Here is a 144,179-nt window from a genome sequence, read left to right on the forward strand (position 1 = left end):
ATATGGTCTGGATGGGTGCCCTTTGTTCAGTACTCTTAACGAGGTCACATACCTGACACTGCCGGCAGACCTCCTCTCCAACCGGGGGCAGTACACGTACCGCTGTAACCACTGGTAGGTCCTTGTGGGCTCCGAATTCGTGGGCTTCTTTAGCCACTTCCTGGGCCATTCCTTCTGGGATGACTACCTGCCACCTTACTTCAGTGTCTATCGGCTGTTGTCTCTTGCAATATAGCACTGATTCTCGCACCTCCAGCCTATCCCACTGGTGTAAGACACTCTTCATCTCAGCGTCCAGACTATCCCTCTCTTGTTTGCCTGGCTTCTGCTTCTGCACTACCCAGCATTTCATCTGTCTCAGCCCTTCGTCTTCATCTTGAACACATCCCCATTCTTCATTGGTTCTCCCCAGAGATCGGGGTAGTGCGCAGGCCTCCCTACTTGACTGGACAGCAACCACTGGGGTCCTCAACTTACGGAAGTCTGTGGTTTCTTCCTCTTTGAGTTGTTCATCGAGATCCCCCAGTGGTGTTTCCACCGTCACTCGTGACAGGCCGTCGGCATTTGCATTTTCAGTGGCAGAGCGATAACGGATGGTAAAGTCATACTTGGCGAGGCGAGCCACCCACTGTTCCAAAGCCCCCAATTTAGCATTATCAAGGTGGGCCAGGGGGTTATTGTCCGTTCGAACTTGAATCTTGGTCCCTGCCAGGAAGCCCACAAACTTCTCTGTCATGGCCCACACCAGGGCCAGGAGCTCTAACCGGAAAGAGCTGTAATTGTGGGGGTTTCTTTCGCTGTCTCGCAGGGACCTGCTAGCATACCCGATGACTCTCTCATGTCCAACCTGTATTTGGGAAAGTACTGCACCGAGTCCATGAAGGCTACATCTGTGTACAACAGGAACGGTTGATCGAAATCGGTGTAAGCCAAAATCGAGGCTGAATTAAGAGCATTCTTTATAGCCTGGAAGGCCTCATCTCACCTCTGGTCCCAAGGGATGCACTGGGTCTTCGGCACTCTGGCAGTCCCACTCAGCAGTTCATTCAGGGGACCCGCCACCTTTGCAAAATCTTTGACAAACCATCGTTAGTTCCCGGCGAGCCCAAGGAAGGCCTGGAGTTCCCTCACTGTTCGAGGGACTGTCCAGTTCTGGATAGCACCCACTTTCCGGTGAGGGTAGAACCCCGTCTTGTGACACTATGTGGCCCAGGTACTCGATCTCTCTCTTGAAGAGGTGGCATTTCTTTGGCTTCACCTGCAGGTTATGAGCCCACAGTCTTTCAAGTACCTGTCCAAGCCGGGCAAGATGGTCTTCGAATGAGGCAGAGAGCACAATGATGTCATCCAGGTAGATCAGGGTAGCCTCAAAGTCTCCCAAACACTTTTCCATCAGCCGTTGAAATGTGTCCGGTGCATTGGAGAGCCCGAAGGGCATCCGGTTAAACTCAAGCAATCCCATAGGGAGAATGAAAGCAGTTTTTTCCTTGTCTTCTTCTGCCACGGCTACTTGCCAGTATCCGCTTGCTAGGTCCAAGGTGGAGAAGTACTTTGCTTCCCCAACGCTGTCAAGGATTCCTCAATGTGGGGTAACAGGTATGAGTCTCGCACAGTGCAAGCATTGAGTTTCCTGTAATCGACACAGAACCGGATGGTCCCATCCTTCTTTTTTACGAGCACCACCGGGGCCGCCCAGGGGCTCTGACTACTTTGCACTATTCCTGAAACCAGCATCTACCTGAGTAATGTCTTTACCTCTTGATACATCTTGGGTGGGATTTGCCGGTATTGTTCACGAATTGGACGAGTGTCCCCGATCGTTATCTCATCTGTGATCGCTTCGGTACGGCCAAAATCTTCAGTGTGACGAGTGAATATGGCCTGATTTTCCAACAGCATAGCTTTTATTGCCTGCACACACTCAGGGCCTAGGGCCTTCACATTCACTTCCGTTTGATCCAGGGTGACCCGCCCATTCCACTCCGGGGTTGGAATCTCTTTGGGCCCTGCCACAACTGCTAGAGTCCACCCCGTACCTTATATCAGTGATAAAGACATTTCCTTCTGACTCACCACTTTGCCCTTGTGTAGGTACACCAGGGACAGATCTGTCCCTGGTGGCAAGGTGACCTCCCCAGGGCCCACGTTCAAAGCTCTTATGGGCACGTGTCCTCGCTGGACCACCGCTATCATACGAGCTATCATGATTTCTTGGTCCGCTCCTCCACCTACCACAGGCTGAACAATCACCTCCAGCCCATCAAGGTTGCGATAAGTCCCCACTGGAAGGTGTAATATACTTTCTCGCTCAGGAGGCAGGATTGCAGGCTTTTTCTCTGGGGCCCTGATGACCCCTACCGTCTAATAAGAGGACACAGTCTTCTGCATCCCACAGAGGCGGATCAATTGCTGAAGGGCTTCTTGGGTAGGCTTGTGTGTAGCAGCCTTCTTCCAATAACTGGGTCCCCATTTGGTAAACATAATCTGATCGAGTTCTCGTAGGATATTCATTCCCAGTACTACAGGCACATCTTCTTTGATGGGCTCAGGGACTAGCAGGATCCCTTTCATTTCCACTTTTTGCCCAAAGATTTGAATATTCATCCACACGACCCATGTGACCAGGATCGGTTGTTGTTTGGCAGCAAACAACCATATCAATGTCTCCTTCTCTGGCTTGGCTGGGGCCTGAAAATGCTGTTTGAAATATGATTCTGGCATCGTTGTTACTTGTGACCCAGTATCTATCAAGCAATCCACTGGAACACCCTCAAATTCGGCACTCAGGATGGGAATCCCAGCAATCAAATGTGCATTATAATAAGGAGCGGCTTCTCTTCTTGCCCCCCGCAGAGTGCCACGTTACTGCGGAGGTTGGTAGCTTAACGGTGGCTGTGGCTGGCTTTGAGCATAATTCCGCCAGTCTCTGGCAAGGTGCCCTTGTCCTCCACATTCCCAGAATTGGATGCCTCTCCACTGAGGGGCACCCCAAGCCTGTCTTCATGTCTCCGATGTCTGATGGGATTGGGCCTGCACCCACTGATCCCTTATGGGTCGGGGCGAAGAGTGGTTATATGAGTACGATGGGTCAGACTGTTGTTCTCCCATTCTTTGCTCCATTCGGGTTAATTTGTCTTGCATACTGACAAGAGACAGCTGCAAGTCTTGCACTACCTGGACCCACGCCTCCTGATGATTTGGGTCCCCTCTGGTATTGGCACCCTGGACACGCATCACCCCAGACGTGTAGCTGTCTTCCTTGCTTCGGGACACTGCTTCTGCCAGGATTTGATGAAATAAAAGAGCCGGATCTGCACGGACCCGTTCTGACAGTGCTCTTCTCAAGGATGTGTTGTGCAGTCCCAGAATGAATTGTTCCCAGAGTATCCGATCTTTGGAGCCTATGCCACTGAGCCCATCCGTCTCTTTCCTCTGCACTTCTGCCAACACTTCTAGAAGTGCTGTGGCATACTGGGAGATCCCTTCCTCTTCCCGCTGCAGTCTAGAGAAAAATTTGGAACAAAGGTGTCCCGCTCTAGCAGTCTCACAGTAGATCTCTTCCAAGAATTTCATTAGCTCCTTCAGGGTGCTACGGGTGAGTTCCGGCTGTAGACAGACATTTTTACGGGCCTCTCCCTCCAAGGCAGTCAATGCAATGTCCACTTCAAGGTCTGTGCTGATGTTATAAATCTTCAGGGTGCTTTGCAGCCGGGACACCCAATCAGACAGGGGCATATTATTGCTGTCAAATTTTGGAAGCACACTAAATATGGAGCCCATAGAGTGTCCTTGCAGGGGTTCTACCAATGCCCACAGCATCCCCACTAGCACTCTCACTGTTGCCGCCTGCTGCCTGCATCTTGGTAACAGTAACCCTGCTCGCAGCGCCACTTGAAGCGATGGCCGGGGGACCACCGCTATGCAGGGAGATTACGGTACACAAGATGAGGTGCAAACAACAAAGGGTTAATTTATTTACAGGCAAGGAATGCAGTGTTTAGGAAAATGCAGAAACAGGGGTATGCTATGGAAACAGACAATTTACAAGGATAGTATTCTCTAGCTGGGCTGTCAAACAGCACGGAGAACCAACTATAACAGCTCAGTGTATTTATCCAACTGGCAAGACAACACAGTAAAGTCATGTATGATGCTACACTAACTATAACCTATCTGGCCTTTGCTAACCAGGCCACACGGCTGCCGTGCTCTATCTATTGCAGCCTATCCTAAGTCCTAGCATGTGCACAGAAGAGGTTAACACTCACAGTAGCGTTGGTATCTCAGTCCATTCCCGGGGGCCTGCAGCTTTGCAACATGGTGTGCACTTCTTCCTGGAAGCTCTGTGCAACGTGGTCTTTTCCTTGTGTGCAGGTCCAGTGATGCTCCTAGAAACGGTGGATTCCCTCCTCTGGATTCTTTTCTTGTCTTTTCCTCGTGGCTCCCCATGGCAACATAGGAAAACCACCTTGTTTTCCACAGAATAGTTTACAAAGTCTTTTCTTCACAGATCAGGCACATCTCATTCCTGCAGAAATCTCCGCTCTCTCCTCTCACACAGAAAAGCAGCCCCTCCTCTCTTCAGTGCTGGCAGAAGAGACCAAAAAAGTCTTTACAGCAGGGAAGCGCAGAATTTCCCACTGCTCTAACCAAGGGGGTGCTGTCTCTACATAGCAATGCCACCCCCTTACACAAGTACAACTCAGCCCTTCTGAAAAATACAGAACAGAAGCTTTCTTGCCTATCATTGATCAGTTTATCGCTTCTCTTTACCAACGTCCTGAAGCATATAAAGATATATCAAGTAAATTTGGCTTTTTTAGCCATGTGAAAGAACTGTCTTCAGACGAGCTTAAGGCCATAGCAGAGTAACTCATCAGGTTTTATTCAGATGACTTGGACATTACATTTATCGATGAACTGTGTCAGTTTGTAACATTTGCCAATTTATTCAGACGAAGATCCAAAAGATATCAGCACTGAACTTTTCATGTACAAGCTTATCATGGAAAAGGGTGTGCAGGCCACTTTGCCAAATATTGAGATAGCTCTGAGGATTTATCTAATTTTAATGGTAACAAACTGCAGTGGTGAGCGTTCCTTCTCAAAACTGAAAATAGCTGGAAACCGATTAAGGACATCCATGAAGCAGGAGCGACTTGTAAATTTGGCTATCATGAGCATCGAGTCAGATATACTGTGTGAATTGGACTTTAGTGACATCATTAGTGATTTTGCAGCTCAAAAATCAAGGATGGTAAAAAATGAATGATTTTACCTGAATTACTCAGCGTAAATGATTTTTGTAACTAAACTTGCGTTCGTTTCATTTTGTGTTTTTGCACTTTTAAAGAAGTGTCCTACCCAAAATTAAAGTCACTTCCAATGATGATAAGGCCGTCCACAAAATGTTTTAGGTTGTTTAGACTTACAGCATGTCTTAGTTTGGTCACAATTAGGGAGATAGAAGTTTGTCAAAGTCAAAATTTGGGAGTAGATGGAAATCTTATCAGACACACACCTCCCCTCCGTGTCAGACAGTGGTTCTAACATAGTCTGTGGCAGTGATTTGTGTCGGCCCATACTCAGCACCTTAGACCTCGAGACAGCATTTGTACTGTGGCTCCAAGATGATTAATATCTGCTAGTAACTGAGGTGTATGATCGCCCCTAAAGAGGGTCTCCTGAAGAGAGAGAAAATGTCCGTGTAGTTTCTGCATCTGATAAAACACTGGAGCTCTTTTCTCTGGAACATTAAGTTCTCTGACAGTCAATGAGAACGTTTTCAGTTGTGCCATATTATATCGAAAAAAGGGAGAGGGAAAGGAAAAAAGTGGGTAGCCCGCCAGGGCAGTGGGGTACTCAGTACCGGGCCGGTATCTCAGAGGGAAATGTCACAGTAGCGGTGACCCGGTCCATGGCCCTGGGCGTCCATGTAAAAGGGGTTAAGAGTGTGTCTTACCGAGTCAATATGATGGACTTATGGTCCTTACATACATAGCGCTCACTAATATACTAATTAGGCAAGAAACAAGAAGTCTGTGCTCAGTAAAACAATAGTATTTTATTCTATTAAAATCAGAGATATTAATGAATTAACATATAAATTTGCACATGAATTTTAGCAGCACTAGTCTAACATTACATGATCAATACATCATCTATTCATAGAGAAAGTAAGCATCAATATATTACCGGATATTGTAGCATCACTCCTCTATCGGGGGACTCGATTGGCGAGGAGGAAATATCTCGTAAAACTCCATCACAGAAGATATGCGTCCATAAGTCTCCTGGAACGTCCCTCCCCACCAGTGGAAATTCCCTCGGTTATATACAAACTGTTCCTAGATATGAATCTAGTCCTGCGCACTACAACTTCTACAAGTAATGTTTACACAAGCTGTACAGCTGCGCAGTAAACATTCCAACACTTGCTCTGCTCGTGTTACGCAAGCGCCGTATGGTTGTTTTTCACATTCCTTCTGCATGTGCTAATCATGTACTCAGAGAGGTCATTCAGCGGTCAAATCCCTAGTCTCTTGTAATGTTGTACTGAATACTTTTGAAAAGGAATAATAAGACCCGTGATCACCTACCTACCATCTGGATACCTTTTCTAATATCAATCATACATCATTCATATCACATAAGTTTCACAATCGGTCCTTGAGCATGGGAATTATTTTCCACTTCCATAGGTCACCATCAGTACTTTTGGTTTCCTACAGAATATTTTGTATGCCATATAGCAATTCCACATTGAAAGGAGTATTACTGTTATGGCAAGTACCAACACAGGGTGAATGATCCAATTTAGCATCTTTTGAACTGAGGGAAAATGACCCATGGATATATCATACCAATGATGAGAAGTAGCATCAGCTATTATAGACCCCATTTTTACAGTTTTTCCTACAACTATGGTAGTTCTAATTATATGCTGTTGTATTGTTTTATTTAAAACAGAAAGCATCTTCATACCCTCTTCTGAATGCGTAATAACATCTCTTAATTTAGTCATATTTAATTCCCAATTGTTTACTTCTAAAAGTTTAGGGTTCCACTGAACCATTTCTTGTATAACTTGATCAGGAGTTAGTAAGAATGTCTGATTTTCCCATCGTATTGTGGATACATGCTTCAAACATCCCACAAAGGGAGTTTGCATATCTGGTATTATAGGGGTATATGTTACCACACAAACTTCTTGTGAAGCTATTTCTACTTACAATTTGAATGTTATAGGTAAAACAGTGAATTCACAGATATTAACGGTATTTTGCAATAGACAAGGTTCATATACTGTAGAATGTAATCTGCAAATCTTTCCGTCCAAAGTATCCTCACATAAACTTAAATCATGTGTTCTATTGTTAACATCCATATACATACCATACATGGTAGGCATCCAAAACCATTGTGGCCCTGGGGGCCCCAATAATAATGGTAATACAACATACCTACACATTATTTGTTGACTTGTTACATTGTATATACATAATATACCTTGACAACTTGTATCACTGCAAATCATTTTAGGGACTTCAATTTTTAACCATGAAGTTTTTGAAATTGTATTATTAAATACGGTCCTCCAAACTTTTTCATTCCCTGTCATTGAGTTTGCATTGTAGTTTTCTGCTGCATTTGATATATGGTCTGCACTGTACAAGTGGTCCAATTCAAAGTTTTACTTATATTAGACCCTGCTCCAAAGTTAAAATTATTTGAAGCATTCTGCATAGCTAATAAAAACTGATCTACTCCGGTGGCTTGAGTCCATGGCTGCCATATAGTAGGCATCCATTTTCCTTGTAAAGTCAAAGCATTCTGTATATCCTTCCCTGCATTACTCATTCGATTGGCCAGAGCCTCTATATCAAAACCATTTGAAGTTCCAGTTACTGTACCATATGCTCCCATTAATGTATCATACCATGCTCGCTTATTTCGAATGGGGCATGGGTGTGTGGGAGGAAAGGTAACTACAACTGAAACAACGGTTTTCCGAGATTGGGTACCAGTTTTTATACAGGATGTTGGGATTCTTTTCATATGTCCCGGATCAATATTTGAAGCATTTGTTTGAATTATTCTTAAGCACCGTCTTAAGCTAGATACTCCTCCCCATACACCACCATCTGTCCTATTTGGCTTAGGGTTAATAGCTATTACCCTATTTATCATAATGGCACATACTATTAGTTTAGTTCTATTTAGCTGAAAACTAAAATTCATAGCATTTAGTCCTTTATCAGAATAATTAGCAAATACTGTCCAATTTATTCCAACATTTGGAGGATTCATTAACAGTTTGTCTATGTCTTCCTCCCAGCAAGCAATATTTTCTTCTGCTGCAACTTGTACAGTTCCAGTGCCATTCGTTAGCACTGTAAAAGGCCATGGTCGTCGTCCTGGATAGTCATAGGGTGGGGGTTCTTCATATAGCGGCCCATACATCCACGATGCTGTTGTGTTTATTAGCGTCAAGTTCACGTTGAATACCAATGTTCCATTATTTGATACATTATAAACATTCCAATCTCCAGGCCTTGGCAAGGGAGGCACCTGTTCTGTAGTCAACATAACTCCGGGGGTCCATGTATCAACGACCCAACACAGCCCTCCAAGGATTCCAAGGCACCACTGTACAAGCATCTCAAATTTAAATAGAGTTATTCTCGCAAGTAACATTTTTCTTGTGGGATGTATTCACACTTTTCCTGCCCTGGTCTCATGATCAATAGGGTACGGTCTTTCCCAATGGCAATAACCTCCGCCGCAGATGGCGGTCCTTGCCTATTTTGCACCCAAATTTTTGCTCCAACATTGGTCACGTCAGATGACCCAAATCCTTTATCCCCCCTCATAGACAGTTCTAGAGGAGCTTGTTCTTCAATTGATTGAGCAAGATCAATTGGAATCACCAACATTTGAGCCATTTTCTGTCCTTTAGCAATAACCAATGGCTCTATTCCCAAATTTATTATGAGGACTTTAATTTCCCCTTGATAGTCAGCATCAATGACTCCTCCTACCACTACTGCCCCTTTCAGAGCAAAACTAGAGCGAGTGGCCAACTGACCATAATGTCCCTTGGGTATCTGACACCCTAATCACGTTGAGATTGGAACAGTCTTACCTGGAGGTACAACAATCACTTCTATTGCACTGAGATTGTGACGTCCGCCTGCGGGTCTGGGCTGCAGCCAGGCAACATCCCGAGAAACACTGATACCCTTTACCCCTATACAGGGATCTGGATTTATAGCAGAGCCCAGGAGGCGCTGTCTGAATAGGAGCAGTGACCAGAGCAGGACGGTCGCCAGAAAGGTGTTCCAATACAGGACACAAACGTGGAGATATGCGAGTCTAAACCAGTCGGGCAGCAATGGTACAAAAACGGTAGACAGAAGCAGAGTCAGATTCAGGCCGAGAGTCATAAACCAGGAGAGTAGCAGAGGTACAGAATCGTTAGGCAGAAGCAGAGTCAGATTCAGGCCGAGAGTCATAAACCAGGAGAGTAGCAGAGGTACAGAATCGTTAGGCAGAAGCAGAGTCAGATTCAGGCCGAAAGTCATAAACCAGGAGAGTCGCAGAGGTACAGAATCGTTAGGCAGAAGGAGAGTCAGAAGTCCAGGCCAAAGTCAGTCAGTCAGAAAGCAATTCACACAGTAACACACAGGGGAACCAAGAATATATCCGGCGGCTTGCAAGACCAGTCCCAAGGTATTTCAGGGATCAGGTCACCCCTCATAAGTTCCTGGACTGATGATGTCATCAGTACCGACCCCAGGACCAGGCCAGATGGAGATGCAGTAACCTCTTGATGACTGACAGAGGGGTGGAGCCTGCGTCCACCAGATGCCTGCGCAGGTGCCCTTACTCTGTCAGCACCATAACTCCCGGGCGAGCCATGGCGCCTCCTAGTGACCGCGACAGGAGCAGCAGACCCAGAATTTAACGGCGACGTGACAGACCGGCGCCTCCTAGAGGCTAAAGCCGGGACAGTAGGCTCTGAGCCTGACGTGACAGAACCACGGCCCTGTCCAGTGGCCGAGGCAGGAACAGCCGTCCCTGAGTCTGACGATAAAGTGGCGGTCCGGCGCCTCCTAGAGGCCGCGACCGGAGCAGCAGGCCCTAAGTCTGGCGGAAACGTGACAGTACCCCCCCCTCCAAGAGGGGCCTCCGGACCCTCAAAACCCGGTTTATCAGGGTGAAGGAGGTGAAACCTTCTAATCAACCCCTTGGCATGAATGTCACTAGCGGGGACCCAGGACCTCTCCTCTGGGCCATAGCCTTTCCAATGAACTAAATATTGCACAGACTTTCTCACTAAACGGGAATCAAGGATGCCCTGGACTTCGTACTCCAAGGCACCCTTGACCAAAACTGGAGGAGGAGGGGACTGGACGGGATGAATTGGGGAGCGGTACACCTTGAGAAGGGATTTGTGGAAAACATTAGGAATTTTAAAAGACTGAGGGAGCCTTAAACGAAAGGCTACCGGGTTAATTACTTCTAATATCTCGTAGGGACCAATAAACCTGGGCCCCAGTTTGGCAGATGGCACCTTAAGCTTAATGTTTCTGGTAGACAGCCAAATTTTGTCCCCAACTCCTAGGTGCGGCCCCGTGGACCTCCGTTTATTTGCGGCCGAAGCCTGCCTGACCTGGGACCCTTTCAAGTTTGTGTTCACCTCCGACCAGATTGTCCTTAAGTGACGTATGGAATTCTCTACTCCCGGAAGCTCCGACATCTTGGCCGAAAATGAACCAAAACGTGGGTGCAAACCATGATTGCAGAAGAACGGGGTGGTTTTGATAGATTCCTGGTACTGGTTATTTAGAGCGAACTCAGCTAATGGGAGATGTTCCGCCCAATCAGACTGATGTTCCGAGACATAGCAGCGAAGATATTGCTCTAGAGCCTGGTTGGTACGCTCCGTTTGACCATTGGTCTCAGGGTGGTAAGCGGAGGAGAAGGATAATTCAATACCAATACGTTTGCAGAATGCTCTCCAGAATTTGGAAACAAACTGGGTACCTCGGTCGGACACGATATTCTCTGGAGCTCCATGCAGCCTTATTACATGAACAATAAACAACTTACTCAGAGTTTCTGAATTAGGTAATCCAGAGAGGGGAACAAAATGACATTGCTTACTGAACCTGTCCACCACCACCCAGATACATGTCTTCCCCTCTGAGGGTGGTAGGTCAGTAATGAAGTCCATGGAGATGTGGGTCCATGGACTCTCTGGAGCGGGCAAGGACTGGAGCCAGCCGGCAGGCCGATTGTGAGGGGACTTGGCGCGAGCACAGATTTCACAAGCTAGTACATAATCCTTGCAGTCCTTAACTACCGTTGGCCACCAAAAACTCCTAGTCACAAGTCTGGCGGTATTATTGACCCCAGGATGGCCTGCCAGGACGGAGTCGTGCGACTCCTTCAGAACTTGTAGGCGAAACGGCGCTGGAACAAACAATTTCTGGGGGGGCGTCGAGTCAGGGGCTGGTTCTGGGGACCTACGGATCTCCTCCAGAAGGTCCAGAGACACAGCCGACACAACAATACCATTGGCCAGTATTGGAACTGGCTCCGAGTCCTCAGCCTGTGAGGGGCAGAAACTTCGAGAGAGAGCATCAGCCCTCACATTTTTGGTACCAGGACGAAAGGTTATTAAGAAATCAAACCTAGAGAAGAACAAGGCCCACCTCGCTTGTCTAGGATTTAATCTTTTTGCTGACTCCAGGTAAGTCAGATTCTTGTGATCTGTAATCACAGTGATCTTATGTTTGGCGCCTTCGAGGAAGTGGCGCCATTCCTCGAAGGCCCATTTGATCGCCAATAACTCCCGATTACCTATATTGTAATTCTTCTCAGTGGCAGAGAATTTGCGGGAGAAAAAGGCACATGGGCGAAGCTGAGTGAGTGATGCAGTGCCTTGCGACAGCACTGCTCCCACTCCGACCTCAGAGGCGTCCACCTCTACAATAAACGGGCGGTCCAGATCAGGCTGAACCAAAACTGGGTTGGCTACAAAGCACTCTTTTAACGTAGCAAAAGCCTGAATTGCCTCAGGGTTCCAATTGGTCACGTCTGCCCCTTTTCGGGTCAAATCCGTGAGTGGTTTAGCAATTTCGGAGAAACTCCTGATGAATTTTCGGTAATAATTTGCAAACCCTAAAAATCGCTGCAGCGCTTTTAGCGACTTGGGTTGCACCCAAGTTTTAATAGGTTGGATCTTGGCAGGATCCATACGGAAGCCTGTGCTTGAAACCACATATCCTAAAAATTGTACCTCCTCCGCAAAAAAAACACATTTCTCCAGTTTAGCAAACAGGGAGTGTTCTCGCAGTCTCTGCAGTGCAGAGCGAACGTGCTGAGCATGTGTCACAGGGTCAGCAGAATAAATCAAAATGTCATCTAAATACACGACGACATACACCCCACAAATGTCCCTGAAAATGTCATTTACAAAGTGCTGGAACACGGCAGGTGCGTTACTGAGTCCGAAGGGCATTACCAGGTACTCAAATTGGCCAAGAGGGGTATTAAAGGCTGTTTTCCACTCATCCCCGTCTCTTATGCGGACTAGATTGTATGCCCCCCGGAGGTCCAGTTTAGTAAACCAACGGGCTCCCATTAGCTGATTAAAAAGATCAGGGATGAGTGGAAGCGGGTACTGGTTCTTTATAGTGATTGCATTCAATTCCCTTTAGCCAATGCAGGGTCTGAGACCACCATCTTTCTTTTCTACAAAGAAGAAGCCAGCTCCAACTGGTGAAATGGATGGTCTAATAAACCCCTTTTTTAAGCTATCAGCTATGTACTCGTTCATAGCCTGACGCTCTGGACCTGAGAGATTAAATATTCTCCCTTTTGGGAGACGGGCATCTGGAATCAGATCTATAGGGCAATCATACTTTCTGTGAGGGGGTAGCTTTTCAGATTTTGCAATAGAAAAGACATCCTCAAAATCTCTGAAGGCAAACGGTATGTGGAGGGGTTTAACTTTAACTTGGTTTACTGTTAGCGACATGCAGTTTTCCTGACAGTGTGAACTCCAGCGTATAACATCGCCTAGGTGCCAGTCGATGACTGGATTATGCTGGCGTAGCCATGGCATCCCCAAAATGACTGCAGCAGACAAATTATCCATCACAAAAAATGACATAACCTCGGTATGCAATGCTCCCACCGACATAGTGATTTTGTCAGTAACAAATTTAACCCCCTCCTGGACAATAGATGTGCCATTAATAGCCATAGTTTTTATAGGGGCATTAAGTCTTAATAGGGGTACACCGAGACTTTTAGCAACCAAAGAATCCATAAAATTCCCTTCAGATCCACAATCCACATATGCGTTCACACACTGAGATTTCTGACCAAAAGAAAGGGCAATAGGCAATAAAACTTTAGCCGCATCTGCGGGCAATACCTGTGCCCCTGGGCAACCATAGCCAGAGTTGCCCAGAGGCCGATGTCTCAGTAGTATGGATCTCTGACGCTCAGCTCTCTCTCTGAAGGCTCCAGACTGCAGCATACTGGTGCAGGAAGATGAAAGTGCTCCTTCAGGCTGTGCACTGAACCAGGTGTTTAGGCCAGAAATCAGCTCAGTCAGAAGAAGGGAGAGAAAAAAAAAGTTCAGGGAGACTGCTTTTGTATATGCTGGATATATACACAAGAAGCAGTTTTTTTTTATATGGCCGGATATAATGTGACGTCCGCCTGCGGGTCTGGGCTGCAGCCAGGCAACACCCCGAGAAACACTGATACCCTTTACCCCTATACAGGGATCTGGATTTATAGCAGAGCCCAGGAGGCGCTGTCTGAATTGGAGCAGTGACCAGAGCAGGACGGTCGCCAGAAAGGTGTTCCAATACAGGACACAAACATGGAGATATGCGAGTCTAAACCAGTCGGGCAGCAATGGTACAAAAACGGTAGACAGAAGCAGAGTCAGATTCAGGCCGAGAGTCATAAACCAGGAGAGTAGCAGAGGTACAGAATCGTTAGGCAGAAGCAGAGTCAGATTCAGGCCGAAAGTCATAAACCAGGAGAGTAGCAGAGGTACAGAATCGTTAGGCAGAAGCAGAGTCAGATTCAGGCCGAGAGTCATAAACCAGGAGAGTAGCAGAGGTACAGAATCGTTAGGCAGAAGGAGAGTCAGATTCAGGCCGAAAGTCATAAACCAGGAGAGTCGCAGAGGTACAGAATCGTTAGGCAGAAGCAGAGTCAGATTCAGGCCGAAAGTCATAAACCAGGAGAGTCGCAGAGGTACAGAATCGTTAGGCAGAAGCAGAGTCAGATTCAGGCCGAAAGTCATAAACCAGGAGAGTAGCAGAGGTACAGAATCGTTAGGCAGAAGCAGAGTCAGATTCAGGCCGAAAGTCATAAACCAGGAGAGTCGCAGAGGTACAGAATCGTTAGGCAGAAGGAGAGTCAGAAGTCCAGGCCAAAGTCAGTCAGTCAGAAAGCAATTCACACAGTAACACACAGGGGAACCAAGAATATATCCGGCGGCTTGCAAGACCAGTCCCAAGGTATTTCAGGGATCAGGTCACCCCTCATAGGTTCCTGGACTGATGATGTCATCAGTACCGACCCCAGGACCAGGCCAGATGGAGATGCAGTAACCTCTTGATGACTGACAGAGGGGTGGAGCCTGCGTCCACCAGATGCCTGCGCAGGTGCCCTTACTCTGTCAGCACCATAACTCCCGGGCGAGCCATGGCGCCTCCTAGTGACCGCGACAGGAGCAGCAGACCCAGAATTTAACGGCGACGTGACAGACCGGCGCCTCCTAGAGGCTAAAGCCGGGACAGTAGGCTCTGAGCCTGACGTGACAGAACCACGGCCCTGTCCAGTGGCCGAGGCAGGAACAGCCGTCCCTGAGTCTGACGATAAAGTGGCGGTCCGGCGCCTCCTAGAGGCCGCGACCGGAACAGCAGGCCCTAAGTCTGGCGGAAACGTGACAGAGATCTAATCCCGCAGACAAAGGAGTTGCCCTCTCAGGGATTTTGGCGTCTTGAGTTATCTTCCACCAGGTAATTGTATGTACCACATGTGCCTCATGTACTGTAAGGTTTTGGTGTCAGCATCCTCATTAGTGGTGTCATGGAATCAGTAATAGGCCTGTTGTTAATGATTTGTAATGCCTCACTTAAATTGTCTCTCCACTGGCCATATTCTCCTTCTACACCGTGCACTTTCTTTAATGTGGATTTCAAGATCCCATTCATTCTCTCCACTAACCCTGCAGCTTGTGGATAGTATGGTATGTGATATACCCATTGAATATTATGCTCATTAGCATAGTCTTTTACTTGTTGGCCAGTGAAGTGTGACCCATTGTCAGTTTGTATTTGTAATGGAACACCATAATATTGGGTAATAATCTCTAAAGTCCTAAGTGTTCTCCATTGTGTAGCTGCTTTGCAGGGGAAACCAATCAGTAGTCCTGAATATGTATCTACAGCTGTACAAATGTATATGCATCCCCTGCTTTCATTGAGTGGACCAATAAAATCCATCTGCCAAATCTGTGCAGGTAATTGACCCCTTGCTATGTGTCCCATAACTGTGTGTGGTACTTCTCGTTTCTGTGAATGTTGGCATATTGGACATTGTATAATGACTTTCTTAATTATGTCCATGGTTAAGGGGACACCTCTTTCTTGGGCCCACTTGTAAGTGGCCTTTTCTCCCAGGTGTCCACTTTTGTTGTGCGCCCAAACAGCTGTACCATGCACCATTTTCTTTATCTTGATCAACTTCCGAGGTTTGCCTTATGGCGGCGGCTTTATCTGCTTCAGAATTAAACAAACGGTCAAGTGAGTCAGCAGGCATATGTGCATCAACATGAAAAACAGTAGTAGGTGTGGTTTGCACCATTTCTTCTATAAACTCCCACACCTCCTTCCCCCACACTTCCTTACCATGGATGAGCCAATTATACTTTTTCCATCCCATCATCCAAGTTGCAAGTCCATTAGCTGCAGACCATGAGTCTGTGAAGAGATGGCATTCCCTTCCTTGCTCAAAACTTAATGCCAAAAAGATAGCATACAATTCTGCATATTGACTACTTGTACCATGACCTTCCATGACCAGATGTTTTTCCAATATGGGGTTATAAGCCACACTTTTCCATTGACATATCGGGCTGTTCCGTCTCTAAACCAAGCATGTTGCTGTTGCTGCTCAGTTAGATCTTCATACGATTTTCCCCATTTGACAGAAGATTCCTCTAACATAGTAGATTGTAAAGGGGACTTCACTCCCTCCCCTATCTCAGCTATTTTCTCATGAAGGGAGGCGATCCCGCCTTCACCTTTCTTTGCTCTTTCAGAAATATACCATTTCCATTTTATGATACTTGTTCTTGTGCATGTCCTACCCTATTTGTTTTAGGGTTAGATAATACCCATTGCATGATGGGTATTGCTGGTCTTAAAAGAACCTCATGTCCTAAAGTCAATTGCTCAGTTTCCACTAATGACCAATAGCAGGCCAACAATTGTTGTTCAAATGGAGTATATTTTTCTCCAGCATCGGGGAGTTTTCGATTCCAAAACCCTAAGGGGACTCTTTTTCCCCCTTGTTTCTGCCAAAGTGACCAATTGGCATACAAATTCTGCACTGATACATGTAATTCTACACTCCCCGTCATCATTGGCCACAAATCTACAGCCTGTTGTATGGCTTCTTTTACCATTTCAAATGCAGTTTGTTGTTCCTCTCCCCAATGAAATTCATATTTCTTTCTAGTTATTTTTTTTTAATTTTCGGACCTTTGAATTTGTTTGGATTTCCATAAATTAAGGTAGCCTCCGCCCCAGTATCAATTAATGCGGGAACCCTTTGTACATTGCCCCTTTTCCAATGGATACTTAAATTTACGTATGGACGTTGATCACTTTTTATCCATACGGGGGCTTGGCTGGCTACCTAGGATATCTCTTCATCAGAATTTTTCCCGTGGCTGCCTCATAGGCATTCCTTCCCCAGCCATCGCTTACCCGAGTAGCTACTGCTGCAGCCAGTTCCTCCCAAGGATAGACTGTTTTAAAGTCTTCCCATGACACTTTCTCAGGTGCTGTTGGAATTTTAACAGCTTTCTCCTTCTCTTGACCAACTTTTTTAGCATCCACCTTTTTAGCAGACAACACTTTCTGCTTATATAATCTCCACAATTCACCTGTCTGTTTTCCATCTATAGATTCTTTACTCATTCCAGCTTTCAATAATGCCTGGAACATTTCCCTCCGGGATACCCGATCCGGAATAGAGGGGTTTCCTTGTTTCTTCCATTCTGAATTATAGGGTTTACTATTACCTGGGTGTGTTTGGGAGGGATTTTGAGGAGAGGATGCCTGGGCTGCAGCTTTCCAGTCACCCATATCCTGCAACTCCCTCATTCGAGTAATCACTCTACTCACTAGTTCTCCTGTCATTGCCACTGCTAAGGTCAATATCACAGCTTTATATGCAGAAGGAGCAGTCTTTACCAACCGACTCCTCATGCTTGCAGTCATTGGATACTCTGTATATTCTTCTTCTACAGCTAACACTGAAACTGCACTCCGCATAGCTTCTTCTTTCAACCTTTCAATACCATCACGGAGAGTATACCATGGCCATTGACTGGTATGTCAACCTCCGTAGGATATTTATCCATTATAGCTCTGGCTACAATAATTACAATATTTTGCAATTGTCCTTGATTCTCCTTGAAATAGTTTTTGAAATATCTCTGGATCACAAGATCCCGGGAAAGAGTAACAAATTTAGTTATGTCCTGAAAATCTAGTTTTAGCCCTGTTCCTCCAAAATCATGCATCCTAACTAACCAAGCAATTTCTGACTCTCCTGGCCTTTGTATAAACTGAGTTAGAATGCTGTCTACCTCATTTTGAGTATAATCTTCGGTGGAGACTCTGGTTCGGGTATGGGGGACACTTCGGTCTACCATAAGGGGTTGTCCGTCAGCCTCAAATTGAAGCTGGCCAGCTGCATCACGGGCTTGTTCCCGGATTATTTCATTTTCCGTGCGTTCCATACGCCTTTGAATTGGATTAGCTTTTACTTTTGATGAACCCTTTGGGGGATCAATAACAGGGGCTGGTGGGTTCTCCCAGTCATCTGAAGAGGTATCCCACACATCCCCATCCCATTTATCCGGGTCCCAATTTACAGATGCAGTGGCTATGCTTTTATAAACTTTTTCTTTGTTGATTTTTCCTTTCCGCTTACGATATTTATTTTGAGCAACCTTTATAGCAGCTTTTTCTGCTACATTCTGATAGTGTTCCAACTTATCTTTAAGCAGACGGGTATTACAATCCAGCACCACTTTCTGCCCACCTAAATCTATCACTTTTTGTTCCAACTGAGAACATTTTCTCTGCATCTGTTGATTCCTCTCATGCATCGCGCGATATGCACTGAGCAGGATCTAGGTTCGTCGCCCAAGCGACACTACATCACCCACCTTTGCGGGGACCCCCTGAGTACTTCAACAACATCAGTGGGTGCTGACTGCATCACCTGCCTTTGCAGGGACACCCTCGAGTAACTCACCAACATCGAGGGGTTAACTGCATCACCTGCCTTAGCAGGGACACCCTCGAGTAACTCACCAACATCGAGGGGTTAACTGCATCACCTGCCTTTGCAGGGACACCCTCGAGTAACTCACCAACATCGAGGGGTTAACTGCATCACCTGCCTTAGCAGGGATACCCTCGAGTAACTCACCAACATCGAGGGGTTAACGGCATCACCTGCCTTTGCAGGGATCCCCATGAGTAAACCAACAACATCATGGGGCCCCATGAGTAAACCAAAAACATCATAGGGTTCTGAGCCCTTGAGCTTACTCGACCATTGTTCTGCTAGCCCAGAGCTACTCAATTCATGTGCCAGTATATCATAGGGTGCTGTGGTCCAGCCAGGCACCTCTACAACATCATCTTGTTTTTCTTTTCGTTTCCTAAACATTGTCACTATTATTGGCAAAAAAAAAAAAAAAAAAAAGTGCCAACTATATATTTGTGATAACAAAACTGTGTTTAAAGAAAAATCCTGCCGACTACGCCAATTTATGTCTTACCGAGTCAATATGATGCACTTATGGTCCTTACATACATAGTGCTCAAGAGACAAGATGTCTGTGCTCAGTAAAACAATAGTATTTTATTCTATTAAAATCAGAGATATTAATGAATTAACATATAAATTTGCACATGAATTTTAGCAGCACTAGTCTAACATTACATGATCAATACATCATCTATTCATAGAGAAAGTAAGCATCAATATATTACAGGATATTGTAGCATCACTCCTCTATCGGGGGACTCGATTGGCGAGGAGGAAATATCCCGTAAAACTCCATCACAGAAGATATGCGTCCATAAGTCTCCTGGAACGTCCCTACTCGCCAGTGGAAATTCCCTCGGTTATATACAAACTGTTCCTAGATATGAATCTAGTCCTGCGCACTACAAATTCTACAAGTAATGTTTACACAAGCTGTACAGCTGCGCAGTGAACATTCCAACTCATGCTCTGCTCGTGATATGCAAGCACTGTATGGTTGTTTTTCACATTCCTTCTGCATGTTGTAATCATGTACTCAGAGGTCATTCAGAGGTCAAATCCCCAGTCTCTGGTAATGTTGTACTGAATACTTTTGAAAAGGAATAATAAGACCCGTGATCACCTACCTACCATCTGGATACCTTTTCTAATATCAATCATACATCATTCATATCACATAAGTATCACAGAGTGGCTGGTTAAAGTTTAGAAGTGGATCATACGTGACGACACCTGTGGTGATCGGCAATAAAGGGGTTAAGCCGACGCTGCAGGCCTCTGGGACAGATGGTATAAGGCAGCAAGATGTAATAGCTCCCCACAGGTAGAGCTGACGGGTTTGCAGGAAGAATGCAATGACACAACATGGTGCAGTTTCCGTTACCTTTACTGTGCCAGACACTACACCCTCTTCCTCAACACCTATTACCACTGCCCTGGGACCCCAGCTCCACCTGTGGGGAGCTATCACATCTTGCTGCCTTATACCATCTGTCACAGAGGCCTGCAGCGTCGGCTTAACCCCTTCATTGCCGATCACCACAGGTGGTGTCACATATGATCCACTTATAAACTTTAACCAGCCACTCTTAACCCCTTTTACATGGACGCCCAGGGCCATGGACCGGGTCACTGCTACTGTGACACTTCCCTCTGAGATACCGGCCCGGTACCGAGTACCCCACTCCATTTCTTATCAGGCGCTTCCTGCTGGCACCGACGAGCGACGCATGGACACGGGCAGGAGGACGTCAGGATCGCCGCGTCTGAAAGCTAAGTAACGACCACTGCTAGGTCGCTACGTCGCTGTGAGATCTGCCTGTGTGGCAGCTCACTAGCGACCACTTAGCGATGCACCAGCGATCCTGACCGGGTCATATCGTTGTTGGGATCGCTGGTACATCGCTTAGTGTGACAGTACCTTAAGATCTCTCACAGATCTGGAAGGATCCAATCACTTAATGGGAGAATTGTTCTACTGTTTGCAACGTTCCCTGTTCTTATAGGAGCAACTCCAGCAGAAAAGCTGAATACAGCACAGCAGAGTCCTGCACACACTGAGGGTAGATGCTAGAGAATACAGGCTGCTTGCAGGTTATGACTTCACTTCCGGGGCTTATGACTTCACTTCCGGGGCGTATTCATCTACTGTTAGGGGCGTGTCCTTCTGTTAGAGGCGTGTCCTTTATTCAGCGCGCCAGGGGAGGAAAAAGCCAGACTTTATTCAGCGCGCCAGGGAAGCAGCCGCAGCCACGCATCATCCCAGGCACTGGAGACCCACACTCAACCCAGGCACCAGAGACCCACACTCAACCCAGGCATCGGAGAGCCACACTCAACCCAGGCATCGGAGAGCCACACTCAACCCAGGCATCGGAGAGCCACACTCAACCCAGGCACCGGAGACCCACACTCAACCCAGGCACCGGAGAACCCCAGGAACCGGAGACCCACACTCCATGGACCCTAGGCACCAGTGATCTAGGCACCGGAGACCCAGGCCTCATAGATACAGAGACACGTTAGTAGGCTGCAGGCATGCAGTTGTGTGATGAGGATGATGTGAGGCTGCACGCTAGAGGGTTTTGGAGGCTGCACGGTGGAGGCTCGGATGATGATGATCATGATGGGAGGCTGCACAGTGGAGGCCCGGGATGATGATGATGGGAGGCTGCACAGTGGAGGCCGGGATGATGATGATGGGAGGCTGCACAGTGGAGGCTGGGATGATTTTGATGGGAGGCTGCACAGTGGAGGCTGGGATGATGATGGGAGGCTGCAAAGTGGAGGCTGGGATGATCATGGGAGGCTGCACAGTGGAGGCTATGATGATGATGATGGGAGGCTGCACAGTTGGGGCTGGGATGATGATGATGGGAGGCTGCACGGTGGAGGCTCGGAGGATGATGATGGGAGGCTGCACGGTGGAGGCTCAGAGGATGATGATGGGAGGCTGCACGGTGGAGGCTCGGAGGATGATGATGGGAGGCTGCACAGTGGAGGTTGGGATGATGATGATGATGGGAGGCTGCACAGTGGAGGCTATGATGATGATGGGAGGCTGCACGGTGGAGGCTGGGATGATGATGATGATGGGAGGCTGCACAGTGGAGGCTGGGATGATGATGATGGGAGGCTGCACGGTGGAGGCTTGGAGGATGATGATGGGAGGCTGCACGGTGGAGGCTCGGAGGATGATGATGGGAGGCTGCACAGTGGAGGCTGGGATGATGGGAGGCTGCACAGTGGAGGCTGGGATGATGATGGGAGGCTGCACGGTGGAGGCTCGGAGGATGATGATGGGAGGCTGCACAGTGGAGGCTGGGATGATCTTGGGAGGCTGCACAGTGGAGGCTATGATGATGATGGGAGGCTTCACAGTGGAGGCTGGGATGATGATGATGGGAGGCTGCACAGTGGAGGCTATGATGATGGGAGGCTGCACAGTGGATTCTGGGATGATGATGATGGGAGGCTGCACGGTGGAGGATGGGATGATTTTGATGGGAGGCTGCACAGTGGAGGCTGGGATGATGATGGGAGGCTGCACAGTGGAGGCTGGGATGATCATGGGAGGCTGCACAGTGGAGGCTATGATGATGGGAGGCTGCACAGTTGGGGCTGGGATGATGATGATGGGAGGCTGCACAGTGGAGGCTGGGATGATGATGATGATGGGAGGCTGCACGGTGGAGGCTCGGAGGATGATGATGGGAGGCTGCACGGTGGAGGCTGGGATGATGATGGGTGGCTGCACGGTGGAGGCTCGGAGGATGATGATGGGAGGCTGCACAGTGGAGGCTGGGATGATGATGGGAGGCTGCACGGTGGAGGCTCGGAGGATGATGATGGGAGGCTGCACAGTGGAGGCTGGGATGATGATGATGGGAGGCTGCACAGTGGAGGCTGGGATGATGATGATGATGGGAGGCTGGCTGCCAGGAGGATGGATGGGGGGAGTGGAAGGAGGCTGCCGGGATGTGTCAGTTTTTGTGTTTACTGCATGCAATTGGCTACATGTAAGGCCGGCTTCACACCACGGTTTTTAGGATCCGGGGCTGTCTGATGTGAATCGGACAGCCCTGAATCCGATTTGGCCCCTATTGTATCCCTATGAGGCTGGATGGCAGCTACTTGCTATCTGTTTTGCTGTGTGTCCGGCTGGATCTGGGGGATATGGTTTTTTGCCCCGGGCAAAAATTGATCAAAACCGGATCTCGTGCGATCCAGCACCCAATAACATGGGAGTCTATGGGTACCGCATCGCTCCGGAACTTTCAAAAAATTGGGCCGGTTCCTGGGTGCTGAACGAGCGGCGGCTTTGAAAGTCATAAAATGAGGAATCACCACACTTTTAAACCAAAATTTCGTATGTTTAATATAAATTATTTATATTGCCTTTTCCACAGAAGTTCAATAACACAAAAATAAACTTGAAGCATGAAGGCTGCACTGAATAAAATGAATCCTGACTTCTGCCTTTTGTTTTTGCTGACAGCACTTCTTTTCCTTACTACACTTGCAGGTTTTATACTACTGTGACCTCATTTCTCCGCAAATAACTGTTCCATACTGTTACTTTCCCAATATACTTCTGCTACCCACCCTGCTCCTGTAATTCCATCTCCTAAACTAGGGCTCTGAAACTTAGCAAGGTATATGGGCTGCACATAGATATTCAATTTGGGGTGCCATATTCTTTATAGGACTAAAGCCTGCTTTACACGTATGAATTTCTCATGCGATCGCATTTGCAATCGCACCCGCCCCCATCGTTTGTGCGGCATGGGCAATTTATTGCCCGTGTCGCACAAAGTCGTAAACACCCGTCACACTTACTTACCTTCCCAACGACCTCGCTGTGGGCGGCGAACATCCACTTCCTGAAGGGGGAGGGACCTCACAGCGATGTCACACAGCGGCCGGCCAATAGTAGCGGAGATGAGCGATGTGTGCTGCCCTGGGAACGATGAACAATCGGCGCACAGAAGGACGTGGGTTTTTTTTTTTTATAAGAAAAATTAGCGACGTGTCAACGAGCAACGATAAGGTGAGTATTTTTGCTCGTTCACAGTCGCTCGTAGCTGTCACATGCTACGATGTATCAAACGATGCCGGATGTGCGTCACTTATGACGTGACCCCACCGACATATCGTTAGATATATCGTAGCGTGTAACGTGCCCTTTAGGCTACTTTCACAATAGCGTTTGTGTCTGCATGCAGAGGGCATGCAGACGCAAACGCTGCCATACTGATGTGAACGCAGCGGAGAATCTCCGCATGCGTTCACATCAGTATGGTGCCCGGCCAGCCAATCAGCGATCTCTGCGGCGGCCAGGAGGCGGAGACCAGCGACAGAGTTTATTTATTTATATAGCACCATTAATTCCATGGTGCTGTACATTAGAAATGGTTACATACAAACTTATAGATATAGTTAACAGTAAACAAATTAACAATGACAGACTGGTACAGATGGGAGAGGACCCTGCCCTTGCGGGCTTACATTCTACCGACATCCCCTCCTCTGGCCACCGCTGATCTCCTGGGACATCAGCGGCTGCTCCAGCTGATGTCCCAGGGACGGGAGCCACTAATCTTCCGGCGGAGTCAGCGCGGAAGATTTGAAGAAACCTGATTTGACAGCTGTTTAAACCTCCTGCGCTGACCCCGCCGGAAGATTAGTGGCTTCCATCCCCGGGACATCAGCTGGAGCAGCCGCTGATGTCCCAGGAGATCAGCGGCGGCCACCGCAGAGATTTTGAGATCCAGAGCGTTCTCCTGCGCTGATAACACATTTTTAAATCTTCAGTGTGGGCTGTGGCTCATTGAGACATCAGTTACTTGCGAACATTCAGTTAATGAGTCGGAGTCTTGGGGAGATGTATTTTTTTTATTATGTATGTGTGCAGAAAGATGACATACATTCTTCAAAATGAGCAGGAGGAGCGCTGGACCCAGCAAAGAGAGAGGCAAAACCTTGATGTGTCGGGATAACGGGACTAAGATCGCTTGATACTGGACGGTTGAGAGTTTTGCATTATACTGTCTTCCCAAGTAAATGGCCTAGAATGCAAATGGCCTGCAATGAAAACCTACCAGGACCCCATACATTCTGAAATCCTCACTAATATATACCTGGAAGCAGTGGCATAACTACAGTCCGATGGGCCTTGGTGCAATATTTGCTCTGGGCCCCCCCTCCCCACACACATTGATTAGATGTATGGGCACCACTTAACGTTCTAAATCCTATAAAGACTCACAAATTCATCCCTCTCCCCCTTCATTATGTATTATGTACCTCACCCTGCTATATAATGTACCACATCCTGCTCTGTATGGTCCATCTCCTGGAATATGCCATTATCCTGGTATACATGTCCCCCATTCTGGTATATATGGTTCTCCACAATAGTATAATGCAGCCTGATAGCCCTTGGTATAGTATAATGCAGCTTTGTAGCCATTCATATAGTAAAATGCAGTCTCATATCCCTCCAAATAGTATAGTGCAGCCTCATAGCCATCTATATAGTGTAATGCAGACTCATAGCTCTCCATATAGTATAATGCAGCCTCATAGTCTTCAATATAGCATAATACAGCCTCATTGCCCTCCAGATAGCCTAAATTCTCCCCACACAGATACACTGCCCCCTATATAACTTCCCTATACACAGACACACTGCCCCCGGTATACCCCCCACATAGACACACATCCCCTGTATAACCTGCCCCCACACAGACATACTGCACCATACCGCCCAACCAGGAAATGGCAGGATATAGATTCTCTAGCTCGTCCATGGAGCGCACGCTTACCATTACCGCATGTCGTTGCATGTTAACTGATGAGTCAACAGTGTGATGAGATCATCAAGGTGCTGCACGCTGCACCATGGGATGACAGAGTTTCCTGGCCGCAATTAATTGTACAGTGCCAGTCCTCCGGTGGCCGTGAACCCGGGAACGACCAGGGCAGACTGCCGCACAGTGACAGAGAAGCAGACGCTGGGTTCAGTGGTCGGCGGATCCAGGCCCCTTGTACCTCTAAGGCCGATCATTACCCTTACGAGCACCCTATTGTTACGCCCTTGCCTGGAAGGAGCCAATACATTCAGATGTAGTCACTAATATATACCTGGAAGTAGCCTGTACTCTCTAGTGTCTTCATTAGTCAAGCAGCTAGACTGTATGGGATGCAGTCAGGACCTGGAAGCCCATACATTGTGATGTCCTTACTAATATATACCTGGAAGGAGCCTGTACTCTCTAGCATCGCCTGTGGTGAAACTGCTAGACTGTATGGGCTGCAGTCAGGTCCTGCAAAGAGGCTGTATTCTTTAGGCTCTACCACACACTAAGGCCCTGATCATGTGACCCCTGACTCCTCCCCTCCTGTGACCTCATTACAGGTCCTGTGCGCACAGAGCAGCCATATATTATATGTGGAGTGCGGCTCTGCGGGTGGAGGTCGGTGCTGGAGGCTCCATTATTCTCTATGTGGAGTGCGGCTCTGCGGGTGGAGGTCGGTGCTGGAGGCTCCATTATTCTCTATGTGGAGTGTGGGTGGAGGTCGGTGCCGGAGGCTCCATTATTCTCTATGTGTAGTGCGGGTGGAGGTCGGTGCCGCAGGCTCCATTATTCTCTATGTGGAGTGCGGGTGGAGGTCGGTGCTGGAGGCTCCATTATTCTCTATGTGGAGTGCGGCTCTGCAGGTGGAGGTCAGTGCTGGAGGCTCCATTATTCTCTATGTGGAGTGCGGCTCTGCGGGTGGAGGTCGGTGCCGGAGGCTCCATTATTCTCTATGTGGAGTGCGGCTCTGCGGGTGGAGGTCGGTGCTGGAGGCTCCATTATTCTCTATGTGGAGTGCGGCTCTGCAGGTGGAGGTCAGTGCTGGAGGCTCCATTATTCTCTATGTGGAGTGCGGCTCTGCGGGTGGAGGTCGGTGCCGGAGGCTCCATTATTCTCTATGTGGAGTGCGGCTCTGCAGGTGGAGGTCGGTGCTGGAGGCTCCATTATTCTCTATGTGGAGTGTGGCTCTGCGGGTGGAGGTCGGTGCCGGAGGCTCCATTATTCTCTATGTGGAGTGCGGCTCTGCGGGTGGAGGTCGGTGCTGGAGGCTCCATTCTCTATGTGGAGTGTGGCTCTGCGGGTGGAGGTCAGTGCTGGAGGCTCCATTATTCTCTATGTGGAGTGCGGCTCTGCGGGTGGAGGTCTGTGCTGGAGGCTCCATTATTCTCTATGTGGAGTGTGGCTCTGCGGGTGGAGGTCGGTGCTGGAGGCTCCATTATTCTCTATGTGGAGTGCGGCTCTGCGGGTGGAGGTCTGTGCTGGAGGCTCCATTATTCTCTATGTGGAGTGTGGCTCTGCGGGTGGAGGTCAGTGCTGGAGGCTCCATTATTCTCTATGTGGAGTGCGGCTCTGCGGGTGGAGGTCTGTGCTGGAGGCTCCATTATTCTCTATGTGGAGTGCGGCTCTGCGGGTGGAGGTCGGTGCTGGAGGCACCATTATTCTCTATGTGGAGTGCGGCTCTGCGGGTGGAGGTCGGTGCTGGAGGCTCCATTATTCTCTATGTGGAGTGTGGCTCTGCGGGTGGAGGTCGGTGCTGGAGGCTCCATTATTCTCTATGTGGAGTGCGGCTCTGCGGGTGGAGGTTGGTGCTGGAGGCTCCATTATTCTCTACGTGGAGTGCGGCTCTGCGGGTGGAGGTTGGTGCTGGAGGCTCCATTATTCTCTATGTGGAGTGCGGCTCTGCAGGTGGAGGTCAGTGCTGGAGGCTCCATTATTCTCTATGTGGAGTGCGGCTCTGCGGGTGGAGGTCGGTGCCGGAGGCTCCATTATTCTCTATGTGGAGTGCGGCTCTGCGGGTGGAGGTCGGTGCTGGAGGCTCCATTATTCTCTATGTGGAGTGCGGCTCTGCAGGTGGAGGTCAGTGCTGGAGGCTCCATTATTCTCTATGTGGAGTGCGGCTCTGCGGGTGGAGGTCGGTGCCGGAGGCTCCATTATTCTCTATGTGGAGTGCGGCTCTGCAGGTGGAGGTCGGTGCTGGAGGCTCCATTATTCTCTATGTGGAGTGTGGCTCTGCGGGTGGAGGTCGGTGCCGGAGGCTCCATTATTCTCTATGTGGAGTGCGGCTCTGCGGGTGGAGGTCGGTGCTGGAGGCTCCATTCTCTATGTGGAGTGTGGCTCTGCGGGTGGAGGTCAGTGCTGGAGGCTCCATTATTCTCTATGTGGAGTGCGGCTCTGCGGGTGGAGGTCTGTGCTGGAGGCTCCATTATTCTCTATGTGGAGTGTGGCTCTGCGGGTGGAGGTCGGTGCTGGAGGCTCCATTATTCTCTATGTGGAGTGCGGCTCTGCGGGTGGAGGTCTGTGCTGGAGGCTCCATTATTCTCTATGTGGAGTGTGGCTCTGCGGGTGGAGGTCAGTGCTGGAGGCTCCATTATTCTCTATGTGGAGTGCGGCTCTGCGGGTGGAGGTCTGTGCTGGAGGCTCCATTATTCTCTATGTGGAGTGCGGCTCTGCGGGTGGAGGTCGGTGCTGGAGGCACCATTATTCTCTATGTGGAGTGCGGCTCTGCGGGTGGAGGTCGGTGCTGGAGGCTCCATTATTCTCTATGTGGAGTGTGGCTCTGCGGGTGGAGGTCGGTGCTGGAGGCTCCATTATTCTCTATGTGGAGTGCGGCTCTGCGGGTGGAGGTTGGTGCTGGAGGCTCCATTATTCTCTACGTGGAGTGCGGCTCTGCGGGTGGAGGTTGGTGCTGGAGGCTCCATTATTCTCTATGTGGAGTGTGGGTGGAGGTCGGTGCCGGAGGCTCCATTATTCTCTATGTGGAGTGCGGCTCTGCGGGTGGAGGTCGGTGCCGGAGGCTCCATTATTCTCTATGTGGAGTGCGGCTCTGCGGGTGGAGGTCTGTGCTGGAGGCTCCATTATTCTCTATGTGGAGTGCGGCTCTGCGGGTGGAGGTCGGTGCTGGAGGCTCCATTATTCTCTATGTGGAGTGCGACTCTGCGGGTGGAGGTCGGTGCCGGAGGCTCCATTATTCTCTATGTGGAGTGTGGCTCTGCGGGTGGAGGTCGGTGCTGGAGGCTCCATTATTCTCTATGTGGAGTGTGGGTGGAGGTCGGTGCCGGAGGCTCCATTATTCTCTATGTGGAGTGCGGCTCTGCGGGTGGAGGTCGGTGCCGGAGGCTCCATTATTCTCTATGTGGAGTGCGGCTCTGCGGGTGGAGGTCTGTGCTGGAGGCTCCATTATTCTCTATGTGGAGTGCGACTCTGCGGGTGGAGGTCGGTGCTGGAGGCTCCATTATTCTCTATGTGGAGTGCGGCTCTGTGGGTGGAGGTTGGTGCTGGAGGCTCCATTATTCTCTCTGTGGAGTGTGGCTCTGCGGATGGAGGTCGGTGCTGGAGGCTCCATTATTCTCTATGTGGAGTGCGGCTCTGCGGGTGGAGGTCGGTGCTGGAGGCTCCATTATTCTCTCTGTGGAGTGCGGCTCTGTGGGTGGAGGTCGGTGCTGGAGGCTCCATTATTCTCTATGTGGAGTGCGGCTCTGCGGGTGGAGGTCGGTGCTGGAGGCTCCATTATTCTCTATGTGGAGTGCGACTCTGCGGGTGGAGGTCGGTGCCGGAGGCTCCATTATTCTCTATGTGGAGTGCGGCTCTGCGGGTGGAGGTCGGTGCCGGAGGCTCCATTATTCTCTATGTGGAGTGCGGCTCTGCGGGTGGAGGTCTGTGCTGGAGGCTCCATTATTCTCTATGTGGAGTGCGACTCTGCGGGTGGAGGTCGGTGCTGGAGGCTCCATTATTCTCTATGTGGAGTGCGGCTCTGTGGGTGGAGGTTGGTGCTGGAGGCTCCATTATTCTCTCTGTGGAGTGTGGCTCTGCGGATGGAGGTCGGTGCTGGAGGCTCCATTATTCTCTATGTGGAGTGCGGCTCTGCGGGTGGAGGTCGGTGCTGGAGGCTCCATTATTCTCTATGAGGAGTGCGGCTCTGTGGGTGGAGGTCGGTGCCGGAGGCTCCATTATTCTCTATGTGGAGTGCGGCTCTGCGGGTGGAGGTCGGTGCCGGAGGCTCCATTATTCTCTATGTGGAGTGCGGCTCTGTGGGTGGAGGTTGGTGCTGGAGGCTCCATTATTCTCTCTGTGGAGTGCGGCTCTGTGGGTGGAGGTTGGTGCTGGAGGCTCCATTATTCTCTATGTGGAGTGCGGCTCTGTGGGTGGAGGTTGGTGCTGGAGGCTCCATTATTCTCTCTGTGGAGTGTGGCTCTGCGGATGGAGGTCGGTGCTGGACGCTCCATTATTCTCTATGTGGAGTGCGGCTCTGCGGGTGGAGGTCGGTGCTGGAGGCTCCATTATTCTCTATGTGGAAGTCTCCATGTAGCGTCTGCACTCCGGATATCATGTGACCCCTGACTCCTCCCCTCCTGTGACCTCATCACAGGTCCTGTGCGCAAAGAGCAGCCATATATGTGGAGTGCGGCCCTGCGGGTGGAGGTAGGTGCTGAAGATTACTGGGTGCAGGGGGGACATTAACTCCTTCAGCACTGAGACTGTTTTGGGGTCTCTGTGTGGTGTGAACAGTGACATAACAGCAGAGGTGTAGCTAGGGTTTTGATTCGGGGGTGAAGCTTCTGAGTGGCCCCTAACCAGGTGACCTTGATGACAACTGGGTGGCGCCCCGTAATAGTGGATGTAGGAGAACCTCTAAGATGACCGCGCTGTTACTGAAAATAATCTCTATGTAAAGACCAATATTGATGTTACCGCCATATGGTCAGTGGTAGATACCAGTCCTATGGAGCATGTAAGAGGTCACAGCACAGTTACCGATAATGACTTACCGCTGACGTTCTTTCTGATGGAGTCGTTCACTTTTCCCGTCTTTTCCATTTGGCCCAGACCGATATGACATTTTCTTCCGGCCAGGACGCGTCTGCAGAGAATACAGCACAGACACATTTCACATCTCATATTCCAGCCCCGTCACCATCTATTCCCAACCTGCACAACCTCCTCATCCTGCTGATACCCCAATACTGAGCCGCTGCTGCCGTGTGTGTCCCTATTACTGCACCTGATACCCCAATACTGAGCCGCTGCTGCCGTGTGTGTCCCTATTACTGCACCTGCTGTGTGACCTCTAAATTCTAAAGCAAACATCTAGGATATACCGTATATAGTCGTGTATAAGCCGACCCTCCTAATTTTGTCACAAAAAACTGGGGAAACTTATTCACTCATGTATAAGCTGAGGGTTAATGGTGGTCCAAGAAGATGCTCCATAGATAAAACCCCCCATATGCTGCTGCACAAGGGTTATTGCTTGCTCAACAAGATGCTCCATAAATACCCCTCATGCTGCTGCACAAGGGTTAATGCTGCCCCATAAGATGCTCCATAAATACCCCCCATATGCTGCTGCACAAGGGTTACTGCTGTCCCATAAGATACTCCATAAATACCCCCCATATGCTGCTGCACAAGGATTAATGCTGCCCCATAAGATGCTCCATAAAAACCCCCCATATGCTGCTGCACAAGGGTTAATGCTGCCCCGTGAGATGCTCCATAAATACCCCCTTATGCTGCTCCATGAGATGTTCCATAAATACCCCCCATAATATGCTGCCCCATAAGATGCTCCATAAATATCCCCCATAATATGCTGCTGCACAAGGGTAAATGCTGCCCCTTAAGTTGCTCCATAAATATCCCCCATATGCTGCTGCACAAGGGTTAATGCTGCCCCATAAGATGCTCCATAAATACCCCCCATATACTGTTGCACAAGGGTTAATTATGCTCCATAAATACCCCCATAAGATGCTCCATAAATACCCCCATAATATGCTGCTGCACAAGAGTTAATGCTGCCCCATAAGATGCTCCATAAATACCCCCATAATATGCTGCTGCACAAGGGTTAATGCTGCCCCATAAGATGCTCCATAAATACCCCCCATAATATGCTGCTGCACAAGGGTTACTGCTGCCCCATAAGATGCTCCATAAATACCCCCCATATGCTGCTGCACAAGGGTTAATGCTGCCCCATAAGATGCTCCATAAATACCCCCCATATGCTGCTGCACAAGGGTTAATGCTGCCCCATAAGATGCTCCATAAATACCCCTTATTTGCTGCCGCTGCTGCAATAAAAAATAAAGACATACCTCTCCATCCCTGGGGGCCAGGTGCCAGTGTCCTGAGCCCCCGACTCCTCTGATATTTACCGGTTCCCGTTCCATCGCCGTCCACCGCTGTGTCTCCCGAGTCTCTGCAGAGGGCGCACACTAGGGTGCTTCGTTTTGTGTGGTAAAAATTAAAATGTCAAATTTTTGTACACTTTGCTTACGGCCCGAGTCTCACTAATGTAAAAAGTATATATGCCAAATTTCAAGATGATCGGACAATATTTAGAGGTTGCACACTTTTATCAGTTTAATAAAAGTACGCAAAAAAACAGATTTTCAATGTAAGTATTTTTTATTAGAAATTCAAACAATTAAAAACTTAGAATAATAGTGACAATAAACAGTAACATTGATAGGCAGTATCATACATATTAAATGATTTACACTAATGTGCTGTGAAAGATGCGGCTCCTTCTTTTGTTCGCTTGGTGACGGCTTTTCTATGATGCTCAACAACTCTTAACTAGAACTGTTTCTGTTGTTCATCTCTGACTGAATGATTAAACTTCTTTCTCAGAGCAATGCCCCTTTCCGCGGTGTCATTCACCACCTTTAGAGCACTGACGGAGCTTCTTAGTGTATCACTGCAATATTCTTCTGTGTCGTGGATCCCAAACAATTCAAAGAATGTCTTTGTTTTACTTGTAACAAAATCACTGAGGTCTTTTCCTTCAAAATCTAGGTTTTTACCTTCCAACCGTTTCAGTTCCTTTTTCTTTGCAGGCTTCATAAATTTTCAAACATCTTCTCCTTCTCAGCCTGACCGATACGTTCATCCAAAAATGCCAATCCTATGTTAGTTTCTGACAGATAACACATGTGTCTCTTAGCCACTGTGAGGGCACGTTCTGTGACAGCTTTATCTGGATAATATTGCACAAGTTGTAGCTTCTCCAAATCATTCTTTAGAGCCCATCGACTTACGACTTACAACTTCCTCATGCCAGAAGCGGACATATATTAGACAGACAAAACATGCTACTTTTCTTATTCCTTTCAATTCGGTATTAGACATATGCAATTGTGTAGTGAATAGCACAATTTTGAGAACATATATGGCCTTTGCCATCCATCTTGCTTCAGTCAGAGCCCCTGGAACCCTAAATTCGAAATCGTTTTCATCCCAACCTCCAAGATATAGAAGTGATAGTTGTAATAGCTCTTTGTAATCTTCTCTTGGATGACTGCCATCTTTCAAGACATTGTTGAGGTAGTCCACCATTTTCACACGTTGTTCTTCTAGAAAACCTTGAATGGGATTTTCTTCATCGTGGAATACGACTTCTTATCAACTGAATTCCGCTGATTTTGGAACTTTCGGAAAATCTGGATGTCAGGACCACTTGATGGTATGTTACAACACTTACCAAACACTCCTTTCAAGATTAATTCGTGGGTGTGGTGGCGGCAAGCCAACCACAACAATGGTCGCCCAAATTCAGTTTCAATTCTGATACATGCTCCTTGGATCATTCCTGTATTAGATGCAGTTGTATGAAAAGATATACCAATGATACGGTCACGTAGCGCGAATCGGTCCACCTCCTGAATAACAACTTTCCAGTTACAAGAATAGCAAATCTATCTTCTAGAGTTTAGACACTCCCACAGGCAATTGAGGGCAACAATTTACTATCCCAATGTAAGACTCAGGCTATGTGCACACGTAGCGGAACTCTCGCGGAAGTTACCGCGAGAATTCCAAAATTCCATTCCGCTGGAAAATTGCATTTTAAATTCCCGTGATTTTCCCGCAGAAAAACTAGCGATTTGCAAGCGTAATTAGCTTGCAGAATACTAGAGTTTTCCAAGCGATCTGGAGCATCGCTTGGAGAACTGATTGACAGGTTGGTCACCCTCGTCAAACATAGTGTTTGACAAGTGTGACCAACTTTTTACTACTGAGGCTGCCTATGTAGCTTCAGTAGTAAAAGATAAAATGTAAAAAATATTGTTCTCACCTTCCGGCGTCCCGCGCAGCCTTCCCACCTCTCTCCATGCTCCCGGTTCCAGTAATCTTTCGCGAATGACCGCGAGACGTCGCGCTTCCGTGAGATCGCGACGTCATTCTCGCAAAGGATTACTGGGACTGGGAGCGTGGAGAGAGGTGGGAAGGCTGAGCGGGATGCCGGAAGGTGAGAATAACAATATTTTTTATTTTAATTCTATTTTGAACAGGAATATGGTACCCAAAGCCCAGAGGAGAGTCTCCCTTCCGGATCGTGGGTACCATCCGCAACCGCAAATGTTCTGCCTACTTTTTGCATGGTGGGGACTGACACATGCGGAAAGTAAGCAGAACAATGCATTCCTATGTGGACGGAATCGCCGTGATTCCGCTAAATTAATGAGCATGCTGCGTTTTTTTGCCACGAAGCGATTCCGCCACGGAAAAAAACGCAGCATTAGCACAGCATTGCGGAATCTCATAGGATTGCATGGGATGCTTATTTTTCACGGCAAAATCGCACGTTTAAAACCGCCGCGAAAACACTACGACATGTGAACTCGGCCTCAATGAGGAGGATTTTCAAACAGTAACTTTTCCATGTTCTCAGCCATTTGTCTTCTGTTAATCGCCTGAGCTCGGAAAACGGTAGATGGAGATATGGAAATGCATGAAAAATGAAGTACTTGCTTGTCGAATGGAGAGTTGTTCTCGATCCCATGTAGCCGTGAGTGTGTGATCAAGAGGTTTTAATCTACGACCTGCACAAGATTTTTTTCACTGGTGGTGCAGAAAATTTGTCCTCTTCGTGAATTGATGATGATGGAGATGAGACTGAGTGTTCCACTATAACTTGTTCATTTTGGCGATTTCTTTATAATGTTTCATCTTGTATGCCTCTTTTTTTTCCTGTATTTATTTTCTTCTTTTCAATTAATGAGGCAAGAACCTTATCTACACCACTCATTGATGAACTCATACGATCCTCTCTGTGACATAAGGAATGCTTTATCGTCTTCTAGTACGCTATTCATGGACATCACATTTTGCCTGGCAATATCAAATAGCTCAACAAGATCACCTTTCCAAATCTGCCGCTTCATATTTGCCTTTTCAGTGTTTCTTGATTTCTCTTTACCCAGATGTTGATATTCCTTGTAGAACTTCTGTATACGAGTTCGGATGTTCTCCTCTGTCATGACAGGGATGCTTGCTTTCTTCCACACTTCCTGTAGTTTAATACTTGTGGATTTAGCAGCACACGAGAGTTTCTTTCATTTCCTTGCGATGGTAAATGAAAACTAAAAGCACTTGTTCCTTGGAAGGGAGTCGAGCTCCCAAAAATTCACCACCAGGCACCTTTTCAAGTAACCAAATTCCCTTTCTAGTACTGATTTTCAGTTTAACTACCTGCAAAACATAACAGAAACACAACATACACATTAGTGTGATGTCGATGATACATTTTCATGAATTTCAGTACTTTCAGAAAAAAGTGATCAAAGTGTGTAACCCCTAAATATTAATCGATTTTGCTAAAATTTTTTACATGGATCTTTTAGATGACTTAGACCAAGGATTCAAGCAAAGTCATATGAAAATCATAACTTTGGAAAAATGAAACACTCTAGCGCACACTGACTGCGTCATCGCGCCCTCTGACCTGAATGTCACAGCAGGAGGACTCGGAGACACAGCGGTGCACGGCGATGGAACGGGGACAGGTGAATATTGCTCTGACCCCATCATACTCACCCCCTCCTTGCGTACGGTCTTCTCTGCAGCCCCTGCTTCTCCATCGGTTGTCTGCTTCCTGCATTCAGCGGTCACGTGGTACTGCTAGTTAAACTCATGAATATGCGCATATTCATGAGTTTAATGAGCGGTATCACGTGACCGCTGAACGCAGGAAGCAGACGACAGAGGGAGAATCAGGGGCTGCAGAGATGTGCTAGGAGGGGTGAGTATGGTCTCTGACACCCCCGCTCCCTTTCCCCTGCCCACCCCTGGTATATGACTCGCGTATAAGCCGAGAGGGGGACTTTAAGCCCAAAAAAAGGGCTGAAAATCTCGGCTTATTCACGAGTATATATGGTAGTAATGCTGGGTGCAAGTGCCCTAGAAATCAGTGCCCATATTTTGCCCCCTAGAAATTAATAGTGCCCTCTGTGTGCCCCTTTGACAGTCACAGTAACCTGAGTTCCCCTATAACAGTAAGTGCTCACATTTTATAATGTCCCGAGTCTTCCCCCATACAGCACCACTATACACAGTATAATGCTCTCTTATACACAGCCTAATGCCCCCTCACTGTATATATGCTGACCCGGTAGTATTCCCCAAACTGTTTGATAGCTCCAATACTGTAGTCTCCACACTGTATAATGGCTCCCTAGATAGCCTCCATAAAGAATAATGCACCAGACAATCCTCAATATAGTCCTCCAATATAGTATGCTTTCCCCATAAGTCTCCATATAGTATAATGCACTCCCAATAGGCAGACTCTATACTATAATGCAGCCCCCATGTGCAGCCTCCGCTGAGCAGGGACTCACCCGCACTGTAGGGGTACCAGGGTCAGGTACAGCCAGAAAGTACCGATGCACAGGACCTGTGGATGCTGAAGTTTAGCAAGCAGACACGGGACCTACGGTCATGTGACTGCAAGGGGGCGGGGCTTAGCATCCTGCTTAGTGAGATGGAAAGACACTATACAGAATTACTCAGTCAGGCAAAACGGGGTTCATACACAGAGATAGCCGTAACGTACCAAGGATGAGACAGAGCGGATAGTCAGGGCCAAGCAGCAGTCAAAACCAAACAGACATAGAAGGTACCAAGCAGAATCCAAAGCAATATCCAGGGAACAGACCGAGTCATACACAGATTATCAAGCAACCAGAACACAGCACAAACACACTCAGGGGTCACCACACTATGCCAAGGGCAAGAGTATAACTGACAGGGATGGGAGCATCCTGAGGCTATAAGAAGCCTCTCCCAGAACCAGGGAGAGGCCACAATCATAGACCCAGGTGTGCAGGTAAGCCTGCACTGGGATCACAACCTTTAACCCCAGAAATGCCAGTCATCAGCACTGGTTCCAGACATTAACCCCACGTGTGCGAGTCAAACCCGCACTGAGATCATGACAAAATACACCCCCAATAGGCAGACACAATAGCAGAATCCAGCCCCTAATATAATGCACCTCCCATAGGCAGCATCTATAGTATAATGCAGCCCTTAAAGGGAACCTGTCACCAGTTTTGGCCTATATAAGTTATGGCCATCACCTTTTGGAGCTGATATACATCATTCTATAATGCTGTATATCGGCCCCCAACCCGACCTGTAAGAGAAGAAAAAGACCTTTTATTATACTCACTTGCGGGACGATCCGGTCCCAGGGATGTCACAGGTCAAAGAGCCCCGGCACCTGCACACTGCAGTACTTTGCTCTACCCTCAACAGGGCAGATAAGTACACCTGCATAGGAGCACGATGCCAGGGAGCCTGTGTGGATGACGCAGTGATGCATCATCCACACGAAGGAAGCAGGAGGACGGCGATCATCGGAAGATGGGAGGCGCTGGACCAAGAAGAGCAACACCCTTCGGACTGGACCGCCCCGCAGGTGAGTATAATAAGTTATTTTTACCCTTCGCCACGACAGCACCCACTTGGAGAGAGGGATCCGCCCATAGGAACAGGAAACCTACAGAGATAAAAGAGGGCGGTCCACCTCTCCCCCTCAGTTGGTTTCCTGTTCCGATGGGGAACCGCAGGATACGCTACAGCTTACCTGGGCCAAGGAACCGCCTGTGCAGTGTCTGCGAGAACGGCAGGGGTTCCGGTCCAGAGGCAGCGACGGGGGAGTGCTGGAATCCGGCTCCCTCCTCGACTGGTATGGAGTGCAGAGACACCGGTACCGGGTGGCGCCGACCGGGGTCTTTCTGGGATAACATGACACCGGGCAGGAGGATCCATTCCGGTCCATGTGGGGGCACAGGAACCGGAGGAAACGGCAACCTCCGGCGTTCCTAGAAGGCTTCAGCGTCCAGGAGGACGCACATGCAGAGCGGCAGGATGTGGTAAGGAGGAACTTCCGGGTTACCGGAGGTTCCTCGGCTCAGAGCGCACGCGCGGATGGGCGGCACCGCAGGCATAGAGGCGCTCCCCGCCCCCTCCAGCAGGAAAAAAAAAAGAGCGATTCAATCTGCGCAAGCGGCTAGTGTCAGCGCTGAAGCGCATACTAATGAGCCGCAAATAGGCGCACCTGGAGGGGGAGGTACCAGGTATGAAGGGGCTTACAAAAGGCCTGGGGCACAGAGATATGGCGTGCAATCATGTCTTCACCGAGACAGGACACGCATCCCCAGGCAGGCGACGCAGCAGTAACCAAGGACCATGCAAGACGAGGGTCCTCGGATCGTAGCCACAGAAGCCACGCCAACAAGCCTCCTTCGCAGCCTGAGCCGGTACCTACAGCTTCCCTGGGTGAGTGGACGTCGCTCTGCCTATCAAGCTGATAAAATCTCTCTCTCTCTCTCTCTCTCTCTCTCTCTCTCTCTCTCTCTCTCTCTCTCTCTCTCTCTCTCTCTCTCTCTCTCTCTCTCTCTCCTCTGCCGTCATCATATCTCCGGCAAAAAGGAAGGAAAAATCAAAAAATAAAGAGTGCGCCCTGTGTGCACGTCCGTTACCGGGATCTGAAGGATGCTTATTATCATATTCCCATCCATTACAGATATCAGAGATACCTCAGAGTGGCGGTCCTCCTCGATGGCAAGATACAGCATATCCAGTTCACAGCCATGCCATTCGGCATTTCCATCGCACCACGAGTATTTACAAAGGTGATGCTGGAAGTGATGGCTTTTTTACGCCAGAAGGACACGCTAATAGTGCCCTATGTGGATGATTTTCTGATAGTGGGAAATTCATCTCGACAATGTAGTGATCGAGTTGCTGATACAATCTTGTCCTTACAAGCCCTAGGGTGAATAATAAACTTCAAAAAGTCCAGAATCGAGCCGCAGTCTGTTCAGTCTTTCCTGGGTCTCGAGCTAGATTCCATAAGCCAAAGGTGTCTGCTGTCGCAGGTAAAAATCTCAGCAATCAAAAAGAAGGTTAAGATGGCGATACGTCGGCCACACATGTCTTTAAGGGAAGCAATGTCCCTTCTTGGATCCCTTACTGCCTGCATCCCGGCAGTTCAGTGGGCCCAGTTCCACACGAGGACGCTACAATACCAAATTCTTTTAGAGGAGTCCCGTGACCGAGGGAATCTGACAAAGAAAATCACGCTGTCCCAGGAGGTCCTAACCTCCCTTGCGTGGTGGCTAAAGGACGATAACCTAACGGCGGGAGTACATTGGGTTATAACACCCTCCCGTATAATTATCACGGACGCTAGCCCCACAGGATGGGGAGCCCATATGGGGAATAACTTTGCCCAAGGCCTATGGGATATAGGCGAAAATAAGGATTCGTCAAATTTAAAAGAGCTAAAGGCAGTTTATCATGCATTATTTCATTTTCTTCCACAGTTACAAGGGGAGGACGTGAGAATCCTTTCGGACAACACCACCGTAGTCGCTTATCTGAACAGACAAGGCGGAACTCGATCGGTCACCTTAATGTCTTCCGCAAGAAGAATTTTATCCCTAGCAGAAGAACATTTGTTGTCTCTCTCAGCCCTCCACATAAGGGGAAGAGACAACATGGAGGCAGATTTCCTAAGCCGCCATACACTGTGGCAAGGGGAGTGGTGTCTAAGCCGGGGAATATTCACACACATCGTGTCGCTTTGGGGTCTTCCCCAAATAGACCTCTTCGCCACCAGAAAAAACAGGCAAGTGCGGAGGTTCGCCTCTCTAAATGTGTCAGACAGTCCGGAAATTCTGGATGCCCTCCAGGCCCCGTGGCAATTCAAACTGGCATATGCTTTCCCACCAATCATACTACTACTGCAGGTGATCAGGAAAATCGGAGCAGAGGAAGCACGAATAATCCTAATAGCACCATTCTGGCCCAGGAGGCCGTGGTTTTCATGCCTGCAAGCGATGTCAGTAACAGATCCGTGGGTGCTTCCCTCAACCCCCAGGCTCCTCTCACAGGGACCTTTTTTCCATCCTCAAGTGGACAGTCTCCACTTGACTGCCTGGAGCTTGAAAGGGAAATGTTGAGATCAAGAGGGTTCTCGGAGGGACTAGTCAATACACTCCTACAAAGTCGGAAAATAACAACGACAAGAATTTATACCAGAGTATGGAGAAAATTCCTAGAGTCCCACACAAGCCCTGAGTCTGGAGAAATCCCGATTACGGCGATCCTAGAATTCCTACAGAAAGGAAAGGAATTAGGGCTAGCTGTCAACACACTAAAAGTTCAGGTGTCAGCTCTAGGGGCCCTCTATAGCTATAATGTGGCAGGCAATAAATGGATAAGCAGATTCATCGTGGCATGTGAGCGGAGCGAGCCAGTACACATACCTAGAGTCCCTCCTTGGGATCTAAACCTGGTTCTGGAGGCCTTAACACGTCCGCCTTTTGAACCCTTAGATACAATTTCCCTTAAACACCTATCCTTCAAAACAGCACTGCTAGTTGCACTAACCTCAGCCAGAAGAGTTAGTGACATACAGGCACTTTCAATAGATCCCCCTTTTTTAGTGACGTTACAGGATCAGCTAATACTAAAACCAGATCCCTCATACTTACCAAAATTAGCAGGGAGGTTTCATAGGTCACAAGAAATCCATCTCCCTTCATTTTTTAGTAACCCTTCTACTCCAGAGGAAGAAAGATTCCATACACTAGACGTTAGAAGAGCAGTATTACAATACATTGAGAGGTCTAGCAGCTGGAGGAAGAGTAGGGCTCTATTTGTCTCTTTTCAGGGCCAAAAGAAGGGATGTGAAGTCACAAGGGGTACCCTGTCTCGATGGATCAGAGACGCGATTGGGCTGGCATACTCAGAGAGCAATGAGAATCCTCCGGAGGGTATCAGAGCACATTCAGCCAGAGCTATGGCTTCCTCTTGGGCAGAGAGGGGAGACGTCGCAATCGAATCTATATGTAAAGCGGCAACCTGGTCTACACCCTCTACTTTTTATAATCACTATAGGCTTGATTTATCATGCTCATCTGACCTAGCCTTTGGTAGAGCGGTCCTCGGCACGGTGGTCCCTCCCAGGTGAAGGTCTCTGAAAGTCTCTCCAAGTGGGTGCTGTCGTGGCGAAGGGTAAAAAGCCGGATTACTTACTGGTAATGCTCTTTTAATGAGTCCACGACAGCACCCGTTCACTAACCCTCCCTAGAAGTTAACATAATGTACATACACCTTCTTAGTTGTGAAGTTAATAACTTAGAATAATTGGATAATATAATGGCCTAATATTTGGCGGTCCTCCTGGTACTCTGAAATCCAACTGAGGGGGAGAGGTGGACCGTCCTCTTTTATCTCTGTAGGTTTCCTGTTCCTATGGGCGGATCCCTCTCTCCAAGTGGGTGCTGTCGTGGACTCATTAAAAGAGCATTACCGGTAAGTAATCCGGCTTTTTCTCCTCTTACAGGCCGGTTTGGGGGCAGATATACAGCATTATAGAATGCTGTATATCAGCCCTGAAAGGTGATGTCTGTATCTCTTATCGGCCAAACCTGGTGACAGATTCCCTTTAATATAATACACCCCCATAGACAGACTCTCTTGTATATTGCAGCCCCTAATATAATTCATCCCTAAAGGCCATACTGTGAGTTCTGTCTGCTGCCGACTCCATGCTGTGTGCCTCTTGCTTCCTGCCTGCTCTCTGCATGCTTCCAGGCTGTATGCATAGGGGGCAGCACCAGAACGCTCTGGTTCTCATGGAATCGGGGTGAACTGCCTAATGTGTCCCGGGCCAATTACCAAGAGGCCTCTAATATTTGGGGCAGCTCCACCCGGTGGTAGCTGCCTGAGCAACGCCTTTACTCAGTATCTTGCTGCTGAGTTGCCAGATTCTGTTCTGTGTTTTGCCTTCTCTGGAGGCTTGTTTCCTAGTCCTGTATCTGTGCCTGTCTGCTCTGCCCTCCAGGAGGCAGAATATCCTGGTCCCTGTGCTATTGTTCCTTGCCTTGTCTCATACTTGACCTCTCTGCCCTCCAGGAGGCAGTATATCCAGGTCTGTGTCTTTGTTCCTGTACCTTGTCTTGTACCGTTACCTTGTCTGAACTCAGTCCTATCTCTGTCAGTCTCCTTGTCTGTGGATCCTTTCCCTGCTGTGTCTATCCTTGTGTCCTCTCCGTCTGCCTGTGCTCCGCACTCTAGCGGCTCTGCCTGTGCTCCGCACTCTAGCGGCTCTGCCTGTGCTCCGCACTCTAGCGGCTCTAAAAACACACATGTGACATGCACAATGTGAACCTTGACGTTGGTGAGGCAGCTTGGTATACATTTTTTTGCAAAAAAACGTATAGACTAAATACCCTGTGTTTGTTATTACCTTTTATCAGCACTTGCTGACTACTGTTATATGTCTTATAGCAAGGTATTTTTGCACATTTGTCATTCTGTGCTTTTTGTTTGTGTACTCTAGCGGCTCTGCCTGTGCTCCGCACTCTTGCCGCTCTACTTCGTTTTGCTTTGTTCCGCTTCTGATGCTGCTCAACCTCTTGCTACCAACTGCAGCTCCTTTCCACAGCCTTGCGTTTTTCTCCAGTGTGAACAGCTCCAAACCTGTTCCTGCATACACCACTCCTTCCTGCCTGTATCTGCACCTCCTGTGTGAACAGGTCTCTACATATTCCATACACCACTCCTTCCTGCCAGTGTCTCAGCCGTGCCCGCCTGCCCTAGTACCAGCCGTGCCTGCCATAATCACCTGCACCCAACACCGCAGGTCCAGGCTGCTCCCATGCCATCAGCCCCTGTTTGGGACTTCTGAAAATGCTCTAATTAATCTTTTCCTTGACACTACTTGAGTATGGTTTGAGAAAGGCCTCTTAGTAGGTCGAAACGTAACCATAGTATACTCATATCCTGGATTACGATATTATACCCACATTTTGGATACTTCTTTTGTCTGCGGTGTTACACTATTTGATGCATTTGAAATAAAATAAAAATCCAAAAATTTCACAATCTTCAAGATTTTTTGGCAAGATTAATCCACACTTGAGTGCGACTGTTTATCTACTGACTATAATCACCTGCATGTCTGTCAGTTACACCTGTCCTAGTGCCCTGTTCTCCAGTGTGATCAGCAGCCACAGCCAGACACCACCCTGAAGTGGCACCTGGCAGCTACCTACCGCACAAGCCTGACCACACCATCAGAGGCTCCAGTGAAGTCCAAGGTAGCTGTCCTAGTCAAGCCCCTTCCAGGGTAGTGTGGTTTGTGGAACAGTGGGGCCACAACCCCCTTGCTCGCAGGCAGCCTCTATAGCATATTGCAGCCCCTAATATAATGCGCCCCAATAGGCAGCCTCTATAGCATAATGCAGCCCCTAATATAATGCACCCCATTCGGTAGACTCTATAGCATAATACAGCCCTTAAGAAAATGCACCACGTAGGCAGCCTCTATAGTATAATGCTCCCCCATAGGTAGACTCTTTAGCTTAATGCAGCCCTGAATATAATGCATCCGCATTTGTAGACTCTATAGTATCATGCAGCCCTTAATACAATGCACCCTCATAGGCAGCCTCTATAGCATAAAGCAGCCTTTAATATAATGCACCCCCATAGGCAGCCTCTATAGCATAATGCAGCCTTTAATTTAATACACCCCCATTGTCAGCCTCTATAGTATAATGCACTCCCATAGGTAATCTCTATAGCATAATTCAGCCTCATAAAAAAATAAAGCCAATGCTCACCTTTCTTTCTGGTTCCTCCACTGCTCTGAATGCCCGCACATCTTTGGACAGTGGGCGCCAGATAATGACGTCATCGCCACCCCCTGTCAGTGTTGGTATCGGTCATGTCAGACGCTGAGAGGGAGATGATGGGAGAGGGAGTGTAACGCTCCTCTCATCAATGCGGTCAACTGTATCGGTTTCTAGCCAATACTTGTGAACTTGTGGTGATGGATGGGGGGCCCACTGCTGGCAACGCGCCCCCGCCTGCTCAAGGGCCCCATAGCAGCCGGACGGCAGAGCTGGGAGATGAATTCTCCCTGCCCTGCCACAGAATGTAACTGTACAGGCGCGCTGTGCATGCCAATACAGTACCATAGCTCCTGGTGGGCCCCCTCAGAGTGCGAGGCATGGGGCGTCTGCCCCCTCTTCTCCTTCTGGTAGCTACGCTACTTCATAACAGCTGTGGACAGAATGCAGCTTAGCTGGTTCCCAAGTCCACATTACATCCATTTAGACAACTGCAGGATGAGAGGACAGACGCCCAAGGAAGTTCCCACAAAATGTGATTGTCTCCTAGTTCTGCTCCAGCACAATAATGTAGATACTAGTGATGCGTGAGCCGCTCTCCACTACTCCATCAGGCATCGGGAGCACTGTTATGAATGGGTCACCGAGGAGGATGGCAGGAACAGGCTAAGCCACCAGAAGACCAGAGAAGTTGGTAACTAAGCGGATTGCAGACCCCTGATCGTATCCACACAACTATCAGTAGCCGTGGTGCGTTCCTACGATGCCCTAGATGCTTCGTCACAGCCGGAGAACTAACTAAGCCTAAATCCAGAAAGGTGAAATCTAAACTGCCCTGGAGCAAATCCCTAAAGGAATAGACAGTCCCAAAACATATATTGTCGGTGAGACAAGATGAGACATGAACACAGGCAGAGAACAGACTGAGCAAACGGTGGGGCCCAAGCTGCCTAGACAGGACAGGACAGAAAAGATACTGTCTGCAATCATGCACAAAACCCTGAAAAAGTCCAACACTTCTAATATACAAAAACCTGAGGTCACACGACCTCACCCCTGCTAGATCAGCACTCTGGTATAAACTGGAAGCAAAGCAAAAAGATACTAACATAACAGGGGACTGAACAAGCTGTAACATATGAAGCAGGGCCCAGCGCTGCCCCCAGCAGGGAGCACGCTGAACCCTAGCAACAAAGCGGAAAGCAAAAAAAAAGGCACAACCAGATTAGATGCAAAAGAATCACTTAGCTGAACCATGCAGATCAGGCAGGGGACAAAAGAACTCCAAATGCACATGAAGGAAATCACCAGCAACCTCCAAGAGCAGCCAGCTCAATTATATGCTCCCAGCCAGTAATCCCAGGTTCCCAATTATTGTCAGGTGGAGAACTTCCATCCACCTGGCCAGCTCCACTACTCTCAGTAACCACCAGAGTGAGCAGAGGGAGCTTCGGCTCAGAACTTCGAACAAGGGAATTCACAGCAGAGTGAGATGCTCGAGTTCCCAGCCAATAAACATGCTGGGATTGCCTGCCATAAATGGTAAGGCTGTAGTCATGTTGGCTACTGACATTACTGTGACTGTCCGGCCACATCACGTTATCCAGTTTATAGAAGACCCAGCGATGCGATGCTCGGCACACCGTCCTCAGAAAGCAGCTCAGGGAGAGTTGTTAAAGGAGGGAGCGCTTATTATTGTTCACCCCCTAAATGTTATAAAGTTGTATCCTTTAGTGTCTTTCATGTGGCCCTAGGGTGTATTTAACCCTGAAGCCTGTTTCCTGACCAGGCCAATTTTTTTCATTTGTGAGCACTGTCACTTTATGAGGTCATAACTCTGGACACTTCAATAGATCCTAGTGATTCTGAGGTTGTTTTCTTCATGACCTGTTTGTGCTTCATGATAGTCTTAAAATTTCTTCAATATGACTTTTATTTGTGAAAAAATTAGAAATGTGTCAAAAAGTTTGAAAACTTTGCAATTTTTGAACTTTGAATTATTGAGCCTTTAAATCAGAGTGATATATCACACAAATAGTTAATAAATAACATTTCCCACATGTCTTCTTTACATCAGCTCAATTTTTGAAACATATTTTTTTGTAAGGAAGTTGAGGTAAGTTCACGCTGGGCGTTTTTGTGTTTTTGCTGCGTTTTTTTAATGCTAATTTTCATCTGCTTTTTACAGTATCAGCAAAGCCTGTGAGATTTCAGAAATCTCATGCATGCACATTTTTTTTTTTTTTTGTGTGCCATCAGGATTTTGTGCTTTGCTGTGTTTTTTGGACGTACAGAATGTCACTTGCAGCGTTTTTCTCTCATTGACCTGAATGGGTGTTGATAAAACGCTACAAAAACGCAGGTATCATTATTTGCAGCATATTTCCTGCAGAAAAGTCATGGATATTAACATGGGCAAAGAGACACAAAAACGAACCAAAAATGCACCTAAACCTCTGGTTTTGCCACAGCTTTTTTCTGCCAAGAAGATCAGGTTATGCTGCAGAAAAAAAAGCAGCAAAAACGCCCAGTGTGAACTTAGAATCATAGAATCGTAGAGTTGGAAGGGACCTCCTGGGCCATCTGGTCCAACCCCCTGCTCAAAGCAGGATTCGCTAAATCATCCCAGTCAGATGTCTGTCCAGCCTCTGTTTGAAGACTTCCATTGAAGGAGAACTCACCACTTCTCGTGGCAGCCTGTTCCACTCATTGATCACTCTAACTGTCAAAAAGTTTTTTCTAATATCTAATCTGTGTCTCCTCCCCTTCAGTTTCATCCCATTGCTTCTAGTCTTTCCTTGTGCAAAAGAGAATAAAGTTGATCCTTCTACAATGTGACAGCCCTTTAGATATTTGTAGACAGCTATTAAGTCTCCTCTCAGTCTTCTCTTTTGCAAACTAAACATTCCCAAATCCTGCAACCTTTCCTCATAAGACAGGGTTTGCAGACCGGTCACCATTCTGGTCGCTCTTTTCTGAACTTGCTCCAGTTTGTTGATGTCCTTTTTAAAATGTGGTGCCCAAAACTGGACACAATATTCCAGATGAGGTCTGACCAAAGAGGAGTAGAGGGAAATAATGACTTCACGTGATCTAGACTGTATGCTTCTGTTAATACATCCTAGAATTGCATTTGCCTTTTTTGCTGCTGCATCACACTGTTGACTCATATTCAGTCTGTGATCTATTAGTATACCCAAGTCTTTTTCACATGTGCTGTCACTTAGCCCTATTCCTCCCATTCTATATATGCTTTTTTCATTTTTATTGCCCAGATGTAGTACTTTGCATTTCTCCCTGTTAAAAATCATTCTGTTAGTTGCTGCCCACTTCTCCAGTTTATTTAAATCTTTTTGAATCCTCTCTCTCTCTTCTCTAGTATTAGCTATACCTCCTAGCTTTGTGTCATCAGCAAATTTAATCAGATTACCCTCAATTCCATCATCTAAATCGTTGATAAAGATGTTGAACAATACAGGGCCCAGGACAGAGCCCTGTGGTACCCCACTTGAGACATTCTTCCAACTGGATGTGCAGCCATTTACGACCACTCTTTGGGTCCGATCACTAAGCCAGTTATGAATCCACCTAACAGTTGCCTTGTCCATTCCATACTTAGTCATTTTTTCAATAAGGATTTTATGAGAGACTTTGTCAAATGCTTTGCTGAAGTCAAGATATACTATATCTACAGCATTTCCTTGATCCACCCAATCAGTGATACCGTCATAGAAGGAAATTAAGTTAGTCTGACATGACTTATTAGTTACAAACCCATGCTGACTCTGTTTAATCACTTCATTCTTATCCAGGTATTGACATACATGTTGTTTAATAATTTGTTCAAAGATCTTTCCTGGTATAGAAGTCAGACTCACCGGCCTATAGTTGCCTGGGTCCACCTTCTTCCCCTTTTTGAAGATAGGAACAACATTTGCTCTTCTCCAGTCTTCTGGCACTTCTCCTGTTCTCCAAGAATTTTCAAAGATTATGGAGAGGGGTTCAAAAATTTCTTCTGCTATCTCCTTCAGTACTCTGGGGTGTAATTCATCTGGTCCTGGAGACTTGAATTCATTTAGGTTAGCTAAGTGTTTCCTTACTATCTTTCTGTTTATAGATATCCTGGATTCTTCTATTCCCTTAATAGGACAGTGAATAACAGTTGATGTTACATTTCCTTTCTCAGAGAAAACAGATGCAAAATAGGAATTTAAAAGTTCAGCCTTCTCAACATCCTGTCTTACCATTTCATCATTTTCATCCTGTAAAAATCCTATAGCATCTTTGACTTTTCTTTTACTTTTGACATATCCCCAAAATCCTTTATTATTGCTTTTGACATCTCTTGCAAGCCTCAATTCATTTTCAGCTTTAGCTAATCTGATTTGTGCCCTGCAAGTTCTGCAAACAGCATTATATTCTTCTTTAGATATGCCTCCCTCTTTCCATTTTATAAACATTTCTTTCTTCCTTTTTAGCATGTGCTTAAGTTCTGTGTTCATCCATCCTGGTTTCCTTAAATGCTTCCTATTCTTCCCTCTTTTTGGAATTGTTAACAACTGTGCTTTGAGAATTTCATTTTTCAAGATTTCCCATCCTTCCTGGACATTTTTGTCTTTAAGGATATCCAGCCATTGGATCCCTCCAATTCTCTTTCTGAAACCCTTAAAATCTGCCTTTCTGAAATCTAACCTTGACGTCTGAGTCTTCACAGGTCTTCCGCCTCTAGTTATCCAAAATTCTAAAATAGCATGGTCGCTACCTCCTAGGGTCCCAGCCACTTTTACCTCCTCAACCATTTCCTCCCTGTTTATAAGGATTAGATCCAAGGTAGCAGTTCCCCTTGTTTTCTCCCCTACCTTTTGGAAGATAAAGTTGTCAGCAAGAGAGGATAAGAATTTCCTTGACCTGTTAGTTTTGCCTGAGAGAGATTCCCAACAAATGTCTGGATAGTTGAAATCTCCCATGACAACTATGTCATATTTTTTGGAGAACTTGGCCATTTGATGCATAAAGAGTTCATCCATATCTTCAGCTTGCACAGGCGGCCTGTAGTAAATGCCTACAATGGTGTCCTTTCCATTGTTCTGTCCTTGTATTCTTACCCAAACAGTTTCCACAGAACTTCCAGTCTCTGAAGCTTCAATCTCTGTGCAGATATACGCGTTTCTAACATACAATGCAACACCTCCTCCTCGTTTATCAAGTCTGTTTTTTGCAAATAAGTTGTATCCTTCTAGTCTTGTATTCCAATCATGTGTATTGTCCCACCAAGTTTCAGTGATTCCAATGACATCATATTTCTTTTCCTGTGTTAGTAGTTCCAATTCTCCTTGTTTGTTGCCCATGCTTTGTGCATTAGTATAGAAACATTTTAGATTGTGATTGGTTTCTCTTTCTCCAATATTTTTATTAATTAGATTATTTTGTCTTTGTTCTTGCCTTCCACTTCTAATAGCAGAGTTCTCAATAGCATTTGTCAGGTGTATGGCTTTTTCTGGTCTTTTGCTTCCCTTCCCATGTTGTTCTAGTTTAAAGCTCTCCTTACAAGTGTAGCAAGGCGACTTCCAAATACATGCTTTCCAGTCTTCGTAAGGTGCACCCCATCTCTAGCAAGTAGTCCATCGTATAAGTAATTCACTCCGTGATCCAGAAATCCAAATCGTTGCTGACGGCACCATCGACGTAGCCAGTTGTTCACCTGCAGAATCTTATTCCACCTCCTTGTTCCATGGCCATCCACTGGGAGGATGGAAGAGAAGACCACCTGCGCTCCCAGTTCTTTCACTTTCTTGCCTAAGTCTTCAAAGTCTCTGCAGATGGTTTCCAGGTCGTTTCTTGCGGTGTTATTTGTCCCCACATGTAGTAGCAGGAATGGGTAGTCATCTGTAGGTCTGAAGTGTCCTGATATCCTGTCAGACACATCTTTAATTTTTGCACCTGGAAGACAGCACATTTCTCTTGAAGTTATATCCGGTCTGCAGATATAAGGGTTAAAAGTTGACCGGCGATTTCTCATTTTTACAACAAATTTACAAAACAATTTTTTTTTAATGACCACCTCACATTTGAAGAGACTTTGAGGGGCCTAGCTGACAGAAAATACCCAAAAGTGACTCTGTTCTAAAACCTGCACCCCCTCAAGGTGCTCAAAACCACATTCAAGAAGTTTATTAACCCTTCAGATGCTTCACAAGAACCGAAGAAACGTGGAAGGCAAAAATGAACATTTAACTTTTTAGTCACAAAAATGAACTTTTAGCACCATTTTTGTTTTATTTTCACAAGGGTAACAGGAGAAAATGGACCACAAAATTTGTGCAATTTCTCCTGAGTATGATGATGCTCCATATGTGGGGGAAAACCACTGTTTGGATGCATGGCAGGGCTCAGAAAGGAAGGAATATGGTTTGACATTTAGAGCACAAAATTGGATGGGATTGAGAGCGGACGCCATGTTGCATTTGAAAAGCCCCTGATGTGCCTAAACAAAAATCCCTCAAGGAACTTATTTAGATGTGTGGTGAGCACTTTAAACCCCCAAGTCCTTCACAGAAGTTTACAACGTAGAGCCATGAAAATAAAAAAAATCACATTTTTTTCCACATAAATGATCTTTTAGCTCTGATTTTTCAATTTCTCCTGAGTATGCCAATACCTGTATGTGGAGGAAAACCATTGTTTGGGTGCAAGGCTGGGCTAGGAAGGGAGGGTTTGATGTTTTGGAATTCAGACTTTGATGGAATGGTCTGCGGGCGTCATGTCGCACTTGAAGAGCCTCTGTTGTCCCTAAACAGTGGTAATACTCCATAAGCGACCCCATTTTGGAAACTACACCCCTCAAGAAATTTTTTATCTAGAGGCATAGTTTTATAGTAGTGATTATAGTGTTTTTAGTTTTACTAGTGTATGAATTTATTATGTGCTGATATGTGTAAAAGATGTGTATGTGTGGAGTACATCAGATTATAAAAGTGCATTGTGTCAACAGGGTAAAAACTAATTTTATTAATTTGTGGACATGTGGTATGCTTTGAAGCAATCCTGTCATGGTTTGCCTGGGATGCTTAGTCCTGAAGCTGCTGGGGTTAATCTTGGGAGCCTTCCTTTGGTTTCAGCAAGGCTTTTTATAGCCTCTTTGTGGATCTAGGTGTCGTAGGTTATACTTTTGCCCTTAGCTGAGTACGTCGAACCCCGTGTGTCAGTGCCTTTGTGCAGGAGTCCTGTTCTGTATGTTTAATTTTGACCTGGTTTGTTCCCCGCTGTGATTTTTGCCTACTGATTATGCACCTCATCTGCTTCTCTGGTTTCTGACTTCGGCTGTGTCCTAGGGCTTTTCTACTTGTCTTCTGATTCGATACTTCCTGTGAGAATCAGGTGGGAATAGTGGATGAGGGCAGGTATATCTCGCCCAGATTCCTTTCCTATGTGGCCTAGTCTGGTCCGTATCGCACCTGCTTGCTAATGAATAATGGGAGGTGGATATAAAAGGATGCAAGGTGGTTGTGTGAGTGTCTCAGCCTGGGAACACAGAGAGCCTGTCTGTGTGAGAGACACACGTGAGTGGAAGCAGTGCCCACTGCAACTGTGGTTTGGCTGGACGGGAGAAGCCCGCCAGTTGGTAGTTAGGTTGTCCATTGTTTAGTTAGTGCCGGACAGGCAAGGATTTGTTTTATGTTTTATTTCCTTTTGCATTGCTTTCACCATTAATAAACCTGACCCAGGGTCAGTTACACCCGAATCCCAGCTCTGCGCCTGAGTTTCATGCTGAACGCACGTGACCTTTGACCCCAGCAAAGGCGATCCCGGAGTGTTTTATCACATTGTGGTGGAGAACGCGGGCATCACGTTGCAAGCATGAGCATGGAGGACGTGGTGAAAGTGCCGTCCAGCAAGAAGCTAATCGGGTGATGATGGCCCAGCTGAAGGAGTTGGTGGACATGACAGTTACCGATCGTTCGCTTCTCCAGCAGGTGGCGCAGCGCTTGGCAAGCTTACCTGAGCTTAACCTGGAAGCCGAGTCGAGAGTGATTCACGTGAGTCGGTACTGGCAGAAAATGACGACCAAAGATGACGTCGAGGCATACCTGACCACGTTTGAACGGACGGCGGTGCAAGAAAAATGGCCGAAGGCACGATGGGCCAGCCTGATTGCCCCGTTTCTTTCCGGTGAGGCCCAAAAGGCTTATTATGACTTAGAGCCTGAAGCCGCGCAGGACTTTGACAAATTGAAAGCCGAGATCTTGGCCCGGCTGGGAGTGACGACCGCTGTCCGTGCACAGAGAGTGCATCAATGGACTTATCAGCCGGATAAACCACCGCGGTCCCAGATGTTCGACCTGATCCACGTGACGAAGAAGTGGCTACAACCCGAGGTGTTGACAGCGCCAGAGATAATCCAGAGAGTCGTCATGGACAAGTACCTGAGAGCTCTACCGCCAGCCCTGAGGAAGTGGGTAAGCCATGGAAATCCTACGACGGCAGATCAACTGGTGGATCTGGTTGAACGTTAATCCGTGGCGGAAGGACTCCGAGACGACGCTACCCCACCTCGTTCTTCATCATCTCCACGTGGAACCGGTAAGACTGTTCCAGGGAGTAGGGGAGATGGAAAAATCCCTAAGACAGTGGGGGAGGAAAACGGGACTGCCCGCACTGCGAGGCCGAGAGTAACGAACTATGGTCTAAGCAAGGGGCCCGTTAGGTGTTTCCGCTGCCAAGAGATGGGACATATTGCTGCGAACTGTCCGGTCACTACTGAACCCATGCAGTGCGACATCACAGACTCTAAAAGCCGCATGTCTATGGTTGCATGGGTGGTGAGTGTGAATGCCGGTCAAAAGGATGTGGAAAAACACTTGTGTGATTTAATTGTTGATGGCAAAAATGTGGTGGCATTGTTAGACTCGGGAAGTGTGGTGACTCTGGTGAAGGCCAGTCTGGTGTCAGCCCGACTGGACCATCAGACAAATTTTCTGTAACATGTGTGCATGGAGACACCTGTTCGTACCTCACCACGGTCATATGCATTACTACTTCCTATGGGTCTGTGCAACATAAAGTGGGACTCGTCCCGGCGTTATTGCATGATGTTATCCTGGGCCGGGATTTTCCCCACTTCTGGCAATTGTGGGAGAAACAGTTGATACCCCAGGGTAATGGTGTACATGATTCTTCTCCCAGGGCGCGTGTGGGTCCCGAACCCCTGGAAGAGGTCTCCCCGGAAGACTCTGGGGAAGAGTCTGTGGGAAATGACCTGCAGTTCCCGTTTTCAGTCATGGCGGGTGATACGGAGGAGACCGGGGAAGAGGAGGAGGCCGACAGCCGTCCACCTCCCCGTTTGCCGGATTTAGAAGTTCTGAAAGATGACTTCCAAAGCGAGCAAATAAAGGATCCTACCCTTTCTCAGGCTAGGACAAATGTAAAAGTGATAAGTGGGGTACCCGTAGAACCTGGCTCTAGGCTGGCATATCCTTACATGGTTCTGGAGAATGATTTACTCTATCAGATAGAGAAAAAGGGGGAAGATACGGTGCAACTATTAGTCGTGCCAAAACCCTACCGGCGGCAGGTGCTGGACCTGGCCCACGGACATGTGATGGGAGGTCACCTGGGAGTCCAGAAAACCAACAAAAGGATATTACACTGTTTTGTTTGGCCAGGCATGCATCACGATATTCGTGTATATTGTGAGTCTTGTCCTGACTGCCAAGCCTCTGCACCTAAGCCCCGGTTCTGTAGCCCTTTGGTACCCCTACCTATTATTGAAGTCCCGTTTGAGAGGATTGGGATGGATTTAGTTGGGCCCCTTCCACGGTCTGCACGTGGACACCAACATATCCTGGTCATCTTGGATTATGCCACTCGTTACCCGGAGGCCATCCCTTTGCGTAACACGGCCACCAAGACGATTGCCAAGGAACTGGTGCATGTGTTTAGTCGGGTCGGTATACCAAAACAGATACTCACCGACCAGGGGACCCCCTTTATGTCCAGGATAATGAAGGAGCTCTGCCGATTGTTACTAATCGAACCGTTACGCACATCCGTGTATCACCCTCAAACAGACGGGTTGGTCGAACGGTTCAATAAAACTCTGAAGCAGATGCTGAGAAAAGTGATAGACAAGGATGGGAAGAACTGGGACTATTTACTTCCGTATTTGCTTTTTGCCATCAGGGAAGTACCCCAGTCTTCCACGGGATTCTCGCCTTTCGAGTTATTGTACGCCCGACGTCCTCGCGGACTGTTAGACGTTGCAAAAGAAACCTGGGAGGGTCAGGTCACTCCATTTAAAACAGTGATAGATCACGTCACACAAATGCAGGACCGCATTGCGGCTGTTATGCCTATCGTCAAAGAACACATGATACAGGCTCAAGGAGCCCAAAAAAGAATCTATGATAGGGGCACCAAGATCCGTACGTTAGCACCCGGAGATAGGGTGTTGATCATGGTCCCCACGGTGGACAGTAAGTTCCTGGCAAAGTGGCAGGGCCCCTTTGAGATCAAGGAAAGAGTTGGTGAAGTAAACTACAAAGTATACCAGGCAGGTAAACGGAAACCTGAACAGATTTATCATGTAAATCTGATAAAGCCCTGGAAGGATCGGTCTGCCTTGTCAGCGGAGCTGGCCCGTCCTGTCTGCTCGCATACCATACCGGAGGTACGGGTTGCAGAGACTCTCTCGGAGCGGCAAAAGACTGAGGTCAGGCAGTTTCTACTTCACAACCAAAAGTTTTTCTCAGAAAAACCCGGGCAGACTATGCTAATGAAACATGACATCGTAACGGAACCTGGTGTCACAGTTCACGTAAAGCCCTACCGAATCCCGGAAGCGCGCCGTGAAGCCGTTTCCCGAGAAGTGAAGGCAATGTTAGAGTTAGGAGTCATTGAGGAATCGCACAGTGCGTGGTCCAGCCCGATTGTGCTAATTCCTAAACCGGACGGCACCATCCGGTTCTGCAATGACTTCAGGAAACTGAATGTGGTCTCAAAATTTGATGCCTACCCTATGCCCCGGGTCGACGAGTTAATAGATCGGTTAGGAAAAGCCCGGTATATTACGACCCTAGATCTAACAAAGGGGTATTGGCAGATCCCTCTGGCTGAGGCTGCCAGAGAAAAGACGGCCTTTGCTACGCCGGAAGGTTTATTTCAGTATGTGTATATGCCGTTTGGACTGCACGGGGCATCGGCGACCTTCCAGAGACTGATGGATCGAGTCTTGAGGCCACATAGGCGGTACGCTTCGGCCTATCTGGATGACATTGTCATTTACAGCTTGGACTGGGAGACTCATCTCCAGAAAGTTCAAGCTGTGATTGACGACCTGTGGGAGGCAGGTCTAACCGCGAACCCCAAGAAATGTCACATCGGGCTAGAAGAAGCCCGGTATTTGGGGTATGTAATTGGGAGGGGTGTTGTTAAACCCCAGGTTGATAAGATTCAGGCCGTTCAGGACTGGCCACAACCTGTCAACAAGAAGCAGGTGCAAGCCTTCCTGGGGATCGCCGGCTATTATCGCCGGTTCATACCCAATTTTGCAGCCATCGCTACCCCCCTGACGGATCTTACAAAAGGGAAAGACTCCGTCATGATTAAATGGAGTTTAGCGGCTGAAGAAGCCTTCCGTAGCCTAAAACGGGCACTTTGCTCTCAGCCCGTACTGGTGACTCCGGACTTCCGCAGCGAGTTTGTGGTACAAACGGATGCCTCTGATACCGGTATCGGGGCCGTACTCTCACAAGTGAGGGACGGAGTGGAACACCCAGTCCTCTATCTCAGCAGGAAGCTGAATAAACGCGAGCAAAGGTATGCAGTCGTAGAAAAAGAGTGCCTCGCCATTAAGTGGGCTCTAGAGGCCCTCAAATATTACCTGGTGGGCCAAAAGTTCAGGCTGATCACTGACCATGCCCCTCTCAAGTGGATGCACTTGAACAAGGAACGGAATAGCCGGGTGACCCGGTGGTTCCTTGCCCTGCAGGCCTACCCTTTTACGGTGGAGCACCGCCCAGGGGTACAGATGGGGAATGCAGATTCCCTGTCCCGAGTGCACTGTTTGGCGGGTGTCATTGCTCGACCAGAGTGGTCTGAGCAGAGGGGGGGGATATGTGAGAATCAGGTGGGAATAGTGGATGAGGGCAGGTATATCTCGCCCAGATTCCTTTCCTATGTGGCCTAGTCTGGTCAGTATCGCACCTGCTTGCTAATGAATAATGGGAGGTGGATATAAAAGGATGCAAGGTGGTTGTGTGTGTGTCTCAGCCTGGGAACACAGAGAGCCTGTCTGTGTGAGAGACACACGTGAGTGGAAGCAGTGCCCACTGCAACTGTGGTTTGGCTGGACGGGAGAAGCCCGCCAGTTGGTAGTTAGGTTATCCATTGTTTAGTTAGTGCCGGACAGGCAAGGATTTGTTTTATGTTTTATTTCCTTTTGCATTGCTTTCACCATTAATAAACCTGACCCAGGGTCAGTTACACCCGAATCCCAGCTCTGCGCCTGAGTTTCATGCTGAACGCACGTGACCTTTGACCCCAGCAAAGGCGATCCCGGAGTGTTTTATCACATTCCTCATCTGACCATGCTTCCCTGACCCCGGCTTGCCTTGACTATACTTCCCTTGTACCCTTCCCTCTCTGTTTTCCCATAATTACCGTTACCCTCCTCGGGTAGTTGTGCGCTCCACTGTCTCCTCTGGCAGCGTTGCGCTAGGCCCCGCCCCCTTCCCTCGTGACCTGGGGTCATGTGATCACAGGTCCTGTTCCTGCATTCTACTCACTCTCCCGGCTTCTCTGCCTGCACCGCAGTTGCTGCCCTCAGTTCCTGGACAGCGTGGGAGCTGCCATCTGTCCTGAGGCATCTGTGACTCTGACCTCCCGCAGCTTGGACCGTTCAGACCCCTGGTGAGCATTCGCCTGGCAGGTCCTGATAAATCCTGAATTCAAAGACCAGGTATCTTAGGGCAGGTTTCACATTGGTAAGTTGTGTCCTTTTAGATTCCCCTCTGTTTTTGTGATCTTCCTTTCTTTGCAGTTTGGGGAACCAGTCCTGTAAAACGTTGACCTGGGACAATACGGGCACTATCAGTTTCAGAAGTACTGGAACCATCACCTTCCTGAGTGCCAAATGTTATGGCCTTGATGACTACCTCCTGAGACTGAAGGAAGGTCCCCGTATTGCCGGCAGATCAGAACAGCACAAAAACATTGTACGGTGTCATCTATACAATGCGCACAGCTAATTTCTTGTACCATACTGGCTTTTTTCATGGCATTGTAGGGTTTGAGGCCCTGATCTGATAGATCTACACCCCCCTTGTACTGTTTGTAACTTGGATTACAATCTGGCTTTGGGACTTATTCCTCGCCAATCGTTACATCGATGCCTCTACCTTGTGCCAGTCATTACACTGGCTACCCATCCACTCCAGAATCCAGTACAAACGTATTACCCTCACCCACAAAGCACTCCATGGCTCAGCACCACCCTACATCTCCTCCCTTGTTTCAGTATACCACCCTACCCACGCCCTCCATTCTGTTGATGACCTGAGGTTAGCATCCTCAAAAATCAGAACCTCCCACTCCCGTCTCCAACACTATACACGTGCTGCGACAATTCTTTGGAATGCACTTCCCAGGTCAATGTGATTGGTCCCCAATCCCCACAATTTTAAGCGTGCCCTGAAAACGCATTTATTCAGACTGGCCTATCGCCTCAACACATTAACCTAATCTATCCCTGGGTGGCACAGCCAAAAGTTTTACCATAACCAGGTTCCTTGCATCATGTTTCCACATGCTTTATGCATCCATTATCCCTCTGCATCTGTACTGTTACACACACAACATTATGGCTGGTCCAAACAATCAGGGCAAATGTTTACCACCCACCTTTTGTGTCTACCTCTTTCCTCATAGACTGTAAGCTTGCGAGCAGGGCCCTCTTTCCTCTTGGTATCTGTTATAATCTATGTGATTATTGTTATGCTGTAATGTCTATTGTCTGTACAAATCCCCTCTAAAATGTAAAGTGCCGCGGAATATGTCGGCGCTATAGAAATAAAATTTATTATTACTTGTGTTGTGGTACCACAAACGGTGACAAGGGAGCTGTTGTTACAGTGTATGGTGGTGAAGATAAGGACATCCCTTTTGTTGGGCTATCCCCTGTACTGCTAGTTGAGAAAGTCTATCAGGAGCAGGATGATAAGGACTGGAAGAAGTTGTGTTAGAGATTAATCTCCCTCAGCAAATCCTCCTCCATTACACTGTGCAAGAAGGAATGCTGTAGACTGCTGTGCCTTTGTAAAGAGTCTTGATCTGTGCTGAACTGTGCTATCAAAAGAGACTGGTGGTCAATGTGCCTCTAAGAAGCAGCTGTACTGTTTATAAAGCCTGTGCTTAAGAGACTTTGAAATGTACTGAATGTGCTGTGACATAAAACTACATGAGGACTCTATTGTGTCTGTGTCAGCAAGTGGATACATCTTGTGCCTGAGGAAGCTACAGTACATGGTCGCCCTGAGTAACAGGTCCCCCAGAGTTCCAAAGAATTCATGAGACCTTTCCCGCCCCTATCTGAACCTAGCGGCATGCTCGTAACATTGATGGCCCGTACGGGGAATTCTGAGTGGGAATTAGCATGTGAAGGGAAAAGAGGCAAAGTGACTGGAAACTACAGCAGCACAGCACCTCAACTTAACTCTGCTACACCACTTAAAGGGAACCTGTCACCTCATTTTTCCACATTTAGCTGTGGCCACTGCCTTCCAGGGCTTATCTACAGCAATCTATAATGTTGCAGATAAGCCCCAAATCTAACCTGAAAGATAAGAAAAACAAGTTTTATTATACTTACCCGGGGGCGGTCCGGTCTGATGGGGGTCACAAGTCGGGGTCCGGCGCCTCCATTCTGCTTGCGATGTCATCTTCCTTGCTTCATGTCGTGGCTCCGGCGCAAGCATACTGACCTGCCCTGTTGAGGGCAGAGCAAAGTAGTGTAGTGCGCAGGCGCTGGGCCCCTCTGACCTTTCCCAGCGCCTGCGCACTGCAATATTTTGCTCTGCCCTCAACAGGGCAGATCAGTACACCTGTTCAGGAGCCAGGACACGAAGCGAGGAAGATGACAACATCGCAAGAAGATGGGAGGCGCTGGACTCGGACCTGCGACACCCATCGGACCGGATTGCCCCTGGGTGAGTATAGTAAAACTTGTTTTTCTTATCTTTCAGTTTAGATTGGGGGCTTATCTACAGCATTATAGAATGCTGTAGATAATCAATGAAAGGCAGTGGCTGCAGTTTATTGTGGAAAAACGAGGTGACAGGTTCCCTTTTAAAGGGGACAAGCCCTATATGAGCACAGCATCTCAACTCAACTCTGCTACACTAGTTAAATGGGACCAGCCCTAAAGAAAACTCACTAGCAGCAATGAATGTGGAAATTCAAATGGACAGAATCAGTGAACTGCTTCTTCAGTTAACGTGAAGAATTGAGAACAGTAGCAGAACATCTAAACATGTCAGAAGAACTGATCTCTAAAACATGCTACCACAGACAACTTGTAGCCACCGTTACACAGATGGATGAGCTGGGGAGAAAGAAGCTGAAGATGTCATGGTCATGTTGCTCCAGGAGCTAACAGTTTCTAACCGGGTTGAAGTTGGAAGATGGAGGGCTGGCGCCAATTACCAATTGTGAGATTCTCCTTCCACAGATGGAACAATTCAAAGCCTTAACAAAAGCCCTGCAGAAATCTACCCAACCCTCTGAACGTGTGACAGACTCTGACAGAAACTTTATCCTGCTTGGGTTTGATAAATCAGGAAAACGGTACTCTTCAACACCACAAATCGCCGTAAGGAAAGAGTTCAAAATCTTGGGACAGATTGGAGAGTGTAAGCAGAAAGAGATACTGTCTTATATGAACTTGTTGCAACAGATCGATGCAGGATTATTATTTATTTATATAGCACCATTAATTCCATGGTGCTGTACATGAGAAGGGTTACAAAGTTATAGATATTGTTTACAGTAAACAAATTTATGATGACAGACTGGAACAGAGGCAAGAGGGCCCTGTCCTTGCGGACTTACATTATATGGGATAATGGGGAAGAGACAGAAGGTCGGGGGTACAGCAGCTCTGGTGGTGGTGAGGCGGCAGCTCGGGTGGTGGTTAGGCGGCAGAATGGTTACTGCAGGCTGTAAGCTTTCCTGAAGAGATGGGTTTTCAGGTTCCGTCTGAAGGATCCGAGGGTGGTGGATAATCGGACATGTAGAGCTGTGGAATTCCAGAAGATGTGGGATATTCGGGAGAAATCTTGGAGGCGACTGTGTGAGTAACGAATAAGTAAAGGGTTGGGAGGGTTGAAGATTACGTGAGGGAAGATATTGGGAGATTAGTTCAGAAATATAGGGAGGGGACAGGTTGTGGATGGCTTTGTGGGTCAGTATTAGTAGTTTGAACTGGATTCGTTGGGGAATTAGGAGCCAGTGGAGGGATTTGCAGAGGAGGAATAGCAAGGAGAGAGGTGGATTAGTCTGGCAGCAGAGTTGAGGACAGATTGGAGAGGTGCAAGAGAGTTAGTGGGGAGGCCACAGAGGAGGGTGTTGAAGTAATCAAGGCGGGAGATGATGAAGGAATGTACAGGAGTTTTAGTAGATTGAGGGCTGAGGAAGGGACGGATTCTGGATATATTTTTGCGTTGGAGGTGACAAGAGTTTGGACTTGGGGTTTGGACAGGGCAGAGTTGAAAGTTACACAGATGCAGTGGATTTCAAGTGCGGGAGAGAGTGTGATGCCGCTTACCAAAATAGATAGGTCGGGTAGGGGAGATACGCGAGATAGAGAAAAGATGATGAGTTTGGTTTTGTCTACATTGAGTTTTAGGACGCGAGAGGTGAAGGAGGATATGGCTAATGGATACTCCAGGATTATGGGCAGCAGAGAGGGGATATCTGGGCCAGAGAGTTAGATATGAGTGTCATCCGCATACAGGTGGTACTGGAAGCCATGGGAATTTGAGTTATCCTAGTCCAAGGGTATAGATGGAAAAAAAATAGGGGCCCCAGGACAGAGCCTTGACTGACTCCAACAGAGAGAAGGAGGGATGAGGAGGTAGTGTGGGAGTGGGAAACCCTAAATGTGCAGCCAGAAAGGTATGAGGCAATCCAGGACATGGAAAGGTCTTTGATGTCAAGGGAAGAAATAATCTGTAGCAGTAGGCAGTGGTCGTCTGTGTCAAAGGCAGAGGACAGGTCGAGAAGGAGGAGGATGGTGGAACAATAAGGCTAAGGGCACACGCTGCAGAAAATTTCTGCTCAAAAACCTGAATCCCTTCCCAGAAACCGCACCTATTTTTCCACGGTGTTTTTTTCCGCAGCGGTTTCAAACAGCATGGAAGAAGCCAAAACCGCGGAAAAATCCGCAAAATTAATTAGCATGCTGCGGTTTTTACCGCGATGCGGTTTTTTCTCGGTAAAAACGCATCAATGTGCACAAAAAGTGCAAAATGCATAGAAATTATTGGGAAGCTTGTTTTATAGCGGTTTTATAGTGAAAACTGCGGTAAAAACCGTTAAAAAAACGCTGTGTGTGAACACAGCCTAAAGGTTTGCCTTGTTTGGTCGATCTTATTTTTGAAGTAGGTGGCAAAGTCCTCGGCAGAGATGAGGGATGTTGGATGTGGCAGTGGTGGGCGGAGAAGAGAGTTGAATGTGCTGTACATTTGTTTTGGGTTGTAGGATAATGAAGATACAAGGTTTGTTAAATAGGTCTGTTTAGCAGAGGTGAAGGCTGATTTGAAGACAAGTGTAGCTTGTTTGAAAGCGGTGAAGTCATCTGGCATTCATGCTTTCTTCCAATGCCGCTCCGCGACCCTGGATGCTTGTGGAATGTTTTTGGTGAGATTGTTGTGCCAGGGTTGCCTTTTGATTTGTCTCACTTTGCCATGCATGAGAGGGGCGACTGAGTCTATAGCTGATGTGAGGGTGGCATTATAGAAAGCGGTGGTGCTGTCCTTGTCGTGGAGTGAAGATATAGAGGACAGAGGTAGAAGAGAGTCGGAGAGTCTGTTAATGTCTAGGTGTGCAAAGTTTCTGTGAGTATGTGCTAGTGGCTGGACATGGAGGGGGGGGGCGGGTGAGGAGGACAAGGATGAGACGGTGAGTAGATGGTGGTCAGATAGGGGTAAGGGAGAGGTTGTGAGATTAGATAGGGAACAGAGGCGGATGAAGATAAGGTCTAGTGTATGTCCGTCTTTTCAACTCAGTGCCACGAAGAACAGCAACACCATCGAGCTTTTGGTACCTTTTCTCGTGACCAGTGATCAGAACATGGCAAAAGATCCTATCCTGGGTCATAATGTAATCAGTGAGGTCATCACGAAACAAAAGTCAGGGACACTGATCATGGATGCTATTGCCACATCATTCGCCATACCCAACGCTGTGATGGAAAACGTGATTCCTAGAGTAAAGAAAGCACAAAATACAATGAACCTGAAAGAAGTCATGGCATGCCTGCGCCCAACCATCATCCCTGCAAACCAAATGGTGGGAGTGAGATGTGGGATCGGGAAGAAAAGTCCAGAAGAGACCAAAAAGACTCCTGAACTTCCAGAAGGCCTATCTCAAGGTAAGACTGTGCTTACAATTCCTGCAGGTGACTTTGCCGTGTCAGTTCCGGGGATGATTACCACAAAACACGAAATTAGACTGGATCCGAATACTGTGTTAGGTCACATCGAAACCGTCCTAGTGGCATATCCAGCCTGTGTGAGACCCGCCCAGTGGTCTACCATGAATTCAGCCCCCCAACCAAGGAATAGGACTTGCCCAGGGGAGGAAATTACCTGACCCACTTCAAGATCCTGGTATCCCCAGTACCCCTGGAACACTTGTGTGCTGAAGATCTAGCGGTAGCAAAATAGATGCTGAGAGAAGAGTGTCATACATTCTCTAAAGATGACGCTGATATACGCTGTATTCCGTCATTGCAGTTGAAAATCAATTTGAAAGAAATGACCTCAGTAACCAAAAGTTACACGTTGGTGCCAAAACCATTACACCGTGAAGTGAAAGAGTATTTACAAGATCTAATCAACAGAGGTTGGGTCCAAAAATTGAAGTAGTCTTATTCCTCTCCTATTGTCTGCATTAGGAAGAAGGATGGTATGTTGAGACTTTGCTGTGATAACCAGGAACTAAACCGAAAGTCAGTACCTGATACACACCCGATACCAAAGATCCAAGATATGCTGTATAGCCTTTTAGGAAGTACCTGCTTCTCTGTCCTTGATCACAGTAAGGCATACCACCAGGGGTTTGTCGAGGCATCCAGTAGACCTTTGACAGCATTCATCACACCATGGGGAGTATGAGTTGATCCGCATACCGTTTGGGCTCAGTCCAGGTCCAGCAGAATTCCAGAGGAGCATGGAGACATATTTAGAAGGATTGAGGGATGAAATCTGCCATCCGTACTTGGATGACAATGTGGTACACATCAAAACCTTTTGTGAGCATGTAGAACATGTGAGGACCGTACTTCAACATGTTCAAAAGGCAAGTCCAATTTCTAGGGAGAATTGTGTCCTGAGAAGGATATACCATGAACTCATCAGAAATCACTCCGGAACTGGCCTTAAAAGATAAGCGGCCCTCTACTGTCAGGGAGGTGAGGCAGATCATAGGATTCCTCTCCTACTATCATACTTATATCTGAAACTTCTCCAGGTTGCCACCCCACTATATCTCCTCTTGGAGGGGACAACAGAGTTAACAACACCAATGGAGAAAAAGAAAAACACGGGCAAGACCGGACTTAAGAGAAACAATGCCGTTTCGTCCCAGTAGCCCATTCTCTGGAAATCAGACCACCAGGAGGCAATGGAAGAACTGGTGGAATACCTGGTAAAACCACCCATATTGGGATATCCCGATTTCATCTTACCACTTGTTCTTGATTGTGACGCTTCTCAAGTTGGACTGGGAGTTGCCCTGTATTAGAATCAAGATGGGAAATTGAGAGTTATCGGTTGCGGTTCCAGAACATTGACAAACGTCGAGAGAAATTACCATCTCCTTTCTAGAAAATTGGAGTTTCTGGCACTGAAATGGTCTACCTGTGAACGATTTAGAGATTTTCTCAAGGCTCTGTCCTGGGGCCCCTACTTTTTTCCATCTATACTCTTGGCCTAGGACAACTCATATAGTCCCATGGCTTCCAGTACCACCTGTATGCGGACGACACTCAGATCTACCCCTCTGGCCCAGATGTCACCTCTCTGCTGTCCAGAATCCTGGCGTGTCTATCAGCCATATCCTCCTTTTTCATCTCTCGCTTCCTAAAACTCAATGTAGACAAAGCTGAACTCTATCTTTCCTCCATCTCGCGTATCTTCCCTACCTGTTCTCTATCTATTATGGTAAACGACATCACACTCTCTCCTGCACCTGAAATACGCTGCCTCGGAGTAAAGGGGCCTTTACACATAGTGATATCGCTAGCGATATCGCTAAAGTGTCACCGATTTTGTGACGCAGCAGCGATATCGCTATGTGTGATACTTACCTCCGACCGGCTCCCCCGCTGATTATCGCTGATTGTGCGAGATCGTGCAGCTCTATTTCTCATCAGGCGCTTCCTGCTGGCACCGACAAGCGACGCGTGGACACGGGCAGGAGGACGTCAGGATCGCCGCGTCTGAAAGGTAAGTAATGACCGCTGCTGCGTCGCTACATCGCTGTGAGATCTGCCAGTGTGGCATCTCACTAGCGACCATTTAGCGATGCGCCAGCGATCCTGACCAGGTCATATCTTCGGGATTGCTGGTGCATCGCTAAATGTAAAGGGGCCTTAACTCTCGACTCGGCCCTGTCCTTCAAACCACACGTCCAAACTCTTGCCACCTCCTGTCGCCTCCAACTCAAAAATATTTCCAGAATCCGTCCCTTCCTCAGCCCTCAATCTACTAAAACTCTTGTACATGCCCTCATCATCTTCCGCCTTGACTACTGCAACACTCTCCTCTGTGGCCTCCCTGCTAACTCTCTTGCACCACTCCAGTCTGTCATCAACTCTGCTGCCTGACTAATCCACCTCTCTCCTCGCTATTCCCATCTCTCCCCTCTGCAAAAACCTCCTGGCTCCCAATTCCCCAACGAATCCAGTTCAAACTACTAACACTGACCTACAAAGCCATCAACAACCTATCCCCTCCATATATCTCTGAACTAATCTCCTCGTATATTCCCTCACGTAATCTTCAATCCTCCCAAGACCTCCTACTCTCCTCCACACTTATTTGTTCCTCACACAACCGCCTCCAAGATTTCTCCCGAATATCCCCTATACTATCCCCTATCCTCTGGAATTCCATGCCTTAACAAATCCGATTATCCACCACCCTCGGATCCTTCAAACGCTGAAAACCCATCTTTTCAGGAAAGCTTACAGCCTGCAATAACCATCCTGCCGCCTCACCACCACCCAAGCTGCCGCCTCAAAACCACCAGAGCTGCTGCACCCCCGACCTTCTGTCTCTTCCCCACTATCATGTAGAATGTAAATCCGCAAGGGCAGGGTCCTCGCCCCTCTGTACCAGTCTTTCATTGTAAATTTGTTTACTGTTAACGATATCTATAACTTTGTATGTAACCCCTTCTCATGTACAGCACCATGGAATTAATGGTGCTACATAAATAATAATAATCTCTATTACAGCAAAGCATTTGAGGTTTACACGGACAACAACCCCTTGACCTATTTTCTCACTACAGTCAAACTGAATGCAACGGATCAGAGATGGGTAGCTGAACTAGTTAACTTTAATTTCAGTATTAAGTACAGGCCAGGGAAATGCAATGCAGATGCTGACGGATTGTCGAGAATGCCACTAGAGCCTGAGGTGTTCATGCAAGACTGCTCAGAGGAAGTCAGTCTGGAAGCTATTGAGAGCACTACCCAAGCAGTACAAGCTCATCAAGAGGAAGACACCATTGTGGTGTCCATTGATGGTGGAAACCACTGTAAAAGTGAAAGATCGAGATCATTCCCTGTCCATTCAGCAACTACCAAAAGGAACAATCCATAGAGCACAACAGGAAGATCAGATAATTGGCAGAGTACTTCCTTATGTGGACCAAAATTGTTTTCCAAGTAAACGAGAGAGAGATAATGAGTCACCAGCAGTATCGGTTTTAGTTAGAGTGGACGAAGCTCTACCTCAGTGAAGACGGTATCCTGTATTGTAAAGGAGAACAAAAACAGCAGTTGTGCCACCCAGAGTGTACCGTATGTTGGTCTTCAAAGAACTCCATGAAAACATGGGACACCTGCAAGTGGAATCAACAACAAACTTGAGCCATGAACATTTCTTCTGGCCGTACATGCAGAGAGATATTGAGAGGTACATGACCAGGGAGTGTGGGTGTCTAAAAGATAGATGTCCCAACAATCAACCCGGGCACCTATGCGCAACATCCATACTACGTATCTGTTTGAGATGGTCTAAATAGACTTTTTAAATCTTGAAATGTGCAAGGGAGGTTATGAATACATCTTAGTGGTGATGGACCATTTTACTCGATTTTGTCAAGCATATGCCACCACCAATAAATCTGGTCGAACAGCGGCAGAGAAGATCTTCAATGATTTTGCTTTGAAGTTTGGGTTCCCTATGAGGTTACACCACGACCAAGGAAGAGAATTTGAGAACCAGCTTTTTGCAAAGTTAGGAAAGTACTGTAGAATTCAGAGATCTCATACAACACCCTATCACCCAGAGGGTATTGGACAAGTGGAACGTTTTAACCGGACAATATTGTCAATGTTGCATACTTTAACAGCTGATGAGAAGAAAGATTGGTAGAGTTCTCTGTCAAAAGTGGTACATGCCTATAACTGTACCAAGAGCGAGGCAATGTGTTACTCATATTTCTTCCCATTGTATGGACGATCGCCAAGACTGCCAATCAACGCAATGTCCAGCATTTCATTGTCAGAGACTTAAAAAACTTATCTGGAGTACGTTCGGAAATGGAAAGAACGGATGACAAAGGCATACAATATAGCGTCCAAAGTGGCTACCCAAGAGCAGAGCAAGAGTAAGATGTACTATGATCGAAAATGGTATGGAATAGAACTAACACCAGAAAGTCGGGTGCTAGTAAAGAACATACTTGAAAAAGGTGGTCCAGGAAAACTTCATTTGTTCTGGGAAGACAAGGTGTATGTGGGTGTTAGGAAGAAAGCCAATGACTGTCCAGTGTATGAAAGCTGACTGGAAATGGGGGACAAGAAAACCAGAATAGTCCATTGGAATTTACTACTACCCTGTGATTATTTCCCACTACAAGACGACTCAGCGGAAGTAGACCGACATCGACCGAGATCAACTAAGGGACAGACTGAAGCTCCGGAGGTGGATAGTGACCTTGAGAGTTCCGATGAAGAAGACCACTTTGTTGTATCTCTTGGATTGACAAGGAGAGGGATGTACTATCCTCAGGAGAGTGAACTAGGTCCCGTGGCTCCAGAGTTTGCACTAAGGAGTTCAGATCAAGTCAATTCAGTTCTGATGATCGAACACCGAACACTGCAGAGACCGATCGAAACTCAGGAAGATTGGTATTACTGGACTGTGTGGAAACAGATAATTCAGGATAAGTACAGGAACTTACAGAGGCAATTCCAAGCGCATCTGAGGAAGTACGAGAAATGAGTGTAGCGGAAAACTCCTGCAACCGAAGAACCCGTGGTATCTTGGCAACAACCCATCAGTAGGATGTCTATTTGAGAAATGAGGAGGCCTGTGATGCTGACGTATGAGACACTTGGTGGACCAAGTCGAGTGCCAAGGACTGTATAGAAGATGTTGCCTGGTGGAAAAACTTGTTTTATCGCTCTGATTTTCCTAAGAAGACTTTGTAGAAACAAAGAACTGTTAAGGCCTAGTGAGAGAGAGCTGGTTGAAGAGATGCTGTTTGACTTAGTTGTTTATTTCTTACAGGAGTCCCACAAGTAAAAGGTCATAAGAATAGGTTATTAATGTTTACGAATGTTATGCCGATATGTATATGAAGTGACATGACTCCCACTACTGTCTTAGAATTGGTCAGATCGATCAATTGAGGCAAATGTCGAGGACGACATTCAAAAAGGAGAGAAGAGTGTGACTTGTAGAAGTAGTGCTAAATGTTGTGCTTCGAAAGCATCCAGCAACTAGAGGGGTTAAGGCTACTTTCACACATCCGGTGTGTGGGGTCCGGCGGCGTGCGGCGAAAAGCCGGGCCGCCGGATCCGGCCTGCAGCCGTGACACCGGATGTGTGTGCGGCGAGAGATACGGCTCGGACATTACTTAAAGGAGCCGCAGGACGAGGTGGACAGAGGCAGCTGATGAGAGACAACTGCTGAAAGGGAGGGGAGGAGAGGATAGGAGAGGCGAGGGGGGTGGAGAGAGAGAGACGTGGGGTTAACACTTAGTGTCCAGGCGAGAGAATTTCTCTCTCTCGCCGGGCACTTGTAGGGTTAACCCCACAGAGAGATCTCTCTCTCACCCAGACACTGTGAGTGTTAACCCCACAAGTGCCCGGCGAGAGAGATCTCTCACAAGTGTCCGGGTGACAGAGAGAGATCTCTCTCTCTCGCCGGGCACTTGTGGGGTTAACATTCACAGAGTCCGGGCATGCGTTGTGGAAAAAGCCGGTCCGGCGCTGACAAAAAACGTTGCAGGGAACGTTTTTTGCAGATGCCGGACGGCTAATTTTTGCCGTGTCCGGCAACAACCGGACACGACGCATAACCATCCGGCACGATGCGGCGACCATGAAAGCTTATGGGACAAAACCGGATCCGGTTATTAATAATTTCGCCGCATCGTGCCGGATTACTAAAACCGGATGTGTGAAAGAGGCCTAAAACAGTCACAGGAGACAAGGAGTTGTTAGCAAAGCCCCAGATAAATGGTGGGAAAATTGTTTACTGTTCTGGCAGCAGCCAAAGGGATGAATGGTGTGTGATCTCTCTCTCTCTCACAAAAGTTCAGGCAAGTGAACCATAGGGACATAGGCCAACTCCACTCTGTAATGGAATCCTATCGCCTATACCTCTAGTTGAGAAAGTCTATCAGGAGCAGGAAGATAAGGACTGGGAGAAGTTGTGTTACAGGGATAATCTCCCTCAGCAAACTCTCCCACCTCCTCCATTACACTGTGCTAGAAGGAATGCTGTGGACTGCTGTGCCTTTGTAAAGAGTCTTGATCTGTGCTGAACTGTGCTATCAAAAGAGACTGTTAGTACAGTTGCTTCTTAGAGGCACATTGACTGTTTATAAAGCCTGTACTTAAGAGACTTGAATTGTACTGGATGTGCTCTCCTGGTACCTACCCGCATGCAACCTTCGATCCTCTCAAGATCTCCATCTCTGCTCCCCCCTTATCTCTTCTTCCCACAACCGCATACAAGACTTCTCCCGTGCTTCAAACGTATTCTGGAATGCTCTGCCACAACACATCAGACTCTCACCAACAACGGAAACCTTCAAGAAGAAACTGAAGACCCATCTGTTCCGGCAAGCCTACAGCCTGCAATGATCCCCACTCTACTGAACCACCGCACAACCAGCTCTACCCTCTCCTAGTGTATCCTCACCCATCCCTGTAGACTGTGAGCCCTTACGGGCAGGGTCCTCTCTCTTTCTGTACTTGTGTGTCCCTTGTCTTACACGTTTATATTTCCCCTTTTCATATGTAAAGTGTCATGGGATAAATGGCGCTATATAAATGTATAATAATAATGAGCTGTGACATGAAACTACACAGTTCATGAGGACTCTATCAATTGTATCTGTGTGAGCAAGTGATACATCTTGTGCCTGAGGAAGCTGCAGTACATGGTTGGCCTGAGTAACGGGTTCCCCAGAGTACCAAACAATTCATGAGACCTGTCCCGCCGCTATCTGCACATAGTGGCATGCTTGTAACACTTATACTTGACCACCAGCATGTTGTCGCTGCATTGGACTCGGCTTTTACCTTTTCTCTGCGTTTGCCCAATTAGTGGCTTAGGCCGGTTTCACATTTGCGTTTAGGGCCGCAGCATTGGCCTGCGCATGGTCGCCGCAAAGCCCCGCCCCTGCCACGCCTTCTCCGGTAGCTCCGCCTCTGGGCACATGACGCTGCATGCGTCATGCGTCCCCTATCTTTATCACTGAGAACGCAGGCCGTGTGCAGTAAGCATTTGGCGGCGCCTGCGTCCTTTTGACGGTGTGCCGAGCGCAACCAAATTGCAACAGGTTGCGTTTGGCACTGGTCGGCGCACCGTCAAAAGGACGCAGGCGCCGCCAAACGCATACTGCGCACAGTCTCCGTCCTCAGTGATAAAGATAGGGGACGCATGCATCGTCATGCACCCGGAGGCAGAGCTACCGGAGGAGGCGTGGCAGGGAGCGGGCTTAGCGGCGGCCGTGCGCAGGCCGACGCTGCGGCCCTAAACGCAAATGTGAAACCGGCCTTAGTCAGGCCTCTGATTTTTTTTTCATACTGAGCTAAAAGGAAAACCCGAATTTACGGTCAACAATTATATTGAAAATAAATAAAAATATTAAAACATAAATTAGATTAAAATGCCTTTATTATACAATAGTGGTACATATATATAGAAAAGCAATGTGTGCTCAAATTGATTAAAGTATATACCTATATAGGTTTAGCAAACAACATACACAACGGTCCACATGTATGGAAAAAGTTGTAATTACACCCTCTTTATACTTGCCCTATAAGAAAGTGACATAAGGTATAAAGAGCCAAACCTAATATATCTAGGCTCAAAAAAAGTGCCTGTGTACTAAAGACAAAAATACAAGAGTGTAATATAAACCAATAGCAATGAAATTACATCCAATTATATATAGAGCAAAGTGCTGAGTGCAAAAAATAGCAACAAGGGTGGAAAAGGACAATTGAGGGTGTATACCTTTAAGGACCGCTGGTAAATGAGCAACACAACCCCGACGCGTGTTTCGGCACCGCAGGCAACTGTACCTCTGGCAGAGAGCGTCTTGAAGAGGGGGATGCTGGTGTGAAAGTTATCAATGTAGAGGTGATAACCTTTTTCCAGCAGTGGGTGCATCAATTCCCACACAATTTTCCCACTCGCCCCCATGACAGGGTGACATTCAGGGGGGTTAATCTGCGTTGGGGCGGGAAGAGAGGAAGTAACAGACCTGGGCAAAGCCATCACCAGAGTTAGGCTTCTTTCACACTTTTTTTTAGAATCAGTCACAGCCCATCAAAGTGGATCCTGTGCATATTGTAAAAAAACTGATGCACCGGATCCGTGTTTTTGACGGATCTGTTGAAGCAGCAGCTGTAGGAGTTTTAAAGGAACAGAATTCTAGAGAGAGAGAGAGAGAGAGATTTTATGTGCTAGAATTGAAAAAGCAGCTGTAGGGGTTAAATTAAAAGAAATTATTCCGGGCATGCTCAGTTTTAAAAAACTGAATCCGTCGCTGGCATCTATCTTTTGACGGACAGCGATGGATCCTGCACCCACAGGTTTCCATAATAGCCAACGACAGACGGCTCTGGATCCGTCGCTGTCCGACTTTTCGACGTATACAAGAAACGTTACTTTGTCCATTTGTCTCTGGCCGTCCGACAAAGAATTTACGATGGATCCGTCAAACGACGGATGAAATGGACGGCCATCCGTCGCAATCAGTCACCAATACAATCTATAAGAAAAAAACGGATCGAGTGGCATCATTCACTGGGAGGTACACGCCGTAGAGTAGTCCGGGTGGACCTCGCCAACCTTAACGAAGTTGTCACGTGGCGTGCGCGCTGGCGAGTAGCAGTAGGCTGCTCGGAGCATGGTGCTCCCGGTTTAGTTCGGCCCCCTTGGGTAGTGGGTTTGGCCCAACGAGTGGTCCAACAACAGACTGTGGACAAGCTTCAGAATGACGTAGGTAGGGAGTACGATTGTCGGGACGACAATGGACAAAGGGAGGGGGAGTGTGGGGAAGGTGACTTGACGGACAGACGTGACTGGTAGTAGGAGGGGACGGTTTGTGCACTAGAGACAGAGATTGACAGGATAGAAGGGTGACAGCTGGGAAAGGTGGATAGGAGAGTGCAGTACCTAGAAATGACCACAAGATGGCAGGGGGAAGTAGCTTAGGACTTAACATCGGCTTACGGCTTGAGAAACACTTAGTCATGGGGGGCGGGGAGATAGGAACCCAGGAGGGGAATTCCCAGTGAGAAAGGGGATAAATAGGACAGGGTAGGGTTCCTGACAGGTTAGTCCCAGGAGGAGCTCGGCAGAAGACTGAGGACAGCGAAGAGCTTGGCGAGGGGACTGACAGGAAAGAGACAGTCGGGGGTGTCCTGACCCGACGGACCGCAGGACAGACGAGGCCCTGGGGGCACCGATTGGACGACGACCTCGGGCAGGTGAAGCGCTGGCGGTAGATTGGTCTAGGACAGCCCCAGCGAAAGATCCACGAGGGACGTTACTTAGACTGGAGGAAAGGTGCAGGTATCTGGGCCTGGAGACGGAGAACTGTAAAGAACTGCGGTGCGTGGTTGTGGTCATCAGGAGGACGACGAATAAAATCCGGAACTGTTACAACTGAACTCTGCCTCTGTTTTGTCCTTGCTTCGCCTGGTGCCTGTGTCTTCCGGACGTGGTAAGCAGTGGACCACCCCCCAATCCCGGCCCCTACCACAACGCCATAGGCAGAAAATATAACTGACACTGCCTGTAGGATGCAGCGCAGAGAAATAGCAGACCTGACGCCAGAATGAGGCAGAGAAAAGTTAACCCCTGACATGACCAGGAGAGGGGAAGACAGGACTCAAAACCCGGTCTGGATCATGACAGTACCCTCCTCTCAAGGGGGTGCCACCGGACCCCCAGGGTTCCCAAGATAGTGTGCATGAAAAACCCGAACCAACCGATCAGCATGGACTGATCGCTCCCGGACGCAAGATCGATCCTCAGGACCGTAACCTCTCCAATATACCAAGTACTGAAGCGAACTGCAAACCATGCGAGAATCAACAATCTGTTCAACTTTGACCACCACAGTGACAGGAGGCGGAGGGGATGGAGACCCAGCAGAGGAAGGTACAAATGACTTAAGAAGAGACTTAGGGACTTACAGTTCCGGCGCCACCATGTGCAGACGTGGGTGAAGGAGCTCCCATCAACCGCCGCAAAAACCTGCTATTGCACGGAGCCCTGAACTAAAACTGACACCGTGTCATCTGAGAGCGGCCGCGACATGGACCGGTTTATTACCAGAGGCGCGGGGAGAGAGCGGGAGGAGGAGGAGAGTGGAGGCGGCCTGCAATGTGAAGGTACAATAATGGCGCCGGAGGCACAAGTGGGACAGGAGCGCCAGACAGATCAGGAGATGAGAGGAATGGGGCAGGAGAAGAGGAAGGAGGCCCCTGGGACAGAAGAGGGACACAGCCAGCAAATTGGAGCAGATTTAGGAGGCTTGATGGAAAATCAGCTCCATACACGTGGACAAATGAATTTTAAGCTGTTAGCAAAAGAAATGGCTGTGTACCTGGCTGAAGATTTCAAGCAGGCTGTAGCTGACATGATACAAGCCACCACCAAAGAGCTGCAGTGCAAAGTGACTTATCAGGAAGGGAAGTTACAGGAAGCAGAACACAGGATTTCAGAGGCTAAGGACAGAATCTGCCAGCTAGAGGCACAAGTTAATGATTTAAAGAAACAGTCCTCCTATACTATGGATAAACTGGAGGATTTGGAAAACAGGTCCCGCAGAAGTAATCTGAAGCTGATAGGTCTCCCAGAGTCAATAAAAGCACAACAGTTAAATGATATATTTGAGATAGAACTGCCAAATGAGTTGGGCCTGGCATACAAGTGCAGAGTGGAACGTGCCCATAGAATCGCCCCCCCCTAGAGAGTCCTCAGAGCCTGATAAAAGCAGCAGTGGACGAAATAACAGGGAAACGCAAAGACCGCATCAATCTGTGGCAAAATATCTGAATTTTAAAGATAAAGAAGAAATACTGAGAGCCTATAAGGGGAGGCGATGACCACTGATAATACAGGGACACACAGTCATTCTGTTTGGAGATTTTTCAGTTGAAGTGACATGAAGGAGGGCTTTCAGCGAAATATGTACTCTACTGTTCAAACGCAATGTAAGATTCCAACTGAATTACCCAGTAACTCTGCGGTTCAGAACAAGAGAGGGTATGATGAGATCTTTCTTAGATCCTAAAGAGGCCATGGAATCTATAAACCAACAAATGCCCTCATTCGGCCACCAATCACCAGCAAATGCCAGCCCCCCAAGAGAGGCGGCGGAAAAGAATATAGAAGAGGAGAGAGGGACGACTCAACCCCACACCTATAGACTATGATTGGAGGTGCATACAGAGGGGGACAATGAAAGAGTCTCAATGGCAAAAGAACAGAGACCCCCCAGTGACAAGGTTGACTAAGAAAAGCCAAATAAGAGAAGACACAAAATGAATGAAGGACAGATAAATCAAGATAAAATACATCTTGTGATTGGCAAGGACGTCCAGTTAATGCTAAAGCCATACAAGAGGCACTTGAGAGATGGTGATGAAGACTAAGCGTGATAAATATGAGCTTAGTAAGGACTGTTTATTATCTCCAACTCTCTGAGAAAAAGCAATTGAACATCGACAAAAGGCTAGATCTGAAAGACGCACGAAGACACAACAATCGCCAATATGTTCATTCGCCGGTTGGTGAAGAGACTTTTTCACCTGCAGATTTCATAACCTACCACACCCCGCGGAATCCCTTTTTCTTTTTTTTCCTGCTTTCTCTTCCTTCCTTCCCCCCCCCCTTTTCTTTTTTTTTTCCTTTTTTAGGCTATGCAGATACCGATGAGACGAATGAAAGACCCAGGATGCAGATTTCATCAATCTAGGATATGGAGTGCACCAGCGCCGGATGAGTTTATGTTCTCTTACCTTAAGGGTACTAAGGTACTGAGTTGTCTTCACAGGAGAGAACTTAATGCCAACTCTTGACAATGCCGGCTAGTGGTGACTAGTATACCAGGATGATGGACAAGGATAACACTAGTTGTATTGCTTTGTTCTGAGTTGAAAACTTTCTCGGGGTGAAATTGCCCCGTAATTGTTGCAAGTATACTGTGGAGGTTCTCTTGGGGGGTGTGTGGAACAAACTCCATGCTCCTCTGGCATCATAGAAGGGGCGATGAAAGGGGTTTTTGGTACTGTTGGGGTGAGGGGAAGGGAAATTCAGGAATTTGAAACTGTTGTAAGTATATAGAAGTTTGGGGGACATTTAAGGTCTAAAGGCTGGAAGTTCGATGTTTACAAGAGGTTCAGGGCTCAGGGCCTAACTATATATAACATCAACGGTTAAGGTTAGATGTGTGACATAAGGCGGACAGGAGATAGTTCGGTCTGGATAGTGGTGGAAAAAAGAGAAGTCAAAGATGTGGTTTCTACATGGGGAGGGATGACTGAAGGACGGGGAAAACGAGGGGGGGAGGGAAAAGATTGTCTGTGATTCTACTTGTTATATACTTATGAGGTTAATACTGGCTAAGAAGTTGCTTAATGACATAACGTACCCGATTAAGATACAGTTGAATTTCACCTATATCCGCAGAAAGAAATATCTTATACTAAAAAATGGTTAGGTTAATAAATTGGAATGTAAAGGGATTACGCTCACCAAACAAAAGGCTGATGATACTCCGTCATTTGAAACGACTAAAGGTAGATGTAGCCATGCTTCAAGAGACGTATCTAGTCAAGGAAGATTTTTTTTTTTTAGGATGAAGAAACTATGGGTGGGAAAAGTTTATGGCTCTAGCGTGTCAGACAGGAAAGCAGGGGTCCTAATACTCATACATAAAACGTTGGCACATAAAGTGACATCTGTAGAGACAGACCAAGAGGGCAGGGTAATCCATTTGAAATTACAAATACATAACGACATTGTTAGCTTATATAACATATACGCCCCAAACACAAACCAAAAGAAATTTTTTAGGTCTTTACAGAACACAATACTTACAGATAAGAATGATAACATAATTATAGGGGGAAATTACAACGAGGTACTTAGAGAGGACGAGGATAGAAAATGGAGGTTAGCGGGATTAAGCCTAGGTGAGGAGAAAAGGGTACTTAGAAGACATAACAAATTGGCAGCTAAAAGATGCGTGGAGATCAACGCACCCTATGGACCGGAAATTTACACATTACTCTCATGCGCATAAGACATGGTCGATGTTAGACATGTTTATTCTTTCAGACAAGCTGCTGCTTAGAATGCTGGCTGTCAATATTGAAGACATGGTGATCTCAGATCATAGTCCTGTAACTCTGGACTTGGCTGATATACACCAGAAAGGGACAGACTATATATGGCATTTCCCGGGATCCATGACAAAAGATTATGATTTTGTAAAATGGATGGGAGAATGGTGGACAGAATTTACATCCCATAATGAAGAACACAAATCCAACCTAGACTTTATTGGGAAACAGCGAAGGCAGTATACATCATAGCCCAAACACAGAGATTAAAGAAGCAAATAAAAGACCAATTTTTAATGGCAAGTGACGAAGTCAGGACAACATATACAAAATATAAAAAATCCCTATTGGACGAGGATAAAAACAATTGGATGAGAGCTAAAAAAGATTTTGATGAATGGGCAGAAAAAAGGAGAACAAATATGTAAGAGCTACTTGGACATAGAACTAAATAGGTATGGCGACAAAGCAGGGAAAATAATGGCCAATTTGGTCAAGGGAAGGTATGCTCCTACATCTATAATGGCAATTAGGAATAAGGGAGGACAACAACTGACGGACCCTAAAGATATAAATAGAGAGTTGGGGAAATTTTATGCTGACCTGTACAGAGAGGAAGGATGACAAGACGCAACAGGGGACGCATGGCTTGACAAAATTAATATCCCAAAACTTACGGATGAGGAGCTACAAGACTTAAATGGCTATATCACAGAGGAAGAAATAAGTATGGCAATAAAGGGGTTAGGGTCCAATAAAGCTCCTGGACCCGATGGGTTTAATGGTTCCTTCTATTAAATGGACAAATAACTCCCATATTTAACAGTATTCTGCAAGGGGAAGACCTGTCAGAAGTTATGAATACGGCTTACAGAAAACTCCTCCCGAGGGGAGGGAAAGACCTAGAAGATCCCTCGGGATATAGGCCAATATCATTAATAAACCAAGATGTCAAACTCCTTTAATAAATAATGGCCAATAGACTGGCTAGGATACTACCTAGGTTAATTTTGAAACATCAAACAGGCTTTGTAAAGGGAAGGTCAGCCGTTACTAATATTAGTAAAGCTATGCTGTTACTAGACATGACTAGAAATAAACGCATGGAAAGGGGGGAAGATCAAGCTATGGTTACACTAGATGCAGAAAAAGCCTTTGACAACGTGAGGTGGCCATGGCTGGGTCAAGTATTAGATAGAATACATCTGGTGGGCACCTTTAGGGACTTTTTAACAGCTCTATATCATAACCCAAGAGCAAGGATATATACGCCCGGATTTTGGTCAGAAACCTTCAAGCTGAAAAAAGGAACGAGGCAGGGGTGCCCTCTGTCCCCTCTATTGTTTAGCCTGGCAATAGAATCCCTGTCAAGATATCTAAATGATCATGATATATACTGGGGAGTAGCGGTGGGGGGACAGACGGTTAAATCTGCATTATTTGCGGATGACATAGTTTTATTTATGAGAAATCCAGAAGATCTCCCTAGATTACTATCAGAGATTGAAAAATTTGGAGAATTTTCGGGCTTTCTGTTAAATAAGAGTAAATGCGAGATTTTGTTAATGAGAAATGATGAGAAACGAAGCCAGGAAAATTATTATTAATATTTATATAGCGCCATTGATTCCATGGTGCTGTACAAGAGAAGGGGTTACATACAAATTACAGATATGACTTACAGTAAACAAACTAACAATCACAGACTGATATAGAGAGGAGAGAGGACCCTGCCCTTCCGGGCTTACATTCTACAGGATGGTGGTGAAGGAGATAGGTTGGGGGTTGCAGCAGCTCCAGTGATGGTGAGGCAGTAGCTTCAGTAATGATGAGGGGATCATTGCAGGCTGTAGGCTTTCCTGAAGAGATGGGTTTTCAGGTTCCGTCTGAAGGATCCAAGTGTTGTTGATAGCCGGACGTGTTGGGGCAAAGAATTACAGAGGATGGGGGCTATTCGGGAGAATCCTGGAGGCGGTTGGGTGTGGAGCGAATAAGTGTGGAGGAGAGAAGGAGGTCTTGGGAGGATCGGAGATTACATGAGGGAAGATATCGGGAGATTAATTCAGAGATATATGGAGGAGACAGGTTATAGATGGCCTTGTAGGTCAGTATTAGTAATTTGAACTGATACGTGGAGGGAATGGAAGCCAGTGAAGAGATTTGCAGAGGGGAGAAGCGGAGGGGTAGCGAGGAGAGAGATGAATTAGTCGGGCAGCAGAGTTAAGGATGGACTGGAGAGGTGCGAGGGTGTTAGCAGGAAGGCCACAGAAAAGGATGTTGCAGTAGTTGAGACGGGAGATGATGAGGGCATGCACAAGCATTTTAGTAGAGTGAGGGTTGAAAATAATATAGTGGGTATTCCGAAAGCGACAACCTCTATAAATACTTGGGAATAAATTTGGGGAGATCGTCGAAACAGATATATGATCTAAACTATAAACCAATTATTGACAAAATAGAAAAAGAATTGGAAAGATGGGGGAGCTTACCCCTCTCACTATTAGGAAGAAGCCACCTAATCAAAATGACAAGTTTTGCAAGACTTCTGTACCCATTGCAGACTATTCCAATGCTGATCAGACACGTGGATGTTCTAAGACTGAATAAGTTCATATGGAGAGGGAGAAGGGCGAGACTTGCTTTGAGAGTTTTAATGCACTCAAAAGAGGGGGGGTAGGATTCCCAAGCATTAATGGCTACAATCTCTCATGCTTAATGAGAAATGTAATTGATTGGGTTAAAAAGACGGGGCGTTATACCGACTATGCGCTAGAATCGGAATTTTGTGGTCCATGGGACCTGACGGCATTGCTTCACACACCATTGCCACATATTCCTCCAGATATTAAACACTCGGTAATCTGTAGGGACACCATTGCCACATGGAAGGCAGTACGGAATAAACTGAAAATGTCATGGAAGGTATCAAAACATCTTAATCCCTGGGCGTTCCCAGCCTTTAAATTGGGTAGAGAAAATAAATTATATACGTAATGGATCCTAAAAGGTATACAGACGCTAAGTTCAGGACTGTCATTGGCTGACGGGACCAGAGGTGATAGACAAATATAAAATGCCACGTTTGCATCTGATGCTCTATAGTCAATTAAAGCACTATGTATTAGATAATTTACAGGATGTGAGGAGGGAAATCGACTCTGAGGTATGGGGCAACATGGTTACCAGGGACATTGGGGAAGTATCAATCTCCTCAATATATGGGGAACTGAGGGACATGCTACGTCCATCAGGAGCAGACAGAGTTTTTCACAAATGGGGAAAACACATACAAGATGGAGACCTTGATCATAAAATACTACAAGGTTGGGAACTGGTAAGGAAACATATTATCAATGAACAGTGGAGGGACAGCCAGTTTAGGACAATGCACAGAATAATATGCGGATTCAATATACAGCCTAATCCACAAAAACCTGACAGGCAAACAAGTTGTCCTAAATGTAACACACCTAAAACAGACATGGAGCATGGAATATGGTCGTGCCCTAAAACACAAGAACTCTGGGTTAAGATTCAAGGCATGTATTTACAGATGTGTGGGATTTGGGTGGATATCGATCCATTGAGCTAGTTGTTCCACTATACGACAGGCAAAACAAGAGGTGGAAAACTGCACGATCTGTTTCACACCGTGACACTGGTAACAAAGCATCTAATTTTGCAACATTGGCTTGCCAAAACGCTTCCAGGGAAGAAGAAGGTGAAGGCAGGGTTGCTTTCTGTCCTGTATTTGGAAAAAAAGAGACAGAAAGATAAAATGACAGAAAAGTTTTTCAGAAAGTGGAGACTGTTCATAGAATCGATGTTATCTACTGGAGAAAAACAGGGGATAATGGTGTCTTTCATTAACTCAGATTGGTATCTATTAGAAGACTTAAGTGGTAATTTGGGTAAACTTAAATATGTCATTGAGTAATCACATCAGAAAGTTTACAGACAGAAAATTGGTTGGTCAGAGTGTGGCTGGTAGATTTATGGACATATGGGGATAAGTTATTGTTGTTTGGGTAACTTCAATTTGTTTGACCTAACCCTACATACGTTTAGTATGTAAGAGATACGCTCTATACGATTGCATTGTATACAATGGTCTTTATGTTGTATTCGATATAAATTTAATAAAAAAGAAGTTTAAAAAAAAAAAAGAAGAGACTTATGGTACACGTTGGGGATCCGAAGTGATGGAGGTAAGCATAAGCGAAAGGCAACTGGATTGACACCCTCAATCATCTCGTAAGGACCAATAAACTTGTTTCTGGTAGACGACCACACTTTATCTCCTACCAGACATTTAGGTCCTACAGATAGTCGCTTATCAGCAAAATGTTTCTGTTTGCCCTGAGCCACCCCAATGTTCTTCTGGACCTCCCTCCACACCTCCCCCACCCGTTAAACCGCCGAATCAGACCCTGGCCACCCCGAATCCAGCCTGGAAAATTCTCCAAAATGGGGGTGAAAACCGTAGTTACAGAAAAACGGGGAAGTGCCAGTGCACTGGTTAACCTGATTATTAAATGTGAATTCAGCCACGGGCAACGAGGAACACCAATCATCCTCCTGAGATGTGGCAAGACACCGCAAAATCTTTTCAAGTGACTGGTTGGTCCTCTAGGTCTGACAAGTAGTTTTGGGATGGTAGGCTGAGGAGAAGGTCAAGCTAATATCCCATCTCTTACAAAATGCCCTCCAGAATTTGGATGCAAATTGCACCACTCTATCAGACACCAAATTCAGAGGCACGCCATGCAACCACACAACGTGCTCAATAAACAACTTGGATAGTGTTTATGCGTTAGACAGTCCTGCCAAAGGTACAAAATGCGCCTGTTTACTAAATCTGTCAACCACTACCCAGACCACAGTTTTGCCATTGGAGATCAGTGATAAAATCCATGGACAAACGAGTCCAAGGTCTATCCGGAATTGGAATGGTACCAATTCCCCAGCCTGTTATGGGAGACTTTAACACCTGCACATGTAGCACAAGCAGACACAAACACGGCGATGTCAGAAGACATGGAGGAACACCAGAACAGTCTGGCAATAGCTCTCCGGGTGGCCAAGACTCCAGGGTGCCCACAGAAAGCAGAGTCGAGGAACTCCCGGAGCACCCTCAACCGATATTTAACAGGAGCGAAGAGCTTGTTTTCTTGCAATGACGAAGGAGCAAGACACTGAGCCTCACGAATATCCCGCTCCAATTCGAAGGACACCCTAATAACGACCACCCCATGCTGAAGAATGGAGGAAGGAGGTTCAGGAGGTGATATCGGATCCAAGCTGCGAGATAAGGCATCAGCCTTGTCATTCTTTGAACCAGGTCGAAAGGTGATGGAAAAATAAAACCGTGAAAAAAAACCGACCACCTCGCCTGTCTAGGGGTCAAACGCTTGGCAGACTCAGTGTAAGACAGGTTATTGTGGTCTGTAATCACCGTAATCCAATGAATAGCCCCCTCCAAAAAGTGCCTCCATTCTTCATATGCCAGTTTTATGGCCAATAACTCCCGATTCCTGACATCGTAATTTCTATCAGGAGAAAATTTAATGGAGAAAAAAGTACAAAGTTTTAAATTAGTCAGTGATCGGTACCTGAGACAACATCACCCCCACTCCCACCTCCGATGCGTCCACCTCAACAATGAATGGTTCAGACGGATCGGGCTGGACCAATAAAGGAGCAGACATAAAACATTTTTTCAATATAGAAAAGGCAACAACTGCCAGGGGTGACCAGTCTTTAAGATCAGCCCCCTTACGAGTGAGATCAGTGAGAGGCTTGACAACCTTAGAAAACCCCTTAATCAATTTAAATAGTAATTGGCAAAGCCCAAGAAATGCTGAAGACCTTTAAGGTCTCTTGGTTGCACCCAATCAACAATGGCCTGTACCTTTCCAGGGTCCATACAAAACCCCTTGGCAGAAAGGATGAACCCAAGAAAGGACAGCTCTTGGACAAAAAATGATCACTTCTCAGGTTTAGCGAACAGAGTTCTCCCGTGACCTCTGAAGAACTGCACGTAGATGACCCATGTGAGATTCTTTGTCAGATGAAAATACAAGCATGTCATCTAAATAAACCACCATAAAGCGTCCAATGAAGTCAGAAAATACATCATTAATGAAATTCTGAAAAACTACTGGCGCATTCATGAGATCAAAGGGCATGACCAAATTTTCAAACAAACCCTCAGAGATGAGGAATGCTATTTTTTCCACTCATCCCCCTACCGAATACCAATAAGATTATACGCTCCCCTGAGGTCCAACTTGGAATACCACTTAGCCCCAGATAATTGGTTGTAAAGATCAGGGATAATGGGAGGGGGTAGTATTTCTCACTGTAATTTTATTTACTTCCCAAAAATCGAGGCAAGGACGTAAACCACCATCTTTTTTTTTTTTTTTTTTTTACAAAAAAGAATCCAGCAGCCACAGGAGAGAGAGGGATGGATGTGACCTTTATGTAAAGTTTCTGAGACATACTCTTTCATAGCGGTACGTTCCGGGCTGGAAAGATTTGTACAGATGAGCATTAGGCAATTTGGCACCTGGAATGAGATTAATAGTACAATCATAGGGGAGATGTGGGGGCAAGATCTCAGCCTCTTTTTCAGAAAACACATCCTTAAAATCTTTCAGGTACTCCGGAATACCATCCAGATTAACGGACGACACCAGCACAGCAGAAAGACAACCCTTTGAACAATTAGGACCTCATTTCACAATATCCCGAGATTATCAGTCAATAACAGGATTGTGCACCTGTAGCCAGGGGAATCCCAACACCAGTCCCACTGGAAGATTATCCAGAACATAGCATGAAATGTGTTTCTGATGCAAGGAAACCACCTTGAGGAGAAACTCCTCTGAGACAAGTTTAACAATATTCCTAACCAGCGGTGTTTTATCAATGGCAATTATATGAATTGGCGTTTCAAGCCTAACTGTCTCTGTTACACTAGGACACCAAGCTTGAGTCAATGAAGTTCATGGATGACCCACAGACCATGAAAGCTGAAGTGGGTGTATAACAATCCCCACAACAAAGTTCCACCTCCAACAAAATCTTTTGAACTGTGGCTAATGGTACCTGAGAGTCCGGGTGACCTCCTCGAAAATCACCCAGACTCTGCAGCTTGTTAGTCGGTGGGCAAGAGGGGCAGTCCTTCATCCATTGTCCCGGGTTTCCACAATAGAAGAATTGTCTCCTTTCACATTGCCACTTCCTCTCCTTCTCCTTGAGGTTAATGGCCCCAACCTCCATAGGTTCCACATATGGCATCATCTTGGACTTAACAGGGTATACGGAAACCTCCTGCTGGATTACTCCTCCCTTCCAAAATCTCTGATCTATATGAATGGCCTGAGTCATGGCCTCCTCCAAAGAACTGGGTGGAGGAAGGAGAGCCAGAGCATCCTTAAGATGATCTGACAGGCCCCTCCTGAACTGACATCTTAGCGCAGAGTCATTCCAGGTCACATCGATGGACCACCGTTTAAACTCTGAGCAATAACATTCAGCAATGAGTTTACCCTGGGCGAGACCCATGACTGTGTCCTCTGCCACCCTGACCCGGTCCGGTTTGGCAAATATCAGTCCTAAAGCCTCAAAGAACCTATCCACAGACACACATTCTAGGGCAGTAACAGGTAAAGAAAAAGCCCAAGTTTGAGGACCCTCCCGGAGTAACAAAATGATTATCCCTACCCATTGACTCACATCATCAGAGGATCGGGGTCTAAGGGAGAAAAGCAGCCTACAACTCTCCCTGAATGTATGGAACTTCTCCTTTTCCCTGGAGAAAGTATCTGGGAGCCTGACCGTAGGTTCAGGAGAGTGTAGCAAGACATCTATGGGTTCCAAGTGCTTACAGGCTGATTGTGTAGTAGAACCCAGAAAAGACTTTACTGTCTCAGAAAGTTCCCTTTGGAGTTGATTATGGAAAGTGGCCAGGGCTCTATGTTCCACAGACAAGTCCTGCAACATTTGAGTCAGATTAGACCTCTGATCCGCTAGAGTATGAAGTGGATCCATAAAGAGCGGAACAAAGAAAAAAAAAAACTGTCTATGGTCAGTTATAATGTCACGCTGCAGCTCTGCAAGTAAATGCAAGCTCCACTAGATGGCGGCAAAGTGGAGGGAGGACTGCAATTCTACTCAGAGCAGACCAGCAGCACTGCAGTGAGGCTACCACCAGGTGGTAGCAGAATAGTCAACCAAGCCGGGTCGATACCAGAGAGAAGCAAAGTACCAAGGGGAATACCAAACACAGAGTCTGAGGAGCGTCAAAAGGTTAGTACTGGTCAGAAGCAGATGTACAAGAAGCAAGAGACAGGATCAGGGCTTAGCCAAAGCAGAGTCAAGTACAGGGAAATCTAAACACTAAGGGAAACACTAAGTTGGGGAAGGAAGAGAGGAAGGAACAGACATGGGCAAAGTCAGCTAAACACAGCAGGGCAAATCAGGGTATCACTAGAGTCCGCTACTCATGCCGTAGGCAGAAAATATAACTGACACTGCCTGCAGGATGCAGCGCAGAGAAATAGCAGACCTGACACCAGAACGAGGCAGAGAAAAGTTAACCCCTGACCTGACCAGCCCAGGAGAGGGGAAGACAGGACTCAAAACCCGGTCTGGATCATGACACATTTATTACTCTCATAGTACGGAGCCCCTTTTTTGGCCCCCACATATCGTATAATGTTCCCACAGTACCACCATCCTCAATTTTATTTTTGTAATCAAGATAACGGAATGGAGAAAGTCAGCACTCACCCATTTTAGAAGACACTTCAGTCCTACTGATCCATATTCTTAGACCAGTGGAACACAGACCAGTAGAAGCGCAAATTAAGTCCAAAACGCTTGTCCGTCATATCTTTTTTTTTTTTTTTCGAAATCACTGCACCTGCCTTGACGCTGCTAGCACTGTTGCACTTTATGTCATTGTCCTGAATCAAATAAATTAAAAAGGACTGAAGTATCTTCCAAAAGGGGTGAGTGCTGATTTTCTTCATTCCATTGTCTTGATAATAAATAGTCACCCTGAAGATTTAATACAGTGGAGGTTGTAACATTGGTTCAATGTGTTCATATACTGGGTAAAAACTTTCTATTTGGTGCCTCAACACTTCACTATAATTATTTTAGGAATATTTCACACTTTTTTGGTGTTTTTCATGTAATATATGGAAGATTACATTGAGAAATTGGCAGCAAATAACTTCTGTCTTGATGTTCTTACAAAAAAGCTTTTCTAAAAGCCTCAAACTCCTGTGTGTGAATCAGAGCTGAGATCTAACGTGATAGAAGATTACAGTCCGGGGAAAACGGGAAACCTTCATATAGACGGCCGGTGGGGATGGAGTCAGTGACGGACTCTGGCCAAATATGTTTCTAGAGGTGTAGTAGAAGATGAAGATGTCGTCCTCATCGTGAAGTAGTTATTTCTCCTGTCACGTGTAATAAATATCTCCTGCAGTATTGCTAGTGCCGATTACAGTGTCGGTAAATGAGATGAGAATTAGCGTTATGGAAGATGAGTCTATGAGAAACGTATTCAGCTGCCGACTCCGAGGAGGAAACTGCTTGTTGTCTGTGGCCTAAATATATAGGTTTTATTAGTATATGTAAAGAAGAAAATAAAATAGTGTAAAATAATTTCCTCTTATGTTTCCCTTATTATCCCCAGTTATTGTATTACTCAAGATTTTTATATTGTTACATCGGCTTATTTTCTTCTCATTCAGATCTCTACAATATCGGATCCTCTCAGTGAAGACCTTCTACAAAAGAGAATATTCCTGATTTACCCATCAAAGATAGACATGGAAAGAGAAAAGATGGCGGAGAGGATATTACACCTCACCCTAGAGATCCTCTTCCGGCTTACTGGAGAGGTGAGAGATCCTGATGACGTCACATTACATCATTCTTATCTATGGGAATAACAGATGGACAGAACTGGAGAGGTGAGGACTCTGGAAATGTCTGTAGTGAGATTTATTAATGTGTCTCTCCATAACCAGGATTACACAGTAGTGAAGAAGACCTCTAGTGAACGCAGTCAGGACTCTGTGTCTGAGGGTTGCGGAAGAACCCTGAGCCCAATCACGGGACCTTCATCTCACTCCCTGATACATGAGAACATCAATGACCACAAGATCCTAGAACTCACCTACAAGATGATTGAGCTGCTGACTGGAGAGGTAACACTGCTGGGAATGTTTGGACATTACACAGTAACGCTATGAAGGGATCGGGGGGATGACGGTATTATTGTATGTGTCAGGTTCCTATAAGGTGTCAGGATGTTGCTGTCTATTTCTCCATGGAGGAGTGGGAGTATTTAGAAGGACACAGAGATCTGTACAAGAACGTCATAATGGAGGTTCCCCAGCTCCTCACATCACCAGGTAATAGACAGGACTAAATATACTCGGCCTATATCTATATGAAAAGAATGAATTCAGTCCCTGTATGTGCTTCTTCCAGTTCTATCCAGTAAACGGACAACACCACAGAGATGTACCCGTCCTCTACTTCAACAGAACTGTAAACAAGAAGATCCCTATGCTCCTCAGGATCATCAGGTAAATGGAGAGAACGTGTCATGAGATCTCCCCTATGATGTGTAGATGGTTTTGAAGGTCTTGTGCTCAGTCTTGTTTTATCCACCAGTATTATATGTTTTATACATGTGTAATAAGAATGGTGGGGAAGGCAGGATTAAAGCTGATCATAGATGCAACTTCTCCATCTGTACGTGACTTTTATAATATTTGTTTCAGGGTGAAGATCTGACCCATGTTAATGCTACAGGGACATATGTGAGAGGTGATGAGCGGTGTAAAGAGGAGATTCCCACATATGACTACCCAGGTGAGTGGTAACCACTAATGCAGAGAAGTCACAGATTCTTCTCAGTCACCAGCTGTGGCTGCTTTATCGGTGGTGTAGTCCGGCCGTATTACCCTGATCACCATTTTGCCTCTAGACCACAACATTCTCCTTCACCCAAAACTGTTCAAATGACTTTGGGCATTGAAAGCCCTTTTCTATAGAACTTATCACCTGGATGATCCATCTGCCCCTGGAATTAGAAGATGTTGACCGTTACCTGCCCAGGTCTGTAAACTACAAATCCAAATCACCACGTACATAGAATGTTCTGATAAATTAGAAAATCACTTGAAGAAAAGTATTATGATGGGTCTGTATCAGAAATCGGAGGGTAATGATGCTGTTGGCTTCCTAGAACCCTGATATGAATCTACCTTCTCCCATATGTGCTGCTGAATGTGCTCATATGGTCCCTACAAGACCAGGTCCAGTCTTTCTGGCCAAAAGTTGTTTTAATGATTGACATTAAATGTGCAGTGAGTGTGAAGTGTGAATTTCTGTACAATAGCAAATAGTAGCGCAATGACTCCAAGGCCCATATAATCGCCAAGCACTCCTTCTCCACTACGCTATAATTTTTCTCTGCCGGGGTCAGCTTCCGGCTCAAATAGGTGACTGGATGCTCATCCCTGTTCACCTCTTGTGACAGCACCACTCCTAAGCCTACCTCTGAGGCATCAGCTGGACAATAAAGGATTTCTTGAAGTCGGGGCTGATGAGGACTGGCTGTCCACACAACGCCGACTTCAGAGAGTGGAATGCTTCCTCCGCTTGAGGATTCCACCGGACCATCACCATCTTCTTCCCCTTTAGCAGATCCGTTAGGGGTGCTGGTTTCCCAGCAAAATTGGGTATAAACCGGCGGTAGTACCCAATGATGCCAAGGAATGCCCTCACTTGTTTGGTACTTAAGGTCTTGGGCCAGTTTTGAATGGCCTCAATTTTGTTAACTTGGGGTTTGATAACCCCTCGACCAATCGCGTATCCTAAGTACCGGGTCTCGGTGAGACCTATCGCGCACTTTTTTGGGTTGGCTGTTAACGCCGCGATTCTAAGAGACTCCATCACTGCTTGTACCTGGGACAGATGAGTATCCCAGTTGGTACTAAAATGACTGTCTTCCAAATAGACCGACGCGTAACCCCAGTGAGGCGCCAACACAATGTCCTTCAGCCTTTGGAACGTGGCCGGAACCCCATGTAATCCAAAAGGCAAGACAACATATTGATTGAGGCCCTCTGGTGTTATAAAAGCGGTCTTTTCTTTCGCAGACTCAGTTAAGGGGACCTGCCAGTAGCCTTTTGTGAGGTCCAGCGTGGTGAAGTACTGGGCCTTCCCTAATCTCTCAATTAGCTCGTCCACCCATGGCATGGGATAGAGGTCAAATTTTGACACTTCATTTAACCTCCTGAAGTCATTACAGAAGCGTAAAGACCCATCGGGTTTCGGTATCAGGACAATGGGGCTGGCCCACTCACTTCAGGACTCTTCAATGACTCCCAAGTGGAGCATTTGCTTCACCTCGGCTGCGATGGCTTACGTTCGGGCTTCTGGTACTCGGTACGGTTTCATCCGCACCCTTACCTAGGGCTCAGTGATAATGTCATGTTGCATCACCGAGGTCCGGCCTGGCGGCTCTAAGAATACGTCCATATTCCTCTGCACGAGGGCCCGAGCGTCCCGCCGCTGCTGTTTGGTGAGAGTCATATATTTTAACCTGTTCCCCAGCTGTGTCCTTGGCCAGTGCCAGAGGGCCCTCTGTTGGTATGACTGGAGTCGCCTCCGTGATCAAACATTCCCGGTCCTTCCATGCCTTTAGCAGGTTTACATGGTACTGCTGCTCGGGTTTCCTTTTCCCAGGTTGGTACACCTTATAATTCACGTTCCCCCGTATCTCATAAGGCCCTTGCCACTTCGCCATGAGTTTACTCTCTGGGGTGGGTACTAGTACCAACACCCGGTCCCCTTCTTTAAAGGTCCTGACCGTGGCCCTTTTATTATTCGTACGGCTCTGAGCAGCCTGCGCATTCAACAGATGCTCCTTTACTATGGGCCGCACGACCGCAATCCGATCCTGCAATTTTGCCACATACTCGATGACACTCTTATGGGGAGTGGGCTCCTGTTCCCACATCTCTTTGGCTACATCCATCAGTCCCCTCGGGTGCCTGCCGTACAGTAGCTCAAATGGGGAGAACCCCGTGGACACCTGTGATACCTCGCGGATGGCGAACATGAGACCACCTTGGCGACCACCTTTTTTAGCATGGCTTTGAGGGTCTTATTAAACCTCTCCACCAACCCTTAGGTTTGTGGATGATATACCGATGTACATAGCTATTTAATTTGGAGCAACTTGCACAGCTCCTTGGTCAACTTATACATAAAAGGGGTTCCCTGATCTGTCAAGATCTCCTTGGGTAGCCCAAGGCGACAAAACATGGCAAACAGTTCCCTGGCTATTAATTTAGCCGAGGTGTGGTGGAGCAGTATCGCCTCTGGATACCGGGTGGCGTAGTCTATGACTACCAATACATGTTGGTGACCCCGGGCGGATTTTACTACTGGCCCTACCAGATCCATCGCAATCCGCTCAAAGGGTACCTCTATAATGGGCAGAGGCACCAATGGGCTCCGGTAGTTCGAGGTGGGCGAGATCAGTTGGCACTCCGGACACGTCTCACAATACCTTTGGACCTCAGCGTAGACACTTGGCCAGAAGAACCGCTGCAGTATGCGCTCCTGAGTCTTTTTGGCTCCCAAATGCCCTCCCAGCATGTGAGCGCGTGAGCCATGTCGAGCACCACCCGGCGGTAGGGCTGGGACACTACCAGCTGTTCTACCACCTCACCCCTGATTTTATCAACCCTGTACAGTATCTCCTGGTTGAATACCATCCGTGGGAACTCCATCTCCGCACCTGGTTGCTGAGCCGCCCCATTTATCTCAATTACTCTCTCCTGTGCCCGTGCCAAAGTGGGATCCTGGAGGTGAGCTGTCCCGAACTTACCAGAGTACAACTCTAGTTCAAGGATCGGTGGGGTCTCTTCGACCTCCCCTGCCAATACCTCTAAGGAAAACCTATCAGGGATACATCCTGTCCCTAGGTTGATGACCCCTATGGCAGGTATCCCTGACTCGGCGTCTTCAGGTTCAGCGCACGGAATACCATTGTCCCTGAGAGGGTTAACTCTGGTCTCCCTCAGGGACCAGAACAGGGGCAAGTCTCTTCCCAATACAGTCCCATATGGAAGAGTCTTTACTACTCCCACCACATGTTTTACTTCCCCACACGGGGTGGAGAAGGTGACCTCCATGGTCGGGTACTCTCGGCGGTCCCATGTATGCACACCATCCCCACCTTACGCCCATTAGGACTGTCCCTAGCAACCAGGGACCCATGCACCATAGTTACCAAACTCCCCGAGTCCAAGAGAGCGTCCGTCTGGTACCCATTAACGAGTACCTGGTACAGATGACGTTCAGTACCAGCAGGGTTTGTAGAGGCAGTGCAGACTGGCTGGGCATACATAGATACCCGGCGGGTATACCCGCAGTCCATGGGTTTGGTTGTTGGGGGACAGTTAGCAATCACATGTCCAGGCTCTTGGCATTGCCAACACTTAAGAACTGGGGCACGAGGGAACCGTGGGGCCACGTTAGGGGACACGGGGCGGTTGACACTCTCCTTCTGAGATATTCCCTCAGTTCGGGCATGATCCGTATGGACCTTGGTAGAGGATTGTGGATTTTTCCCAGGCTCCTAAGCTGACAGGGCCTTACGTGACAGATGACGTGGGGCAGTGTCCTGTATAAAGTCTTGAGTGACTGTATACTGCTCCACCAGTCGGACCACCTGATCCAGAGTGCCCGGGTCCCCTTGCCCCACTCAACACTGTATGGCGGCTGGCAGGGCCCTCACCAGTCGGTCGACCACCACCCTCTCTACCATCTGGATCGGGGTTAAAGTCTCAGGCTGTAGCCATTTTCTTACCAGTTGCAGTAAGTCATAAGCTTGAGACCGGGCTGGGAAAGTCTCAGAAAAGGACCACTGGAACACCTGTTGGGCCCGCACATATGTATTAACCCCCAGTCGATCAAGGATCTCACCTTTCAGCTTCCCATAGTCCAGGGCATCGTCCCGACAGGTTCAGGTAGGCCTTTTGGGCATCTCACGTCAAGAAGTTGGAGACCACTTCAGCCCACTGAGCCACCGGCAAGTTCTCCCGCTCTGCAGTGCATTCAAAGATGGTGAGAAAAGCCTCCATGTCGTCCTCAGGTGCCATTTTTCTCAGCGCTGAACGGACCTTGTACCGGGCTTCCGATCGGTATGTAGTGGCTGGGGATCCTGCCTCTTGCAGAGCCGCAATCTGCTGCAGAATTAAATTGTTGGTTTACCGCTGCTGCTGTAGCTGCTGCTGCTGTTCCTCTTGCAGCTTCTGCATTCGCACCTGCGAGGCGGCCAACTGTCTCACTATTTCCTCCATCTTATCAGTCAGCTTAAGCTGCAGCTTTGCAGGCCTAATATACGACATGCAGCACGCTTTGGGTATGCCTCAATTCACACTGCCCGCATTCTCCACCGTATGTAAAGCAGCGGTGTCGATGCTGTGCAGTTATGAGGCAGTGACTCAGCAAGTTCAAAACAGAAAGGATTTTAATGTCCAACAAAACTCACTCAATGCACAGCACGCTGTATCTTCCAGATCGCAGCCGGGTAAACAAAACACCAGTCCAGGGCAGTTGCTGTGAGCGACGTACTGCCGGGTATGCAGGGAGGGTTGCCAGTACCTTTGGCTCTGCTGGCCCTGTGTTAACTCGCACAGGGTGTGCACTGCAGATCACCTGCTCTGTTTCCTCACCAGAGCAACACTGACCAAAACAACCCTTCCAGCAGGGTTTTTTTCCTTTTCCATCCTGTGGCCGTAGGCCACTCATAAGACTACCTTTCTGCAGTCCGTTTAAAAAATAAAAGCCCATACCGTGTTTTCCTAAATAAACTCCTTGGTCCAAATTGCTTGACCAGGTGTGAACGTACTTTTATTCTGCCCTGCGAGTCAGAGGCACATTGCTGTGATCACAAGGCACTCCAGCGGATCTAATACATTTCTGTGCACATCCTGGAGGACACATAGCGACCCTCACATATGATACCGGTCACTGCCTCACAACACTGTATTTTTCAGACTATTAGACAGACCTAGGTTTTAGAGGAGGAAATTAGGGGGAAAAAAGACCGAAGCAAAAATGTGGTCAATTCTGTACTTAATATCCTGGTAAATATGGTCCCCTCATCTCCATCCTGAAACACATGGCCCCTTATCCCTATCCTGGCATGCATGGCTCCCTCATCCCTATCCTGGTATGCATGCCACCTCATCCCTGGCCTGGTATGCATGACCTTCTCATCCCTATACTGGCAGGAACAATCGCCCTCATACCTATACTGATATGCAGGGTCCCCATCTCGTCCTAGTATGCATGGCTCCATCCCTATCCTGGTAGGCAGGGCCCCATCTCGTCTTAGTATGCATGGCTCCTCATCCCTATCCTGGTAGGAATGATCACCCTCATCCATATAATGGTATGCATGGCCCCATCCCTGTCCTGGTCTGCAGGGCTCCATCCTTTACTTGTTATGACTGGCCCCCATCCCAGTCCTTGTATGTATGACCCCATCCTTATCCTGATATGATTGATCCCATCCTTTCCTTATCCTAGTATGCATGGCCCTCTCAGAAAAGATGAAAAAACAAACATTACACTTACCTTCCCAGCACTCCCTTGCAGCATCTTGTTCCGACGCCAGCAGCTGCTTTATACTTGTAAGCAGCGCTTGGCAGGGACTTTATGCACTGCTTTCAAGCTGAAGGGCAGCTGTCAGAATACTCAGTGCTCCCTGCCAGGACTGTTCATCGCAGAGAGCAGTGAGTATTCATTGCTGTTCAGTAGCGTGCACAGTCTCAGCTGGAGCTTTCCTTCTGCTCTGGCTGACACTGCGCGCTACTGAAGAGCAATGAATACTCACTGCTCTCTGTGCAAACAGTCCCTGCATGCAGAGCACTGAGTATTCTGGCAGCTGCCTTTCAGCTTGCAAGCAGCGCATGACATCCCTGCCATGCGCTGCTTACAAGCATTAAGCAGCTGTTGGCAATGGAGCAGGACGCTGCGAGGGAGCTCCAGGAAGGTAAGTGTAATGGTTTGTTTTTTTAATCTTTTCTGATGGTGCCATGCATATCAGGATAAGGAAAGGATGGGACCAATCATATCAGGATAAGGATGGGGCAATGCATACCAGGAATGGGGGTGGGGGCCATTCATACCAGAATAAGGATGGGGCCAATCATACCAGGATGCTAAAAAGAAATTAATATATTCATTGCCCTCCACGTCCATGGGGGTGGAATGCAGTGAAAATTCATTTCCAGGACGTCCCCCTGACAGCACAATGGAGGACGTCCTCCTCCTCCTTACAGGGACAGGAAAGCACACGAGAGGTTAAAAGGTCCTGTCCCACCCGCTTTCCCTCAGTGTCTTTCCTGTCTCTGCGGGACACGCGAGAGGATCGCCCAGGAAGCTTACCGGAGGGCCCGGGGGGATCGGGCGGCCAGTCTAAACCTTCCCCCTGTGAAGACGCCCAGGGCCGACACTCCCCGGTGGGGAGTCCCTCTGCCCCAAAGGCCAGGAGCAGAACGTCGCTCCTGGAGGGAGCCGCTCCTCCCGGTGGGAGGCTCTCTGCTCCAGGCAGCGCCGCTGTGGCAGTCACAGACCGGTCCCCTGCAGGCAGCAGACGGTGAGAGCGGGCGGTGCGGGCGCCGGCATTACAAACAGAGCACCCTCAGAGGCGCAGGTGGGGCCTAGAGACGGGCAGGAAGAGGAAGAATTCGGCGCGACGTTCGGGCTATCGCGAGAAGACGTGCGTCACTACCGGTGACGTCACGCGCTGTCTTTGAAACAGCGCGCGCCTGCAGCTCAGCGTCTACCCGGCAGGTTCAGCGGTAATGCACCCAGAAGCTCCGACAGACGGAGGGGTAAGTGTGCCTGGCGCAATCAGTCCGTCACACAGCATCCCCCGCAGGCCAGGACGACTGACCCGACCATCCCTGTCTTATGTTAAATAGGAAAAGGGAACCCCAGCAGCCCCCCGACAGTGAATAAGGACCCGGCTAAAGCCACATCTAAGTATGTCAGATGCCCGGTATACAGGGTAAAGCTGCCAGACACCCATATCCAAACCCTCTGCGGACCCTGCACTTCAAGGGTCGTAAGAGATGAACAGCCGTCCCTCCTTGCGGAGATGCGATCCCTGATTCGGGAGGAAGTACAGGCCTCCAGGTCCAGCCTTTCGCGGCAGCAGTCCCCCAGTCCGGGGCCAAGCCGCAAGCGGCCGAGGTGGGAGGCAGACTTAGTCTCGGAAGCAAGCTCGATTGAAGGGTCAGACTTCCGGGACTTCGACCCCGAGGAAGAAGGAGAGATACCGACCGATAGACGGGACCAGGGCAGGAAATACCTGTTCAGGCTAGAGGACACTGATGAGCTGGTGCAGGCGGTCAGGAGCACCATGCAGATCGAAGAAGTTCCTAAGCCACAATCTAGACAGGACCTGATGTTCGGGGGACTGGTCGCTCGGAAACAGACTGTGTTCCCTGTGAGCGAACACATTAAGACAATGGTTCTAGAGGAGTGTAAGGAGGCAGAGCGTCGACTCGTGCTGTCCCGCGATTTTAAGAGCCGACTGCCCTTTGACCCAGAGGAAACACGATTAATAGAGAAAATTCCTAAGATCGATGTTCCTGTAGCTAAGGTCACCAAAAAGACTGCCCTACCGTTCGAGGACTCATCAAGTCTCCGGGATCCGATGGACCGGAAGGCTGATGTCCTATTAAAGAGAACATTGGAAACGGCGGCAGCCCTTACTAGGGCTAACATAGCAGCCACCTCGGTGGCCAGGTCCATGTTCTTATGGGTTGGTCAGTTGGAAGAGAACCTAACCAACAAGGTCCCTAGATCCGAGATCTTAGCGTCCCTTCCCATGATGAAATCAGCCACAGCGTTTCTGTGAGATACGTCAGCCGAATTGATAAGGTTCACATCCAGGAACAGCTCCCTCTCCAATGCAGCTAGGAGAGCGGTATGGCTTAAATCCTGGTCAAGGGATAATGCTTCAAAGGCAAAACTATGCTCCATTCCCTTTTCAGGCACAAGGGTGTTCGGACCGGCCCTAGATAGCATCTTAGAGCAGGTGTCCGATAAAAATAAAGGCTTCCCAGAGAAAAAGCCCAAACGGCCCCAGCCCTTTCGGAGAGGCCCCTTTTTTAGGAGACAAACCGACTTTAGGAGCCTGGGTAGATCCAACAGGGGCTCCTATAGAAACTCCCACAGCCATGGTGGAAGCAAGGCCCCCCTTTTGCGTCAACCTCCAGGTATCTGGGGGAGACTCCGCGACTTCGTAGGAAGGTGGGCCCGGATTACCCACAACCAGTGCGTCCTCAGAACCATTGCAGAAGGTTATAGCATAGAATGTTGCTCCTCTCCCCCCGACAGATATATCATCCCCACTGTAGTCCTGGCAGACTCTGCCATGTGGACAGATCTACAGGACATGCTCAGGTCAGAGGTTATAGTGCCAGTTCTTCTGTCGGAAAGGGTCACTACTCCTCCCTGTTCTCCATTGCAAAGCCATCCGGAGAGGCCCAAACTATTATAAGCTTAAAACCTCTAAATGCCTGGGTTACGTACAAGAGGTTTCGGATGGAATCAATACGGTCGGCAATATATCTAATAGACAGGAATGCCGTCATGTGTACCCTCAACCTGAAGAATGCGTACTATCAGGTCCCTATCCATCCCTCATCCCAGAGACTGCTAATATTCGCAGTCAGACTACTGACCCGGACCTGCCACTTCCAGTTCCAATGCCTTCCATTCGGGCTAGCTTCAGCCCCTCGAATATTCACAAAGATGGTAGCGGAGGTAGTGGCCTACCTGAGAAATCAGGGTATCGTTATAATACCGTACTTAGACGACTTCCTCCTGGTGGCAAAATCAGAGGAAAAGCTTATTCGAGACAGAAACCAAACGGTCGTAATACTGGAGTTCCTCAGCTGGGTGATCAACGAACAGAAGTCAGACCTAACACCATAAAGCAGAAAGATCTTCCTGGGAGTTCTCCTAGATTCAGGAGGCAGAATATCCTTTCCACCACGAAAGAAGCAAAGGATTATTCAGGACAGAGCAGAGGACCTCTTGAAGCATCGCTCCTCCTTAAGAGGGGCGATGGAGGTCTTGGGCCTGATGACGGCTTGCATTCCGTGTGTCAGATGGGCCCAGTTCCATTCGAGACCCTTGCAGAAGGAAATTCTCGCAAAGTGGGACAGGCATCAGGCTTCACTCGACAGGCCCATAACACTGCCAGGTCCAGTGAAAAGGTCACTACGATGGTGGACACAGCCCAAGAACTTGCGGGTAGGCGTGCTATGGACAACCTGTCCTTATGTAGTAATCACCACAGACGCCAGTACGTGGGGATGGGGAGCCCACATAGAAGGGAAGATTTTCCAGGGAGAATGGCCAGTCAACATCAGAAACAGATCGTCCAACTTCAGGGAGCTCTTTGTGGTCTGGGAAGCCCTGTGGCGGAACCAGTCGGTCGTGAAGAATTGACACATTCGAATATTGTCGGACAACGTAACGGCAGTCGCATTCCTGAAGCACCAGGGAGGCCCAAGGCACCGACCACTCCAGGCTCTAGCAGAACAAATATTTGCATGGGCAGAGGGAGTGGTCCTCTCAGTAACGGCAATCCACCTGGAGGGTTCCCAGAACGTGGTAGCAGATTACCTAAGCAGGCAGCAGGTCTGCCCGACAGAGTGGGAGCTGAACGAAGAGATCTTCCATCAATTATGTCAGCGGTGGGGGACCCCCAGAATAGACCTATTCGCAAACCGGAAAAACTCAAAGGTCTCCAGATTCTACTCACTGAACCCAGCGGACCACCCGGACAGTGTAGACGCCCTAAGTCAGGTCTGAGAAGAGCCCCTCTCGTACGCATTCCCACCTCTAGCGCTCATACCAGCGGTACTCGGGAAGATCCGCGAGGAACATGCAAGAGTGATATTGATAGTTCCATACTGGCCGAAGAGAAGCTGGTTTCCCTTACTAGGAGCCATGGCGGTAGGAAGCCCAGTTGAGCTACCCCTAAGGGAAGACGTCATCCACTAGGGCCCGATCAGCCACCCGAATCCAGCAAGACTCCACCTCTCGGCGTGGATCCTGAAAGGGACATCCTGAAGGCAAAGGGCTTATCAGATCAGGTCATATCTACCTTACTAGCCAGCAGGAAGCCAGTTACATCCGCAATCTACCGGAAGATATGGAAGAGATTCTGTCTGGACGGTGGCAGGTCCGACCTCGTGGCAGGTACCCCTGACCTCCCTAGTGTCCTAGACTTCCTACAGTTCTAAGGGCCATGCAACGTCTTCGCCCCAGGATTAGGCAGCTCACCCCGCCTTGGGACCTTGGTCTGGTCCTTAGAACCCTATGTAGGGACCCATACGTTCCCAGCGAGAGAATGACCATCTCAACTCTCATTCGGAAAACGGCCTTCCTTGTAGCCATTACCACGGCCAAAAGAATAGGGGAGATCCAGGCCCTCTCCACCAAGGATCCATATCTCCAGATCAGACAAGATCATATAACTAAGATTAGATCCGTCATTTATCCCAAAGGTAGCCTCTTACCAAAATATAAATCAGGAGATAGTGTCACCATCCTTCTGCGACAATCCTCGTAACGAGAAGGAACAGCGCCTCCACTCACTGGATGTGAGACGGGCAGTTATAAACTATCTCGAGGCCACCAACAGTTGGCGTATAGACCCAAACCTGTTCATCCTTTTTGGGGGAAAAAATAAGGGGAAGAAAGCGTCTAAAGCATCCATCGCAAGATGGATAACGTTGGTGATTTCAGACTCTTACCAGTCGGAAGGCGTCAACCCGCCAGATACTCTAAAGGCCCACTCTACAAGGGCAGTATCGGCCTCTTGGGCCGAGCGAGCAGGCGCCTCAGTTGAACAGATCTGTAGGGCAGCAACCTGGGCCAGTTTTAATACTTTTTGCAAGCACTACAAGCTCGATGTGCTATCAGGTCAACATACCGCATGTGGGAGAAAGGTTCTCCAGGCGGTAATCCCAGCCTAAGGAGGTGCTTTGGTACTCTCCATGGTGCTGTCAGGGGGACGTCCTGGAAAATGGGTATTAGACCTACCGGTAATGATGTTTACAGGAGTCCATCCTGACAGCACGGGTAGTTCCCTCCCTGTTATGGTATGTTATGTTATGTCATATGCTGCAATATGATCGTATCATTATGGTGTTATTGCATTATCCACGTTGTGGTACTTGTTAAGTCACTGAGGGAAAGTGGGTGGGACGGGACCTTTTAACCTCTCGTGTGCTTTCCTGTCCCTGTAAGGAGGAGGAGGACGTCCTCCATGGTGCTGTCAGGATGGACTCCTGGAAACATCATTACCGGTAGGTCTAATACCTATTTTCTCTTTAGCAGCGGGCACAGGAGTTAGCCGTAGCCGCCAGCTCCTGCCTCTGTGACCCACTGCCCCGCCGACCTCCCCACCACAGCCAGAGCCGGTACATGTGGACTATAAAACGCACCACCCATTTTCCTCCACATTTTGGAAGGAAAAAAAGTGCGTCTTATAGTCCGAAAAATACAATATTTCTTAATTTACCATAGTATTCCTGAAAATAATAAACCAATATTAAACCTCCCAAAGACCAATGTCACCTATCCAACAACAGGACAGGAGTGGTACTGTGCAGTGTATATATACAGGACAGGAAAAGTGGTACTGAGCAGTGTATATATACCGTACAGGAGGAGTGGTACTGTGCGCTGTGTATGCAGGACAGTAAAAGTGGTAATGAGCAGCAGGGCTGACACTAGGAATTTCAGTGCTACATACTGGCAAAATTTTCAAGCCCCCTTGAGACTACGCCCAGGCTCCATCCACCCCAGCTCCACCTCCACCCTTCGAACCTTCCACAGTCCCACCGCTTACTCTTTGAAAAACTCAACTTCACCACGTCCTCATCAATCAGATATTAACAATTCCCATCAAACACCAGATCACACACATAGCCAGCAGCTTTTGTTCTGGCCAAAATAATTTTTAAGCTACCACCACGACACAGTAGACTTTTTTGGCCGACCCTACTCTACTCTAACTTATTAAATATAAATATATTTTTATGTATTTTTCTTTAAGGGGATGAGTCACATACATTTTTTTAAATGACCATTAATAAAACACACAAGGGACAAATACCATCACACCATGACCAGACCACATATTACCACCACATAGTGACTGAATACTACAATACTGAACATTAATAATAAAAAAAAACAATACTTGGTGACATTTTACACAGGAACTCTGTACATAGTATACAGTATCAGTATACAGGTAATACAGTGATCACCAGTGACATTATACACAGAAGCTCTGTATATAGTATACTTTATCAGTGTACAGGTAATACAGTGATCACTGGTGACATTATACACAGGAGCTCTGTATATAGTGTATATTGTCAGTGTACAGGTATCACACTGACTCACCAGTGAGGTCTCTAGCTGAAGTCCTTTATCTTTGCTTTTCTTTTTCATGCAGCGCAGACCGCCATCAATTCTTCCAGCCAGGACTCATCTCTGCATAAAATAACACAGTTACCTACAGCACGGCTTCCAGAGCACATTTCCCTCTTTTTTCATTTCTTCTACACTACACATCTGAATACAGATATGCACCCACCATTAATATATAATTGGTTATCATACAACCCACCATTCCAAATATAAATTATAATATGCCACTGAGCCCCTTCTAGCTATGCATAGCCACTTTCCCCACCTAATAAATATATAAATTAATTAGCACCTGTACTCTCTCCGACAATTCATTTCCAGTCACTGTATACTCAACGCCCCTCACTATGTACCTCCTGCTACCCCGACTCATATTTACGTGCCCCTTCCCCCCAATTCATTGTCCTGTCTTCTCACTCCCACTCTCTATTCATTATCAACAGCTCTACCCCATATTCAATACATCATTTACTCCCCCACCCTCAAAATTCATTACTTGCTCTCTCCAGATCATCATTTGCTATCCCCACCCCCCACCTTCAATTCAATTGCTGTCCCTCTTAACACACTCTCCATTCATGATTTGCAGTCTTCCGTCCCCTCCCCCACTTCATCATGTGCAGTTCCCTTTACTCCATGTCATCCTTTGCAGTTCCTTTTAACCCCCCACTTCATGTGCAGTCCCCCTTTAACCCCTTCCCAACGTCATCATGAGCAGTCCCCCTTTAACCCCCTCCCAACATCATCAGGTGCAGTCCCCCTTTAACCCCCCTCCCCACATCATGTGCATTCCCCCCTTTAACCCCCACATCATGTGGAGTCCCCTTTACCCCATGTCATGCTTTGCAGTTCCTTTTAACCCCTACTTCATGTGCAGTGCCCCTTTATCCCCCCTCCTCACATCATCATGTGCAGTCCGCCTTTAACCCCCCTCTCCACATCATGTTCATCATGTGAGGACTCCCTCGCAGCACAGTGATGTTCAGTGTGATCAGCACAAGTACCAGCAGCAGCAGGAGCTATGCTGCCAGCCGCACCATCTTCTTGATGCGTCCAGCTTTCAGTGCCTGCTCGGCTGCACCCCCGTTCTCCGGGATCAGGGAGGGCCGGCTGGGTGGAGGAGCCGCCGCCAGCAGCACCACCACCGCAGCAGCTGCACTTGGCAGCCACTGTGGGACAGGAAGGAACAAAGCCCCTGGGAAAGCTTCAGGAGAGGGCAGCGGCGGGCGTGCCGCTGCAGTCCTGGTCAGCGTGTGCACCGAGATAATATGCGCGCACCAGGGCCTATGCAGAAGATTTAAAGGGCCAGCGGCACATTTTGAAGCTCAGAGCCGCCGGCCCAGCAGGCATCTACCCGCCTGGGCAGATAATCAATCCGGGCCTGCTGACTTTTCAGTCTGTATTAAAACTAATTTCAAGGAGGATTGTGATAAACTACATATATCATGGCACAGGTGTAATGGTTTTATCTCTAAGCTGTGTGTGGCTGATGGCTGTAATATACATTTATTCACCCCTGCAGGAGATGTGTTGGCATGGCTCGAGCCCTGTTTTCATGAATTCACTCCATGTCATAAATTATATTGTTTTCGATCCTAAGAAATTCAGATTACAGCACAATCTCTCCTGAAATGGGGAGCAATATTATTTTCTCTAATCTTCTGGTCAGGACTCATAGTAGCTCCAATGGTCCACCATTAGTGAATGCAACTCCGGTTTACTGTTGGAGTTCTCCCCTCATACATACTGTACGTTGTTGTTGAGGATGTAACATATTTCTTTATTCTATGTCTTTTTTTACCTGTTCATTCTGTTTGATAGTTTGATTGTGGTGGGATTGTCCTGCCTCACTTATGTGAGAAGGACAGAATACAGAATCAGAAGACACAAGAGTAGTCAGTAAACGGGCCACGGTCACAACAGGAGACAAATACACAAGCCACGAGCTGAGCACAGAGGACTGAACCAGAGGAGAACAGCGCTGTGTCTGGCAGATTCCGGCCATATGCTTTGGGCTTTAGTAGGGTGTGGTACTTTCCAGTCGGCTGAAGTAGGGAGCAGATTACTCCAGCTGGACCCCAGGAACAGATCCCAGATGAGATTGGACACACCATATGCAGGAGCCCTAATATAACTAAATGACAGAAAACCAGAATAGTCAAAATCCCCATAAAGTGATTCCATTTTATAAATTAATTTACTCAGGGTTATAATCTATAGGAGGACTGAATATTTTCACTCCACAGTCACTTTCTGGAAATTAACACCCAGTGGATGTTGGAGAGTGAAAATTACACATTTGCCATTTTATCACCCAACACATAGTGCCCAGATTGTGCTCCAGGAGACACACACCATAAATTAAGTGGGTTCTTCTCACTATAATATTGCTAAATACAGGGATCCTAAATGTTGTGTGAGCACACTGCAAGGCTCAGAAGTGAGAGCGGATTTTGCAGGGTAGGTTTATAGAAACCCTGTTGCTTTTTAACAGCCTTTCAGCCACTAATAGTGTGGGAACCTCTGTTTTTCCATTGACAGATGATGGACCTGAGTGGGGACTTGTTTTTTGTGAGATGAGAATTTGGTATTATTTTCGCCTACATAACATTGATTGGTTTCTTTTTATTTGATAATTGGGAGGCAGAATGAACAAACAGTTGAACCCAGACTCAAATAGGCTTTATTGGCAGGACCAAAATACATTTAGTGTTTCCAAAGCAAGGAAAGTAAATGTGACAGGGGAGAGGATCGGGATCACCACACACTACTGGTTCATCCAGCAAGGTTTTCTATTAGACTGTCAACTGTCATTGTCTTAGTAAATAAAGTTTTTTACATATCTTCCCATTTTTATGAACAGTTTAAGTAGAAATAATCAAAAATATAAAACTCAAGGATATTTTATTAAAAAATAATTGTTTTTTATCTTAGCAGATGACTGTACCAGGAGATCAGAAGGACAGATGACATCTTCAGTTTATAAATGTGATGATCTTGAGATTCTACAAGATACAACTGGAGTGATTGCTGTTACTCCAGATATACCATCATCCATTCACAGCAAAGATCTGTCATCTGATCCTATGGAACAGGTCCTATCTTCCGATTCATTACCAACTACTAAGGAAAATCAAAGTCACAAAAGAGGCATTAAAAAACAAACTGCTCCTAAAGCAAAGAAGTCATTTTCATGTTCAGAATGTGGAAAATATTTTAACCGGAAATCGAATCTTGTTTCACACCAAATAACTCACACAGGAGAGAAGCCTTTTTCATGTTCAGAATGTGGGAAATATTTTTCACATAAATCAAGTTTTGTTATCCACCAGAGAACTCACACAGGGGAGAAACCTTTTCCATGTTCAGAATGTGAGAAATGTTTTAACCGGAAATCAGCGCTTGTTATTCACCAGAGAACTCACACAGGTGAGAAGCCTTTTTTCTGTTCAGAATGTGGGAAATGTTTTAGCAATAAATCCGATTGTGTTAAGCACCAGAGAACTCACACAGTGGAGAAGCCTTTTTCCTGTTCAGAATGTGGGAAATGTTTTAACCGGAAAGCTCTTCTCGATTGCCACTGGAGAACTCACACAGGGGAGAAGCCTTTTTCATGTTCAGAATGTGGGAAATGTTTTAACAAGAAAGGGAATCTTGTTACACACCAAATAACTCACACAGAAAAGAATCCTTTTTCCTGTTCAGAATGTGGGAAATGTTTTAACCGGAAAGCTCTTCTCGATTGCCACTGGAGAACACACACAGGGGAGAAGCCTTTTTCATGTTCAGAATGTGGGAAATGTTTTAACAAGAAAGGGAATCTTGTTACACACCAAATAAGTCACACAGAAAAGAATCCTTTTTCCTGTTCAGAATGTGGGAAATGTTTTAGCAATAAATCCGATTGTGTTAAGCACCAGAGAGCTCACACAGGAGAGAAGCCTTTTCCATGTTCAGAATGTGAGAAATGTTTTAACCGGAAATCAGCGCTTGTTATTCACCAGAGAACTCACACAGGTGAGAAGCCTTTTTTCTGTTCAGAATGTGGGAAATGTTTTAGCAATAAATCCGATTGTGTTAAGCACCAGAGAACTCACACAGTGGAGAAGCCTTTTTCCTGTTCAGAATGTGGGAAATGTTTTAACCGGAAAGCTCTTCTCGATTGCCACTGGAGAACTCACACAGGGGAGAAGCCTTTTTCATGTTCAGAATGTGGGAAATGTTTTAGCAATAATTCAGATTGTGTTCAGCACCGGAGAATTCACACAGGAGAGAAGCCTTTTCCATGTTCAGAATGTGAGAAATGTTTTAACCGGAAATCAGCGCTTGTTATTCACCAGGGAACTCACACAGGGGAGAAGCCTTTTTCCTGTTCAGAATGTGGGAAATGTTTTAACCGGAAAGCTCTTCTCGATTGCCACTGGAGAACTCACAAAGAGGAGAAGCCTTTTTCATGTTCAGAATGTGAGAAATGTTTTAACTGGAAATCATCGCTTGTTATTCACCAGAGAACTCACACAGGGGAGAAGCCTTTTTCCTGTTCAGAATGTGGGAAATGTTTTACCCGGAAAGACCGTCTTGTTAAACATCAGAGCAGTCACACATAGGAGAAGCCTTTTTCATTTTCTTAATGTGGGAAATATTTTACTTGGAAATCAACTGTTAATAAACATCTTCTCTGATGTTAAACAGGGGAGAAGCCTTTTTTATGTTCATAATGATGGAATAGTTTTAACCAAAATTGGATCTTAAAAGGGTTGTCTCTTGTCATTCCTCAGGTTTGCTGACAAAAGGATAAAACTAAACTTTATTAATACCAAATGTAAAACTATGCCCATAATTTACCCCCTGAAGGTTAGTCAGAGGGTGACTAATAGAAATAACATACCCCACATTTCAGTTTGTAGGGTGAGGTGACGTATACACACTCACTCTCCAAGCATCTATGGGTTGCATCATCCTCACCAAAGATGACTCATCAGGAGACTTTATTTAATATTGACCTATATTCAAGTGAGACTAGACAACAGAAAAAAAACTAAAATCACGTATCATGTTATCTGAAACAGTCATAAAACTAGTCATATAAAGGCAGATCCCAGACTTCAAACTATATACTTCGTAAGTATATAAGCCACTCCAGTGGTGGTCAGTCAGGAATAGAAAGTATGTAAAAATACAGTATAATTATTGTGCTTTTCCTCCTATAGGGACTGCCCTAGTTTGGTATTGTAAGAGCAGTCAATTAGCAGTACCGACAAATTGTCCTAGACTAAACCCAGTTTTCAGACGGCCAATATATACCACTCAGGGAAAACTTACCTGCTCTGAAGATCATTTGCAGCTTCTAACTAATGGCTATGCTGCAGTCTGTCAGGGAATGAGTGCAATATCGTTATAAAGACCAGAGATATGTGTAATTATAGTGTCTGGGAGATCTGTGTCAGAGACACCGCACTACACTTGCTCATAGAGCCAGTGCGCGTGTCCTGAGTACAGAAGCAGTGCTAAGAGTTACCTGGGGAGCAGGGCAGCAGAGGTGACCAGGCGTGCTTCAACTATTAGTGTCAGGGTCCAGTCAGCGCTGGAAAGTAAAGAGGCACGGGACCTGCGGACACTGAAAATGAACAAGCTTGCACAGGACCTATGGTCATGTGACTGCAAGAGATCAAAACCAAACAGACATATAAGGTACCAGGCAGAATACAAAGCGATATCCAGAGAACAGACCGAGTCATACACAGAGAATCAAGTAACCAGAACACAGCACAAACACACTCGGGTCAACACACAATGCCAAGGGCGAAAGTATAACTGACAGGGATGGGAGTGTCCTGAGGCTATAAGAAGCCTTCCCCAGAACCAGGGAGAGGCCACAATTATAGCCCCAGGTGTGCAGGTAAACCTGCATCGGGATCACAACCTTTAACCCCAGAAAAGCCAGTCATCAGCACTGGTTCCAGACATTAACCCCACGTGTGCGAGTCAAACCCGCACTGAGATCATGACAATCTGTGAATTTATTTAGCATGAATATGGAAATTATATCTGGAGCTCTTAAGTGTTCCCTGAGCGGTATATACTGTATTTTCACCTACTCTCTATTCCTCACACTGGAGTGGCTTATAAACTTATGAAGTATATAGTGTGAAGTCTGGGATCTGCCAATATGTGGCTAGTTTTTTGACTGTTTCGTATAACATGATACATGATTTTAGGGTTTTCTTTGGCTTTGACTTGAATATAGGTCTATAGTAAATAGTCTCCTGATGAGTTTGGTGAGGACGACGAAACCGGTGGAAATGAGAGACTTGTAGAGTGAGTGTGTATATGTCACCTCACGGAAAGGACGGTCCAGCTCAAAAGGGTAAAATCCAAAACCTTTAATTTAGATATCCATAAAATAGGTATGCAGAATACAAAAATGCATGAACCCGACCGGAAAACCGGAGGGAAGGTAGAGAAGACACCGTACGCGTTTCGAACGAAAAGTTCATAAACTCAGTATAGCTCCAAGGGAAGGGGTGTGGGCATATAACTAGTACACACAGGTGGCACTAATTAACATGTGATGCATATTTAAAACCACCAAATAAAACTAACATAATCAATAATGCAACATGAGTTCTTTCTGTAAATTCAATCCAGTAGGAACACATGCATCTAGAAGAAGAATCCATAAAGCTTCTTTGTCCCGTAGTTGTTTTTCTCTATTTCCTCCACGAATATGTCTCTTTACCTGTTCAATAGCAAAAACATTGAAAAACAACAAATCTCTGTTGTGTGACATAATAAAATGTTTGTGTCATGGTTTACTGAGGCTTCAGGTTAGGTAGTGCAGAGGTTAATATGGGAAGCCTCTCTATGGATCCGGGGAGGGATCTTATAGCTTCATGGAGAAACCATCCCCTGTCGTTTATACTCTTAGCTGAGTGTGCCTGACCCTGTTCTGTCTGTGCTTCATGCCTGTCTCTGTATGCTTGCTTGGTTTTTGATCCGGTCCCATCACGGTTAACGTCTCTTTTATTCTGACTTTGTACCTTTATGCCCGCTCTGTGTATGACCCCTGGCTACGTATTGACCTCTCTGTGATTATCCCTCCTGTACCTTGCCGCCCGCTCTGCGTATGACCCCTGGCTAAGTATTGACCTCTCTGTGAATACCCCTCCTGTACCTCGCTGCCCGCCCTGTGTATGACCTCTTTGCCTGTCTGACTTGTCTGCCATTCACTCCTCTGCTCCACGGTATCATCAGTGTTACTGTCAGCGCTGCAGGGGTTTCTGTGGTAACCCCTCCCCTCTCCCTGATGCGCGGTCACATGCACACAGGTCTTGTGAGCACCCAGCTCTTCACCATTGCTCCACCTCCCACAGGTCCTCGAGCTGGTCTGCTCATACCCACATTAGACGCCGGACTCTCGCGGCTGCGGGTAAGAATCCTTCACGTACACTTTGCCTGTGTCCTTGTTACTTGCGGTGGCGGTGCTTCTGAACCGCCCTTGACAGTTTGGAAGCATTGGATATGCTGCGCACCGTAGGGTTAATAACAGATGTGTTCTCGGACACGTTCCTTTAATTTTCTTATGGTGGAACCTACATATTATAAATTGCATTGTTTGCATTCTATAATATACACTACCTGATCTGTGTTACAATTCAAATAATCATTAATAAAAAAACCTTTATTGGTTAAACAATTAGAAAAAGACAGCATTTTAGTCGAATGAGAACAGGTTTTACTAGGAAAATGACCGCATCTGAAAAACCCTTGGTTGCCAGCCAATTTGTTTTAGTGCGCTTATTGGATCTAAGAAGACTAGGTGACAGAAAATTACCGCGTGTGGGAGCCCTTCTGGAAACAATTTGAATCCCATTTGCTAGAATTTTGTCCATAGTGTCATCACTTCTGAGTAAATTTAAATTGCGAGCTACTATATCTGAGATGGACTTAAAAAAAGTGCTAAAAGTTAGCACTAAAGTAGGGCTATTTTCTCTAGTCACCTTCCACGACAGCTACATCGGAGAATGTCTACCCCGCCCTAATAGGGGACAGGAACAGGAAGAGGTTAAATATCCCTCCCCTTCCTGCAACCACCAGTGTTTTCCTGTCCCCTATGGGGCATGAAGAGGTCTACGATGGTGCTGCCGTGGCCGGCGATCGGGAGCACCCCACGCCCAGTATCAGCTGGGATACCTGTCAGATGCCGGGCAGCCGAGGTCGGGGGCCTTGCTCTCCTCCGATGGCTGCTCCCGTCTCTGTCTGCATGGTGGGACTCGGGACTCTCTTGCCTCTCCTGCGCCTCCTTTGGGGGTAAAGCGAGGCGGTGATGTGCATGCAGGGGTCCTCCAGATAGCTCCCCGGCTTCCTCCTCCTCTGTGCTGCCGGTTCCCGGGGGTTCACGCTGGCCGGGGGTGGCGGTCCTCCACTTCGGGCGTTACTGGGCTTTCCACTGGGGCACGCGTCGCTTCCGGTCTGTCCCTATGTGTTCCACGGTGGAGCGCACGCTCGCCGGGGGGCGCATTACTCCTGGGACCGGCGGTCACATTCTGGGGCGTCCTCATGTAGTTCCCCCCATTGGGCCAAAGGGAGGAGGAGGTGCACAAACAACGCTGGACCCTCGATCTTTCAAGGTCCGGGTGAGGAGATCACCAGGTAAGGCTAGTTTCACACTAGCGCTTTGGAGCGCAGCGACGGCCTGCGCACGGCCGCCGCTAAGCCCCGCCCCCTGCCGCGCCTCCACCGGTAGCTCCGCCTACCGGCGCACGACGCTGCATGCGTCCTGCGTCCCCTATCTTTATCACTGGGGGCGCAGGCCGTGCGCAGTATGCGTTTGGCGGCGCATGCGCCTTTTTGACGGTTGCGTTTGGCGCAGGTCGGCACACCGTCAAAAAGGCGCATGTGCCGCCAAACGCATACTGCGCACGGCCTGCGCCCCCAGTGAGAAAGATAGGGGACGCAGGACGCATGCAGCGTCATGCGCCGGTAGGCGGAGCTACCGGCGGAGGCGCGGCAGGGTGCGGGGCTTAGCGGCGACCGTGCGCAGGCCGTCGCTGCGCTCCAAAGCGCTAGTGTGAAACTAGCCTTAGACCTGTCTGACACTGACTGTAGATGGCGTGGACGGTGACAAGCCCTCTCTCCGCGTCTGCAGAGCCCAGCATACCCTCTCCTACTGTAAGTAGCAGGCGTCGGCCCTGGCTATCCAGCATTATTTACTAAATGGCGTAGCATACCTTCCTCTTTCTAATATGGGGAGAAAAGGTCTCTGACCCTATGTGAACCAGCCACAAGTGTAAAATGTGTGCTGCCAGACTCCCTCGACATACGGGGAAAACTCTGCCCGTCCTGTACAGAGAGGTCCTTCGCTCTGAGCAGCCCTCTCTCCTGGATAGCATCAAATCCCTCATAATACAGGATGTTCATTCCTCCATGGCTCCCTTCTCCTAGACTGCCTCCCTCTAGGAGGAAGAAAGCTCTGATAGAATCTGACTCAGACGAAATTCAGTCCTCGGATTCAGAGGACGCTCGGAAGATTGAGGTTTCCTCTTCCACGTCCACCCCTAAAACCAGGGAACAAGAAATATCACTTGGTTCCGGGAATGTGGGTGAGCTAATCAGTATGCTTAAGAGCACCATAGGGGTGGAGGAGGAAGAAGTTAAATACACGGTACAGGACGAGATGTTGGGCTGAAGCCCAAAGGAGGTGTCCTGTACACGAGAACGTACAGAATCTGATCCTCCATAAGAGGAGGCCTCCATATATAAAAATGAGGGCTCCTCCCAGCTCAAAGATCCAATGGATCGAGAAAAAATATATATATATTTGAGAGCTTATCAAGGAAGTCCTGGGACACCTCTACAAATCTGCTAGAAAGCTAATATGGCTTTCACATGCCTTGTCTCTGTGATTACGCACAGACTCAGGACACCTTAGTGGGAAAGATACCTGATGCCCTACCTGTACTGCAGAAAGCAACGAGGTTCCTAGCTGATGCTTCCGCTGGCGGTCGCTAACAACTTGGGACCAGGCCGGGACCAGGAAGACCAGCCTGTAATTCGCAGGTCTCTAGTAAGAGAGAGAGGATTCAAAAAGATATAAATAAACTGGAGAAGTGGGCAGCAACTAACAGAATGGTTTTTAACAGGGAAAAATGCAAAGTACTACATCTGGGCAATAAAAATGTAAAAAGCATATACAGAATGGGAGGAATAGGGCTAAGCAACAGCACATGTGAAAAAGACTTGGGTATACTATTAGATCACAGACTGAATATGAGTCAACAGTGTGATGCAGCAGCAAAAAAGGCAAATGCAATTCTAGGATGTATTAACAGAAACATACAGTCTAGATCACGTGAAGTCATTATTTCCCTCTACTCCTCTTTGGTCAGACCTCATCTGGAATACTGTGTCCAGTTTTGGGCACCACATTTTAAAAAAGTCATGAACAAACTGGAGCAAGTTCAGAAAAGAGCAACCAGAATGGTGACCGGTCTGCAAACCCTGTCTTATGAGGAAAGGTTGCAGGATTTGGGATTGTTTAGTTTGAAAAAGAGAAGACTGAGAGGAGACTTAATAGCTGTCTACAAATATCTAAAGGGCTGTCACATTGTAGAAGGATCAACTTTATTCTCATTTGCAAAAGGAAAGACTAGAAGCAATGGGATGAAACTGAATGGGAGGAGACAAAGATTAGATATTAGAAAAAACTTTTTGACAGTTAGAGTGATCAATGAGTGGAACAAGCTGCCACGAGAAGTGGTGAGTTCTCCTTCAATGGAAGTCTTCAAACAGAGGCTGGACAGACATCTGACTGGGGTGATTTAGCGAATCCTGCTTTGAGCAGGGGGTTGGACCAGATGGCCCAGGAGGTCCCTTCCAACTCTACGATTCTATGATTCTATGAATTCTTTAATGCACCGGCTCTTCTAGGCTGAGCGTGACTGCTCTCATCAGGTCCGGGTAGCCGCAAAAGCGGCCGTCCTTTCTAACTGCTATAGAGGAGTGCCCTGGTTAAAATCCTAAGGGAGGCGACTTATCACCAAATGGTGCGCCATCCCCTTCCAGGGCCACTATGGGTTCAAGCCTGTCCTGGATAACATCCTGGACACAGCTTCGGACAAAAGCATCTCTTCCGAAACATAGAAATCCTAGGAGACGGATTTTTCGTCCCTCCCGTGACCAAACCTCTGTCAACAGCTAATCTAAGCTGAATTTGCATGCCCTCATCAGATCGCAGCCGCTAAGCAGCTTGAGGCTGGGCCAGTACCGGCATGAGAGACTGGCTGAGGTTCCCTGGTCCTGTTGACATACTCAGGAAGAGTATAGGGAGACAAGGGCAGGAACATCCTTGTCCCTAACCATCAACAGACCCCAGATAAGCAATGACGCCCGGTTGGGGGTCGTCTCTCGCTCTTTTTTACCTGCTGGCAGTCCATCTCCACAAATCAGTAGGTCCATCGTACCATATGAGATGGACTAAAAAAAAGAAAAAAAAATTCCCCGTAATGCTTAGGGGTAACCTCCCTACAGCCTCCACTCCTTCAGGGCTCCTTACCAAAGATCTGCTCCGGTAGAACGCGAGGGTGCCAAAGCGGGAGAAGGACACGGCCATTATGCACGTCCCTTCCTGTGAGGAAGCCATCAGAGAAGAACTGAATCATCATAAACCTGAAGCCATTAAACGAATCGGTCCAGTACAGGCAATTCAAAATGGAGTCAATCAGGGGCAGTCCCGCTCATTGGACTGAGCTCGGTAATGGCAACGGTAGAGCTGAAGGGTGCATATTACCATGTGCCAATCCATCTGACCACGTATCTCTCTAAGATCATGGCAGAAGCAGTGATTTTCATCCGGCGCCAGGGGATAGGCATTATCCCATATCTGGATGACTTCCTCTTCTGTATACCATCTATCTCATGTCAGATGATGGACGTAGGAAAGATCCGGGGATATTAAGATCCCTGGGTTGGATTCCGAACCTGGTCTATCCCTCCATGAGAGGGAAGCTTCTGGGAGTTCTCTCTGACTCAAGGGGAAAGACATCCTTCCTACCTATGGTTTGTCAGGTCGGCCTTGTCCACCAAGGACCTGGTTCAGGACTAGCGGGCACTGACCCTCAGAGTCAATGTATGCTCTAGGATCTCACACCACATGCACCCAGGCGGTTTCTTAGGCTCAGGCCCCCAAAGCCACGTGTTTTTACATTCCAGGATCCACCTGGCCTACGCGGCTACAAATTCCATTGTCCTGAAGGATTCCCCCTCCCTGGTCAGGTTAAACCGGCCCTGAGGTGGTGTTTGAACTACCAAAATCTTCAGAAGGGACTCAGCCGGATTCAGCTTCCCCTGAAAACACTCCGCTCAGATGCCAGCCAACGAGGCGGGGGCGCAGTAGTAGAGAGATCCTATTTTCAGGGGCAATGGCTGCCGAGCATAAGCACCAGTTCCTCAAATCTGAGAGAACTGAAGGCGGTAGGAAAGGCGCTAAAACACGTCATCATCGCTAATCCAAAATCACCACGTCTGCACCTACTCGGACAATATGACCACAGTGGCCTATCTCCAGACAAGGGAGTACGAAGTACGCCGGCCTGAAAGCAATAGCAACAAGGATCTTCTCCTGGTCAGTGCGTCTGAAAGGATCAGACAACACCCAGGCAGATTTCCTCAGTCGAGAAGACGTTCATCCGGAGGAGTGACGCCTGGACCATGCGGTATTCGTGTCCCTAGCCTCAAGATGGGGTGGAGGTGGACCTAGCCTCCAACAGGCAAAATGTGAAGACAGGGGTATTCGTCTCCCTCAACCACATGGACGGAGTGCAAGGAATAGGTGCCCTTCACCCAATGGTGGGATTCCAACCTCGCATATACCTGCCCACCCACACCGATGCGGGCAAAAAACATCTCAGGAAATCCAGATGGACCGAGTTCCCACAATACTAATCGCCCCGCGGTGGCCCGGAAGAAGTGGTACAGTGCCCTACCTGCCATGGCCCAGGAAGGTCCTGGCTTCTGCCCCAAAAAGGCCGACCTCCTTCACCAAGGTCCTCTGCTACACCCAGACGTAGGCAAAGGGAACCTGGCAGCATGGTTATTGAGGCCGAATTCCTAAGAGCCAAATAGCGCTCCGATAATATAATCCAAACCCTTCAGGAAAGCCAAAAACCAATAACCAAGGCCATCTATGCCAAGGTCTGGGAAAGGTTTACGCCCTGGTGCTCTCCAGGCACCCCTGATCCCTTCCATCTCAGTGCAGCACAGACCCTAGATGTTTACAAAAGGTCTGGAACAGAGCCTTATCCCCAGCACTAAAGATATAAATATCAGCTCTTAGCACCTTTTTTGATCTTGACCTGGCCAGCCACTGCTGGATCCTACGGTTTATGGCTTCGGCAGCCGGGATTCGTCCTATACTCCGCAGTCAGGGGCCTCCTTGGGATCTCAACACCGTGCTCAAACCTATGATCCATTTGAGCCTCTAGATTCCTTGACCATGGAAACCTAACCCTTTAACCGTCCTCTTAGTCACAATTACTGAGGATAGACATATGGGAGAATTGCAGGCCCTGTCAAATCAAGAAGCTTACCTTGCAATCATTACAGATATTATCTTGAGATTAGATCATGCCTGTCTTCTCAAAATTTCATAGGAATCAGGACATTGTACTGTCCTCATTCGGCCCAAGCTCTTCCAACCCTAAGGAAGAGACCTTCCACACTCTCGACATTTGCAGAGTGGTCTTGTCTACCAACAATAGAGTGAAGCCTAGCGGATTCACCAGAATCTATTCATCCAGTTCTCAGGACGAAATAAGGCAAGAAGGAGTGAAAGAACACGATCGCGAATTGGATCACACAATCTATCTGCTTGACTTACGCATCACAGAATCTGGCTCCACCTGCCTCACTGAGGTATATTCTACTCATGCGATAGAAACGTCATGAGCAAAAAAAAAAAGAAGGGGAATGCTTCGTCAGAGCGGATATGCAGAACCGCCCCTGGTCGTCCATCCACACGTTCACCAGGCGTTACAGGCTAAATTTCAATGGGGATTTAACATTTGGCAGACGAGTGCTGCAGGCCGTGATTCCCCCCCTAAAGAAATTGTCTGTTGGTATTACTACGATGTAGCTGTCGTGGAAGGTGACTAGAGAAAATAGAATTAGACTTACCGGTAATTCGGTTTCTTGGAACCTTCCACGACAGCACTCATTTCCCTCCCTATCTGATATTCTTATTGGATGATTCCTGCACTTTGGTGGTAACTATTCATACTGGTGTCCAGGAAAACACTGGTGGTTGCAGGAAGGGGAGGGATATTTAACCTCTTCCTGTTCCTGTCCCCTATTAGGGCGGGGTAGATATCCTCCGATGTAGCTGTTGTGGAAGGTTCCTAGAAACCGAATTACCGGTAAGTCTAATTCTATTATTTTTAGATCTAGAATTAGATCTATTTCCTTCATTAGACAAAGACACATCATGTGAACATGGTTCAACATTTACAGTGGGGCAAAAAAGTATTTAGTCAGTCAGCAATAGTGCAAGTTCCACCACTTAAAAAGATGAGAGGCGTCTGTAATTTACATCATAGGTAGACCTCAACTATGGGAGACAAACTGAGAAAAAAAAATCCAGAAAATCACATTGTCTGTTTTTTTTCATTTTATTTGCATATTATGGTGGAAAATAAGTATTTGGTCAGAAACATGCAATCAAGATTTCTGGCTCTCACAGACCTGTAACTTCTTCTTTAAGAGTCTCCTCTTTCCTCCACTCATTACCTGTAGTAATGGCACCTGTTTAAACTTGTTATCAGTATAAAAAGACACCTGTGCACACCCTCAAACAGTCTGACTCCAAACTCCACTATGGTGAAGACCAAAGAGCTGTCAAAGGACACCAGAAACAAAATTGTAGCCCTGCACCAGGCTGGGAAGACTGAATCTGCAATAGCCAACCAGCTTGGAGTGAAGAAATCAACTGTGGGAGCAATAATTAGAAAAGGAAGACATACAAGACCACTGATAATCTCCCTCGATCTGGTGCTCCACGCAAAATCCCACCCCATGGGGTCAGAATGATCACAAGAACGGTGAGCAAAAATCCCAGAACCACGCGGGGGGACCTAGTGAATGAACTGCAGAGAGCTGGGACCAATGTAACAAGGCCTACCATAAGTAACACACTACGCCACCATGGACTCAGATCCTGCAGTGCCAGACGTGTCCCACTGCTTAAGCCTGTACATGTCCGGGCCCGTCTGAAGTTTGCTAGAGAGCATTTGGATGATCCAGAGGAGTTTTGGGAGAATGTCCTATGGTCTGATGAAACCAAACTGGAACTGTTTGGTAGAAACACAACTTGTCGTGTTTGGAGGAAAAAGAATACTGAGTTGCATCCATCAAACACCATACCTACTGTAAAGCATGGTGGTGGAAACATCATGCTTTGGGGCTGTTTCTCTGCAAAGGGGCCAGGACGACTGATCCGGGTACATGAAAGAATGAATGGGGCCATGTATCGTGAGATTTTGAGTGCAAACCTCCTTCCATCAGCCAGGGCATTGAAGATGAAACATGGCTGGGTCTTTCAACATGACAATGATCCAAAGCACACCGCCAGGGCAACGAAGGAGTGGCTTCGTAAGAAGCATTTCAAGGTCCTGGAGTGGCCTAGCCAGTCTCCAGATCTCAACCCTATAGAAAACCTTTGGAGGGAGTTGAAAGTCCGTGTTGCCAAGCGAAAAGCCAAAAACATCACTGCTCTAGAGGAGATCTGCATGGAGGAATGGGCCAACATACCAACAACAGTGTGTGGCAACCTTGTGAAGACTTACAGAAAACGTTTGACCTTTGTCATTGCCAACAAAGGATATATCACAAAGTATTGAGATGAAATTTTGTTTCTGACCAAATACTTATTTTCCACCATAATATGCAAATAAAATGAAAAAAAAAACAGACAATGTGATTTTCTGGATTTTTTTTTCTCAGTTTGTCTCCCATAGTTGAGGTCTACCTGTGATGTAAATTACAGACGCCTCTCATCTTTTTAAGTGGTGGAACTTGCACTATTGCTGACTGACTAAATACTTTTTTGCCCCACTGTATAAGGGAATCACTTTTTTTTCTTGCACTTATACGTCACCTCATCTTATTTACTGAGATGTGAGGTATAGGGTTTTCTATTAGTCACCTTCTGACTAAACTTCAGTGGTTGAATTCTGGGTATAGTTTTACATTTGGAATTAAGTTTAGCTTTATCCTATTGTCAGTGAATCTTCTAATCAAGGGATAAATATATATATGTTATAATAATTTTTTTTCTTAATGAACTCATTCCTCATGTTTGGCCTCATTAAAATAAGAACACTCATACTCTGCTGGCGTGCCGGCTCCACTTCAGTGGTGTTGAGACTCGCTGTCCCGGGACTTATGTGAGTTTGTCACATCACACGAGCCCTGCACCCAATCAGCGGCAGCTTCACTGTTCCTGACTTCGGACGTATTGAAGATCATCAGGAAGCCAGGGACGCAGCTGCTCTCTGACTGCCTCATGATGCTCAATTTGTCCAAAAGTGGGGACAGTGATACCAGCGCTGATTGGGCACAGGGCTCACATTACGTAAAAACCTCAAAAAGTCCTAAGAATGGAGCGTGCGTGGAGCTTGATGAGGACAGACGTGTGCCTCTGAGCTCCGCTCTCCTGCGGGCTATTTTTAGCTCCTTTCAGCACCTGGGACACGACGGATGGGACACCGGCACAGCAGACACATACCAGAGATCACGGGCGTGTGATGTCAAAGAAGGGTTGCCCTGCACAGAAGGTTAATAGATCAATCACTGACCTTTTTGCTGGAAGCAGCGTTCCCAAGATGGCTGCCGCTACTGCTGTAGCATCTTCTGCCCTATCTGTGTCCCAGGGGGGACACTACAATACACACAGCAGAGCTGATAAAGGCTCTGCAAGACACTTGTAAGGCAGAAGGTCTCAGCACAATTACAGGGCATTGCACAAAGAACATCAGCACTAGAAGAAAAAATGGATGCTGTGGCTGATTCATTGAAAATGGACCAGGGAGAGCTTAGGCAGCATATGGACCATATAATTGACCTTGAATTAAAGTGTGAGGACATGGAAAACAGATCCCGCAGGGGCAATTTACGTATCGGGACTACCTGAGGAGATTTCAGGGCTCAATGACATGGCAGCTACACTTTTTGCTGCACTACTCCCACAAACAGACCCGGCTCTGCTTCATATTACTAGAATACACAGAGCCCTGGGAAAACCCCGCTCATATAAGAACCCTAGAGATGTGGTTCTTAAACTATTACATGAGGAGACCAGGGACCTAATACTTGGTGACAAGAGGACTGCCTACACTGCCTGGCCTCCCGGATACAGTTCATATTTTTGCAGATATAGCCCCAGCCACCCTCATACGAACGAGAAAATTGAGACCAGTGACTGCCGCACTACAAGCCGCACAAATCAAATATAGATGGGGTTTTCCTTTTGCTCTACAGTCATGGCCAAAAGTTTTGAGAATGACACAAATATTATTTTTTACAAAGTCTACTGCTTCATTTTTTCTAATGGCAATTTGCATATACTCCAGAATGTTATAAAGAGTGATCAGCTTAACAGCAATTACTTGCAAAGTCAATATTTGCCTAGAAAATGAACTTTATCCCCCAAAACACATTTCAACATCATTGCAGCCCTGCCTTAAAAGGACCAGCTAGCATTGTTTCAGTGATTGCTCCATTAACACAGGTGTGGGTGTTGATGAGGACAGGGCTGGAGATCAATCTGTCATGATTAAGTAAGAATGACACCACTGGACACTTTAAAAGGAGGCTGGTGCTTGGCATCATTGTTTCTCTTCTGTTAACCATGGTTATCTCTAAAGAAACACGTGCAGTCATCATTGCACTGCACAAAAATGGCCTAACAAGGAAGAGTATCGCAGCTAGAAAGATTGCACCTCAGTCAACAATCTATCGCATCATCAAGAACTTCAAGGCGAGAGGTTCCCTTGTTGCCAAAAAGGCTCCAGGGCACCCAAGAAAGACCAGCAAGCACCAGGACCGTCTCTTAAAAGTGTTTCAACTGCGGGATCGGGCTACCAGCAGTGCAGAGCTTGCTCAGGAATGGCAGCAGGCAGGTGTGAGTGCATCTGCACGCACTGTGAGGCGGAGACTCTTGGAGCAAGGCCTGGTCTCAAGGAAGGCAGCAAAGAAGCCACTTCTCTCCAGGAAAAACATCATGGACAGACTGATATTCTGCAAGAGGTACAGGGAGTGGACTGCTGAGGACTGGGGTAAAGTCATTTTCTCTGATGAATCCCCTTTTCGATTGTTTGGGACATCTGGAAAACGGCTTATTCGGAGAAGACCAGGTGAGCGCTACCACCAGTCTTGTCTCATGCCAACGGTCAAGCATCCTGAAACCATTCATGTGTGGGGTTGCTTCTCAGCCAAGGGAATGGGCTCTCTCTCAGTCTTGCCTAAAAATACAGCCATAAATAAAGAATGGTACCAGAATGTCCTCCAAGAGCAACTTCTCCCAACCGTCCAAGAGCAGTTTGGCGATCAACGATGCCTTTTTCAACATGATGGAGCACCTTGCCTTAAAGCAAAGGTGATAACTAAATGGCTCAGGGAACAAAACAGAGATTTTGGGACCATGGCCTGGAAACTCCCCAGATCTTAATCCCATTGAGAACTTGTGGTCAATCATCAAGAGACGGGTGGACAAACAAAAACCTTCAAATTCAGACAAAATAAAAGCATTGATTTTACAAGAATGGACTGCTATCAGTCAGGATTTGATCCAGAAGTTGATTGAGAGCATGCCAGGGAGAATTGCTGAGGTCCTGAAGAAGAAGGGTTAACACTGCAAATATTGACTTGCTGCATTAACTCATTCTAACTGTCAATATAACCTTTTGCTACTCATAATATGATTGCAATTATATTTCTGTATGTGATAAAAACATCTGACAAACACACATAAAAACCAGAGGCCAGCAGATCATGTGAAAATATAATATTTGTGTCATTCTCAAAACTTTTGGCCATGACTGTACTTTATTCAACAAATAACAAATCCTATATGTGCAAGACTTTAGAAGAAGGCCAGTTAGCCTTAAATCAAGCTGGCATACCAGAGCTAGAAATCCCTCAGCCATTACCACCTCGAAAATCGAGACCCATGAGAGAATGGACAAAAGTACGAAGATCGAGCTGACAACAACCAAAAGTTACCTGAATTGTGCCATTTGATATTGGCTTTACATTGAAGTGTAATTTTTGATTTTTCCTCCTCCCTTGTGTGCCTGGGAGTCCTTTATAGGACCCTACTCGGGTTACAGCAAATGTGGAGGTCTGGGAAAGACTTTTGACCAGAGACTGTACCCGGTTGATCTTTTACATCTGTTAGCTTTTGCTGTTCCGTTTTGAAGACCGCTTTACCTTCCAGGCTGTCTGGGAGTTTACTAAGTCCGTTTGGGTTAGATTTAATCGACATGGAAATTTAATATAAGTAGGAGCGTTGCCTGCAGGAATGATTCATGTTGCCCATTTTTAGTGATTGTTTGTTTGCTCCACCTATTGAGGAGCTCCAGATCACTATGCAAACTGGACTGATAGTCCATTTCAGGTTGTTTATTATTTGTTATGTGTCCTCGTCTACCCTATCTTTTGTTTTTCCCATTTGTCCCCCCAGAGGAGTAGCTATACTTTTCATCTTGATTGCTGTAAAGACCTTCTACATACACTGATTTCGGTCTGCAACTCCACCCATGTGGTGGGAAGGTTTGGGTTGAGTTATTATTTAGCATTAAAAAGTTAATTTATTATGTGTAAGATTTTGTCACATAATGTAATGGGTTTTAACTTCCCTTTAAAACGAAAAAAGGCCTTTTTTGACTACCGGAAAAATAGCCCTGACATTATTTGCCCCCAGGAGACCCATTTTTCTAATTCCTCTCACCCGAGGTATTTTGACTCTGCTTATTCCCGTTTTTTCCTGTCCACCTGGGAGCATAAGACGAGAGGTGTGGCCATTTTTGTTAAGAATAGTTTCCCATTACAACCCGTCCAATCATATGCAGATAATGAGGGTAGATTCCTTATCCTACAAGAAACACTACAAGGAAAAAATATTTGTATTGTAAACAGTTACCTCCCTGCCACTGCTCAATTCTCAGTCTTTAAGTTGATTCTGTCAAGGCTCGCCGCTCTCTCATACCATCACCCGATTTGGTGTGAAGATTTCAATTTTACTATCAACCCTTCTTTGGATAGTAGTGCGGCGAGGCGATCTGATGTCTCAAAGGTGGAGAGGAAAAGAATTCTTAGTCTTATGAAAGAGTATCGTTTAGCAGATCTTTGGAGGGAGCTGCATGGGTCGTCGAAAGGTTTTACGTATTTTTCTCCAGCACACAAAACGTACTCTAGGATTGATATGCATCTGATAACAGCGACCACACTTCCTTCAGTTCTATACACACGTCATATCCCGTCCTCATGGTCAGACCATGATGCGGTCCTTTCTGTTTTCAAATTTGATATCACCACGTCCAGGTTATATAGATGACGATTGAACGAGTCTCTTTTGGTAGACCCAGTTAACATTACATTAATTAAGGAGGACCTAGCAAATTTTTTTGAAACTGATAAAGCAGGAGACCCCTCCCCTGGAATATAATGGCTAACACATAAAAAATATATCACTGCTTCCTTAATTAAGCTTGCAACTACTAAAAAAAAGGAAAGGTCGCAACTCCAGACTAGATTGGAAAATAAGTTGTTTAAATTAGAATTGGCTAACCAGCTTTCTCCTTCTATATATTTAACTAAACAAATTTATGATACTAAATTACAGCTAGATGCTATCACCGCTAAAACGGAGAGGGCCCTGACCTGGACTAAGGCTACATTTTACAGATATTTTAACAAACCTAATAGAATGTTAGCTCGGAAGCTTAGGGCAAGAGAGTCACTCAATATCATCTCAGTTATTAAAAACCGAATGGACAAATTTCAGCCCACCTGGATACAATTTACGATACCTTTCATGCCTATTACCAAAGCCTGTATTCTGCCCCGCAACCGCCCCCTCCGTTGCTACTAGAGTCCTTCCTCAATAACCTCAACCTCCCTAAAATCACCGACTCTACAGCTCAACATCTTCATCGTGATATCTCAGAGGAAGAAATTGCCACAGTAATTAAAAAATTAAAAAAAGGTAAAGCACCTGGAACGGATGGCCTTACGGTAATTTATTATAAAAAATTTAGTGAGACGCTTACACCCTTTATAAAAAAATTTCTGTAATTCCCTTTTACACGGTGTACAAATGCCCCCAGAGTTTTATATAGCACACATAACTGTAATCCCGAAACCCAATCACCTTCTAACTAAAAACTATAGACCCATATCACTTTTAAATATAGATTTTAAAATTTTCACATCTATTGTAACTGAAAGGATTAATAGTATTCTTCCCCATCTTATCCATCGAGACCAGGTAGGTTTTATACCTACGAAACCGGCACCGGATAACAAAAGGAGGGCGATAAATATCATACACACAACAAATATCCGCCGAAAGCGACTTCTACTGCTTGCCCTCGATATTGAAAAAGCCTTTAACACGGTCTCGTGGACATATCTTTTTAAGGTATTATCTAAATTTGGGTTCTCTAAATTAATCGGGTGCCTCAAGTTATTATATGATAAACCTATAGACTATTTAAAGCATCCTGCGATGCACCCTTCCCCAATAAGCATTCAAAGAGGTACCAGGCAAGGCTGCCCGTTGTCTCCTGCCCTCTTTGCCCTCACAATGGAACCTATAGCAGAGGCTATAAGGAAAAAACAAAACATACTGGGGCCTGAAGATTTGGGAGAGCAATATAAGGTCAGTCTATATGCAGACGACCTTCTTCTAACATTAAATAGCCCTCATACCTCACTTCCCCATCTATTCTCACTTCTGCACGAATTTGAAAAAATTTCTGGACTCAAAATAAATGTAGATAAGTCCGAAGGGTTATTTGTAAACTTCCCAAAAGTGGAGCAAAACAATATAACATCTCAATTTGGATTTATATGTAATGAACATTTCCTATTTTACCTGGGTATTAATTAAACAGCTGATAGGACAACACTATTTAAATGGAATTATGCCCCATTAATCCAGAGTTTCCAAGCAGACTTAAATAGATGGTCTTTGGCAAATTTGTCTTGGTTGGGTAGGATGCATACAATAAAGATAGTCTCCCTTCCTCATTTTTTATATCTTTTCAGATCCCTCCCCATATTGGTACCAACCAGAACGTTCATCCATTTACATTCTATGATATCTAAATTTATTTGGTTGGGGAAAAGACCTAGAGTTGCACAGAAGACCATTTTCCTCCATAGGAAAGTGGGAGGTTTGTCCTTGCCTAATTTCGCACTTTACTATAAATCAGCCCAGATTGCCCAATTAGTCAACACCTGTCCACATGGGAATACACCTAGATGGGTTCTCCTGGAATCCTTTCTATCCAGACCATACTCATTTTCAGGCTTAATGTGGTCCACAGAATGTTTGCCACAGAATTTAATAAATATGGCCCCTTACACGGTACATTCACTAATGCTCTGGAGGAAAGTTAGGTTTAAATATGAGATGCAATCCAACCCTTCACCACTGATCAATATTTTTCATAACCCTATGTTCCGACCAGGGCTGGAACTACACCATTTTTCGTGGTGGTTGACTAAGGGGATTTACTTACTCAAGCACCTCAGCTCTCCATTTAATGTATTGTGGGACTGACAAGAATTTATTGAATTTATTCAAAAATTCACACCTCCTGCAAGGGAAATAATGTGTATAAAACAGGAATTTCACTTTGCTATGCAAATTCTCCCAGGAAAAACTCCTCTATGGATAACAAGTTTTGAGAATAAATGCCTACAAGATCCACTGGGGAAGGGAATGATCTCGTTGATTTACTCTACTGTTAGTCCACCTCAATGGGAGGAAGATTTGGGATTTGTCATGTCGATTGATGACTGGTACCATAGTAGTGAGACATTATCTAAAGGTAGTTATCAAACTTCATTGGTAGAGACTTCTTTGAAGGTTCTACATAGATCCTACTATGTACCAGAAAGAATTCATATTATGCTCCCTGGTGTCTCGGGTGATTGTTTCAGGGGTTGTGGGGTATCAGGGAACATGAAACACATCTGGTGGTCTTGTACGGTGGTCTCGGAGCTCTGGAAGAAAGTGAAACGTCTGGTAGAACAAATGTTTGGGGAACAAATCGATTTAGAGCCGCCGAGGTTCTCTAAAAGTTTTCATAAATTGGTGAATTATTTGTGTATGGCAACAAAGATTCATATATCTGCAAGATGGAAAACCCCTTCACTGTCAATATTATTGGTAAAAGAGAGAATGAATACCATCATGTTATATGAGCGGATAGAATCTACTAGATCTGATACGTAGAACCTGTTCCTCAAGGTCTGGAATCCTTGGATAGAATTACATCCAAATACACAACTAGACTTGGCTTTGCAGATTTCCTCCTAACCGTTTATGATTTATAGAAAAGGCCTTACCAGAACTCATATCAAACATTGGCTGTTTACTTGAGAAGGACGTTTCAAATTGGTTCTTTATATTAATATCAAGCACTGTATGGCTGAACTCCTGCTATCTATCCTTCCCCTACCCCTGTCTTGTCTTTTTTCTTGTATGTTTAATTAGTTATTATAAAAGGAATAACATATGCTCCCTTGCTTGGGAGATTGGTTGTTGTTTTTGTGTTATCATGTGATGTTTCAAATAAAACTTATTGAAACTAAAAAGTCCTAAGAATGCAAGTGCCGACACCACCGAAACGGCGCCAGCATGGGAGGTTTGTAAAAGTATTTTTATATTAACCGGACCAAACATGAGGAATGAGAAGGGATTGTCCAACTAGTGGCAACCTTTTGAAACCTCAAAAATCCCACACAGAGAAGTCATTATCATACCTTGAGTGTGAGAAATGAATTACAGGAATTTGTATTTTGTTGACCTTCAAAAATGACTCAGATGAGGAGAACCTATAAATACCGTATTTTCTGGACCATAAGACGTGTTTTTTTTCCTGAACAATTTTGGGGGAAAATGGGGGTGCATCTTATGGTCCAGATGCACTTACCAGGAGACACCATCTGAGGCTGATGGGCAGCGATTTGGCAGATGATCGGTGGTGCGGGGACTCCGCCGGCATTGGTGGAAATCACGGAGCCCCCGCACATCCATCCTGGGCTGGTGCAGCACTTTTGTAGGTGATCGGCGGTGCAGGGGCTCCACTGGCCTTTTGTGGAAGGCCGGAGCCCCCGCACTTCCATTGTTGTAATGCTGAATTGAAAATGGCCGCGCATAGTGAGATCTTGGGAGACGAGATTTCGTCCTGGGAAACGAGATCTCGCCTCCTGAGATCTCACTCTGCGTATGTGCCGCCTCCGGCGGCGATTTTCCTGGAGCTCAATTCAGCATTACAACAATGGAATGCTGAATTGAGCTTCAGGAAAATGGCCGCCAGAGGCGGCGCATGCACAGAATGAGATCTCAGGAGACGAGATCTCGTCTCCCGAGATCTCACTATGCGCGGCCATTTTCAATTCAGCAATGGAAATGTGGGGGCTCCGACCTTTCACAAAATGCCGGCGAAGCCCCTGCACCGCCAATCACCTGCAAAAGTGCCGCACCAGCCTGGGATGGATGTGCGGGGGCTCCGGGATTTCCACCAATGCCGGCGGAGCCCCCGCACCACCGATCATCTGCCAAATCGCCGCCCATCCGCCTAGGATGGATGTGTGGGGCTTTCACAAAATGGCAGAGACCTCACACTACCGAACTTGCTGCACCAGCCAGGGATGAGCCTGACCACCTCCTGTGACCCCACTCCACCAGCACTCCATATCACGCCCTACCCCCCAGGTAAGCTGAATAATTCAGACTGTAAGATGGACCCTCATTTGACGCATTAATTTTTTTCCCTATTTTTCTTCTGAAAATTTGGGGTGCGTCTTATGGTCCGGTGCGTCTTATAGTCCGAAAAATACGGTATTATTGACAAATTGTGCAAAAACATGATGTGCATGGCGTGTGTTCATAGATGGAATATTATATGGGAGTTTTATAGAATAACCAAATACCAACAGAAAATAAATGACCCAAAACAAACATTTATCAGTAAAAATAACTCATTTTTATTAGGTAAAGTATAAAAGTATTGCACCATGTTCAAATACCCGTAGCGGCTCCATTTTTCATGATCTTGGGTTGGGTGTTGGCTTATTTTTTGTGTTCTGAGTAGAGTTGAGCGATACCGTCCGATACTTCAAAGTATCGGATCGGAATGGATCGGCCGATCTTAAAAAAAAGTATCGGTATCGCCGATTCCGATACCGGAAGTCCCATTCAAGTCTATGGGACTTCCGGTATCGGAATAAGAAAAATCCTGTTTTTCCCTTGTACAGCCTCTCTGGGGTCTGTACGGGCCTTTCGGGGGGCTGTGCCGGCCTGCCAGGGGGTCTGTGCAGGCTCCGGTGGTCTGTGCCGGCTCCAATGGGCTGTGCCGGCCTGCCGGTGGGCTGTGCCGGCCTGCCGGGGGGCTGTGCCGGCCTGCAGGGGGGCTGTGCCGGCCTGCCGGGGGGCTGTGCAGGCTTCGGGGGGCTGTGCAGGCATCGTCCGATGGGACTACAAGTCCCATCGGGCGATGCCTGCTACCATGACAGTGATTGACACATTAGCCAATGATGGGACAGTAGTAGTCCCATCATCAGGCTAATGTGTTGAATGTAAAAAAAAAAAAAAAATTACATGCTACATACATGCTACATACATACAACATGCATACTACATACATGCTACATTCATACTACATACTACATACATGCTACATTCATACTACATATATACTACATGCAACATACATACTACATATATACTACATGCATGCAACATACATACTACATATATACTACATGCATGCAACATGCATACTGCATGCATGCAACATGCATACTACATATATACTACATACATACTGCATGCTACATACATACTACATGCTACATACATACCACATACATACTACATACATACTACATGCTAAATATATACTACATGCATGCTACATACATACTGCATGCTACATGCATGCTACATACATACTACATACATACTACATATATACTACATACATACTACATACAATACATTCATACAATACATACATAGACATACAGTACATATAACATAGAGTAACATACTTACCAATACTTGTCACATTGTTCCCCGAAGCCATTGTCTTTTACGGAATAAATATTAACATAACAAACCACAAAAATACTCACCCACGATCCGAAGCAGTCCACGAGTGTGTCCCACGACGATCTTGGGTAGAGAACTGCAGCATCAGCTGTTGCTGCTGTTCTCTACGGGCTGCAGGAATCCAATGACGGAAGGTAGGTATCCTTCCGCACTGTATTCCTCCGCCACTTAAAAAAAAAAAAGTCCCTAGTCTCACTTTATGCCATTGCTGCGTGGGAATTTCCTATTTTTATAGGGGCATCAGTAGGCATTACTATTCTTAAAGGGCCATTATTAAATAGTGGGCCTCCTACACTGTTATTGCCTATGCAGTGAGTGGCTGGGCTGCTAAAATTAGGACACACCCCAATACCCCTTTGACGAGACGTAGAAGAGGGCCTCCTGAAAAACTGCTCCCATTATAAGAAAGTGGGTCTCCCATAGTGTTTGCCTAGGGATACTATTGAAGAGAAATAGCGCAATAGTGCATTATCCAGTGTAGGTATATCAATTTAAAAATAATACACTCACCAGATGGAGCTTGTAATAAGCATGGAGGATTCGCTGCTGCAGAAACCACAGATCCATGAGGTACCGACGTAGAAGATGCAGGATAGGAAAAAAGTGGTCAGACAATCCGCGCTGCAAATCACTATGAACAATTATTATTACAGTGGTCTTTATTCGACATGTTTCAAAGTTTCACAGAACTCCTTCCTCAGGAAAAAAAACACATGCAAGTATCATGAACCTTCATGATACTTGCGCGGATTGTCTGACCACTTTTTTCCTATCCTGCATCTTATAGTGTTTGCCTATGCATTGAATGCAAGGCCTGCCCTACCACAAAGTTACACGCACCCCAATAACACTTGGAACAGATGTCCTGGATGGCCACATGAAACCAAAGTTCCCATTATTTTCATTTGGTACTGCCATACTGTTAGCCTATGCATTGAATGCAAGGCCTGCCCTGCACCAAAGTAACACACACCCCAATAACCCTTTCCACAGATGTACTTGAGGGCCTCATGACAAAAAAGTTCCCAATAGAAGAAAGTGTGTCTCCCATACTGTTAGCCTATTAAGTGAATGCAAGCCTACCCTGCACCAAAGTAACACGCATCCCAATAACCCTTTGAGCCCACGTACTAGATGGCCACATGAAAACCAAGTTCACATTATTCATTTGTTACTCCCATACTATTTGCTTATGCACTGAATGCAAGGCCTACCCTGCACCAAAATAACACGCACCCCAATAAGCCTTTGAGCCCACGTACTAGATGGCCACATGAAAACCAAGTTCACATTATTCATTTGTTACTCCCATACTATTTGCTTATGCACTGAATGCAAGGCCTACCCTGCACCAAAATAACACGCACCCCAATAAGCCTTTGAACCCACGTACTGGATGGCCACATGGATTTTAAGCCAACTGCTAAGTGATCCGTGTGCGTTTAAACCAGAGTTTAAAATATCTGTCCTGTAAAATTTTATTTTTCAGCAAACTGGTGTCAATAACTAGGGTAAGACACAGGAAAAGCAGTTCAATGGAGGACTCAAATGCCACAATTTGCAGCCCACAGATAGATGAGGGGTCTGACGGAGATTGCCCACTTTCGATATCTTGCCTGTATTTGTTTTATTTTTGGGGCAGAAAAATTGTGTGAATAAGTAGGCTAAGGCACAACAAAAACAATTCTATGGAGGCCTGAAACCTTCTGCATATTAAAACAGAGCTGGGTCACCTGATCAAGCCTGGGAGAGGATTAACCCTTTTTGTGCTGGCTGTCAGCAGGTCTCACAAAGTATTTAGAAGGCCGAGTCCACATAAAAATGCACAGCATTTATATGAAAACACACAATATATCCATTATCCCATAGAAATGGCCACTTTGTGGGTGTATACCTGGAGGGAAGCAAATAGTTTATGTTGTTTGTCAAGGATAGCAATCCACTCAAGCAACGGGAGACTTTAGCTGCTCTCTCTCTTTTTTGATACTGGATCCGTGTATTATTAGTATCCCTCTGAGGACACATTTGACTGCTTCCCATTGAAATGGTAAAGCAGTTTCATCATTGTGAGGATCTGAAGTTGTGGTTGTAATAATCCACCTAATCCACCTGTCTCCCCATTATTCCCCAGCCTCCCTCCTATGCCAGGCTCTTCACTGGCTTCCTATTGTCCAGAGGCTCCAGTTCAAAACCCTAACCATGACATACAAAGTCATCCACAACCTGTCTCCTCCATACATTTGTAACATGGTGTCCCAGTACCTTAGCCACCGAATTTTGCAGTCCTCTTCCGTTGCTCCCAGCAACAAGGCTGTTATATTGTCCTTTGCAATCTCCACCAATTGTGAGGTAGCGCTGTCATTCACAAGGGGATCACTCGCTTGCAGCCACAAAAAACAGATCCGGCATGGGTTTTCCATAAAACAATCATAGTCCCTTCGGTTTATTCAGCATCATAAACTGCCAAAGCAACAGGAAACAGCGTCCATTACAGAGTTCAGCTCTATTATCCTGTAGTCATACAAGTTATGCACTGTTCAATGCGCAGGCTTTCTAGCCACCAAGTTATCTCACCCTGTCAGGGTTTCCTCATGCTGCTTCACTATGCTGCACATGTTCATTCCCTCCAGGCAACTAACAGGTACAAGTCGCCATTACTCACAGCCACTTCACAGGCTGTTAGCCAGGAAGCCCCATCTCAGCATGACCTTCCACACTGGACCAACGGGTCCCAGCATTCACCACATGTGACCTACCCTGGCCACCTTATATGGTCCGTAGCCATGCCCACCGGCTCACATGGCTATGACCTCATCACAGGTCCTTGAACCATTCACAGACACTTTGGAATAGCGTTCTTAAACACACCCCCTGGGTGGGTTTGTAGGTAACTGGAACCGCCTGTCTCCCCAGTTACCTGGAGATTTCTCCCAGACACATTGACACAACACGTCAGCAGTATCACTGCTGATCAACACACACATCAGTCTCCATCTCAAGGCCACCCACCTTGAGATACATAATGGTCATTCATGACTCTGCCATTCATCCTCTCTCCTGGGACATCCACACAGCGCTCCCTAGTGGACACAGTGGTCATTACACCACACTACCCACACGCAACCTTCAATTCACTCAAGATCTCCTTCTCTACTCCCCCCTCATCTCTTCTTCCCACAACCGCATTCAAGACTTCTCCCATGCTTCCCCCATACTCTGGAACTCTCTGCTGCAACACATCAGACAATCAGCAACAACAGAAACCTTCAAGAAGAACCTGAAGACCCACCTGTTCCGACAAGCCTACAGCCTGCAATGATCCTCGCTCTACTTAACCACCGCACGACCTGCTCTACCCTCTCCTAGTGTATCCTCACCCATTCCTGTAGACTGTGAGCCCTCGCGGGCAGGGTCCTCTCTCCTTCTGTACTTGTGTCCCTTGCCTTGCACATGTTTATTGTACTTGTCTATATTTCCCCTTTCACATGTAAAGCGCCATGGAATAAATGGCGCTATCTAAATGTATAATAATGATAATAATAATCACCTATGCAGGTTAACGATGCTACTGTTTTTTATTCCTTGCGTCCATGGTTTTACAACAAACCCAGGTACATAGCCAAAACACATTACCTCCAGTGTTATGAATAGGTCACTGAGGAGGATGGCAGGAATAGGCTAGGCCACCAGGAAACCAGAAAGGTTGGTAACTTAGCGGATTGCAGACCCCTAATCCTAACAACACAACTAGCAGTAGCCATGGGGCATACCTACGATGCCCTGACGTCGTCAGGTGGCAGACCTCTGTCAACCCAGCCAGCTCCACTACCCGCAGTAACCACCACATGGCGCCCCGACTCAGAAGTCAGATAAAGACGCGGCAGAAGTAAGAAGGAGGACGTCATCGTATGAAGATGGGAGGCGCCAGACTGGACCATGACACAAACCACACCCACCCCCGCCTCCCGGTGAGTATAATCAACTTGTTTTTCTTCTCTTTCAGGTTACATCGGGAGCTTATCTACAGCATTACAGAATGCTGTAGTTAAGCCCCTGATGTCAATGCCAGCAGCTCATACAGCAAAAATGGGGTGACAGATTCCCTTTAAAGCAGATTATCATTTAAGTTCCAACAAGTGAAGCCTTGTGTGGAGTTAGGTATAGTCAGATTACAGTATACAGGAGCATGATCTGACCATATAGCAGTTAAGCACGTGATGGCTAATTAAGAGAAGGGCTATACAGCTACGTGTATTGTATAAAAGAGAATAATACATATACAGTTGTGGCCAAAAGTTTTGACACCCCTGCAATTCTGTCAGATAATACTCAGTTTCTTCCTGAAAATGATTGAAACACAAATTCTTTGGTATTATTGTCTTCATTTAATTTGTCTTAAATGAAAAAAACACAAAAGAGAATGAAGCAAAAAGCAAAACATTGATCATTTCACACAAAACTCCAAAAATGGCCCAGACAAAAGTATTGGCACCCTCAGTCTAATACTTGGTTGCACAACCTTTAGCCAAAATAACTGCGACCAACCGCTTCCGGTAACCATCAATGAGTTTCTTACAATGCTCTGCTGGAATTTTAGACCATTCTTCTTTGGCAAACTGCTCCAGGTCCCTGATATTTGAAGGGTGCCTTCTCCAAACTGCCATTTTTAGATCTCTCCACAGGTGTTCTATGGGATTCAGGTCTGGACTCATTGCTGGCCACCTTAGAAGTCTCCAGTGCTTTGTGTGTTTTGGGTCATTGTCCTGCTGGAAGACCCATGACCTCTGAGGGAGACCCAGGTTTCTCACACTGGGCCTACATTATGCTGCAAAATTTGTTGGTAGTCTTCTGACTTCATAACGCCATGCACACGGTCAAGCAGTCCAGTGTCAGAGGCAGCAAAGCAACCTCAAAACATCAGGGAACCTCCGCCATGTTTGACTGTAGGGACCGTGTTCTTTTCTTTGAATGCCTCTTTTTTTCTCCTGTAAACTCTATGTTGATGGCTTTGCCCAAAAAGCTCTACTTTTGTCTCATCTGACAAGAGAACATTCTTCCAAAACGTTTTAGGCTTTTTCAGGTAAGTTTTGGCAAACTCCAGCCTGGCTTTTTTAAGTCTCGGGGTAAGAAGTGGGGTCTTCCTGGGTCTCCTACCTTACAGTCCCTTTTCATTCAGATGCCGACTGATAGCATGGGTTGACACTGTTGTACCCTCGGACTGCAGGACAGCTTGAACTTGTTTGGATGTTAGTCGAGGTTCTTTATCCAACATCCGCACAATCTTGCATTGAAATCTCTTGTCAATTTTCTTTTCCGTCCACATCTAGGGAGGTTAGCCACAGTGCCATGGGCTTTAAACTTCTTGATGACACTGCGCACGGTAGACACAGGAACATTCAGGTCTTTGGAGATGGACTTGTAGCCTTGAGATTGCTCATGCTTCCTCACAATTTGGTTTCTCAAGTCCTCAGACAGTTCTTTGAGCATGGAGAAAAGAAAGAAGACCAATGTGGTACACACAAGGACACAGGACAGAGGTTGAGTCAACTTTAATCCATGTCAACTGGCTGCAAGTGTGATTTAGTTATTGCCAACACCTGTTAGGTGCCACAGGTAAGTTACAGGTGCTGTTAATTACACAAATTAGAGAAGCATCACATGATTTTTCGAACAGTGCCAATACTTTTGTCCACCCTCTTTTTTATGTTTGGTGTGGAATTATATCCAAGTTGACTTTAGGACAATTCTTTTTGTGTTTTTTCATTTAAGACAAATTAAATGAAGATAATAATACCAAAGAATTTGTGTTTGCAATCATTTTCAGGAAGAAACTGAGTATTATCTGACAGAATTGCAGGGGTGTCAATATTTTTGGCCGCAACTGTAATCCTTCATGTCTGGATGTAGCATCCTCCATACATCGACCAGTTGGAGAGATCGGAGCATGTTTAGTAAAGCTTTTGCTTATGTTTTAGATTGGTGACTTCGGCCCAGGGACGCGTCTAAAGAGGTGTCCTAAACAACATTAAAGTCACTTCCAATGATGAAGAGACCCTCCACAAAATGTTTTAGTTTGTTTTTATGTACAGCATGTCTTAGGGTCCCGTTACACTTAGCGACGCACCAGCGATCCCGACAACGATATGACCTGGTCAGGATCACTGGTGTGTCGCTACATGATCGCTGGTGAGCTGTCAAATAGGAAGATCTCACCAGCGGTCAGGACCAGCGACGATGCGGGTAGCAAGCGCGCGCGTCGCTAAGCTACCCGCTGTTTACCTTGGATACCAGCTCCCAGCGCGAGCATGCTGGTATCCAGGGTACACAGCGGGTAACTAAACGACGCGTGCGCTTAGTTACTTGCTGTTTACCTTGGATACCAGCTCCCAGCGTCTGCTAACAGCGCTGGGAGCTCGCTAATCGATGGTCTCCTGCTGCCACAGTGATGTGTCCTCGCCAGCGGGAGGCCAACGATCAAAAAATGTCCAGGACATTAGAGCACGATCAGCGATACCCAGCGGGGGGGCGGTCACTGATGCGTGTCACACACAGCGAGATCACTGGCGAGATCGCTGCTGGGTCACAAAACTTGTGACCCAGCAGCGATCTCGCTAGCAATCTTGCTTAGTATGACTGGGGATTTAGTTTGGTCACAATTAAGGAGAACTTTGTCAAAGTCAAAATTTGGGAGTAGATGGAGATCTTATCAGACACACACCTCCACTTCGTGTCAGACAGTGTTTCTAAAATAGTATGCGGCAGTGATTTATGTCGGCTTATACTCAGCACCTTAGACTTCGAAACAGCATTTGTACTGTGGCTCCAAGATGAATAATATCTGTTAGTAACTGGGGATATGTCAAAAGTAAAAGAAAAGTCAAAAATGCTATAGGATTTTTACAGGATGAAAATGATGAAATGGTAAGACAGGATGTTGAGAAGGCTGAACTTTTAAATTCCTATTTTGCATCTGTTTTCTCTCAGAAAGAGATGTAACATCAACTGTTATTCACTGTCCTATTAAGGAAATAGAAGAATCCAGGATATCTATAAACAGAAAGATAGTGAGGAAACACTTAGCTAACCTAAATGAATTCAAGTCTCCAGGTCCAGATGAATTACACCCCAGAGTACTGAAGGAAATAGCAGAAGAAATTTTTGAACCCCTCTCCATAATCTTTGAAAATTCTTGGAGAACAGGAGAAGTGCCAGAAGACTGGAGAAGAGCAAATGTTGTTCCTATCTTCAAAAAGGGGAAGAAGGTGGACCCAGGCAACTATAGGCCGGTGAGTCTGACTTCTATACCAGGAAAGATCTTTGAACAAATTATTAAACAACATGTATGTCAATACCTGGATAAGAATGAAGTGATTAAACAAAGTCAGCATGGGTTTGTAACTAATAAGTCATGTCAGACTAACTTAATTTCCTTCTATGACGGTATCACTGATTGGGTGGATCAAGGAAATGCTGTAGATATAGTATATCTTGACTTCAGCAAAGCATTTGACAAAGTCTCCATTACAATCCTTATTGAAAAAATGACTAAGTATGGAATGGACAAGGCAACTGTTAGGTGGATTCATAACTGGCTTAGTGATCGGACCCAAAGAGTGGTCGTAAATGGCTGCACATCCAGTTGGAAGAATGTCTCAAGTGGGGTACCACAGGGCTCTGTCCTGGGCCCTGTATTGTTCAACATCTTTATCAACGATTTAGATGAAGGAATTGAGGGTAAACTGATTAAATTTGCTGATGACACAAAGCTAGGAGGGATAGCTAATACTAGAGAAGAGAGAGAGAGGATTCAAAAATATTTAAAAAAACTGGAGAAGTGGGCAGCAACTAACAGAATGGTTTTTAACAGGGAGAAATGCAAAGTACTACATCTGGGCAATAAAAATGAAAAAAGCATATATAGAATGGGAGGAATAGGGCTAAGTGACAGCACATGTGAAAAAGACTTGGGTATACTAATAGATCACAGACTGAATATGAGTCAACAGTGTGATGCAGCAGCAAAAAAGGCAAATGCAATTCTAGGATGTATTAACAGAAGCATACAGTCTAGATCACGTGAAGTCATTATTTCCCTCTACTCCTCTTTGGTCAGACCTCATCTGGAATATTGTGTCCAGTTTTGGGCACCACATTTTAAAAAAGACATCAACAAACTGGAGCAAGTTCAGAAAAGAGCGACCAGAATGGTGACCGGTCTGCAAACCCTGTCTTATGAGGAAAGGTTGCAGGATTTGGGAATGTTTAGTTTGCAAAAGAGAAGACTGAGAGGAGACTTAATAGCTGTGTACAAATATCTAAAGGGCTGTCACATTGTAGAAGGATCAACTTTATTCTCATTTGCACAAGGAAAGACTAGAAGCAATGGGATGAAACTGAATGGGAGGAGACACAGATTAGATATTAGAAAAAACTTTTTGACAGTTAGAGTGATCAATGAGTGGAACAGGCTGCCACGAGAAGTGGTGAGTTCTCCTTCAATGGAAGTCTTCAGAGGCTGGACAGACATCTGACTGGGATGATTTAGCGAATCCTGCTTTGAGCAGGGGGTTGGACCAGATGGCCCAGGAGGTCCCTTCCAACGCTACGATTCTATGATTCTATATACAAGGATATTCCTGGCCACTCCTAGTCCTGTGGCCCAACTGTCCATCAAAAACTAAACTGAGATTGCTCAAAAGATTCTTACAGAATCTCTGTAGGCACATATTCTTGAAAAGTTGCATATTTATATTTACTATTTACCAATTACATAACTTATTTATATACAGAACCTGATGGGTGGTCTACCTTGGGTACTACGGACAGACCTACGTAGCACTGGTGTTGTTTGGGACCTTATTGGAACCCTTATGTTAACTACTACTGGTGTAGTGCGTTCTTTACTGGCTACACTACTGGTGGTTCTGCGTAGCACAGGGCTGCTAGATTTCCTAGGACCACTTCTACTCACTGTGGGCATGACAGATTCACCACTGACAGGGCAAGGGTTCTCTTGCTCCACTGCTGGTGTGGCATCTGCTGCCTGTACTTGCTGATTTTCAGGGTGGTCTTGAGTCACTTCTTCTTGCACTACCAGTTGGGGAAATGTCAAAACTGGCACTACTATAGCCTGATTCACTCTAGTCCAATTTGGAGGGAATTCACGGAGTATAGTGCTGACTTTTTCTCTTCTTCCTCTATGGGCTGAAGGTTATTTTGCTCTTCTATCCTTTAGTTGGTAAGGGCACAGTTTCAGATGATCCCTCGACACTACTGATGAGGTTTCGCCTCCATACTTACTGATAAGGCACACCTTGGTGTTGTCAAAGTTTGATGGTAGGACACTGTAGGGTTCAGTCTCCCATTGGTCATCTAATTTGTGCATCCTCCTTTTTTTTTAGGACCTGTTCTCCTGGCAACAAGGGAATTGCAGGTGCATGTTGATTGTAGTTCTTTTCCTGCTTTTGTCTTGTCTGAGCTAGACTCTTTTCTATGCACTCTTGCACTTTACAGTATTGCTGCTGCCGCTCTGTGTCCCAGTCAGCATCTGGTGATGTCACCTCAGGTGTCAGGACTCCCATATCCAAATCAATAGGCAACTTGCCAGGCCTCGCTCTCATTAAGTAGGCTGGAGTGCAGTTGGTGGAATTCACAGGAATGTGATGGTAGAGGTCTACCAGATCTGGCAACTTCTCTGGCCACAGATTCCTCTCTTCCAAAGGCAAGGTCTTCAGTAGATCGATCACCACTTGATTCATCTTTTAACACATGCCATTGGTCTGCAGATGATACGGTGTTGTCCTGATCTTATTGCAACCATACAAGTTACAGAATTCCTGGAACACTTCTGCTTCAAAGGATGGGCCTTGATCTGTAAGCACTCTCTCAGGGTAACCATGTGGTTGGCAAAAGTGCTGTTCGAAAGCTCTGGCTGCTGTCCTGGCTGTTTGATCCTTGACAGGCACGACTACCAGGAAACCTTGAGTAGTGGTCAATGATGGTAAGAGCATAAACATCGCCCAAACGGCTTGGGATCAGCTTCACATGGTCTAGGGTCACCAACTCAAGTGGCTGTTTGGTTATTATTGGCTGCAAGGGAGCTCGCTGGTTGTTACGGTCCTTTCTGCGCAGGTTACAGCTGTCCACACTCCCGGCACCAATTTTCAATGGCCTTCCTCATACCAGCCCAGTAGAATCTCTCCCAGAGCAAGGCCTCCAACTTCTTCCATCCGAAGTATCCTGCTCCATTGTGGTATGCTTCCAAGACCCTTGATGCCTCCCTCTTTGGGACTACCACCTGCCAGACCAGCTCGTGAGTGCGGGCATTGATACTTCTCCGACACAGCTTTCCCTCATAGAGGAACAGCCTGCCTCTTTCCTTCCACAACTGCTGGGTTTCTTCAGGAGCATCTAGACCTGGGGGTGAGTCAGCTTGTGTCAGTAGCTCCATTACCAGACGGACTGCAGATTCGCTATCCTGTGTTTCTGCCCACTCATGATGAGGCAATGGATTTAGGGTGGCCTCTTTCACAGCATAGCGTTTGTTACTCTCTCCTTGGGTGCGTTGGGCTGCACTTGGCTGGTGAAAGGCAGGTAACGCGATTTCTTCGAGTGCTTCAGGCTCTTTCCCCCCATCTGGCAGATTGGTTATTCTGGACAGCGCATCAGCATTGGCATTCTTGTGCCCCGCTCGGTACTTGATGGTAAACTCGTAGTTAGACAGCCGGGCCATCCATCTCTGCTCCAGTGCACCTAGTGTTGCAGTTTCCAAGTGGGTCAGCGGGTTATTGTCCATGAAGATGGTAAACTTGGCCACGGCTAGGTAGTGCTTGAATTGTTCAGTCATGGCCCAGACTATGGCGAGGAACTCCAGTTTGAAGCAACTGTAGTTGTCAGGGTTCCTTTCAGTGGGACGAAGCTTCCTGCTGGCATAGGAGATCACTCTTTCTTTGCCATTCTGTACCTGTGACAGTACTGCTCCCAGTCCCACGTTACTGGCATCAGTATAAAGAACAAATGGTTGATCATAATCTGAGTAAGCCAGAACTTCATCTCCTGTGAGAGCCATTTTCAGTCGAGTGAAGGACCTTTCCAGTTCCTCATTCCATTCAAATGTAGGACTCTTCTTTCTTGGTCTGGCCCACTAGAAGATTTTGCATAGGTGTGGCCATCTCAGTGAAGCCTTTGATGAACCTTCGGTAATAGCCTACCAACCCGAGGAATTTACGTACCTCATGGAAGTTGCTGGGCATTTTGCCAGTCCCGGATGACAGTGACTTTGTCAGGATCCGTCGCCACACATTCTGTGCTCACTACATGACCGAGGTACTGCACCTTGGGCTTCAGGAGGTGGCATTTGGAGGGCTTCACTTTCAGGCCAAAGTTGGACAAGTCTTCAAACACCTCAGCCAGGTTCTCCAAATGGTCTTCATAAGTCTTGGTGAAAATAATGACGTCATCAAGATACAACAGAACTATATCGATGGTCTTGTGTCCAAGACAGCACTCCATTAACTGTTGAAACGTCTCTGGGGCTGTGCAGAGCCAAACAGCATGTAGTTAAACTCACAGAGACCCATTGGTGTAGTAAACGCTGTTTTCTCTTTGTCTGCCTCTGCCATGGGAACCTGCCAATACCCACTAGTGAGATCTAAGGTGGAAAAATAGTTAGTAGTTTTAAGTGCAGGTAATGACTCTTCAATTCTGGGTAATGGGTAGGCATCCTTATGTGTAATGCTGTTAATTTTTCTGTAATCAACACACATTCTCATGGTACTATCTCTTTCTTTTTCACAAAGACTATTGGGGCTGCCCAGGGGCTACAACTATCTCTGATCACCCCAGCTTCCTTCATCTCCCGCAACATACTTTTGGCACATTGATATTGTGTTGGGGTATAGGCTGGTACCTTTCTTTAATGGGTGGATGATATCCAGTGGGGATATGGTGTTGGACCCCTTTTGCCTTCCCAAAGTCTAGAGGGTGTTTGCTGAACAACCGCTCATACTCCTGAGCCACTCGGTAAACCTCATTCTTTTGGTGTGAAGGGGTGTAGTCAGTTTCCACATGCAGCTGCTGACACCACTCCTCCAGCTGCTTTACAGAGCCATTGTCCTCCGCCTAGTCGGATGAGACCAAGGGCTCTGCTGCCTGTATTGCTTTATTACTGACAGTAAACAGCTTAGCAACTGTGGCATACTGAGGTATTGTGGCCTCCTCCTCCCCACAATTTAAGATGCAAACAGGTACTCTCCCTTTGCTGACATCAACTACCTCTCTGGCTGTCAGGACAGTGGGCCAGCTATCAGAGTACACTGGCTCTACCAGGGCTTGGCAATCTTTTCCTCTGAGGCCTATGGCTGCCTGACACCAAATTAACATTTCACCCCTGGGGAGTATTGCAATGGGAAATGAATCACTCTGACACTGCCAATTTCTCCACCAGATAGTTCTACCTGCTGTTTTTGCATCAGGACCTTGATCTCCTTCTGCAGGACCCGTTGCTCACTGGAACCAGCAGTCTCAGCTATCTGTTGCATCAAAACAATAACCTCGGCAAGACAATTTTCAATCACATTAGTACCTAAGGTCCTTATTTGGTTACATTCCCGTCGATCAATGTCTACAACTATCAGACCTTGTTTTTTTTTTTTAACTCTACTTGCCCCACCTTAATGGTGATCTCTTTACATCCCACTTGCAGCAAAGACTGACCATTGCTGGCAACTACTGCCAGCTCATCACTTGGGCCGCGAGTAAGTTCAGAGTCAGCCCAATACCTTTTGTAAAGAATATACGGCATAGTTGTCACCTGAGAGCCAATGCCCAGCAAAGCATTCATGGGAATGCCATCAATCACCACTGGGAGGACCAGTTGCCCTCCAACATACTTGGCTCACCGGTTCTTTGGGCCTTGTTGTCCTACTCCTGGGGGTTGGCCCTCTGCCCCATGGTGGCAGAATCTTTCGATGTGGCCTGCTTTACTGCAGTGGCGGCAGATGGGATGTCCGTTCTGGTCATAGCGATCGTTCTCTCCCTCTGAGCGGTGGGATCCTCTTCTTCCGTAGCCACGGGACGTCCTCTGGACTGGAGGACAGCTGGATCTTCTCCTTTGAGGACACTTGCATGAACTGCACAGTTTTGGCAAGTGCAGCCATATTTTTGGTCAGCTCTTGGACCTGAAGGCGTAGTTCTGCAGATGGATCACTATCTAGAGTCTGTGCATCAGCCTCCACAGGGCTCTGAGGGAAAGATGCTGCCTCTTGGTGGTAACTGCTGGGCACCTAGGGGGCACTGGATGGCTGACATTTGGTTCATGCAGCACCCGAATAGCCCTGTCTTTAAAGTCTGCAAAGCCCAGATCAGGGTTTTGTAGGGCCATGATACGCAGCTGTGTCCTGTGGGTGCTAGATAGAAGCCCCTCAATAAATTGCTCCTTTAACAGTCTATCTACATCTTTCACACTGTCTGGGTCAATCTGCTTGATGGCCCGCAGCGCCTCCTGCATGTTAAGAGCATAGTCCCGTATACTGTCCTGCGCCCTTTGTTTGCACCCAAAGAACCTCATTTTTATTTCTGCTGCAGTGCGGGTGTCAAAGGTGCTCCTCAGCTTAGCCAGAACTTGCTTAACAGTCTCTTTATTAGTGTCCTGTCAGGACTTTACTTCTCTTTGCGCTGCACCAGTTAGCTGCCCAATAAGGATGTTTACCTTTTGGCTTTCAGACAGAGGATATACATCAAACAAACTGCACAGTATGTGACTCCCCTGAGTATTGCGGTAGCCAGGCCACTCCTGGTATATATGGCATGGATAGCGGCATTATGGGGAATGCTCTGGCAATTGCTTGACCTTGTTGTGCTCTGGAGGCGGCGCTGGCCGCTGGATTCTGCGGTGCCATTGGGGCCACAGCTGCACTTGCCCCTGCATCTTGTGGCGCTGTGGGGGTACGGTGGCATCCACCGCTGCATCTTTTCCTGCCTCAGACATTCTCTTCCCCCCAATTACCATTGGCCAGGCTCCATGTTCTGTTGGCTTTCCAGGATGCAGCTCCGCAGGCTGTATGATCGGAGCACGCCGGGACTGCAGGCCTCCGCTTCTAACTTCCAGCCCGCTGATATATTCACATGCAGCACTTTACTTCTTGCACTCTCTCACAGGCACCGCCCATGACGGCACGCCCCTTCGGCTTCCCGCGTCCGCCGGGTGGCGGGGTAATGGCGGCAATTGCACGATCAGTCTATGGCACACAGTACAGTCTCTGGCACACATGACCTGGTGGCACCGGGCTTCAAAATGGATCACCCCCAGGGCAGCTGTGGGGATCACTCGGTACCAGGCCGGTGTCTTAAAGGGATGTGTCACGGTGGCGGTGACCCGTTCTGTGGTCCTGGGTGTCCATGTAAAATAGATGAAATGAAGCTGAATAAAGTTTATAGGCAGATAATTCATGACGCCACCTGTGGCACTCGGTAATGAAGGTGTTAAGCCGACGCTGCGGTGCAGATCCTCTGGGACAGATGGTATAATGCAGCAAAGACCCCGTAACATTTTTCCCTCTTTGTTTTATTGCAGCCATTTGGTAAATTCAGTAAAGTTCATTTTTCTCTCATTAATGTCCACTCTGCACCCCATCTTGTCTGAGAAAGCAGAAATGTAGAGATGTCTGCGTGGTCTGATGGAAGATGCTGCACCCTGGGACACTGCAGGAGGCGACCCTCACTCACGCTCCACCTCATCTTCTAACCCTGCTCCCTATAATAACTACAACCTGTGGAGATGGGAGACGGGTTTTCCTTGATGCCCCAGGAGGTTCCGGTAAAACATTCTTCATTAATCTGCTGCTCGCAGAAATTCTCTCCATCACTAACATTGCTCCGGCCGCTGCATCGTTTGGGGTTGTGGCCGCTCTCTAAGATGGAGGCCGCACGGCTCATTCAGCACCAGGATCACCCCTGAATCCAGCGCTCTTGGAATCTCCCACCTGTAATATCACTAAGATCTTTCCCAGATCTGGAAGGATCCAATCACTTTTTGGGGGGAATTGTTCTACTTTTTGCAACGTTCCCTGTTCTTAAAGGAGCAACTCCAGCAGAAAAGCTGAATACAGCACAGCAGCGTCCTGCACACACTGAGGGCCTGATCATGTGACTCCTGACTCCTCCCCTCCTGTGACCTCATCACAGGTCCTGTGCGCACAGAGTAGCCATATATGTGGAGTGCGGCTCTGCGGGTGGAGGTCGGTGCTGGAGGCTCCATTATTCTCTATGTGGAGTGCGGCTCTGCGGGTGGAGGTCGGTGCTGGAGGCTCCATTATTCTCTATGTGGAGTGCGGCTCTGCGGGTGGAGGTCGGTGCCGGAGGCTCCATTATTCTCTATGTGGAGTGCGGCTCTGCGGGTGGAGGTCGGTGCTGGAGGCTCCATTATTCTCTATGTGGAGTGCGGCTCTGCGGGTGGAGGTCGGTGCCGGAGGCTCCATTATTCTCTATGTGGAGTGCGGCTCTGCGGGTGGAGGTTGGTGCTGGAGGCTCCATTATTCTCTATGTGGAGTGCGGCTCTGTGGGTGGAGGTAGGTGCCGGAGGCTCCATTATTCTCTATGTGGAGTGCGGCTCTGTGGGTGGAGGTCGGTGCTGGAGGCTCCATTATTCTCTATGTGGAGTGCGGCTCTGCGGGTGGAGGTTGGTGCCGGAGGCTCCATTATTCTCTATGTGGAGTGCGGCTCTGCGGGTGGAGGTCGGTGCTGGAGGCTCCATTATTCTCTATGTGGAGTGCGGCTCTGCGGGTGGAGGTCGGTGCTGGAGGCTCCATTATTCTCCATGTGAAGTGTGGCTCTGCGGGTGGAGGTAGGTGCCAGAGGCTCCATTATTCTCTATGTGGAGGTCGGTGCTGGAGGCTCCATTATTCTCTATGTGGAGGTCGGTGCTGGAGGCTCCATTATTCTCTATGTGGAGTGCGGCCCTGCAGGTGGAGGTCGGTGCCGGAGGCTCCATTATTCTCTATGTGGAGTGTGGCTCTGTGGGTGGAGGTCAGTGCTGGAGGCTCCATTATTCTCTATGTGGAGTGCGGCTCTGCAGGTGGAGGTCGGTGCTGGAGGCTCCATTGTTCTCTATGTGGAGTGCGGCTCTGCGGGTGGAGGTCGGTGCTGGAGGCTCCATTATTCTCTATGTGGAGTGCGGCTCTGCGGGTGGAGGTTGGTGCCGGAGGCTCCATTATTCTCTATGTGGAGTGTGGCTCTGCAGGTGGAGGTCAGTGCTGGAGGCTCCATTATTCTCTATGTGGAGTGCGGCTCTGCGGGTGGAGGTCGGTGCTGGAGGCTCCATTATTCTCTATGTGGAGGTCGTTGCTGGAGGCTCCATTATTCTCTATGTGGAGGTCGGTGCCGGAGGCTCCATTATTCTCTATGTGGAGTGTGGCTCTGCAGGTGGAGGTCAGTGCTGGAGGCTCCATTATTCTCTATGTGGAGTGCGGCTCTGCGGGTGGAGGTAGGTGCCAGAGGCTCCATTATTCTCTATGTGGAGGTCGTTGCTGGAGGCTCCATTATTCTCTATGTGGAGGTCGGTGCCGGAGGCTCCATTATTCTCTATGTGGAGTGTGGCTCTGCAGGTGGAGGTCAGTGCTGGAGGCTCCATTATTCTCCATGTGAAGTGTGGCTCTGCGGGTGGAGGTAGGTGCCAGAGGCTCCATTATTCTCTATGTGGAGGTCGTTGCTGGAGGCTCCATTATTCTCTATGTGGAGGTCGGTGCCGGAGGCTCCATTATTCTCTATGTGGAGTGTGGCTCTGCAGGTGGAGGTCAGTGCTGGAGGCTCCATTATTCTCTATGTGGAGTGCGGCTCTGCGGGTGGAGGTCGGTGCCGGAGGCTCCATTATTCTCCATGTGAAGTGTGGCTCTGCGGGTGGAGGTAGGTGCCAGAGGCTCCATTATTCTCTATGTGGAGGTCGTTGCTGGAGGCTCCATTATTCTCTATGTGGAGGTTGGTGCCGGAGGCTCCATTATTCTCTATGTGGAGTGTGGCACTGCGGGTGGAGGTTGGTGCCGGAGGCTCCATTATTCTCTATGTGGAGTGTGGCTCTGCAGGTGGAGGTCAGTGCTGGAGGCTCCATTATTCTCCATGTGAAGTGTGGCTCTGCGGGTGGAGGTAGGTGCCAGAGGCTCCATTATTCTCTATGTGGAGGTCGGTGCTGGAGGCTCCATTATTCTCTATGTGGAGGTCGGTGCCGGAGGCTCCATTATTCTCTATGTGGAGTGTGGCTCTGCGGGTGGAGGTCAGTGCTGGAGGCTCCATTATTCTCTATGTGGAGTGCGGCCCTGCAGGTGGAGGTAGGCGCTGAAGATTACTGGGTGCGGGGGACATTAATTCCTTCAGCACTGAGACTCTTTTGGGGTCTCTGTGTGGTGTGAACAGTGACGTAACAGCAGAGGTGTAGCTAGAGTTTTGGTTCGGGGGGGTGAAGCTTCTGAGTGGGCCTCTAACCAGGTAACCCTGATTACAACTGGGTGACGCACCGTAATAGTGGATGTAGGAGAACGTCTAAGATGACCAGGTTACTGAAAATAATCTCTATGTAAAGACCAATATTGATGTTACCGCCATATGGTCAGTGGTAGATACCAGTCCTACGGAACATATAAGAGATCGCAGCACAGACTTGCCTCTTTTCCCATCTTTTCCATTTGGCCCAGACCGATATGACAACTTCTTCCTGCCAGGACTCGTCTGCAGAGAATACAGCACAGATACATTTCACAAATCATATTCCAGCCCCGTCACCAGCTATTCCCAACCTGCACAACCTCCTCATTCTGCTGATACCCCAATACTGAGCTGCTGCTGCCGTATGTGTCCCTATTACTGCACCTGCTGTGTGAACTCTAAATTCTAAAGCAACCCTCTAGAATATAGTAATGCCGGGTGCAAGTGCCCTAGAAATCAGCTCCCATATTTTGCCCCCTGGAAAGTAATAGTGCCCTCTGTGTTCCCCTTTAATAGTCATTGATAGTCACAGTAACCTGAGTTCCCCTATAACAGTAAGTGCTCACTTTACATTTTATAATGTCCAGAGTCTTCCCCGGTACAGCTCCACTATATACAGTATAATGCTCTCTTATACACAGTCTAATGCCCCCTCACTGTATATATGCTGACCCCTTAATATTCCCCAAACTGTTTCATAGCTCCAACACTGTAATCTCCACACTGTATAATGGCCCCCTAGATAGCCT

The 144,179-nt window shown here is 47.0% G+C and overlaps 1 protein-coding gene across 2 annotated transcripts; it reads left to right on the top strand.

Annotated features, from left to right (window-relative positions):
* The first annotated feature begins 32,105 nt into the window (after positions 1-32,105).
* LOC141094219 (uncharacterized) lies at positions 32,106-104,249 on the top strand. Of its 2 annotated transcripts, none has more exons than XM_073580018.1 (7): positions 32,106-33,162; positions 85,742-85,891; positions 86,021-86,200; positions 86,284-86,407; positions 86,487-86,584; positions 86,783-86,873; positions 102,495-104,249. In XM_073580018.1, exons 1-7 carry the CDS (start codon positions 33,067-33,069, stop codon positions 104,165-104,167), a joined length of 2,412 nt encoding a protein of 803 aa, XP_073436119.1. In that variant the 5' UTR covers positions 32,106-33,066; the 3' UTR covers positions 104,168-104,249. The 2 variants fall into 2 exon arrangements, with proteins under 2 accessions (XP_073436119.1, XP_073436120.1); XM_073580019.1 differs by having other exon boundaries at positions 102,498-104,249.
* Positions 104,250-144,179: the final 39,930 nt, after the last annotated feature.

The sequence above is a fragment of the Dendrobates tinctorius genome, unplaced genomic scaffold (assembly GCF_039654945.1).
Source record: "Dendrobates tinctorius isolate UK_male_01 unplaced genomic scaffold, ASM3965494v1 ptg000063l, whole genome shotgun sequence".
NCBI classification, from domain to species: Eukaryota; Metazoa; Chordata; class Amphibia; order Anura; family Dendrobatidae; genus Dendrobates; species Dendrobates tinctorius.

Coding starts and splice junctions, on each gene's coding strand:
- LOC141094219 (XM_073580018.1), top strand. CDS start 33,067: ATGGGATTTTCTTCATCGTGGAATACGACTTCTTATCAACTGAATTCC. Junction 86,585..86,782: donor ATGCTCCTCAGGATCATCAG/GTAAATGGAGAG, acceptor TATTTGTTTCAG/GGTGAAGATCTGACCCATGT. Junction 86,874..102,494: donor TCCCACATATGACTACCCAG/GTGAGTGGTAAC, acceptor TTTTTATCTTAG/CAGATGACTGTACCAGGAGA.